This window comes from Lissotriton vulgaris, chromosome 3_1 (assembly GCF_964263255.1).
Source record: "Lissotriton vulgaris chromosome 3_1, aLisVul1.2, whole genome shotgun sequence".
In the NCBI taxonomy this organism is placed as follows: Eukaryota; Metazoa; Chordata; class Amphibia; order Caudata; family Salamandridae; genus Lissotriton; species Lissotriton vulgaris.
The window spans coordinates 1,204,251,755-1,204,395,933 of NC_141689.1; positions in this window are offsets into that span (position 1 = coordinate 1,204,251,755).

The window sequence follows — 144,179 nt, forward strand, 5'->3', positions numbered from 1 at the left end:
GTCTCCTCCCCCCTGTGTTGGGTGTGTGCTTGTGCCTCTCGCTGGCTGCACTTCACGATGTCTGATTCTTTTGAACCGCCCCATTTATCTTCTCCAAGTTCCCTGCAAACAGTGGCAGATTGGATTTTGCTTTTTATGCCCCCGCATGCTGGTGTGTCAAGCTTGTTTGTAGTCACTGGCTACTGGACTGTTCATCCCTCAGCTGGTGAAGATTGCTGCTGATGATCTTGGTGGGTGGCTGCAGGTGGCGGTGTTCGTAGCAGCAGGTAGTTTTGAAGTAAGAGCCAATGGATGGGTCCAAGATGGCAGTGGTTTGCTGGGGTATGGAGGAGTTCTGCCTTGCCTCTGTACCTGCCTCCAGTGGTGCCCCTGGAGACTCCTGGCGATTGTGTCTGATTGGCCTGTGTTCCCTCTTGGTCAGCTGATAGAGAGGGAAATCAATTCTCAATAAAGGAAGAAAGGACCGCTCAAAATCCAGTAATTGTGCTGGGTTGTTTACAAATGCAGCTTGTCTGCTCATCAGTGTTTACTTTGCTTTTCATGCTAAGCACAGAGAATAAGTGAGTCCCCCTGAAGCCCCTTGTGAATGTGGGCAAAAGTGCCAGAATGTTTTGCATAATAGTATTCTGCCATGTTTCATTAGGGATGCCACCCCAGGGCCCTCGGGGTACACTTGGCACAGCCGCATGAGCTTTGGGTTGAAGCCCATTAGAGACATTTTTGTGCTGCAATAAATATAAAACATCACGGAAATCTAAAAGGAGAAAAGGCGCCGCCCCATCAAATCAGGAGAGAGGCCAGTAGAGTTATCAACTTTCTTCTAGAAAAGCTGGATTACTTCATGTGAAGGTGCCTGGGGCAATGTAGATGCAGGGCAAAATCAATCCTCGTTGTTGGATGACGAGAAACTTTTCAGTGGTCAAAATCCCAAGGGCATAGCTCTTCAAATACCTGCTCTGTCAGAGACAATGGTATGTGTAGCCCATGGTTCCCCTACTCAAGAAACTCCTTCAGCAATCAGCAACAGCAAACCAATCCCTCCCATAATCCAAGACATAGCTCCCCTGGTTTCATCCATAAGAGACTTTTTTGGATAGCACTTCAAGAAATAATCCTAAGACGTTCTACACCCAACCCACCTCCACCACTTAGAAATAAAAGTCTGATCAAGGAATCATCAAATTAATTTTGAATGGAAGTACTTCTGTTTTGCGACCGGATCAGAAGCCCTTTGGCCTACTAGAGCCTTGATTATCTTTATCCCCTTGAATCTGGCCTTCAAGCATTACTGACCTGCATACAGAAGTTTCTTCTTTGGACGTATCATTTAATGTGGCCCCTTTAGAGCTGCAGGAGGGACAGGACATAAATAACAAAAAAGTTGCTGTGAATAGAAATATTAATGTTAATTAAAATATTGAAGCCAATCTCCCATTCAGTCAATCAAACCAGCTTCTCTTCGCCAACGTCAGTATTTCTGCTGCTCCGAGGGACCCCATTTTGGATGTCCTACTACTTATGCAGAAACCCCTACATAGGATCTTTTAATATATGGTTCTAAATAATGATAATTCTAAGAAACAAACCACATACCAAAAAATATTTCAAAGGAGCTAAAAGCTATTAATTATTGCATGCTTTCTCCGGGGTGTCCCTTTGAGGCCAATAACGACCCTAAATTAGGCGAAAGCCATTTTGGAAATATTCCAGGGGAATGTTTAGCTCCTGACACATATATTTCAAACGATCCCTATGTTGATTTAAAAAAGAGTTTTCCACAATTTCTACAGAGGTACCATGACTCAAAGATGGGGCAACAATGAAAATAAAAGAATTACGCTGGCTCAATTTAGGAAAAAGACCTTGAATAAGAGGGAAAATGGTAATGGATCCCCGCACCCTGCATACGCGGAGCCCAGTTTTGTGGAGCAAGCTTCCATCTATGATAAGAACAACTCAGAGCATTGAATTACCGGACGTAAAAATGCGGAATTACTTTATAGAGGGCTTATGTGCACAGGGCCAACAGGGAAATCCAGGGGAAAAGGTGGAAGTCACCATTACGATTGAAGATCGTGGCCAAATCTCAAGTTTGTGCAAAGTAAAAAGCATGAATGGTCTTTTTTTTAAAACCCCACAAAAAGTTAAATAGAAAATTGAAAATATGGCCATTAAATAAAGGCAAACTTTTAGCAATTTTTATGTGTCCATTCTCTAAAAGAGATATGTCCCGATGAGCGTTGCCAATAGTAATGGGGCTGAAGTAACCCAGGAAATGTTTTAATCTAAGTTAGCTGCCTCAATAATTCAAAAATGACCACCAAGTTAGCGAACCATAACATGCAAATTTGTAAGCCCACGGAAGTGACCACAATACATCTGCGACCAGAGTACCTGAAGGAACCATTTTTTATTAAGGCATGGAGGGCTGACGGCATCTCCAGTTGAATTTTTCCACTTGGCCCGCCATGAGTTATTTGTGGATCAGAACCAAACAATAACAGTGGCAGTTTCAAATTACCTGTATGACAAAATTTGGAAAGAGACCATATCCCATCCCAAGGATACGTTTCCTGCCCCCCAATCTCAAGCCTGATCTCACTTATCGATTTCTGGTTGACCCATGCCACTAAAAGTAGTAATTTTGAACATTCACAGTTACAAGAACTAGTTAGTAGTACTGCATTAACAAAATGTGGAGCAATTTGCCACTTGTAGCTGGGTGTTAATGTGATACATTGTATCACCATTTTATGACTGTTCTTTAAAGTCTTTTGTTTATCTAAATGGGTATAGTCTCCCTAAAGTAATATTTTTTCTTGTAGAGTTAAGGATTGTGGGAGGGCACTTCAATTTGAAAATGCTGCTCTCCCTGTTTGATGATGAGCTTTCATAGTTATCAATTTAAAAAGAAATTTCAGCAGCGGTGGTTAGCAGGGGGTGGGGTAGCAAACAAATGATGGATGGAATTCTGACAATGCAAACATTCTACCCCAAGTCAAAAGATCTGGGTTAAATCCATTGTTCTTTTGCCCACTACTCCACCCCAGTTTGGACCCAGCCATATGCAATTCAGTCTTGACCCTGTGCCCCATGGGAACAGTCCAGACTGAACCGCCAGGCCAGGTCCTCCCTGGACCGGTAACAGGCATCCTGCGACCAGTTTCAGGGTATGTCACCCTTCTTCAGCCAGGCTAGCTTGAATACAGTACCACACTGAGCAAGGGGACTTAGAGAAAGCCACACAGCGGTTCTTCCTTCCAAGGAAACATAACTTAGTCAGCCTTAATGGCCAATTACCAGGGAATTGTTCTGCATGTGCTACTTTGAAACCAGGAACCTCTCAAGCCCCAATTGATCGCCAGCCCATTATTTATTTAATTTTCCCTCAAGGTTGTCTGTCGAAATACCGCCCCCCTCCCCATTCTGGCCCCACCACTCTTACCTGAACAGGCTGCCGTTGATTGATTATAGTTTTGTATCTTTAGAACCCTATAAAACTAATGACAATTTTAAAGTTACTGCTTTGGGTGCGAGGGATCACTACGTGATGGTTTCAACCGTTAATGGTCTGGGCCAAGTTAAGAAATCCTTTTTTATTAGTAGACTAGCTGTACCCAGACACGCATTGCTGTGGTTCAGTCTGGTTAAATGGAAGAGAAAGAAAAGTGTAAGCGCACGTTTCTGATATGTTTAATTTCACAATGCTTGTGGGTATACAATATGTTTTTGTCTATCCTAATATATGTAGACTATTCTCTATATTCGTCCCTTGTATTGGTTGCTCAGCAACCAAATCGATAGGGTCTGTTTGTTTTGCAAAGTGAACCAACTCCTCCCCCCTCCCTCCACCCGTTCCTGGTCTGCCATCCTGACACCAACTGTCCATCCTAATATATGTAGACTATTGTCTATATGCGTCCCTTGTATTTGTTGTGCAGCAACCAAATCAATAGGGTCTGTTCGGCCTTTCGATTAAAAACATGCACGTATTGGACATGCGCATATTCGAATCCAACGTTGTGTAAATATAGAAATGCACTAATGTTTCAAAGTGAACCAACTCCTCCCCCTCCCTCGACCCACTTCCCGGTCTGCCATCCTTACACCAACTGCCCATCCTAATATATGTAGACAATTTTCTTTATGCGTCTATTGTAGTTGTTGCGCAGCAACCCAATTAATAGGGTCTGTTCGTCCTTTAGATTAAAAACACGCTCGTATTTGACACGCGCGTATTCAAATCCAATGTTGTGTATATATAAACACGTGCTTATTCGAATTCAAAGTTGCGTAAAAATTTCAAATCAATCGGTGAAAAACTTTTGGAGATTTAGGATTTTTATCAAATGCACATTGACATTTGTATGTGTCTGTTTGTGCTTTCGTTTAAAAACACGCGTGCATTTAACACGCCCGTATTTGAATCCAACGTTGTGTATATAAAAACACTTGCGTATTCGAATGCAACGTTGTGTCCAAATTTCAAAGCAATCGGTGAAGAACTTTCGGAGATTTGAAATTTTGAACAAACGAACAGTTATATTTTTATTTATATAGATAGATAAAGTGGTGTTCAAAGAAAGGGTGAGGGTCTCAATCTCTGAAGACAACGTCAAAGCTCCCCATGAGTAGGAGACATCCGTACGAAATTAAGTGGTTTGCTCACTTAATAAAATAAGTCATGCTCATTCTAAAAGTTCTATCTAATTCCAGACAGTTACATATTCAAAATAAAGGACAGAGTTGAGTAGGGGGTTGATGTGGATTAATAAACAGAAAAAAGGTTTGTAAAGAAGATCCGTCATATGTTAGATAGAGAACTAAATGTATCTGTACTAAAGGAGCTAAAGGAGGCTAAATTAAGCTACAGTCTAATGCAGCATTGTCAAAACAGAGAATATTTTGATTCAAACAGGGCCGAAGCGAATAATGCCACCCATAAAGGCAACTCAATGGAATTTTAGCGCCTGATGAACTTTGAGATAATTGCTTCTGTGGCTCCCCTCGAAGCTCAACAGAGCGAGGCTCAAAGGGTGGATTTTAGCCTGGCCCTGCAGGTGAAACACTGAACGAGAAAAGACTTCCAACTTAGCATCACTTTTAGAACCCAGTATTGTTGTTGAAGTTATTGGTAACCTGAAAATGGATTACCTGCAGTGTTGATTAAGGACAATCCTCTTTGGTGAGCAAATTTGCTCTGCCTGTTTTGTAAATGGATGACCACTTCAGATATTGTACCCGATTCATAGTAATGGAATGAGGTAGGGGAGCAATTATTACACTGATTCACAAAAAAGGAGATCGAGCCATACCAGGAAATTTTAGGCTAAAATTATTGCTCGATTTACTTTTTAAGATCTATGCAAAATCTATTCTTTTGCATCTAGAAAATGTTTTTTTTTTCTTCAGGACTTGTTACTAGAGAACAAGGCAGCTTTAGTTCTGAATATTTGACTATGGACCACTGTATGGTCATTTGGGCAGTGGCAATGAAATCTGTGAGGGTAATAGGCAAATGGTGCTGCTGCTTCGTGAGTTCATGACCCCTATCGAGCTTCAATAGAAAGTCACTTTGGAACAAACTTCAGCCTTTAAACATTCCCCAGGGCTTTCTGACCATGACTCAACAGTTTATGATTTTTTTTACTGATTTTTATTGGTACTCATTTTAAAAGACAGGACGAAATGCATAATTTGCACAGGAGATATGTAACATCGAGTAACCAAAAGGCAGTGAATAAAAAAAATGTTGATACAAGTCGGGGGGTTAGAGGGTGCGCAAGCAAAATGGCGACACTGACGTGAGGCTCCAGCTTCCTGGAATAAAAATCCTGCATTTATCCTGGACAAAAGCTGCAAAATCGCTGAAACTTTGTCACACTACAGGTCTAACTGACCTTTCCAATTAGTGAAAAAAGCGGAGAGATTGGATGCTGCATGCCCCAGCGCCAGGATGAAAAAGAAGTGGCCACGACAACCGCCAGAGCTGTATGTGGATGCGAGGCGGCGACTGTGACAAGGCAAGACTGGGGCCTCACACTAGGTGGCTAGGCCGCGACAGCGGCAGGAAGTGTGAGACGAGCACAGACGTGCTGAGTGGAACTGACGGTGGCTGGAGGCCTGTGCCACGATAATGAGCAATGAGCAGAGGTAGGAGAGCTGACGGGAGCCAGGATTGGGGCCCAGATCGTCGCGTAAAGAAACTGTGCACTATTGTGGCGAGGCCATAGCTGCGGCAGCCGACAGTGGGACCGGAGTGGTCCTGCTGCCCCCTTGAAAAGCAAAAGAAAGAGGAAGCCCGTAAAATCGCTCTTTGGGCACTGCGCTGCGGGCGCGTGGAGCACTAGCTGGGAATAATTGCCTATTGAGGAAGCGGGACCAGGCAGAGTACCCCCTGAGGCTTGTGAGAGCAAACGGAGAGTGTTGAACTGCACGGAAACAGTGGGGAAGTCCCCCCCAAGCTGCTAACTGTGGGGAAGAGCTGGAAGCGTAAACGTGAGTCGTTCTACGTTCATGCACATACTTTGTAACACTGGTGACTGTTTAATGAATCTGATTCTCACTATGAGGCACCATTTTGGGAGAGGACAAGATAGGTCTTCAGTTTGGGGGTGAAGGACGGGGGGTGTCCAGCAGCCAGAACGAATGAGGGAGCTCTTGGGGTGGGGCAAACCTCTCCTGGGAGATATTGATCACCATAAAGTGGCGCCCACGCTGCCTTATTGGTCCCCAGGGATATTCAGTGATAGCAACATGGAGAACTAGCTGGCAGAGGGTTGCAACTACAAGCGGCAGAGGAGTGGACCCAAAGCCGTAGGCAGCGAACCTCGACAGCAGGGGGCAAGATAGAGCATACAAGGGCTTGTGCACACAGTTTCTGAGAGACTAGAGGCCGCAGTACTGAGGCACACTTGCATTCATGAGTCCGGTCTGACACCAACGGAAAGGAGAGCGGGAGACTGCTGGAGAATTAACGCGGCATATACTTGGAACAGTGAGCGGTGGGCAATACGGGGAAGCCCGACACCAAACAACTAAAAATACATTTTGAAACGGCCATGAGAGGGAACAGGCCTAAGCAAAATGACCGGGACTCAGAAAGTGCGGAGAAGACCTGCAATGGGGCTGCCTCGCAGGCAGCGGATATACACAGTGTTTTGCAAGAGATGCAGAAGGGATTTGCGACCGTGGTAGACAAAGTGGATAGCATGTCGTCAAGGATGGACGCTATAGTTCACAAACTTGATGGCCAAGAAGAACGCATCAAAGAGACAGAAAGGCGCATATCTGATAATGACAACACCACCGCCAGCCACAGGGCACAACTCATAAGAATGGATAAGCTCTTAAAAATAATTGCAGCCAAAAACAAGGACTTGGAAGCCCGCAGTAGGCGCAATAACATCCGCGTGATTGGTATTCCAGAATCGACCGACACTGGCAGGATGGAAGAGTATGTCAAAATACTGCTACTGGCGGCCATTGGTAAGGAGTCATTCTACACACAGTTCATAGTTAAATAGGCTCAGAGAACCCTCGGGCAGAGGCTGACAACTGGTAACCCCCGCAGTCCATCATCGCAAGATTGCTGAATTATAGAGACTGCGACGTGGCCCTTCGTGCAGCACGCAATAGGCAGATATGTTCTTGATATACCCAGACTTTACACCCATAGTACAGGAGGAGAGGCGCAGGTTTATAGACGTAAAGAAGAAACTGGGTGCGGCACAAATCGACTATGCGCTCCTGTACCCAGCAAGACTCAGGGTTACACATCAGGGGAAACAGCGTTTCTTTACTTATCCGCAGCAGGCGAAGGACTTCCTCTGCTCAGTGAAGTGTATGAATCGGAGCAGTGGTGGTCTGGGGTCTACGCAGCAATCCAACTCCACAGGAGCCGAAAATGATTCGCAATGAGAATATTCTAAAGGCATTATTCTACACTATAAGGTGACAATACTTAGATTGATGTGTAATAGCGAACACTGTGGCTGAAAAGAGTTGAGACATTACCAGTTGACTCATATGATCTAGTAATCATGCATTCCAGGCTCCACCCCCCCTATTGAGCCCAGACACTACAACAAAGGAGGGCTTGAGGGGTAAGGAGTATTTGCGTTGCCAACTAGATATGTCCCCCAATGGGTATTCCCCTATGGATGAACATGGCATATTATGTGCAGGGGGTATGAAACAGTTTTTGACTCAGTTGGGGATTTGGAGGGTGATGAGGATTCTGGCAAGTTTGGGTTGCTTTAATGTGTGGAGGGGAGGAGGGGTAGAAGTTGGGCTGTTTGTTATGTGAGAAAATGTGTGCAAGAGCTTTGCCCCCCGGAGGGCAGATTGATGGTGGGAGGGGGCATTGAACAGCATTAAAACTACGCTGCATTGAATGTATATGGGCTTTTACCAGATTGGGGAAGCATTGCCTGGACAACAGTAAGGATGCAGGTAATGATCGGAGAGCATGGCTGAAGCCACCTTGGGTACACTAAACATTATTACATGGAATGTAAGGGGACTGGGCGATCCCAGAAAGAGGAGGCATATACTGTCATATTTAGAAAGTCATAACGCGCATATCGCTATGTTGCAGGAGACTCATTTTGCTCGTCAAAAGACGAACACCTTCGCCAGTAAATGGGCAGAGCATAGAATCTTCTCCTCTTATTCCACATATGCGCGGGGCACAGCGATATTGATAAGGAAACAGGTGCCCTTTTGGCTGGAAGGCACCTCATGGGACTCGAAGGGCAGGTATTGTCTTGCGTGGGTCCGGCTGGGGTCAAAATCCGTCACGCTGGCATGCTGTTATGGGGCGAACACAGATGAGCCAGGGTTTTTGATACACTGTGTGCAAAGATCTTCGAGGTGGACTCTACCCATGTCATTTGGGGAGGCGACTTTAATGTTACATATTGTCCCAGTATGGACAGGTCACACCACGCATTACACCATTACACTAAGGCACAGGCGGTAATGAGAGACATCCTCTCTGCTTACCAGTTGACTGATGCCTGGCTGCATGCACACCTGAATGCATAAGAAGGCACACATTTTACGGCACAGGCGAAGTCCTGGGCTCAACTAGACTACTACTAAGTATCCAGAGGGATGGCCCCAACGATAGCTGCAGAGAAACACTTACCTAAAACCTATTCGGATCACACACCAGTGGTGCTGGGGCTCTCTTCCATTGACTTTAACACACCATGCAGCCCCTGGCAACTCAATGCCCCTATCTTACTTGACACAGTGTTCCAGGAAGAGCTGCGGGAGGAGATAAGTGACTATTTTAAGTGGAATAAAGACTCTGTGAATAGTGCTGAGATTATTTGGGAAGCATTTAAGGTAACAATAAGGGGATATTGCATAGCAAAAGGGTCAGGGGTTCTTAGGGATACACAGAATACCCTTTGGACATTAGAAACAGACCTTAAAACACTGGAAGCGGAACTTGCAAGGGACCCGATGGGCTCGACACAAGCTACATTTAGAGATAAGCTCACAGAGTACATGGAGGAAGCACAAAGGGAAGTGAGGCTTCGGGGTAAATATTGGGTGGCCCGGCAATATGGAGAAGGATATAGGCCTGGGAAGGCATTGGCGCAAAAAGTGAAACAACCCCGCTGCAACAACTATGTAAGGGAATTGGAGGATCTGGAAGGGGGGGCATGCCGCGACACAGCTAGAATACTTAACGCCTTTTTGAGTCATTACAAAAAACTTTATTCCACAACTAGAACGAGTGGATTCGATTTAGATGGCTTTCTGGGGGATGTGTCGCTGGGCTGGCTTAGTGATGTACAGAGGCCCTTTTTATGCGCGCCATTTGAATTGGACGAGGTGTGAGAAGCAATAATGGGGCTGCACTCTGGAAAGGCCACAGGGACGGATGGCATCCCGGCAGAATTCTACAAAACGTATATAGATTTGATTGCCCCTATACTTAGGGAAGTGTATGAGGATGCACTGGAGGTGGGACACCTGCCTGCTACTATGAGGGAAGCGCTTATACTATCGCTGTTGAAGCCGGGGAAGGCACCAGAGCAATGTGATTCATATAGGCCACTATCACTCCTGAATTGCGATGCTAAAATTCTGGCCAAAATGAATGCGACGCACCTGGGCTTGCTATTGGAGAATCTGATCCTACCCGATCAATCAGGCTTTGTACCCGGCAGGGCTACCTCCCATAATTTGAGGACGTTATTTGCTGTCTTAAATAATGTTTCGCCTGATCTCCCGCTGGTGGCAATTTTTTTAGATGCTACCAAAGAGTTCCACTCCATAAAATGGGACTATATTTTTGGGGTAACGTTACGCATGGGTTTCCCCCCGCTGTTCTTTTCATGGATAAAGCTGTTAAATTGCCTGCCAGTGGCAAAGGTCCTTGTAAATGGTCATACATCACAGTCTTTTAGCATTACAAGGGGAACCAGGCAAGGGTGCCCTCTCTTCCCATTACTTTTTGCCACTGCGGTGGAGCCGCTGGCGGCGACACTGCGACAGCACCACAATGATAAGGCCTTACGATGTAACCTGCACCAAATACTTGTATCATAACATGCAGACAATATCACTCTTTACATCCGGGACCCACAGCAAAACCTAAATCCGATACTTAGAGCATTCATAGTGTTTGGGCAACTTTCGGGAATCCAGATAAATTGGGGGAAATCTAGCATTTTCCCGCTGACTGCAGCCGCAAGGCGCTTCTCGCTGCATTAACCTCTGGAGTGGTGTGAGGAAGAACTAAAGTATTTGGGGATAAGAGTCACTAGAGATAAGGAGGAACTTATGAGGATGAATTATGGTTCGGTAGTAACAATATGAGAGTGAGGGAAAAGGAAGGAACACCCTCAGTCCCCCGGGTAAATCTCAGTCAAACAACAGGAAAGTGTCAAAAAAAGGGGAAATAAGCACAAAAACAGAGAAGATAATCAACCTATATGATTCACATTGGAAATCATTGGGAGTTTTCTTGGAAGCCCTCACTCACCACCCTGGGTGGTGACATGCTTCATCATCGGGCCCACCAGGAGAAGCCGAGTGCCTCCCTGGTGTGCTACAATGCCAGAATACTGCGGAGCTGTTTTTTTGTGACAGTGATGTGAAAAATTTGTGATGTTAAAATTCTCAAAGGACTGTACCATAAGAAAAAAAATGTATTCAATGGTCAGCCTGACAAGGTTAAAATGTGTGTAGGGAAATGTGCCGATCAATGTATTGGTTATTTCCACTTAAGGTGGGGTCGACATGTTTCTGTCCATTATGTGTAGATTTACTGGGCTTTCTTCAGGACCATTAGTAATGTACCTCGGCTGTGTGGGCGCGCTAAGGCCCACCCTACCAGAGGACGTGAAAGTTAAAAATGCAGTATAAAAATAAAGTGCAACGAACAAACCATAAATTTATGGAATTTCCCTCTGCATTAGAGGAACCTGTATAGTCTGGAAATAAAAAGAGACATACAAACAATAAAGACAAACACTGAGTTAGTGAGATCCCTCAGTCATGTTGTCTGAAAGACCAATCTCTGAATATAAGTGCTTAGGGCTAGTCAAAAGGTGTGACCATTGTGCCATAGATGCTATGTTTATGCTAGCAAGTGATGGTCTGAACATGCACTATTGAAAGCAAGTAATAGCCGATTGTGTATAGGGCTGTTGTAACAACACTCGTGGTTAGCGATCAATGGGCCAGACGTTGGGGGCCAGTGGGAATGTGTGTACCACATGAACTACAGACTACTACTCAACATAGAAGACAAAAGTTAATGAAGTAAGAATTTTCTCACTTGTAAATTAAAAGATCCACGCCCCATAGGTCTCGGGAGGGGGGTGGGGGCGACAATGGCACACCCTGCAGAGGGACAGAGTTGTAGAGTAAGAGTAAGCATTATAAATGAGCAAGGGTTACTTAGCTCTATGATGGTAGGAAAGAATCGGTCTTACGCCCGCAACGCCCAGCACCCGCTCAGCACCTAGCGTCTCCTGAAACCGGACCTCGTGGATGGTCCAAGTCGGGCAGAGAATCCTAAAGAGGAGTGCCGTTAGGGGTGGGGGCGTCGTCAGGTAGCGCAGGCCAAACCCAACTTTTCATCAGAATGAGCCTTGGGAAGCAAGCCTGCTCCCTCTGTATCATCATAGGTGTGTCGACCAATCACAACACTTCCTACTGAATGAGGCTTGGGAAGCAAACTGATTCTTATGCGTCTTCATCAGAACATTCTCCATTGGAAGCCTGGAGTGAAAACGAGGCTTGGAATACAAGCCAGGTGAAGTTCACAGAGGGAGAAGTGTGGCTCAATGTGGAGAAGTGTGGCTCAATGGTTAGAGCGGCAGACCCTGATGCAGAGGTGTAGTCCGGGACCAGGGTTCAATTCCCCGCCTCGGCGGGTCTTGGGCTCAAAATTCCACGAACCTGATAATTCTCGCCTCGGTGCCTATTCTAATCATAGAGTGCAACTCTGGGCAATAGCTTTCTTAATCTCCATAACGGCCCCCACAACGCTGAGGATGCCTGGCCTTAACCCTGGGGGTGCCCAGGAGTGGACGCCTCACAGGGAGGGCCAGGACGGGTTCCACAGCGGTATTCGTACAAGCGCCTTGAGACCCTTGTGGGTGAGTAGTGCGCTATACAAGTATCAATTTACAATTTACAATTTTATCCTGGGATTGTGGACAGAAATAAAGACGAGCAGGGGTGACAGTGAGGCTCTTATGAGTTGCATAATACTTTGTGGAAAAAACACTGATGGGTGCTTTATACATCACGGAGCTGGAACATAACAACGTGCTGATTCTGTCAAGATAAGAGATTGATCTAGATTGTAAAATAAGAAACTTAAGAATGGGGAAGTCATTGGTAGGCAAAAATACCAAATTAGGGACTCGAAAAAAAATTATTTCGGAAATTTTCGGGGACTCAGCAAAGGAAAATTGAGAATGTTAGAAAGAAGGTTCTAACGCTAAAGTGCTCATGGCCAAGGGATATGATCATTTAAACCAATCAGACTATTGGTAGACATTTAATAAATAGATGTCAACTAAGTGACGACTTGGAAATTCAAGCTCACAGCGAATAACCTAAAGAAACATCAGGGTTGTTAATGAAAAGGTTCTAACTCTTAAGTACAGATGACCAAGGTATTTGATCATTTAGACCAGTCAAATGTGTCCCAATCTATAAACCCAGCATTGTTCTTTTTCAAAGAGCACATTGGCAGTATTTGTTTCGGTGGTAACTTTCTAAATGATGGTCCAACCTAGGTCATTAGGTGTGTGATTTTGCTGGAGGAAATGTTCACTCATTTTAGTAGTTGATTTGCGACATCTGATGTTGCCGCGATGTTCGCAGATGCGCAACTTCACTTTGCGGGTAGTCATACCCACATATCTTTTTTGACATGGACACGTGATGAGATAGACCACATTGGTGGAATTACAATTACTGTGTGTCCTCTGTGTCCATATCCTGCCTGGTTCCAGGGAAAGTTGTTTGGAGTGTGTCGTAAGATGACACACACTACAGTTTGAGCATGGATAGTGTCCGATCCGATGATAGGGGCTAGACCCCAAGCATTTGTAATAGGTCTTTCGATTGAATTATGGTTCGGCCATAACTCGAATAGCAGACTGTGTCACGCATTGGGTGGTTCTACTGCTACCCCTCTCCATGGCGGGCCGAGCGTCCTGGATAAAAATGGTGGTACTCCCCCAGTTTTTATATCTTTTTTTAAACATCCTGTTTTATCTGGGAACACAGTTTTTTAAATCAATTAAGACGGAGCTGATACGTCTTGTCTGGGGGGGTAAGCAACCTAGATTACAATGGGAGGTAATGATGCAGCCCTACTTGCAGGGAGGGTTTGGTATACCGAGCTTCTAGCTCTATTTTATGTTTGCGCAAGCCCACTACGCTTGGTTCTGGGTGAAACAGCCGGGATATATGCCTCAAATTGCAGCGGAACATTGGCTTGTGCATCCCACGCCAATAGGAGGAGCACTATATGCACCAGTAACAAACAGACAGAGCACCCAACGCCCTCCCATGCACGATAGCAGCATGGCAAAGCGTAAGACATATGCTGGATGTTTCCATGTTATATTCGCCCTTGATACCTCTTACTTACCACCCTGCTATGCCGTTATTACAGGAGTTTTTTTTTTTAAATTTCAACAGCGGACCCACATCTGTACCTGGGAGGGACCTGTATCATGAAGGCCAATTCCACAATATCGACCACATGTTCCAAAATGCTCAGAAGACACACTAGATGTCTTTGTGTATATTAGACTGCGGCAGGGGATACGATCACTTACTTCTGAGTTCCCGGTGGAATCACAAGCGCTTGCCACACTACAACTCATACTAGGGAGAAATAAGGCTAAAAGGCTGGTTTCACTGCTATACAATATGGTGCATACACAGAAGGCATTACCACCCACATTTTTACGCACATAATTGGACAAGGCACTAGGACAAACCCTGACAGACGAGCAATGGGAGGGGTGTTGTCTGCAAACTGAACGAGTATCGGCCAGCAGCAGACTCCGGATAATACATTATAAATTCTTACAAAGGATATACTATACACCAGCCAAGATGTATAAATTCAAGTTGAGAAATGATGATAGATGTGATAGATGTCATGCAGCAGGGGCTGATTTTCTACACCTAGCATAGGGTTGCCCTGAGGTGAAAGAATACTGGGATCAAGTGTTTCAGGCTTTGCGAATAATGATAGATACACCTGTAGAGGCTACGCCATTGATGGCACTACTGGGATATGTCAAGCCCCTACGAGCTGAACACATGAAGTTTGCTGCGCGGGTGCTCCTAATGGCCAAAAGGAGGGTGGTTTGCCGATGGGGCAGGGGTCGGGCACCTAAGTTCAAGGAGTGTATTGCTGACCTGATAATATGCCAGGAGTGACTTAGAACCTATGCAGAATTACTACCCATACCCTCCAGCCCAGTGATATATGGGCTCCATTGCAGTGCTACTTGATTGCTCATCCGAGAGACGAGAACTAATGGGATGCAGAGTATTGTGGTATGGAGTGAAACAAGAGTGTGCTCCTAGAAACAAGACAGGAAGAAGGAGAAGGATTGCGATAATAAGTATGCCAAACGATGCCGAATGTAGTAGGAGAGGACAAAATGCCTCAGACATGTATGTATATAGTTGGTCAGACACACTTAGATGTATGAGAAGTAATATGGAAAAATAGTGAAAAGATGCAGTGACGGGATGTCCAGTTGCCCTGATGTATGCGCAGTTATCACTATCGTGTTGTACCACCGATGTAATTGCTAGAGAAGTCAAGAAATGTATGTACTGTTGCAATGGACCTGTTACCCTGAAAAACAATAAACAGAAGTTTTAAAAAAAATATGTTGATACAAGAACAGATTATAGCGGGCTTGGCCATCACAGAACTTACTTAAATACACACACTAGATACGGACCAAGGGGAGGAAGAACCCCAACACTGTCTGGCCTCTATGTTGTAGTTTGTGGTTGGGACTCGTCTTTCCCCCCTATTTTCAACCCATAGTGTCTCATCCAGGGGCTCCAGATCTTATTAAGTTTCCTCTGGCACTCTCTCACATTATATGTCACCTTTTCCGTGACCATGTAGAGGCCTATGCTTGCCCTCCACTCGATGATTATATGGAGGTTTGGAGCATCCCAGTGTCTGACTATATCCCTTTTGACGAACACCAGCCTCAGGTTACATAAAAGGAGCTTTATAAGGTGGCATTCCCAATGTGTATATAAGTGCCTCTCTCTGTCTTGCATCGTAAGCAAGTCAGTGTCTCAGCCCTCCCCATAGCATGTAAGTGTGCACTATTGAAGTAAACACTATGTAAGATCTTGAATTGAATCAGTCGCAATCGTAGTTGATAGCCACCACTCTGGGGTGCCTCAATGCTGCTTCTTAGTCAAAGTCTTCTAGCATGCCATTTGTGGCATCCCATTTGGCTCCAAGAGCTGTCAACCTATCAGGGATAATGTTTCTTAAGGTTTCATATGTCCACGAGATGGCTTTTTCAGATATTTCCCCCTGCAGTAGCCTTCCCTGTAGGGACGCAAACTCAGAGACGTCAGAGGTGTTTAACTTCTCTGCCCTCCATGAGTGTTTTAGCTGTACATATTTATATCTTTGGGTATCACTCAGCTGGTATTAATGTTGAAGTGAGCTAAATGAAATCAGGGGGCCCTCCTCTAGGAGGTTCCCCAACCTGGATATCCCTATCATGTTCCAGAGTCCGAAGCCCTGAAGCCTACTGATTTCTGTCTGTCTCGTCCCCTCTCATACTGGGGCTTCCCTTCTGCATCTCTCTTCCCATTGCATTTGTTGTTTTGTGCCTTTCCAGGTCTCTATCGTTCTCTGGGTTGTGGGATTCTCTAGCCCCCTGTAGATGTAGTGGAGATAGGTATGTGTTCGAAATTGGAGTCTTTCTAGAGCATATGTGGGGTGGTCTCCCGGCATGTATCCCATTCATTAATCACAACTAGGTGTGCCGCCCTGTAGTATGATTGTATATCTGGGAGAGCAATCTTTCCATTTTATTGGTTGCGTTGGAGCGTCTGAAGTGGTACTCTCGGATGACCACCATCCCACAAGAGTGTGCGTAATTTCTCATCGATCGTTTTAAAGATCACCTCTGGCAATTTATTGTACATGTTTTGTATGATGTAGAGCAGTTCCGGGAGTTTCAATATTTTTGTGCATGGCGGCTCTACCCAACAACGTTAAGATCAGTCTTCCCCACCTTTCTACGTCTTCATGGAATTCTGCTAGAACCCACCTGATGTTGTGGTTAAGATGCGCTTTATTATTGGTGGTTATGTACAGATCTAGGTATCGGAACCCCTCTTTTACTACACAAAGTTGCCCAGGGAGATCTTGTGTATCCAGGATCCCTCCCACTGAGTAAAGGCTAGATTCATCCCAATTTATGTTGTATCCTGCATGCCTACCGTATTCTTTAAATGTCTGAAGTCTCACAGGAAATGTCATATTTGGGTCAGTAATGTACAGGAAAATATCATCGGGATTGAGGGAGATCCATTTGTCCCTCAGCAGCCTCAGGTCCTCTCCGAAGCCCCTAATGTCCGGCTGTGTTTGGACCAAATATACCAGTGGTTCCAGTACTAGAGAAAACTGTAGGGGGGAAACGGGCAGCCTTGCCTGGCTCCCCTAGATGCGGGGAAGTCCATCGGCATTACTCTGTTAACCCGCATCTGGGCCTTAGTGTTGGTGTACAACAACTCCACCCAAGCCATGAAGATGGGACCGAATCCGAACCGCAGCAAGGCTTGTCGCATAAATGGCCAATGTATGGCGTCAAATGCCTTCTCGGCATCCAACGAAAAAAGACGTGCTGGTGGGTATATATTTTTCACCATTTCTATCCAGTTAGCCTTTCAGCGGAGATTACATCTCGTAGCTCATCTTAGCATAAAACCAGATTGGACACTATGAATGAGGGATGTGATCACCGACAGGATGTGTGTGGTCAGAATAGTGGGCAAGATGGTTGTTTCTACATTTAAAAGCCAGATAGGTCTGTAGGACTCGCAGTGCATGGCAGGCTTCCCTGGTTTGAGTATCACCACAACTTTTGCATCACAGAGGTCAGGTGGGAGAATCCCCTCCGTCTGTAGCGCAAGGTACATTTTGAGAAAGTAAGGACCCAACAGGCCTGTATTTATTTTCAAGAATTTGGCCGGCAGACCATTAGGACCTGGGTTTTCCCGAATTTCTGCTTGTCAATGACATCTATAACCTCTGCCAGAGTAAGGTCAGTTACGACGGGCAATCGGTCATCCCCAGAAAGAATGGGGATGTCGATTGCACATAGATAGCTGCTGATTTGGGGATTTTCCATTAGTTTTCTAGCCTTACAGAAGTCAACATATTAACGTACAAAGTCCTCTGCTATGTTTTTAGCTTTCATGTGCGTAAACCCATTTTTATTTACGAAACTACCCATCTTATTTCCTTCTCTTTCCCACCCAGCTGCGCTAGCAGCCTACTGGCTCTATCTCCCATCTCATAAAGATGGTGGTGTGTTGCCAGAATCTGGTACTCCCTGCAAGTGACTGTAATCTGTTGAAGACAAGTACCAGTGGGTGAACAGCCTAACCAAGGTGCCCTTCCAGGTCTAAAAGCCTATTTTCCAAAACCTTAATCTTGCACGTTTCTTTCCTTTTCATGTGGGCTATAATATTTTGTGCCCTATCCCAAAGTACCATCTTGTCTACTTCGAACAAGGTGACCGCTGAGGACACCAAAAGGGTGAGTGGTCCGACAACCCCCTTGCCAGCTATTTTGCCCTGTCCACCTTCTCTACCTCTCCTGCTGGTCAGAAGAGGTATTCAAGCCTCGAAAATACCTTGTGTGCCCTGAAAAAAAGGAGTATGCACAATCAGTGGGGTGGTGTCGGTACTAAAGGTCGGTCAGCCCTAGGGTGTGCCAAAACTCACCCAGCATTGTAGTCCCATATGTTCCCAGACTTGTGCATGTACTGTATGTGGGTCTACCATGTGATTGCAGTCTCCCCCCCCTCTATGTGTGTCCAGGGTCCGGACACAGGAGTATCCCAGCAACCTTATCTAGTTTGTGTAACCAGGGGGGTGCGTAGACACTAATCAACGCGAGGTCTCTACGAACCCATGTACCCTGTACTCCGAAATATATACCATTATGATACTGATGTAAATAATTAATTTACTCTCTTAATTTCTATGCAGGTAAGTACTTAATCAATAATAACTCAATCGGAAAGAAGGAAAACAGAGTCCGTGGTGTAAGAGTTTCTAAGGGTTTTATTCCTCATAAAGGAATCAGGATATCATGTTCTGACCACCACACAGGATGTCAGAAGGGATAGGTGAGCGCGCCGTCGTTTATTGACAATACATAGCTTATATACTTGATTTACATCATAATGTTCAATGTAAGAGGCGTAACAGCTGAGAGAAGACAAGATAACAGTATACACGTGGTGCTAGTACATCATCAAGAGGCGTAAACTAGGCGTGTGTGCTAGAAACGTCACTGATAGGTGACGCAAGTGGGTGGCACCAAGGGGTGGTGCTAACAGAATGTTGCAATGTCAGCGGAAATCGGAAGCTTGGATGCGCGCGCAGCTGCATGACGTGTAACTGGAGGGGTGCAGGGGACTTGACATTTACACTGACGGAAAGAGACAGAAGTCTGGCATGTCAGATCAACTTGTGCTTCTATCATATCCGATATCTGATGTTTAGGAACTAAGCTATCTGGGCAGAAAGGTCTCTAGAGCAGAAGCTATTCTATACTTGCTGTGAATGCGTGTATAAGCGCCTGAGTGTCTGTATGAGAAGCGTGGGGGCATGGGGCCTTCCATGGAAGCATGGCAACAGAGGCTATGAATTACTTGCATAAAGACAGGTCGGCCCTTTAGCCCTGTAGCTGAGGAAGGATGTTTACTGAAGCTAGCAGGCCGGAATGTATCTTCGGGGAGGAAAACAGATAACTCGAAGGTTATAGTCAATCTTGGCAGGCAGCAGGCTGAGCTGAGCACGGAGGGCCGCGCTAGAAGTAAGTCAGAGTTCACGGGTACGGGGGCTGCTTGGGCAGAGGCCCTCGCAGTCAGAAGCCAGAAAAGAGGCTCGGTGGCAGAGATTCAGGGCCTACTTTCAGCCAGGCTGAAAAACGTAGGAGTACACTTCAAAAAGACGTTGGCATAGCATACTTAGGAACGGACCATCAAACCCATTCATGGTGGGTCTGAAAGAGGACAAGTTAACGTTGGACGCAAATGTATTTGCGTCTTCATAGCTGGTACAGGAGGGAAGTTACATGCACTTTTAACTCGTACATGGAGTCGGTGGGGTACTCGCTAGGGAACACAACATGACCATAAAATTTATATTACCTCATTCCCTCCTTGTTCCCTACGGACCCTTCATGATATATCGATCCTCATAAATCGATCGGTTTGTTCTTGTAACATTATATGTTCGTCTTTCTTTCTTTGACTGTTTGAGAGGCAACTGGAATGCTCAATGCAGGATGTGGCACACAGTCCACATATCGCTGGCCCACACTGCAGGCACAGGCAACAACTGAATACTATAACAAGGCCAATGCCTAGGAACGATAAGATCTTCCATCCCCAAGCTGTCAACGTAGTCCAGAACCAACCGGACCAAGTCCAGGTGCCTGGATTCTGATGTATCTGATTTGCAATTTTATGTAAACGGGTGATAGCTTGATAGACAGATGGTGCGTTTTGTGGAATGAAAACACAGCAACTTGACCCGATGACCTTACAAGCTCCACCTCTATCTGCCAAGATGACGTCAATCACAAGACGATTTTGAAGGACAACAGTCCGTATAGCAGACTGCTCCTCTGTTAAGTTACCTAGAGCGGAGGCAGTTTCGTTCACTACTGCTTCGAGTGTTCTCGTTAATCTGCGTATTAATTTACTGTTTTGGACAGGTCCTAGGAAGAAAAAGAATCCTTTATTGAAATCAGTGTACTGTTCCCATGCCGTTTCTGTGTAGTCGACAAGGGGAATATCTCTTTTGGGTCTATTCGGTGCTAGATTCGTATTTCTATGGTAATCAGGAGGAGCTAGGAAAACAGGTGGCAGAAGGAAGGCAATGTAACAGGTACCATCCCAATCTGGAGGCAAACGTATGTATGCGGTATGACCACAAACAAAGTAGGAATGACTGATAGCTTTAAAGGACGATTTACCATGGTCACTGAACTCGACCACAGTAGTGCATTTACTATGACCTACGTGTACTGAACCTTTCTTGCTAACACATAATTCACCTGTGACTGGTAGTACTAACATATGGGGCAGAACTGGAGCAGTTTCAGATTCAACAGTGAGGATCATAAGGCTGATTGTGTAATTACCTAATCCATATACTTCATTTTCTAGATCAGTTCCTATTCGAGTGGGAAGTCCTTCTTGATCAGGATAACAGACGTTGAGCAGGACTAAGTTCAAGTTTCCCCAAACCCAGCCCCCATCGAAAACAGCAATATCAGGATCTAAAGAATTAATTATTTTAAACCATGCTCCACAGGAGCCATTGTGAGTGAATGGGTACGGAAAGAGAGGCAGAGCTCCCTTGTAATTCTGGTAGGGAGGGAGTCGGCCACATATCCAACAGTCTGTAGCATTATTTGTCTGATGGGAATGGTGTAACATACTAATGAATGTATTGTTGCGCAGCGCAAGTCTGTAAGAGAGTTCATGTGCAGGAAGTTCACTAAAAGTGTGTTCAGCAGAGACATTGTAAGCAGATTGTTCACGCCTGAAAATAGGCCAGTACATAGGAAGCAGAATGCTGGCAATAATAATTAGAATACTCAGAATAAACATGATTATTAGTGTCACTATGCAGTGACTACGAAGTGATTTGCAATATGTTCTTCTCTTTTCCTCTCTCTCTCTAACTCGATCTAGGGGATACATGTCAGAAACTATTTAACCGATTCACCTAAGGGAGGACTTAAACAATTAAACTGTCTGACTTGCTAGATCGAAGCTTCATTCGGTAAAGTTCTTGAGGAGTCTTTTCTCTTTTAGGCACAGTAACGTCTTGTGCTTCAACACAGTCTTTGGTGGGGGTGGACGAGTCAGAGTCCTGTTTCAGTCCGTTTTTTAGTTCATTGCATAGTTTGATGTGACTCGTGTGGACCCACCCCTTTCTCCCCTCGATTTTCACGGCGGTCCTAGTGGTAAGCAGAACGGTCTTTGGAGACTTCCAGCGGGGCTCCAGCGGACTTTTCCGGTCGAAATTCCGGACGACTACCAGGTCACCTGGGCGGACCTCATGCGCCTTTACATCGGTGTTGTCAGGGAAGGCTGCGGCAACCTGTGAACGACATGATTGGAGTGCAGACATCAAGGAGGCAAGGTAATCTGTCAACATGTTACAATCAATATCAGTGATCTTTTTCGGAACGGGCGTCCCCCACATATTCGGCGGTCTGCCAAAGACCACTTCGTACGGGGATAGCCCTGATCTCGAGTGGGCGACCATCCTCATGTAGAATAGTGCCACGGGCAGGGCGACTATCCAGTCGACCCCTTTTTCCTGACAGATCTTGGCAAGACGGATTTTTAGTGTCTGATTATGCCTTTCTACAAGGCCAGCTGCTTCGGGATGTCGGACACAGTGGAACCTCCACTGATATCCTAGCAAGAGGGAAACTTGTCTCATCAGCTCGGACGAGAACGGCTGTCCGTTGTCTGAATACACGACACGGGGCAAACCGTACCGTGGGAAGAATTCACGAACCAACTGTCTGGCAGTGGTCGGAGCAGTGTAGTCTGGGACTGGGTATGCTTCGGTCCAGCGGGACAGAGCACAAACAATTACAAGGACATACTTAAATCCTCTACAGCTATTCATCTGGATATAATCCATCTGGAGGACTTCAAAAGGGTGATCGGGAGGATGAAATCCACCTTGCTCAACAGGGACGCTTTTACCTGGATTGAACTGACAACAGATCATGCAAGTACGCACTTTCTGTTTTGCTGCTGCTCGTAAGTGTTTGTTGTACCAGAGATTCTGTAAACTGTCTAACATGGCTTTCTCTCCAAGATGGGCAGGACTATGTGCTGTATTTATCATGACTTGAACCATTGAGTCGGGGAGAAACCATATAGATTTTCCCTTCGTCACCCAACCTTGATCTGTCTGAATCCCTCCTAGTTCAGTCCATTTCTTTATCTCCTCTGGAGTAGCATGTGTCTGGATATCAATTACATCTAGGGTGGGATCTCTAACTGCCATACACTGGGTCTGGACTATTGTCTTTGTCACATCAGTAGTCTGGGTGTAAGTCAATGCTGTATGTTTTGCTGTCTGGTCTGCCAGGTCGTTACCCTGGGAAACAGAATCTGTGACTTTAGTATGTGCCTTACACTTCATGACTGATATGCCCGAGGGCAAATGTATTGCTTCTAACAGTGCTTGAATGAGGGGGCCATGTTGTATCTTGGCCCCATGGGAAGTCAGGAAACCTCGTTCTTGCCAGAGGACTCCGAAGTCGTGTACAACTCCGAAGGCATAGCGGGAATCTGTGTATATGTTAACATTTCTGTTCTTGGCTAGAATACAGGCTCGAGTCAGAGCGATGAGCTCTGCTGCTTGAGCAGACAGGGTGTCAATACGATGTGTTTCTTTAATTTCAGTTTCAGTGGTCACGGCGTACGCGGCCACTAATTCTCCTGTACTTGTTCTCATGCATGAACCGTCCACATAAAGTGTCAGGTCTGGATTTGTCAATGGGACATCTGTTAAGTCTCGTCTAGGCTTAGTTACTGCATTAATTATTTCTATACAATCATGCGGAGCTGGATCTGTCATAACTGTAGGTAACAGTGTTGCGGGGTTCAGGATGCTGCAACGTCTGATTTCTATGTGTGGCTGGAATAGTGTTAATTCATAACCTGTCAGTCGTGCTATAGTTAAGTGTTGAGTCTGGGTTCTGTTTAACAAAACCTCTACAGAATGTGGTACTTGAACTGTTAACTGATGACCTAAAACAATTGAATCACTTTGTCTTATTGCTAACGCTGTTGCTGCTACTGACTTTAAGCACGCAGGGAGTGCTTGAGCTACTGAATCCAATGTACTAGAAAAATAAGCACAAGGCTTATGTGAACCTGCTTGGTCTTGAGTGAGGACAGACAACGCTGTGCCATCACGTTCTGTAACAAAAAGTGTAAACGGTTTGCTGTAACATGGTGTCGCTAAAACTGGTGCTTGGCATAAAACTTTCTTTAATTCTTCAAAAGCTTGTGTGTGTTCCTGAGTCCAAGGGAGGACAGTCGAAGTCGCTGCCTCCTGTGTCGTTAACTGGATGAGTGGTTTAGCTAGAAATGCATACTGGGGAATCCATTGTCTGCAGTACGAGGTGAGGCCTATGAAGGCCCGCACTTCCTTTTGTGTCTTGGGTTGCGGCATGTTCACAATTAACTGAATGCGATCGGGAGTGAGCTGTCTCCCCACTTTGGACAGCAAGTGACCCAAGTACACAACTTGCTGAACACAGAATTGTAGCTTCGAAGGAGACACCTTGTGTCCCTTGTCGGCCAGGAAATGTAAAACTGTCAGTGATGCTTTTTCACATTCGGGCTCACTTCGTGCGGTGATCAGCAGATCATCGACGTATTGTAGTAAAGCGGTGTTAACTGGCATTTGAATACAATCTAGTTGTCTTTTCAGTGCTTGACTATAGATGCTGGGGCTTTCTGTGAATCCTTGAGGTGCGCGCGAAAATTTGAAACTGCGTCCATTTAAACAGAATCCGAAGAGATATTGGCTCTCTGGATCAATAGGCACGCTGAAGAAGGCGTTCTTGAGATCAATTACAGTAAAGAACGTTGCTTCTGAATCAATAGCAGTCAAGAGAGATGATATATCGGGGACCACAGGATACTGTGGGATAATGCATTTATTCAATTCTCGAAGATCAATCACCAGCCGATATACTGGCGGTGCATTGGGATCAGTACGTTTAAGAATCGGAATGATGGGTGAGTTACAGATATTGGAGTCGGTCTCGACGACCACTCCTTGGGCAATGAGCTCTTCAATGATTTTCAGTAAAGCCGCTACAGCATCGGGTGGTAACTTGTATTGTCTGATTCTGGGTAATACAACACCTGCCTTGAGGGTAACGCGGTATGGTGTAATGTGCATACATCCTACATCAGTTGGGCCTTTTGCCCACAAGTAATCAGGTACATTTTTCAATCTGACGTCAAACTCACGAAGGACGTAATGACCCTTGAAATCCCGCAGAAAGAGTCTAACTCCCTCCGGGGAGCAGCATATTATAGCCCCTAGAGCCTTCAGTGTTTTAATTCCTAACAGATTTTCCGGACATGATTTTGTTAGTAACAGGTCTGTAACGCGTGATAATGGACCCACAGCCAGGGGAACTGGTTCTGAGACTTCATTTACAATAGGTTGTCCTGAAAAACCAAGGGAAACATTTTGTGAGCCTGAGAGGGGTGCCCCTGGAACTTCGTCATGACTTATTGTAGTGCGACTTGCCCCTGTGTCAATTAAAAACTTTCTATCTTTCCCCAATACTTGACTGTGTACATAAGGACCTTCTTGATCTACAGGAATCTCGATAAGAGGCAAGCCACCTTCCCTCTCTAGGCTGTTTCATGTATATCGGGAATATTCGGGGTAAGCAGACTGGGCATACTGGTACATCTGTTGTGAGACTTGCTGAGTTGCAGCAATGGGCTGTGGCTGTGGTACTGCTACGGTCTGTGCTGTCTGTGCGGATGCATGCATGGGCTGTGTATTCTGTGTAGACTGATGCTGGTTATGGTCTTGTCTAGGCGGATGCGGTCTCTCTTTAGTTTTACCTGTCGCTATGTTATGTTTCAGAACTGCACATTCGTGTACGTAGTGACCTGGCTGCTTGCAATAATTACATGTCCCTTTAACAGGAGCTGCGGCGTGACTTGTCTGGGTCGTACCTTTCCTGTGACTGTCGGATGGGACCGTCTGGGCTACTAACATTTTCATTTTCGTGTCTTTCATACGTTTCTGTTCCTGATCTTGTTCTTCCCTAATTCTATTCTGGTGATATTGTAACATTTGTAACATCTGGGATGGCGTATTTGCTTGCCATGTACTCTCGACTTTATACACTCTATTTTTAACTAACGGTAGGGAATTCTCGACTAACTTTGATACAAAAAGATGTGGGTACGACTCGCTACTTGGCTGGAGGCCACTATTGATAATAAAACATTTCTCGAATCTTGAATAAAAGTCGCTAGTATCTTCATCATGTTTCTGTTTACAGGACGAGATTGCATCCCAATCCTCCTTTCTAGTTGTCAATAATCTGGGCAGGACCTGTACTATTAAACCTGGTAATGCTTTAGTTTTGTCCCCAAGGCCTAACCCTGGAACCCGTTTCTTTTCTTCATCCTCTATTTCTGCCCAGGCAATCTTTGCGTCTCCCACCTCCCAGTCCTTTTCCTTTAATTTCTCGAATATACCCGTAGGCAATAATACTTTCAACATTTTCATGATATCATCATATGTGTAGTCCCCCATCAGTAACATGTCTTTGAGCTCTCTATGAAAACCTGCAGGGTCTTTATCATGGCACGGTACTAATTTCTTCATTTCTAACAGTTCTAATTTAGTTAGAGGCGTGTGTACATACACGCGTTTCAAAATTTTATCCTCACCCATAACAGGGTGCACTTCTCGCAAGGGGTTCTGACTTTCAATACCACCCCCGCACTGCATATGGTACATTTTCCTTTCTGGAGGTGGGGCGGGAACATATTCAGGACTTACAAAGGTGTCATATCTGCGTCGTTGTTCTAGAATTATTTGAACTAATTTAGTGCTTAGGCCTCTCCATCTATCCATCAGTAGTGCTTCTAGTGTCTCATGTAAGGGACCTGGATCGGAATAATGTTTTCTGTACTTAATGAGAAGGTGCTGAATCATATATATACCTGCTAATTTCTGTTCGTCGGGGGAGAGGTTCAGAAATGTCTGTGCTACGGTGTCATCATTATATATGTCTGCATTTTCGGCCCATGATACCGCTGATCGGGCTAATTCTTGTTCATCCATAGAATTGAGTACATGGTACCCAACTCGATCTCGAAGCCGTTTATCAGTTTCCTGGAACTGATGTTCAGCAGAATTCGGATTCGTTAAGGCAGAGAAGAAAACTCTCTTGCTTTCTGGACGGATACCCTTCCTAAGATAAGTTCCCTTACCTACATATGCTATAGTGCTTGTAGTCGGTTCTAGTTCTTCAGATTCTTCTTCCTCCTCGGAGGGAGCCTTTTCTTTCTCTTTCTCGTGTACTGCTATCACTACTTTCTTAATCTTTTTATACATGGCCTCTATGCAATTTTGTCTGTCATGTTTTCCATCGGCTATATTTTGACCCCACTTGTTCAATGCATCCAATTCACTCTGCTCTGTTCCGGGCCTGTCTCGTTCTCTTATTAGACAATTTATGAAAAATCGTAGTATCAGTGCTTGCATGGTAACTTTCTGTTTCTCCAGGGCATCCTTAATACTGTCGGGGTCCTTTCCCGTTTGAACGAACTCATATATTCTATCTAGGTGCTCCTTCATTCCTGCATAACATAACAAACTATCAGTAGCAGATCTTAACCGTAAAGACGCTAATATCATTAAGTCGTCCTGTCCAGGTTCTGGATCATATCTACAAACTGACATATTTTCTTTTAGTGCATCAAGACGGGATGAATTAGAAGAACGGGGGGATCTGTGCGTAAAAGGACTCTGCATACCTCTGAGATTTAATCTGTGAGTCGGTGGCGGGGTCTGGAGACCCGCGGTCGCACCTCCTGAAGCGGAAACTTGGGCATTATCTCTGTGTGTAGTCAGTATCTGAATTTGTCTTTTAGTAGGATCTGATTGAAGTGGTTTCGGCAGATCAGTTTTAGGTGAGGGAAGTGGCGGAGCTGGCGGAACGGGACTAGTCTTTTTCGGTGTCGGCTGAGAGTGATCTTGGGGGGCAGTACCACCCCCGGCCCTGTCAGTAGGCAGGGCACGAACAGGCAGATTGGTGTAAGCTGGCGCTACATCTTCGAGATATGAATTTAGGAATATGTCTTTAGTAGTCTTATGCATTACTTTAGTTGGAACTAATGGTGACGGCAAATTTTTCGGTATTTCTGAAATGGCGTCAGGGGTACCATCGGCCAAAAGATACATGTTGTTCACTTTGCCATTTAGGATACGATCTATTTGTTCTACTTTTACTCGAATTCCCTCAGTAACTAATTCGTTTTCTTGGGCCTTTTCTGATTCTTTAAGCCTGTCTTCTCTACGGAGTGCTCTATCAGCACGCTTACGTGATTCCTTACGCCAAAATTCTATGGCGTCTTTCTGAGATTGTCTAGCTTTCTTTTTCCGTAATATTTCTTCTACCTTTATGATGCACTCGGCATCCCATGTTCCGTTAACTGGCCATCGGTATCTTTCCTCTAGGTGCTTGGTATAATCTGTCCATAACTCTAGATACAAGATGGCGTCTATGCCATGCTTATTATACATGAAATTACCTGGAGTGTCCCTAGGGGGGATTGGAATCTCTTCCTCTAACATCCCTTTCCTAGTTCCTATCTGCTTTAATTTGTTAAAAAACGGCATTGTGCCTACTTGATACTGAAATGCTTGATCCTTAATACTTAATTTCGCCTGTAACTATTTAAACAAAAAAAAACACAATAATACACAAGAACAATCACATTCATACCACGACATTAATCACATGAAACATTTAAAGACATAGCTAACTTCCCCCTACTCTGAATGTACCGCTCAACGATACAGATACACTGCTGTAACAGTGCAGAAATTCGGAATACTTTATATACTGCTAAACAGTACAGATACACTGCCTAAAAACAGTGCAGACCGGACTTGCGTACCCAAACCCGTCTAGATACGACCCAGCAATGGTACTCACCGGGAAGCACGGAAAACAGAAGGCCTCGGAAAACTCGACTGGACTCGACTCGGAACTTCGGAAAACTTCGGAAAACTTCGGAAAACTTCGGAAAACTTCGGAAAACTGGTGGGCCTCTTCACACCTCGGACCTTGCTTCCTTCGGCTGGGCTCTGGTCGGGATCCTCCGCACTCCTCACCGCCTCGTCTGGGCACTGATCGCAGTCTTCGTCACCTCCGTGTGTCAGAGGGGGATGCAGGAAATCCTGCCAGTACACGTGTTGTCCGTCTAACTGATGGCAGGGGACACGGATTGCAACGCACCTTCCGGCGCGTGAGGTGGGGGAGGGGTCCCTATTCGGGCGCCAAAATGATGTAAATAATTAATTTACTCTCTTAATTTCTATGCAGGTAAGTACTTAATCAATAATAACTCAATCGGAAAGAAGGAAAACAGAGTCCGTGGTGTAAGAGTTTCTAAGGGTTTTATTCCTCATAAAGGAATCAGGATATCATGTTCTGACCACCACACAGGATGTCAGAAGGGATAGGTGAGCGCGCCGTCGTTTATTGACAATACATAGCTTATATACTTGATTTACATCATAATGTTCAATGTAAGAGGCGTAACAGCTGAGAGAAGACAAGATAACAGTATACACGTGGTGCTAGTACATCATCAAGAGGCGTAAACTAGGCGTGTGTGCTAGAAACGTCACTGATAGGTGACGCAAGTGGGTGGCACCAAGGGGTGGTGCTAACAGAATGTTGCAATGTCAGCGGAAATCGGAAGCTTGGATGCGCGCGCAGCTGCATGACGTGTAACTGGAGGGGTGCAGGGGACTTGACATTTACACTGACGGAAAGAGACAGAAGTCTGGCATGTCAGATCAACTTGTGCTTCTATCATATCCGATATCTGATGTTTAGGAACTAAGCTATCTGGGCAGAAAGGTCTCTAGAGCAGAAGCTATTCTATACTTGCTGTGAATGCGTGTATAAGCGCCTGAGTGTCTGTATGAGAAGCGTGGGGGCATGGGGCCTTCCATGGAAGCATGGCAACAGAGGCTATGAATTACTTGCATAAAGACAGGTCGGCCCTTTAGCCCTGTAGCTGAGGAAGGATGTTTACTGAAGCTAGCAGGCCGGAATGTATCTTCGGGGAGGAAAACAGATAACTCGAAGGTTATAGTCAATCTTGGCAGGCAGCAGGCTGAGCTGAGCACGGAGGGCCGCGCTAGAAGTAAGTCAGAGTTCACGGGTACGGGGGCTGCTTGGGCAGAGGCCCTCGCAGTCAGAAGCCAGAAAAGAGGCTCGGTGGCAGAGATTCAGGGCCTACTTTCAGCCAGGCTGAAAAACGTAGGAGTACACTTCAAAAAGACGTTGGCATAGCATACTTAGGAACGGACCATCAAACCCATTCATGGTGGGTCTGAAAGAGGACAAGTTAACGTTGGACGCAAATGTATTTGCGTCTTCATAGCTGGTACAGGAGGGAAGTTACATGCACTTTTAACTCGTACATGGAGTCGGTGGGGTACTCGCTAGGGAACACAACATGACCATAAAATTTATATTACCTCAATACACCCATGTTTTATTAGTGTGAAATGGTGTTGTTCTTTTGATTAGTTTAGTTCCTCCACTGGTCCCGGATGAAAATCCTGCAAGGGCTAGTTTGCTGCATGTACCGTCCCTTAAAAGGCACCTTTTGTACCTCTATGGTGTTTTTCTTGTAGGAGGATTATGTTGGGTTTGAGTCTTCTAAAATATCAAGAGGTTATAGTATCTCCGTGCGCTCACAAAGTTTTTTACATTCAATTAGTTCAAGCGCGTTTCCTTGTCGCACTCTGCCAAGAAGTGCCTTAAGTTGAGAGAACAAAATGTGATGTAGAAATCACTGCCAGGCGCGCAATTTTACATGAAACCGAGCGGTTTCTTCCAAGGCTTCAAATCAAACTTCCATGACAAATTTATTTGAATGCTTCATAAAGAATTTATTTCATTCCAATTGCAAAAAATTTTTTCAATTTAATTATTCATATGTTGTGTTCCACATACATCCTCGCATTACTTGATGTTTGCCCAATGCATTTCGGGTTAACGGGTGGTAACCCTTCATCAGGGGCCTATAAATGAAAAACATACAAGACCATCACTGTCAGGAAAACAGAGCCATTGGGTCATCACGACCAATCATATATCACATAGTATAACACAGTACCTATGACTCATTCCAATATGATTAAACATGAACACTGTTATTATACCAAAGGCGCGCAACATAACATAACGTACTTCATAGGACACAATGGTGAAGACAAAACAGATTGCAAGGAGAATAGTCTCGTAAAGAAATTAACGTTTAAAGTACTGGGAGCCAGGAGGGAAAATTACAAGCTTGGCGGAGAGACGGACTGTGGGCAGAGTGAGAAAGCTTACCGCAAACAACGCGAGTGGTCGTCTCGAAGTTCCGAGCGCGGAACGGGTCCGATAAGGAAAGGACCAATGGACAGGGGTTTTATAGGGATATCAGGAGGTCACGTGGTCTCGTTACAAACAGATACGGCGGGAAACGAACATTGAAGTAACTCGGGAGGGAATGTTACAAATGTGTAAATAATGTGGTGCACCACAAAGGATGTAAAACCTGAACGGTAAAGAATCGAATTCAATGAAAAATTCGAATTCAATAAATAGCGGCGAACCGCCATATTCAAGCGCGCGGCAATACCTCGCGGTGTTCGAAAGGGTGATAGGTCGATGGGGGTCACGTGATCGGAATACGAGAGAAAGTAAACAAAAGATCAATGCGGAGATGCAGTGTACGGTCAGCACACTGAATCATAAACAAATAAGGATTGGGTGAAATATATAATGTGCAGTAAAGAACAGATGAAAAATGAAAAAAATAGAAAGTGCATCTTTCCCAAAATATATATGTAAACCTGAAACCACTGATAAATACGACAAATACAAAAAATAATAACAAGATGCAAAAAACAGTGTTCCCTTAGTCTGAAGTACATTAGCAAATTATCAGTTATATCACATTATATATTTCACCCAATCCTTATTTGTTTATGATTCAGTGTGCTGACCGTACACTGCATCTCCGCATTGATCTTTTGTTTACTTTCTCTCGTATTCCGATCACGTGACCCCCATCGACCTATTGACCTATCGAAAACAGACTCAACACTTAACTATAGCACGACTGACAGGTTATGAATTAACACTATTCCAGCCACACATAGAAATCAGACGTTGCAGCATCCTGAACCCCGCAACACTGTTACCTACAGTTATGACAGATCCAGCTCCGCATGATTGTATAGAAATAATTAATGCAGTAACTAAGCCTAGACGAGACTTAACAGATGTCCCATTGACAAATCCAGACCTGACACTTTATGTGGACGGTTCATGCATGAGAACAAGTACAGGAGAATTAGTGGCCGCGTACGCCGTGACCACTGAAACTGAAATTAAAGAAACACATCGTATTGACACCCTGTCTGCTCAAGCAGCAGAGCTCATCGCTCTGACCCGAGCTTGTATTCTAGCCAAGAACAGAAATGTTAACATATACACAGATTCCCGCTATGCCTTCGGAGTTGTACACGACTTCGGAGTCCTCTGGCAAGAACGAGGTTTTCTGACTTCCCATGGGGCCAAGATACAACATGGCCCCCTCATTCAAGCACTGTTAGAAGCAATACATTTGCCCTCGGGCATATCAGTCATGAAGTGTAAGGCACATACTAAAGTCACAGATTCTGTTTCCCAGGGTAACGACCTGGCAGACCAGACAGCAAAACATACAGCACTGACTCACACCCAGACTACTGATGTGACAAAGACAATAGTCCAGACCCAGTGTATGGCAGTTAGAGATCCCGCCCTAGATGTAATTGATATCCAGACACATGCTACTCCAGAGGAGATAAAGAAATGGACTGAACTAGGAGGGATTCAGACAGATCAAGGTTGGGTGACGAAGGGAAAATCTATATGGTTTCTCCCCGACTCAATGGTTCAAGTCATGATAAATACAGCACATAGTCCTGCCCATCTTGGAGAGAAAGCCATGTTAGACAGTTTACAGAATCTCTGGTACAACAAACACTTACGAGCAGCAGCAAAACAGAAAGTGCGTACTTGCATGATCTGTTGTCAGTTCAATCCAGGTAAAAGCGTCCCTGTTGAGCAAGGTGGATTTCATCCTCCCGATCACCCTTTTGAAGTCCTCCAGATGGATTATATCCAGATGAATAGCTGTAGAGGATTTAAGTATGTCCTTGTAATTGTTTGTGCTCTGTCCCGCTGGACCGAAGCATACCCAGTCCCAGACTACACTGCTCCGACCACTGCCAGACAGTTGGTTCGTGAATTCTTCCCACGGTACGGTTTGCCCCGTGTCGTGTACTCAGATAACGGACAGCCGTTCTCGTCCGAGCTGATGAGACAAGTTTCCCTCTTGCTAGGATATCAGTGGAGGTTCCACTGTGTCCGACATCCCGAAGCAGCTGGCCTTGTAGAAAGGCATAATCAGACACTAAAAATCCGTCTTGCCAAGATCTGTCAGGAAAAAGGGGTCGACTGGATAGTCGCCCTGCCCGTGGCACTATTCTACATGAGGATGGTCGCCCACTCGAGATCAGGGCTATCCCCGTACGAAGTGGTCTTTGGCAGACCGCCGAATATGTGGGGGACGCCCGTTCCGAAAAAGATCACTGATATTGATTGTAACATGTTGACAGATTACCTTGCCTCCTTGATGTCTGCACTCCAATCATGTCGTTCACAGGTTGCCGCAGCCTTCCCTGACAACACCGATGTAAAGGCGCATGAGGTCCGCCCAGGTGACCTGGTAGTCGTCCGGAATTTCGACCGGAAAAGTCCGCTGGAGCCCCGCTGGAAGTCTCCAAAGACCGTTCTGCTTACCACCAGGACCGCCGTGAAAATCGAGGGGAGAAAGGGGTGGGTCCACACGAGTCACATCAAACTATGCAATGAACTAAAAAACGGACTGAAACAGGACTCTGACTCGTCCACCCCCACCAAAGACTGACGTCAATCACAAGACGATTTTGAAGGACAACAGTCCGTATAGCAGACTGCTCCTCTGTTAAGTTACCTAGAGCGGAGGCAGTTTCGTTCACTACTGCTTCGAGTGTTCTCGTTAATCTGCGTATTAATTTACTGTTTTGGACAGGTCCTAGGAAGAAAAAGAATCCTTTATTGAAATCAGTGTACTGTTCCCATGCCGTTTCTGTGTAGTCGACAAGGGGAATATCTCTTTTGGGTCTATTCGGTGCTAGATTCGTATTTCTATGGTAATCAGGAGGAGCTAGGAAAACAGGTGGCAGAAGGAAGGCAATGTAACAGGTACCATCCCAATCTGGAGGCAAACGTATGTATGCGGTATGACCACAAACAAAGTAGGAATGACTGATAGCTTTAAAGGACGATTTACCATGGTCACTGAACTCGACCACAGTAGTGCATTTACTATGACCTACGTGTACTGAACCTTTCTTGCTAACACATAATTCACCTGTGACTGGTAGTACTAACATATGGGGCAGAACTGGAGCAGTTTCAGATTCAACAGTGAGGATCATAAGGCTAATTGTGTAATTACCTAATCCATATACTTCATTTTCTAGATCAGTTCCTATTCGAGTGGGAAGTCCTTCTTTATCAGGATAACAGACGTTGAGCAGGACTAAGTTCAAGTTTCCCCAAACCCAGCCCCCATCGAAAACAGCAATATCAGGATCTAAAGAATTAATTATTTTAAACCATGCTCCACAGGAGCCATTGTGAGTGAATGGGTACGGAAAGAGAGGCAGAGCTCCCTTGTAATTCTGGTAGGGAGGGAGTCGGCCACATATCCAACAGTCTGTAGCATTATTTGTCTGATGGGAATGGTGTAACATACTAATGAATGTATTGTTGCGCAGCGCAAGTCTGTAAGAGAGTTCATGTGCAGGAAGTTCACTAAAAGTGTGTTCAGCAGAGACATTGTAAGCAGATTGTTCACGCCTGAAAATAGGCCAGTACATAGGAAGCAGAATGCTGGCAATAATAATTAGAATACTCAGAATAAACATGATTATTAGTGTCACTATGCAGTGACTACGAAGTGATTTGCAATATGTTCTTCTCTTTTCCTCTCTCTCTCTAACTCGATCTAGGGGATACATGTCAGAAACTATTTAACCGATTCACCTAAGGGAGGACTTAAACAATTAAACTGTCTGACTTGCTAGATCGGAGCTTCATTCGGTAAAGTTCTTGAGGAGTCTTTTCTCTTTTAGGCACAGTAACGTCTTGTGCTTCGACACAGTCTTTGGTGGGGGTGGACGAGTCAGAGTCCTGTTTCAGTCCGTTTTTTAGTTCATTGCATAGTTTGATGTGACTCGTGTGGACCCACCCCTTTCTCCCCTCGATTTTCACGGCGGTCCTGGTGGTAAGCAGAACGGTCTTTGGAGACTTCCAGCGGGGCTCCAGCGGACTTTTCCGGTCGAAATTCCGGACGACTACCAGGTCACCTGGGCGGACCTCATGCGCCTTTACATCGGTGTTGTCAGGGAAGGCTGCGGCAACCTGTGAACGACATGATTGGAGTGCAGACATCAAGGAGGCAAGGTAATCTGTCAACATGTTACAATCAATATCAGTGATCTTTTTCGGAACGGGCGTCCCCCACATATTCGGCGGTCTGCCAAAGACCACTTCGTACGGGGATAGCCCTGATCTCGAGTGGGCGACCATCCTCATGTAGAATAGTGCCACGGGCAGGGCGACTATCCAGTCGACCCCTTTTTCCTGACAGATCTTGGCAAGACGGATTTTTAGTGTCTGATTATGCCTTTCTACAAGGCCAGCTGCTTCGGGATGTCGGACACAGTGGAACCTCCACTGATATCCTAGCAAGAGGGAAACTTGTCTCATCAGCTCGGACGAGAACGGCTGTCCGTTATCTGAGTACACGACACGGGGCAAACCGTACCGTGGGAAGAATTCACGAACCAACTGTCTGGCAGTGGTCGGAGCAGTGTAGTCTGGGACTGGGTATGCTTCGGTCCAGCGGGACAGAGCACAAACAATTACAAGGACATACTTAAATCCTCTACAGCTATTCATCTGGATATAATCCATCTGGAGGACTTCAAAAGGGTGATCGGGAGGATGAAATCCACCTTGCTCAACAGGGACGCTTTTACCTGGATTGAACTGACAACAGATCATGCAAGTACGCACTTTCTGTTTTGCTGCTGCTCGTAAGTGTTTGTTGTACCAGAGATTCTGTAAACTGTCTAACATGGCTTTCTCTCCAAGATGGGCAGGACTATGTGCTGTATTTATCATGACTTGAACCATTGAGTCGGGGAGAAACCATATAGATTTTCCCTTCGTCACCCAACCTTGATCTGTCTGAATCCCTCCTAGTTCAGTCCATTTCTTTATCTCCTCTGGAGTAGCATGTGTCTGGATATCAATTACATCTAGGGCGGGATCTCTAACTGCCATACACTGGGTCTGGACTATTGTCTTTGTCACATCAGTAGTCTGGGTGTGAGTCAGTGCTGTATGTTTTGCTGTCTGGTCTGCCAGGTCGTTACCCTGGGAAACAGAATCTGTGACTTTAGTATGTGCCTTACACTTCATGACTGATATGCCCGAGGGCAAATGTATTGCTTCTAACAGTGCTTGAATGAGGGGGCCATGTTGTATCTTGGCCCCATGGGAAGTCAGAAAACCTCGTTCTTGCCAGAGGACTCCGAAGTCGTGTACAACTCCGAAGGCATAGCGGGAATCTGTGTATATGTTAACATTTCTGTTCTTGGCTAGAATACAAGCTCGGGTCAGAGCGATGAGCTCTGCTGCTTGAGCAGACAGGGTGTCAATACGATGTGTTTCTTTAATTTCAGTTTCAGTGGTCACGGCGTACGCGGCCACTAATTCTCCTGTACTTGTTCTCATGCATGAACCGTCCACATAAAGTGTCAGGTCTGGATTTGTCAATGGGACATCTGTTAAGTCTCGTCTAGGCTTAGTTACTGCATTAATTATTTCTATACAATCATGCGGAGCTGGATCTGTCATAACTGTAGGTAACAGTGTTGCGGGGTTCAGGATGCTGCAACGTCTGATTTCTATGTGTGGCTGGAATAGTGTTAATTCATAACCTGTCAGTCGTGCTATAGTTAAGTGTTGAGTCTGGGTTCTGTTTAACAAAACCTCTACAGAATGTGGTACTTGAACTGTTAACTGATGACCTAAAACAATTGAATCACTTTGTCTTATTGCTAACGCTGTTGCTGCTACTGACTTTAAGCACGCAGGGAGTGCTTGAGCTACTGAATCCAATGTACTAGAAAAATAAGCACAAGGCTTATGTGAACCTGCTTGGTCTTGAGTGAGGACAGACAACGCTGTGCCATCACGTTCTGTAACAAAAAGTGTAAACGGTTTGCTGTAACATGGTGTCGCTAAAACTGGTGCTTGGCATAAAACTTTCTTTAATTCTTCAAAAGCTTGTGTGTGTTCCTGAGTCCAAGGGAGGACAGTCGAAGTCGCTGCCTCCTGTGTCGTTAACTGGATGAGTGGTTTAGCTAGAAATGCATACTGGGGAATCCATTGTCTGCAGTACGAGGTGAGGCCTATGAAGGCCCGCACTTCCTTTTGTGTCTTGGGTTGCGGCATGTTCACAATTAACTGAATGCGATCGGGAGTGAGCTGTCTCCCCACTTTGGACAGCAAGTGACCCAAGTACACAACTTGCTGAACACAGAATTGTAGCTTCGAAGGAGACACCTTGTGTCCCTTGTCGGCCAGGAAATGTAAAACTGTCAGTGATGCTTTTTCACATTCGGGCTCACTTCGTGCGGTGATCAGCAGATCATCGACGTATTGTAGTAAAGCGGTGTTAACTGGCATTTGAATACAATCTAGTTGTCTTTTCAGTGCTTGACTATAGATGCTGGGGCTTTCTGTGAATCCTTGAGGTGCGCGCGAAAATTTGAAACTGCGTCCATTTAAACAGAATCCGAAGAGATATTGGCTCTCTGGATCAATAGGCACGCTGAAGAAGGCGTTCTTGAGATCAATTACAGTAAAGAACGTTGCTTCTGAATCAATAGCAGTCAAGAGAGATGATATATCGGGGACCACAGGATACTGTGGGATAATGCATTTATTCAATTCTCGAAGATCAATCACCAGCCGATATACTGGCGGTGCATTGGGATCAGTACGTTTAAGAATCGGAATGATGGGTGAGTTACAGATATTGGAGTCGGTCTCGACGACCACTCCTTGGGCAATGAGCTCTTCAATGATTTTCAGTAAAACCGCTACAGCATCGGGTGGTAACTTGTATTGTCTGATTCTGGGTAATACAACACCTGCCTTGAGGGTAACGCGGTATGGTGTAATGTGCATACATCCTACATCAGTTGGGCCTTTTCTGATTCTTTAAGCCTGTCTTCTCTACGGAGTGCTCTATCAGCACGCTTACGTGATTCCTTACGCCAAAATTCTATGGCGTCTTTCTGAGATTGTCTAGCTTTCTTTTTCCGTAATATTTCTTCTACCTTTATGATGCACTCGGCATCCCATGTTCCGTTAACTGGCCATCGGTATCTTTCCTCTAGGTGCTTGGTATAATCTGTCCATAACTCTAGATACAAGATGGCGTCTATGCCATGCTTATTATACATGAAATTACCTGGAGTGTCCCTAGGGGGGATTGGAATTTCTTCCTCTAACATCCCTTTCCTAGTTCCTATCTGCTTTAATTTGTTGAAAAACGGCATTGTGCCTACTTGATGCTGGAATGCTTGATCCTTGATACTTAATGTCAACTGTAACTATTTATACAAAAACACAATAATGCACAAAAACAATCACATTCATACCACGACATTAATCACATGAAACATTTAAAGACATAGCTAACTTCCCCCTACTCTGAATGTACCGCTCAACGATACAGATACACTGCTGTAACAGTGCAGAAATTCGGAATACTTTATATACTGCTAAACAGTACAGATACACTGCCTAAAAACAGTGCAGACCGGACTTGCGTACCCAAACCCGTCTAGATACGACCCAGCAATGGTACTCACCGGGAAGCACGGAAAACAGAAGGCCTCGGAAAACTCGACTGGACTCGACTCGGAACTTCGGAAAACTTCGGAAAACTTCGGAAAACTTCGGAAAACTTCGGAAAACTGGTGGGCCTCTTCACACCTCGGACCTTGCTTCCTTCGGCTGGGCTCTGGTCGGGATCCTCCGCACTCCTCACCGCCTCGTCTGGGCACTGATCGCAGTCTTCGTCACCTCCGTGTGTCAGAGGGGGATGCAGGAAATCCTGCCAGTACACGTGTTGTCCGTCTAACTGATGGCAGGGGACACGGATTGCAACGCACCTTCCGGCGCGTGAGGTGGGGGAGGGGTCCCTATTCGGGCGCCAAAATGATGTAAATAATTAATTTACTCTCTTAATTTCTATGCAGGTAAGTACTTAATCAATAATAACTCAATCGGAAAGAAGGAAAACAGAGTCCGTGGTGTAAGAGTTTCTAAGGGTTTTATTCCTCATAAAGGAATCAGGATATCATGTTCTGACCACCACACAGGATGTCAGAAGGGATAGATGAGCGCGCCGTCGTTTATTGACAATACATAGCTTATATACTTGATTTACATCATAATGTTCAATGTAAGAGGCGTAACAGCTGAGAGAAGACAAGATAACAGTATACACGTGGTGCTAGTACATCATCAAGAGGCGTAAACTAGGCGTGAACTAGGGTGTGTGCTAGAAAACGTCACTGATAGGTGACGCAAGTGGGTGGCACCAAGGGGTGGTGCTAACAGAATGTTGCAATGTCAGCGGAAATCGGAAGCTTGGATGCGCGCGCAGCTGCATGACGTGTGATAGACGGGGTGCAGGGGACTTGACATTTACACTGGCGGAAAGAGACAGAAGTCTGGCATGTCAGATCAACTTGTGCTTCTATCATATCTGATATCTGATGTTTAGGAACTAAGCTATCTGGGCAGAAAGGTCTCTAGAGCAGAAGCTATTCTATACTTGCTGTGAGTGCGTGTATAAGCGCCTGAGTGTCTGTATGAGAAGCGTGGGGGCATGGGGCCTTCCATGGAAGCATGGCAACAGAGGCTATGAATTACTTGCATAAAGACAGGTCGGCCCTTTAGCCCTGTAGCTGAGGAAGGATGTTTACTGAAGCTAGCAGGCCGGAATGTATCTTCGGGGAGGAAAACAGATAACTCGAAGGTTATAGTCAATCTTGGCAGGCAGCAGGCTGAGCTGAGCACGGAGGGCCGCGCTAGAAGTAAGTCAGAGTTCACGGGTACGGGGGCTGCTTGGGCAGAGGCCCTCGCAGTCAGAAGCCAGAAAAGAGGCTCGGTGGCAGAGATTCAGGGCCTACTTTCAGCCAGGCTGAAAAACGTAGGAGTACACTTCAAAAAGACGTTGGCATAGCATACTTAGGAACGGACCATCAAACCCATTCATGGTGGGTCTGAAAGAGGACAAGTTAACGTTGGACGCAAATGTATTTGCGTCTTCATAGCTGGTACAGGAGGGAAGTTACATGCACTTTTAACTCGTACATGGAGTCGGTGGGGTACTCGCTAGGGAACACAACATGACCATAAAATTTATATTACCTCACTATCACCCTTTCGAACACCGCGAGGTATTGCCGCGCGCTTGAATATGGCGGTTCGCCGCTATTTATTGAATTCGAATTTTTCATTGAATTCGATTCTTTACCGTTCAGGTTTTACATCCTTTGTGGTGCACCACATTATTTACACATTTGTAACATTCCCTCCCGAGTTACTTCAATGTTCGTTTCCCGCCGTATCTGTTTGTAACGAGACCACGTGACCTCCTGATATCCCTATAAAACCCCTGTCCATTGGTCCTTTCCTTATCGGACCCGTTCCGCGCTCGGAACTTCGAGACGACCACTCGCGTTGTTTGCGGTAAGCTTTCTCACTCTGCCCACAGTCCGTCTCTCCGCCAAGCTTGTAATTTTCCCTCCTGGCTCCCAGTACTTTAAACGTTAATTTCTTTACGAGACTATTCTCCTTGCAATCTGTTTTGTCTTCACCATTGTGTCCTATGAAGTACGTTATGTTATGTTGCGCGCCTTTGGTATAATAACAGTGTTCATGTTTAATCATATTGGAATGAGTCATAGGTACTGTGTTATACTATGTGATATATGATTGGTCGTGATGACCCAATGGCTCTGTTTTCCTGACAGTGATGGTCTTGTATGTTTTTCATTTATAGGCCCCTGATGAAGGGTTACCACCCGTTAACCCGAAATGCATTGGGCAAACATCAAGTAATGCGAGGATGTATGTGGAACACAACATATGAATAATTAAATTGAAAAAATTTTTTGCAATTGGAATGAAATAAATTCTTTATGAAGCATTCAAATAAATTTGTCATGGAAGTTTGATTTGAAGCCTTGGAAGAAACCGCTCGGTTTCATGTAAAATTGCGCGCCTGGCAGTGATTTCTACATCACATTTTGTTCTCTCTTCTAAAATATCAGCCAACCAGCACCTTCTTAATTTTGTTTTTGAGCCCATTGATTACATGCCAATAGTGAATATCCCCCTTCACCTGGTGTGAGAAGCTAGTTTCTTTCTGATGGCTCAAATCTGTCTTGTGCCGGTTCCAGCGACCCATCTCGCTGACTGTTGTCTCAGTATTTCCCCATCCCACTTCTAAGAGTAAAAGAACGCCCTTTGTGGAACTCTGTATTTAAGTTCTCCCAGCAAGTCTCCCCTCCCCACTCTCTCCCACTACCCACGCACTTTCCCCAACTAGTCAACATAACAACTGTGTCATAAGTTAAACATCATAGGTCTGTGTCTCCTCACTGCCCCCAATTTACTCTGTTACTAACCACTGAGAGTTATTCTCACACCAAACTGAGCACCCACTGTCTGCAACATCTAAATTGTCATAGGGGACCTGCTGCCACCTTACTGTCCCTTAGCTTCCGGCAGTCCCACACATCTCAGCCTTCGTCACCTCCCTCATGATGCTGTTGATGCGGTAGCTCCTGGACTGCATCCTCTGGGCTTGGCTCTTCCATGTGGGTAATCTTTTGGAGAAGTGGGCGATTGCTGTCAATGTCAGCCAAGTGTTCATGCTCCGATGGGTCTGAGGAAGTTGGTCTTCAGACCTTATGCTGCCTCATTCTAGTCTTTGTTTTGGGGCACTTTGTCCTCTAAATCTATGTTGCAGCCCCCTCTCAGCATGTAGCTCTGGTCGAAAAAATGGCCCCGGACATAAACTGTGTGGTTGGGTCTGCTGCCCTTTGGGGGTTCAAGGTGAGAGGCCACTGTCGAACCCTGTCCGCCCCTCAGTGGAGGGCACTCCTCCACCCAGGTCCACTCCTCCTCCAGTGTCTGGAAGAATAGGGACTTACCCTAGACAATATCTTAGTTTTTTCTTGGAAGAACATGTATTGAATTTGGATAGTTCTCAGTTTTGCCTTGACGGAGTCAAAGGTGCTCTGTTGCTTTTGCACCTCCCGGGAGTAATCAGGAAACACCATTATTTTGGCACTGACATGTCTAGTTTTACCAGCTTGTCTCAGCTCCCAGAGTATTAGGTTGCGGTCCTGGAAATTAAGGAAGTGGGCAATCAAAGGACGCAGGGGCAACTCTGGTGGTGGTCTAGAACCAGGCATCCTATGTGCTCGTTCGATTATAAAGCATGATGAAAACTGCACCATTGGGAGGTAACCTCTAAGCCATGTGGTCAGGAAGAGCCCCACATCAGCTCCCTCCATTCCTTCCGGGAAACCTATGAAACATCAGTTGTTCCTGTGCAGTGGGTTTTCATCATCATCTTCCTTCCACACTACCTCTCTCAAGGAGGCCGCAAGTCCCATGACTTCCTTGCGCAGTGTGTGAGATATATCTTCTACCTCAGATATACAGTTTTTGACCTGGTCCCCCTCTTGGAGACATTGTGTATGTCTTGGAGCTGCAGGTTCACTTCTGAGCAGATCTCCAGCATTTTTCCCTCCAGGACCTCCCTGGAGGCATATATCGAGTTTTCAAGGGTCGCATTGTGTGGAAGAGCTGCTGACTCACCCTCTGCTGCAGGTAGGGAGGGCACAGTTTTCATGTACCTCTCCATCGTTCCCTGCTGTGATGGTTTGTGCTCCTTATCTCTGGCCATTATGAGTCATTGAGAATCATTGTCTCCTTGTGAGGACAGTGGCTCAGATCTTCATATTCCGTGGGTGCCTGTCTCTCGGCGGGTGCCTATACCTCGTGATAGTTCTGCGTGCCGGTATATGCAATTCAGGACATTGTTAAGCAGGTCATTTGAGACTAATAGGCCTTTCGTGGTTGACCTTCTGATGAGCCCATCAAGGAGAGTCTTTCAGGCTTAAGAGCAGTCCACAACTCCAGATGCTCATTGGGTATGTCCTCCCCATCCACAGCCCCAAATCAGAATGATGAGCCACCCAGAGGGGGACCCCACAGCCACCACGTAGTCCCCCCCAGGTCCAAATTAAGAGGTAATCCTTTTCAAAAACCAGTCACCGGTTGGTGGGGTTCTCTTCACAGCACAATGTCTAGTCCCAGCAAAGGTCACCTCCCGTTGCACCGGGTCCCATAACCTCCCCGAGTACCATCTGCTGTAACTCACGGTGCTACCTGGTTGTTCAGAAAAAAGGGGGGAAAATCCTAAATCTTGGCATTGCACTCCTGCTTTTTCATTGCTACCCCCAGTGTCTCAGCACCACCAGAATTAGCAGGTCCTCTTCAGGGAGTGACCAGCTCCTTTCGGACCCCGGATCGGCAATGGTAGGGGTAGCGGCGGCCGCAGCTGCCTGACAGCCCGTGTGTCCCAGGGTCCGAGTGCCCCACACTGCATCATCAGTTCTCTGTGACCATCTGTGGCTTTGTAATTGCGCTCTTTCCTCCTGGCCCCAGCGATTCCATGCCCCGCAGTGGCAGGGACCAACCCCTATCGCCGAGTCTCAGACACACCAATTCTCCCCATTTGTACAGGCACCGGTCTCTTCCTGTCAGGGTGTTATCTGCCTTCACGGTCTCTCCACCACACGGCCCGCAATGACAGCAGGGCCCACATAGAAGTACTACAAGCCGAGCCCCCCTTAGCCAATCAGTCCCTCTCACCAGTGGGTGCCATGCCAAAGGAAGACCGGTGACCTGAGAGTGACCGGTGATCCAGCAGGGTCCTCCGACATCTCTTGGTCCAGCAACAAGGTCAAGAGGGGGAGAGATCACTCAGGCGTTGACCCGTCTTATTCACTTTTTTGCCTTGAGTTTCATCAGCCGAGAGACATAGCCATCTTGATCCTCCACAGTCCGTTTCTGCCCAGCCTAATTTTAGTGGGCCTCCTGAGCCTGGATCAGCATCCCACCATCTTTACTGCAACTTGGGAGTTCCCCCCTGTCGAGGGCATTGCATGTGTGTATCAGAAGGTGATAGTAAAGCAGTAATTAATAAGGGATTTTGTGTGGGCTGCTGGAGCTCTGGACAGACGTGGCCATGTTGCTGGCCCCGCTCCCATGACTGGGTTCAAATAGGGCATCAACCAAAAAATAACAGTATATAATGGCATGCATCAAAATCTCCTTCGTTATTTAATTTATTTATCTCCAATCTAATTAATGTGCTGTCCAATATTATTTTTATTTTCACCAAAAATTGCCAAATTGCACGTTCCATGCTTAATGTGTCCTGACGATTTTAGACTATTGGACTTAATGTCAATAGGTCTCCAATGGAAGCTTAATCTGCTGGGAGACTATAGTAAGTCTAATACCCTCATTTTAAATGTGAGCAAAACCTAGACTTTCATTTTATCTGCGAGACATTAGAACTTCAATTGGTATTAAAACAATATGCCCGTGGAGCAAGTACTGCACTATAAATCTTTAGTGTTATACTTTGCCAACACCTTTAAATAGGATAATTGTTTTGAGATGCTAAAAACTACAATTATGGCCACAACTGGTGCCCTTAAAATGTTTTACCCATGGTTTGAGGGTCTATCTTTAGAACTGCTAAAGAAGGCAATATTGGGCGAACTAATCCGAAGGCACTATAAGGAGCTGAATTGTTGTCTATGGATAGTAGAATGAGCTTGCTGAAGTTGGGTAGCCTACTTTTAAAGAAGTTAATGAATGTCCCGGTGAAGGTCAAGATACAGGCACTAAGAAATGAAATAGGATTACAATCTAAGGAACAGTTAGCACATTAACATGCTCCATGCATTTTACTTTCTCTTAGAAAGTTCGTTAACAGCAAGAAACTTTGGAATCAGTCAGCACAGGAAATAGAACAATGTGTAAGCCATAGTTTCAATCGTATTCACAATTTTACAACATCTCTTGCCATAGAACTTAAAGGTTGGACTGTACCATCTCCAAAAACATCCTCAAGGGGACATTAAAAGATAGAGTTGGAGTTTTAAGTCTCGAGAGGGACAAAAGCTATCTATTCCCCCCTAAATGTGTTATGCACGCCCTAGAATAACTGGGCAGTTAATTGGTCTTTACCTATCTAACTAACCTCTCAGGTAAAGGAATGCATTAAAAAAATCCTTTGGAACAGGAGTTACCTTGTATGGAAGATAACTGGCTTAATAGCAAGGATTAGACTAAACCAATGCCGCTGTATCTGCGATTTAGGAGGTAACTGCAGTAAAACGCATCTTTTCCTTGCTTGACTGGTTTTTGGAGGAGATGAAAAAGTCACTACACCCAATTTTAGGAGATTTGGAATCTCACATCATAGAAAGCTCTACCCATTTACTCAGTATGGAATATTTTTGAAATTGCTGAGTGTGACTATTGCCAGATTTACGAGGCTCATACAAAGAAAGTCTTTTGCTGTCCCATAATGAAATGAGTGATGCAATGGGTTAGGATGGTTATCATGTTAGCTAGTCTAGTATTTTAGGAACAATTGGATAAATGGAATTTTAAAATGTGATAATGAAATACATTTTTAAAAATATTATTTAATAGCTGTAAACTTTGAATGATTTTAAAATCTGTATAATAACTTAATGAAACACTTTTATAATTCTTTAAGATATTTCTTAGAAATACATTTATTACATAAGCGAAGCTCTGCAATAATTCTACCTGTGACCAGGACTGAAGGCTAAGAACTGTCAGTCACCCAGCTGGGTGAGAGCACATAAACTACGAACATCCTAGATCACCTGTCCCTGAGGCCTGAAACACCAGTGCCTGCCTGCTAGTGAAGACCAGTGTGACCTGTGAGGAAGAGCAGAGCACTGGAGAGTGCAAGGTCCAGTGGGGAATCCCGTTGAGTGGATCCCTGTAGCAAGTTATGAGGAAACGGCTGCTTCACTGATTGGGTCATCGCTCATGTGCAGGTTCAAGTCGGTGACCCACTATGCCAGAGTGGGCCGCTGTGAAGGTAGGGAAAATCAGCTGTGCTGTCTTGCATATGGATCAGTAGCCAGTGTGAAGAGTGAATTCAGCAACTCAGTATGCCAGGTGGGGCCACCATGAAGATTTCTACGATGCCGATTAGGCCATTACATGTATGCAGAGTGAAGTAGGTGACCCAGTATGTCATGTGCTAATAAGGGAAATTACTAAGACTGCTGCTGAGTTCAGTCATCATCATGAGACGATGCCTCTGGGGTGACCTATGTGGGCCAAAGTCCAGACTGAGGATCAGAAATGGAGCAACCTACCCCCACTCATGGGAAGGATCAGACACACTTACTGGCTCACTAGAGGAAGCACTGTGGGTGCGTAGCCGCTGCTTGTGCCAATCCAGAGTGCTAATCACCAATACCAGCCGCTGCCGCTTCCCGTGGAGACTCCAGTCACACCATTCTCTTAGGAGTGGGTAAGGCTAATAGTGAGAGGGAAGTGAGATTCTGTGACCTGGCTATTGAAAACTAGAGCCCTGACCTTAGGGGGCTTTGCATATTGTTTGTGAATACATTATTTCGTTTTGTGAAAGAAAGTGTTTGACTGTACGATCATTTGCTACTGACCACAGGTTGACTTGTGAGCTTGTGCTTACTCCCCTGTATCTACCTCCTCCCAAGAAGCCTTGGACTGCTGGACCAGCAACTACCACTGTGAGTCCAGCGCTGAAGGAGTACTTTGCCCCATTGCTCAAGACCCATAAAAGGTTGGGTCCCAGGACATCGGGAGTAAACGTTCTCAACACCCATGGTGGAGCCCAATAGCTTCTGCTTGCCCCATGGCCCTCTGAATGGGGTGTCCGACACATCGGTATCAGAAACACAAACTTATTAAATCTTAAAGCCTACCAACTTTCTGAATAATGTGGTAAATGTGTTCCTCAAAAACAGAATACAGTGCTTTATTTTCTTCTTTCGGGACAATGGAATAAGGACTGGATACATGCTGCATGTTCACTTATTATGTGACATATTTTATTCAATTTACAGTGCAGCACGAATATAAATATTGCTACCTCTATTGATAGATGTTTGTATGGAGGTATAGATATGTATACAATCCATAGTTAGCTGTACTACTACAGAGTAGATGAAAGAAGACTACAACTTGCTGAACAGGGAGGTTTCCGCCGTCTTTAATGTGTTTGCCGTTGGAGGGGAGATTGTCACTTGACAACAAAGTGATCTTTGAACGAGAAACGCTCTTGTGCTTCCAAAATAGGAGAAAAGAGGCATGCCGAATCTGTGCCAGAATACTGGTCTAAATGCTTGGAGAATAGCAAGAGTGGTCACTTCTCCAGGTTGTACCTTCTTGTAAGTCCTGATACCACGCTTTGCAGCTACAAGTCCTCATGTATTGCATTTTCTGCCAAATATATTGATACTGATGTCCAGATAGGGTGTTCTGTAAGTTAGATCTAGGCTTGTAAAAAGCGCTGTAGATCCCTTTGCAGAAGCGATGTGAAATTCAAAAACAATTACACAAAATTAAGTGAAATGTCGATCCAGCATTTTGCACTGTTGTACATGAAATGTGTTCTCACATTCATTTTTGGATGCAAGGGCACATTCTGCTTTTGTAGTGTAGTTCCCATATTCTCAATAGGCTCTGCACATTGGAATAACATATACTATTAATTTGACATAGGATTTAGGTCGACTGGGTCTCTATCGAATATATTAAACTTAATTGTGAGTGCCAGCTAGCTCAGAGGTCACTAGAAACTTTCTTGAATACACAAGAAGGGATTATTTTCTGACAACCGCATAAACATGACAACTTTGTTTCTCAAGAATAAGAAATCAATCTCTAGAGTCACGGAAACAATAGATAGCTATTTTACTCAGTTAATCGTGCATGCTTTGTTTCACCAGAGGTGCTGAGAAAATAGAGAGACAGGCGTTTTAAAAAAAAAAGTATATATTGAACAGTCTTCTTTCTCAAGCATAAGAAATGTACTGCTACAATAGTATTACTGGTTATAAAGTACAGTCCATATAGTACGAAGAGTATTATGAAATAATACTGTAAAAGCATGGTATGGTTTCTAAGCCATATAAAATAACATATAGGGGTCGATTAGGACCCCAGAGCAGAAGGGAACCTCCGCATGGCATGCGGAGTTCCCTCCTGTGCAATTAGGATGTGACTGCCACCCTGGCGGTCACATCCTCTATTTTTAACATTTCGGCGGGTGCAGCTTCAAGCTGCACCCGCGGCAATGTTAAAAATGCACGCATTGCATTTGCATGCAGAAAGAGGCAGGCACCGCGCGGTGCCTGCTGCTTTCTGTATGCATATGCAGAGGGGTACCATGGGTACCCCCCATGTGCACCCCCCACCCCCCCTTCACCTAGGGGGCCCGCAACGGGCCCCCGCAGTGAAGTTCCGTGTGCTTTTCCACGGCGGAAAACCTGCAGCGGAAAAGCATAACTCACTGGCCATCCTAATATGGAGGACGGTGTCTGTAAGACACCGTCACCATATTAGAGCTTTTCCGCCGCGGTTGTAATCCGACCGCGGCGGAAAAGCTGCAGACGGAAACCAGGACCCACCAGCCATCCTAATGTGGCGGTGGGTCTTTGGTCAGTCCGCTGCGGTTTTTCCGCATCCTCGGGCCGGCGGTGGCTTCCGCCGGCCCCGAGGATGCGGAAAAACCGCAATCATAATGACCCCCATAATACATACATTAATAAATAATGACTAAAAGTACTCAACTGGTGCTTCTAAAATACGTCTACCCCCGTGTACCTAACCTAGGTCTAGTACGAGGGAAGAAGTAAGTGAGGTGTAGCTTAAGTTTACTATTCTTTTGCCAAAAATCTATTCCAAGAATTCTCTAAGGGTCTAATCAGCTCCGTACTTTGGTTTAGAATGAAGGAGGTCTTGTATCTCTCTCTCAGGACTCGATTTCCCAGCAACCCGCAAGGGTAGCTGGAAACAGTGGAGCTGGATTTCTCGGCAGAAGAAAAGACAGAGTCTCTCTCAGTGCGTCAGCTGGAGGGTCTGCTTCCTTTAGTACCTGCTTCTGCAGGGCATGTCGGGCAAGTAGATAGTCGAACTGCTCCAAACCACTGTGTGTTTGCCTGGGCAAATGTGGGCATATTTATACCTTGAAGGTGCAGAGTTTGACGTAAGGTTGGACATAATAACGTCATCAAAGACTCAGTCTTTGAAAACTCCTTGAGTTCTTGGATAAATCAATATTCAAGCAAGGGTAAGTCCCTGACTGCTGAAGGCGAGTTTTTCCAAGAAATTGTTGTGGATTCTCCGAACTAGTGGAAGTAGCCATGCCGTATTAGGGCTGCATAGGCTAAGTCTAAATATGGTTATGATTTCTATGCCTATATAAGGATAGGGTGATTTATACCTATATAAGGGCATGAATCTGGAAATTTACACTAGGGTCCTAGATTCATATACAACACCCACTCCACTTTAATATGTTCAACATTACTAAACTATAAGCATCTAAAAATATCTAAAGCATGTGTTTACAATCCCAACTAAAATACATGAAATGCATTCGAAATGGCTTTACATGGAAAATGAGTATGTCAATAGTACGCATTTAAAGGATTGATGTCATTTTTAAGCATACAGCATGATATCGGTAATGTAAGACTGAATGAATCATGAAATTACATTTATGAAAATGGCTCTTGAATACAGAAAAAAGGGTCGACACCATTCCATAGCAGAATATATAAAACTGTTTTGGTGTTGAGGACAAAGCCAAATATTGTCTTAGGAAGTGTTTCAAAAAGAATTTCTTATTCTCTAAGAATATTTCTACTTTAAGAATTTTACTCTGTGCCATAAAAATGTTCTATTTTTGGAAAAAGGTTCAAAATGTAATCGTAGAAAAATAGAGTTCCAAAGTTAGAATGATTGTTTTGGAAAAGTGAAGGCCGAATTCAGTGCTCATGGAACGCTGTGTGCAGATTTCAAAAGTTATTCTCAGTGTCAGGAGAAAACATCAAATTGTCTAGGCTGGCAAAGAAATCGTCTACCACAGTAGGTGAAAGTGGTACTACTTCATCAAGTAGATCAAAGGTGCACAAATGAGGATCATCGCCGTCAGCGGTTGTCGCATTAGAAATGTTAGCAGTAGCTGGTACCTGTGTGCCTGTAGGTATATTTAGCTCACTCTCAGTTAGACTCGTCGGTGAGACTTCAATGAATGCTGTCATCAGGATTGATAGCCGTTGGGGGCAACATGATGCATGAGTCGTTACCGGACCTAGCAAGGTGTCAACATCCAATGGCAGGACTGATGGAAGTGTAAGACAGATGTCCAACACGCATTTTTCTCCGCAAAGCAGGCATCATAGAACAGGTAAGATGCAATCTTGCCAGATTGGTCTGAATGAAAGGAACCAAGGGGTATTCAGATCTCTTAAACGAGCCAAGCCAAGAATCTGTGTAATCCTCTCACGATACCTTATGGCTAGGAGGGCTTGTTCCATGGTAGTCTGGGTATTGTCAGTGACTGTACTTGCCATATTGGAGCAGAAGGAATAAAAACAGAATTCCTGCTACGGGTCCCAAAATGAGAGGCAGGCCGCCGAACACAGAGTGCACGAAATTTGGAAAAATGCCGAGGACTGCTTCAAATGGTGTTAACAGTCCCGAAAAAATTGTCTTAAATACATGTGCGATGCCGCTGGTATCAGACATGTTTAAGATTTGACCTAACATATCTGCGAAATGTACTGGGCAGTTTGTTGATAATATTGCATGTATCTCTGCAGAAGTCCTTGCAACTTGCAGATCATGCGTTTCTCTAGACGAGGTCATTTGCACAGTTTTTTGCAAAAGAATGGCTTTCATTCTGCTTAATGTATAAATTTGTATAGAAAAGATATTCAGTGAATGCCATAATGCCATCTACCGGTCTGTCTTGCTTTTTGGATACAATACTTGCATACAACAAGTGACCCTGGCCGACACACTAACTAGATACGCTCTTCCTGGCAACATGCCACAACAGCTGTGATCATTGAGCATAACGTAGCTGCCATTGGAAAGCTGCCTGAAAACTGGCTCTATTAAGGCTACAGGTGATCCCTGCAGGTGGCAAGAAAGGTTATTTGAAGAACCTTCGCAGGCTCCTTGTAAATTAATACCTTGACATAGAAGTGTACCGCTCAGTGAGTTCTTACAATTTTTACCACTAAGAAATACTTCCTTTCCCCCACTCCAACATTTGTGTGTATACGGTAAATTCCAGGTTGACTTAATGTATTCTTTAACCAACCTTTCATACAGGCCTGCTGGTATGTGTTTTAAGCAATACTTAACCTGGAAAATCGTTACTGTCATCGTGATGGTGCCATGTATTATCTATTTCACGCCTGGCTTCTCAGAAACAGTTAATGGTAATCTTTCCAGTTTTTCTATGCTGAGCATGGTATAGTCTGCTCCTCTTTGTGCCAACGAGATTTGTTTATCTGTAAAGTTAAATACAGAAAACAATGACGTGGTGTGGATTAAACGCCATGGCATGTAGCCTGAACGCAGATTTTGTAACGTCCAGCCTAGCTGCATTATAGAATGTAATTGGGACTGGCCATGTTGTAACAGTAGCAATTCCTGCTCTATTATGTCAATGGCAGATGATACAATGCTGTCCAAAGAATAACTTCTGGAGGACAGAGTCGTTAACCCATTGTCCACTACAGAGAGACCTTTCTCTAAATTAATGCGATCAATTTCTCATATTTTCTCTGCAGTTTTAATTTGCGTGATTGTCCATGCTTCATTGTAAGCAGCGTATATACCGGCGTATATGAAATGTTTTTGTCTTTGTTTGTGAGGTCCAAGTAAAAAGTCTCGCAAATTGACGCCTTCTTTAAGTAAAGTTAAGTGTTGTTTAATTTCTGGAAGCATGGATTTCTGTAGTCACTCAAGGCATAGCTTTCATACACTATACGTTGTTACTATCCCTGGATGTTGTCTCTGGGAATATCTTGGATCTGGCCTATTCACTGTGAACCCTTGTGTTTTGGTCAGGCATCTATCTTGACAATTATTCGTGTCTGTGGGCCAGATTAACCATTTTTTCCAATCAGGATTAGTTCTGTTCTGTTGTAAATTCTGTTTTATGTCTACCTCCTCATCTGCAGTGTTATTGCTGTCAGGCGTGGGCTTAGGTATGGACTGTTTATTTAAAGCTTTTATCTTAGCCAAACCAAGAAAAGATGTTTGTTGAACAGTGTCATTTAAAAACATTATTTGCTCTGGGATAATGCAGGCTATGAATAAGGCTTCTAAACCTTGCACTTGCCAGTCTTTTGTGCCCCAGACAGTTTTTGTCACAATGTTGTTTTTCCAAAAGTTAAAACCTAATGTAGACAACTGAGCATAAAAGAATGCAGAATAAATGTGTTTAGTATTGGTCAGCATGTTTTTCATTCCTGTCTTATTCACATTTTTTAAATAAAACGTTTTTGGATTTGTGACATTAAAACCTGAGAAGTATGGAAACTTTTCATAAAATGTTTTTGAGCTGCCCTTTGGCGGCGTCGGACAATGTTCCCATTGGTTGTAAGTAAAAACATTTCTAGGCTTTGCAGATTTATGCAAATAATGGTGACCATAATGATTAAAACAATATATGTGTTCATAATCTGATGAACCTTCCAAGTATTCATGTTTTGTAAATTTAGATGACATTTCTAAATCTGTCATCATATTAACAGTTTTAAAATCCCAATCATCAGAAAATGTGCTGGGTGAGAAAAAGTCACTTACAGAAACCTTGAACTGGTGTGGAAACTTCAACAGCTTCACTGGGCCATAAATGTCATAATCAGTTTTATCCCATGCTATACCACCAGGTATAGGAATGGCTGTGATGTTCACTGATGACAGGTCTCTTCTTTCACGATGGGATGATTTGTGAGGTTTCAGGAGCAAGTTGATGTTCTTACTTGCTGTGTCCATTGTACTGTATTTTCCTTCAATCATTCTTCCTAAACTTATCACAAGAATGAGCCAATGCAGGAGGAAAAGTACGCCTAACGTAAACCAAAAGTACAGAGATCTGGGCCTAAATCCATAATTTTCTTGCTCACCATGCCATTCCAGTTTGAACCAAGCCATATGCAAATCAGTCTTGACCCTGTTTCTCATCAGAACAGTCCTGGCCGAACTGCCAAGCCAGGTCCTCCCTGGACTGTAAAAAAGCATCCTAGGACAGGTTTTGGGGTTTCACCCCTGTTCAGCCAGGATAGCTTGAGTCCAGTGGCATGGAGAGCATGGGACCCACGTCTGGGCATACCAGTCCCACTCTGGGTGACAAATGCAAAAAGAACAGTTGATGGACAGAATGCAGAACAATGTCATACATTCTCCCCAGTATAGAGATCTGGACCTAAACATATGTTTTTTTTATTTGCTCACTATGCCATTCCTGTTTAATCCCGACCATAGACAAATCAGTCTTGGCCCTGTGCCTCATGGGAACAGTGCAGCCCCAACTGCCAAGCCAGGTCCTCCCTGGACTAGAAACAAGCATCCTAGGACCGGCTTCGGGGTTTCATCCCTTTTCAGCCAGGATAGCTTGGTTCCAGTGGCATGGAGAGCACAGACACCCACATCTGGGCATACCCGTCCCACTCAGGGTGACAAATGCAAAAACAACAGTTGATGGACAGAATGCAGAACAATGTCATACATTCACCCCAGTTTAGAGATCTGGGACTAACTCCATCATTTTTTTGCTCACCATGCCATTCCAGTTTAAACCCAGCCATATGCAAATCTGTCTTGACCCTGTGCATCATGGGAACAGTCCAGCACGAACTGGGAAGCCAGGTCATCCCTGGACTGGAAACAAGCATCTTAGGACCGGTTTCGGGGTTTCACTCCTTTTCAGCCAGGATAGCTTGATTCCAGAGGACCTGGCTTGGCAGTTTGGGCTGGACTATTCTCATGAGCTACAGGGTCAAGACTCATTTGCTTATGGTTAGGTCTAAACTGGGGTGGCATGGTGAGCAAAAGAATGATGGATTTAAGCAAGATCTCATGACTGGAGGTGAATGTTTTGATTTGTTCTGCATTCCATTCATCAATTGTGTGTCTTTTGCTCAATAGATATGATGTTATTGATGCTTCTTTGTGTTTAATTGAAAAAAGGCCTAATTTTTGGTATAACTTGATAAACTTTCCAAAAATTTAAACCTAACAAAGATGTGTTTGAGAGATGAGATAAGGAATGTCTGGTGAAAAAGGTAGAGTTTAATAGAGTCATTAGGTAACAATATTCTAGACCAATTGGTGAATTGGTTAACAGCTTTCTTAAAAAGTGTATATAAAATACATGCACTTTACAGAAGAAACAGGCACAGAAGAGAGCACGTGAAGCATTAATTGCACCACATTATGAAACTTGTAAGAGGTTCTGGGGTATTATTTCTTAGGTTAATCTGGTAAGCCCAACTGCTTAGTGCTGGGAGTCGGAGCAGGCAAATAGCTGAAGTATATTATCTAACTGTTTTCTTTAGATGATGTTGAGGTTAAGCAGTTGGGAGATATGGCTTCTCAATTTATAAAGACAGGCCTGTGTACGCTGTAGACATTACAGTAACAGAGGTAAAAGATGCTATTCCCATCCAAAAATCTAATAAGGCTTTCTACTCTTTGTAGTAGTTCTGTCTTATGTTGTTGATGTCTGTCTTTCCTGGTTACTAATTAAACTCCGGGACACTCCTTTGGAGTAGCCGTGTGCTATAAAAGACCAACCTAACATCTAACATCTAACATCTAACATCTTCATGGTTTGGAAGCTTTGCAAGCTGATTTATGCAATGCAGACCCAAAAATGTTAGCTCCATTTCGAGCTAGGGTGTTCAAACTGTTATCAGTTGTAGCTGTCTATCTACATGGTTACTGGAGAATAGTAATATTATACCTTTATTCAAAGGGAATATCCATTATGAGCCGGCAAATATTTGGCTGATCTCATAGAAGGATGAGGCATAAACAATATCCAGTAAGGTCCTGCTAAATCATTTACAAGAGTTGGGCGATAGGAACAATATACTGAGTAATCTCCTGGCTGCATTTAGGAGAAAGATTCACACTGTTGAGCAGGCCACAAGATTGAATTAGCAGAAAATATGGTCAACTTTAAACATCTGCTTATGATAGATGTAAAGACAGCTTTTGATTTTTGTAAATTGCCGCCAGATTTGATCTATATAACTTCAGTTGGGTCTGCCAAATGCTTGCTCATAGCTTTACAAAAAGTCCACTGCAGAAACACACTTTCAGTTTTCTAGAGTGTATTAGACATTAGTTGTAGCAGACATCATCACCACAACATAACAGGACTGCTCACAGTCTCCGGCACTCTCTAGTTCTGGGAAACAATCTTTACAATGTAGTCATTACATCACAACATCCTTTACAATGCATGTCACTACAACGCAGGCATTACAACACATTCCATTGCAATGCATGACACTACATCACATGTCACTACAACACAGGCTTTACACCGCTTACCATTAAGATGCATACCATAACAACGCATAGTACCCCTACATTATCCAACACCTACCCTACTGTTGCACCCCCTGGAGTTAGAATAGTAATTTTTCCCCCTACACTATCCAACACTTACCCTACTCTTGCACCCCCTGGAGTTAGAATAGTAATTTAAATGCAATGTAATGGTACGTGTTGTAATGGTATGCGTTGTAAAGGTAGTATGCGATGTAATGGAATGCGCTGTGAAGGTAGTTTCTAAAAATGCGATGTAGTGTCATGTGATGTAATAGAATGCATTGTAAAGGATGTTGCAATGCAAAAACTGCCTTGTAAAGGCATGCGTTGTAAATGTATGCATTGTAACGTCCTACATTCTCCAGTTCTATCCTCAAAACATTCCTATTGGAAAACCAAGGGTAATGACCTCATAGTGTTCTGGAACTTCAGCATCTCAAACCACAACATATCCCCACGAAAAAGAACAAATGAACAAAAACAGAAAATGAAATATTCTTAATAACGACCGAACAATTCTCGATAGTCAGATAAAATTTACTAAACTGCAAACATGTGAGAAAGTAATAAAATATGGTAACCAACTACACAAAAAAATTAAATAACAGCAATCAATCACATGGAAAGAATGAGCATGTTAAAGTTATGTGCAATTAAAATGTTTTAACTACCTGAGTTCTCTCTATGAGTAATAAATAGAGGTAGAGTTTTCAGATCTTTCTTCAAAGAAGTATACTCAATTCTATTATCTCTGTGGAACTCTCAATACATTCTCTTGTGGTTTTTGTCATGTGTGACATGCTACACACTAGACCTTATTCCATTACTTTTTAATTATTTTATCCTGTATGGATCCATAAAACTTGCAAATACTTTCTTCACAAATTTTGACTTTTTTACATCACAACATCACCAACTTTCCATTTTTTTTCCAGTAAACCTTGTGGTAAAAATAAAACTGATTTTATAAGTCTTTTTATATTTCCTCACTCTTGCTATAGTGTTTATTGCCAACCACGCAGTAACCAACTTTGACCCTGCCTTTCTACCCTTTAGTCTTTCAAATAGTAATATACCCATGACAGAGTGAGGTGTGGGAGGATCGTAAGATGTCCCTCAAAATGCCTGTCATTAGTATCTTTCACTGCAATGCCCTCTAAACACATCCTCCTATCATTTTTTTTATAACTTCTACAAGGCCATATCCTTGGGATGTTAGAGAGCGGTGAAGTGATGTGAAATAGACAAACTGTTGAAAGACACCTTTATTTCCTGCAAAACAAATTTAATATCATTATCTGTTTTGATAGTTTCAGAATAGTCATGCTGGCAAACACATCATTCACAAATTTAATTTCAGTACTGCATGTTACAGCACTGCAACATTTAGTACCCACCAACTTGTAGTAATCTACAAAAACAATCACATATCTTTCAGATAAAGGCATCAATTCAAAAGGATCAACAATATCTATTCCCAATTTCTGCCAGCATGTCTTATCTTCTTACTATTCCCCATTTGGGCACACAGAAAACATTCTCTCACCACCACCTCCTCTACCCTATTTATGTTAGTCCCCCAATTCTGTAAACTGAGTTTTTCTGAAATTCCTCAATTAGTAGCCATTATATGCTAGACTCATCAATTTCTCCTTTGTGTCTTCAGGTGTAATCCTCCTCTCACCTCTTCACTATACATTTCCTATCACAGAATGCTTGTTTGTGATATGACTAAGCTGTTTTTCAGCTTCAGTAAGATCCTTAGCAACAGGCCTACCTTCAACCACGTAGCTTATTACTTTTCCAAGTAATAAATCTTTAGATTCTGCAACTTTGAAATCCACTTCCTTCAAATTGTCATAATGATGCATAACACTTTAAACACATCTGCCCTCTTGTCATTAGTTCTGAATGGCAGGCTATAATGGCAATCAGCAGTTATTTTCTTAGTGGCCTTCAGGTTCTGTACTTCAAAATTACATTCTCTGACATGTTCCATCTGTCTACTAATCCTTGGTGTGGCATGCTCACTATCTGTACATGAAAGTACATGCAATAAGGGTTTGTGATCACTTTGGATCATAAAAAGCAGACTGCATGAATAATATTTAAAATGTTGTATAGCCCACGTACATTCCAGGGCTGCCTTTTCAAGTACCGAATAATGGCCCGATTGACAAAGGTAAACTAACTGAGACAAAAGTCTAACTTTACGACTTTTGGTATTCACAAAGGGCATTTACGAGTAATAAAGTTAGACTTTTGTCTCCGGTTTGGACTCAGTTAAACTTAAGATCAAAACGTAAGTTTAACTGAGACAAAAGTTTGACTTTACTACTAGTAAAAACACTTTGTGAATACCGAAAAACATAAAGATAGACTTTTTTCTCAGTTATCCTTTGTGAATCGAACCCAACATGTTTCTGCTCCTTTCAGTGCTTGGGAGGCAAATGCCACAATATTGTCTTCACTGTTCTCCTTCTGAGCCAAAACTGCTTCTAGAAAAGAGCTCCTATGCCCCTCAACCTAGCATCTGTGGTTAGAATTGTCTTTTTATCATATCAAAATGCTCAAGAGTATATATTCTACCTTACTGCAGTTCCACTTCTTTCAAACCTTTGAAATATTTGGAGGACCAGACAAATGTTTCCAATTTCTTCAAAGGAAACCTCATGGGATAGACTAATGAGGCAGAATCTGTCACACATTTGGAATACTATTTAGGCAATCCCAGGGATTACTGTAACTGGTCTTTATTCTCAGGTGGCGGTTTCTTTGACATCAACTGTGTCATATCATTGGGGACTTATTTTTTCTCTCATTATAACATAGCCCAGGTAATTCACTTTGCCAACCCTCAATAAGTATTTCTGTCTCTTCGCTGTTAATATACTTTTCCGCAACCTTATTAATACCTCAATCAAAATCTTAGAGCAGTCTAACCTATCTTTTCCACAGAGTAGGATGTCATCTTGCAAAAAATAACATTTGTTATCTCCCTTCCAAACTTTTCATCATTTATGTGTTGGAAACATGTTGCTGCCAACCAGAAAGGCATCCTGAAACTTGAAATGCACTAAGTGGAATCATGAACGACATAAGAGTGAATCCTCACTTAGTCGAACTTGATGGTATACCGACCTTTGCTCCAATAACCATTGACAATTTATCTGCAGTACTAGACAAAGGTTACCTATCTACTCAGATGCTCTTGTTAAGGTCGCGCAAATCTACATAAATATGTATATTTGTGGCTCAGCCGTGGTTGTTAAAACAACATGGGGGAGCCACTTAGAGGATTCAGTTTCCCATATTGTCCCCAGCACTTTCAATATTTCCAACTCCTGTTTTAGCAGTTTCAATCTCTCCTCACCTTTTGATCAACAGATTTGACTTGACTTTTAAGAATAATCTAATACTTTAAATTCCGCAATACTCCCAACTCAGTATTAAATACTTTGGAAATCTCTCAGCCGTGTCTTCATTAACACTCATATGTGCAAACATCATTACTTGATCAAGGGTTTCATGGGATTCACAATTCATGCTGATGGTGACGACCAAGGAGATTATGTCCTCTTTTGGCTACATAGTCCTTCCAAAAAGTTGTTCTCCCTTTGAAGGCTATTATTATGGGAACATAGCCCAACAGATCCAACGTATGTACCCCCTATCACATTGCATTCTTGTCTGCTTCATACAGCGTGAGTTTATCTTCCGAAAATCCTCTACCAATTCTGGTCCCCAGTGAGGGTGTATAGTGACGCAGTATCAGCCAATACATTCACCTCCCTCTCACCGACCCTGATCTTACACTCATGCATCTTCACAACACCAGTGTCACAATCAGCCATATTCCATGGAGTATCAGTAAACTTTTTTAATTTCATAAGAATTTTCTTAAAGATAATATAAGATAATAACACAAGTAATGAAATTATCATGTACGCAATGCATGGTATACAATACAAAGAATACATAGACTACAAAAGAAGTATGGTTCGAAGCATAAAAAGGCTATGAATGAAAGAAAGAAACATTATTTAAACAAAGTTGCAATATGTTAACAACATGCAAAAGCGAAATACAGATAATACAAGACTTAGTAAGATATCACGAGTAATACCAATTCAAAAAGTTAATAATACAGGAGAATGTCAAGGAGGCTTGGTTACTTCTTGCTGCGATGGAGGTACATACAGGGAGCGTCGTGCATTAATATCAATGTAAGTCGTAACAGGTGACCATAAGTGTGCACGCTTGGGCCCCATATGTGAAGGGTATACAAAGGAGGTATCCAATCTATGGTTATAACAAACCGCATACTACCACGCCAGAAACGACAGCTTAGTAAAATCTTTCCAATTTTTGGTAATTTGCTGGAAAACTGCGGCTAGCAACAGGTCTATAATTTGAACCGGGTGTTCACAACTTTACCAGATATGAGATAAACTACCTAAAAATATATGCATGGGAGTATAAGGGTAGTTGGCGTGGAAAATAGAGTTGATTTGGGACCAAACTTTAATCCAAAAGCTATGAACAAGATGACAGGTAAAAAGAAGGTGAAAAAGGTCTGCTTGCGGTAGTGAGCAAGACCAACAAGTGTCTGGGAGGTGTTGATATCTAGTGTGAAGCACAGAAGGGGTGCAGAGAAGCCTATTGTATATGAAGAAGAAGGTCTGTATGGTGTTGGCCGCTCTGGAGAATTTGCAGAGCTTAAGCCAAATTCTCCCCCAAAATTCTGTCGACCAGGAAATTACCAAGTCAGACTCCCACGCCCTTTCTACCATAGTTTTATCCCTTGGGGTTGGAAGAGTATGTAAAAAGGTATAAATAGCAGAGGCTCTGGAAGCGTTAAAAACAAGAGATCTGAGGCGTTCTGCGTGTTCAGATGTAAGTGAATCGGTTGGTTGGGTTGGCTTGAATGATCATTGGGCATTTTGAATGGCGTCAGCTAGGAGTAAGAACTTGGGTCTAAATGAAGTAGGTAGAGCAAACAAAGATTTGGCTCTATCAAAGGAAATGAAACGTTCTTGTTCATACAATTGATAAACCCAAACTATACCCTTTTGCCGCCATGTTTTCCAATAAATAGGTTTGTTGTTAACCAAAATGTATGTGTTATGCCATATAGGTGAGTCAGAAAAGAAGGTAGGAGCATCTGGTGGTATTAATTTAGAGGTATATTTGATTATGGGAGTGGAGATGGACTGTGGTTTGCGTGTGAAAGACAAAAATTATTTAAAAGAGAACAGTGAGAGAAAGGATTTCTCAAGTAAAGCCCATTTGCGAAGAAAGTCGGATGGGTCCGCAAGCCATTTTGATGCTTGATGCAAGAGGAAGGATTTATGATAGGAAACCAGATCTGAAAAGTTCACCACTCCCTCCGTATTTGATTGAATTAACTTTTTAATAGACGCCTTCTTTGTGTTCCGTAAAAAAGAAGATAAAATAGAGTTGATTTTCTTAAAATATTTAGAGGGAATGGCTACCGGTATATTAGATATGGTATATAAGACCACGGGCGAAAGCATCATTTTAATGGTGTCCAAACGACCCCACCAAGACAGATAAAGTGGGTGCCACTTTGCTGTTAAGGAAGATAATTTCTGAATACAGTTATCCATGCAACGTGATATTGTGTCTGAGATAGTGGGGAAAAAATGTAAACCCAAATATTTAATATAATGAAGACTCCAAGTAAAGCCAGAGGAAACAAAATCAGCGCTAAGGGTGTATTTATTAAGAGGCGGAATCTCACATTTGTCTTTATTTAACTTATATCCAGAAACAGCCGCAAAGGATTGAACTTCCGCTAAAAAAGCAGGAAGCGAAACTTGTGGCTGAGATAAGTACATGAGAACATTATCAGCATATGCAGCCATCTTAACTGTGGTATTGTTGAAGGTAAAGCCATGAATATCATTATTTTGATGGATATGAAGTAAAAAGGGTTCTAGTGCTAGATTAAAAAGAAAAGGGTAAAGCGGACAACCCTGTCTGACACTTCTATGAAGGGGAAAATAGGAGGAAAGTCCCCCATTTGCTGCAACTGCTGCCCTAGGGTTGGAATACAGGAATGAAATAAGAGCAATAATTTTAGGACCAAAGCAAAACCAATAAAGGACATGGAATAGATAAGGCCATTCAACTCTATCGAATGTTTTTCTGCATCCAACGCGATGGCTGCTAAAGGTTAAAAGGAATGTGAGGCCTTGGATAAAATATCAAATAGTAGCCGAGTATTATCTGAAATGAGACGCCCTTTGACAAATCCAGATTGTTCTGCCCCAAGTAAGTCAGGCAAGTATGATTCTAACCGTAATGGTAATGCTTTTGAGAAGATTTTTTAATCAATGTTAACCAGGGAAATGGGGCGGTAGTTTTTACAACGTTGTGGGTCTTTACCATCTTTAGGGATAAGACAAATAAGGGCATCTGCAAACGGTAGAGAGACAAAATATCGAAATTAAAATATTGATATACAATAATATCGATGTTTTAATTTCGATTGTATAGAATATCGATGTGCAATAATATCGATAGACAGAATATAGATATCAAGGTATTTATGTTACTAATATCGAAATTTTGTTTAGTGTTATGTATTTTATTATGTTGCTTATATGTTTGTTAAACATGTTTTTAAATGCGTTTTAGTATCAGAGCGGGTTGTGGGTTTATTGGGGAATAGGGTGGGAAGTAATTTAATTATAATTAATGAATTAATATTTAAAAAAAATAGTTTTGATTAATAAATAATTATTAATTAACAATTAATTGGTAATTAATTATTATGAATTAGTTAATTCAATTAATTAGAGTTAATGTAGTAATATTTATCATTTTTCGTTATTGTTAATTAATAATTAATTGGTAATTCATTATTATTAAGTGATTAAATGACAATTACATTTTTTATGTGATTTATTTATGTGTAGTGGGTTGTGTGTTTATAGGGGAATAGAGTGTGACATAATTAAATTAAACTAATTAAAGAGATTATATTTATTTATTGGTATTTATTGTTAATTAATTATTAATTAAATAATTGATAATTATTTTTTTAATTATTTCATAATAATAATTATAAATAATGTATTAATAAATATTGTTTATTCCTGTAAATATCTTGTTAATTAATTATTAATTGGTAGTTAATTAAGAATTGGTAATTAATATGTGTTAATTAGTTAATGTATAATTACATCAATGTAATAATATTAATTGTCATTAATTGATTAATTGAAATTTATATTAATTGTGTTTTTTTGTATCTGTAGTGTGTTGTGTGTTAAAGGGGAGTAGTGTGGGAAGTAATTTTTACCCTCATGCTATCCAACGCTTTCCCTACTGTTGCACCCTTTGGAGTGGGAATAGTAATTTTTACCCGTACGCTATCCAACACTTTCCCTACTGTTGCACTCTCTGGAGTGGAAATAGTCATTTGTACCCCTACGCTATCCAACGCTTTCCCTACTGTTGCACCCTTTGGAGTGGGAATAGTAATTTTTACCCCTATGCTATCCAACCCTTTCCCTACTGTTGCACTCTCTGGAGTGGGAATAGTAATTTTTACCCCTACGCTATCCAACTCTTTCCCTACTGTTGGACACTCTGGAGTTGGAAAAAGTAATTTTACCCCTACGCTATCCAACGCTTTTCCTACAGTTGCACCCTTTGGAGTGGGAATAGTATTTTTTCCCCTACGCTATCCAACGCTTCCCCTACTGTTGCACTCTCTGGAGTGGCAATAGTAATTTTTACCCTACGCTATCCAACGCTTTTCCTACTGTTGCACTCTCTGGAGTGGGAATAGTAATTTTTACCCCTACGCTATCCAACGCTTTTCGAACTGTTATATGGAGTAAGTATATATATTAATTTATATGTAGAGTTTTTAATTTATTTTAAATGTATATGTGTTAGTTAATATTTTTTAAATATGTTTTAATGTTTATATTTATAATTTATTAAATTATTTGTATTTTTAAATTATTTTTACATTATTATTAATATATTTAAAAAAACAATATTTTTAACTTTGATATTTTTGTACCACAATATTTTTTTCCAAATTTTTATACTTACCTTCATGTAGATAGAACTCCCATATTTTTGATGTCGATATTTTTGTGGCAATATTTCTGTATGTCTATATTCTGTCTGTCGATATTATGTCATAGATTCTCTGCAAACGATCCAGAAGAGTGACCCAAAGTGGCGAAGTCAAAGAGGAGGAGATCTAGTTTGGGAAGAAGTAGATGTGAAAAATGAGTAAAAAGCTCTACAGTAAACCCATCAGGGCCTGGAGCTTTGTCTTTCTTGAGCATCTGCAAAGTCTTCAAAAGTTATTTCTGTGGAATATCAGCTTCTAATGGTGAAGAATCAAAAGTGGTGGAAGGAGAATGTTGAATTGAAGAGAGAAATTGTGTGATGTCATTATCAGAGGAAGACATTTCAGATGCGTAAAGTGTTTTATAAAAATGAAGAAATTCGGCTAAGATCTCCTCATCCTTAAACTTCAAGTGAGCATCACAGGCAAAAACTGATTAAATGTTAAGTTTTTTTTGTTTTAACCTTTAAATAGTTTGCTAGTAGTTTACCTGCCTTATTCTGACCACCGTAGTATTTGGCACTAGACTTTAGCAAAATATTAGATGCATTGTTAGTTCTGACCTGATTAAATTGAAACTTGGCCTTAAGGAGATCAGATAGGCAATCTTTAGACTTAGAGGAGTAATAGGAGTGTTCCAATGCTTTAATTTTGGCTAAAAGAGCGTTCGTAGTTCGTCGTGCCTTTCGGCGTTTATTGGATACAAATCTAAGAACAAAATTTCTTGTGGAGGCTTTGAAAGCAGCCCAAACTATAGGAAAAGAGACAGTACCCTTATGATTAATGAGGAAAAATTCATGAAAGAAAGATGTAAAAGATGACATAAACACTGGGTCTAAAAGCAAAGAATTATTGAAATGCCACTTCCGAGGCGATGCAGGCGTGCTTAGGACATCTAGATGTATGGAAACTGGTGCGTGATCTGATATTAGTATGGACCCTATGTCGGCACTCACTAGTCATTGTGCTACATTGTGAGAAATTAAAAAGTAATCTAGTCTAGACTGGGTGTGAAGTAGTGGAGAGTAAAAAGGTTATTCCCTCGCTTTAGGATTAGGGAGTCACCAAGCATCTATCAGTTTGTGTTGTTGTATTGCTTGTGTGAAGAGCTTGTGAGACTTGTGAGGAATGAAAGACTATAATGAGTGACGATCAAGAAAGGGATCGAAAACTTCATTGCAGAAGTATTGTGTGATATGCGATGCCAAGGATCTCCCGATGTAGGGGCAAACACATTTGATCAGGAAAGAGGGACATTATCTATCAAAAACTTGACAAATACCCATCTACCACTGGAATCTGAGAAGTGAAAGAGTATCTTGATGGGGAGTGACTTATGAAAGAGAATAAGAACACCATTACGTTTGCCATCTCCTGGAGAAAAGAAAACATCATTCACCCAACATCTTTTGAACTTTTCAGATTCTGTCGAGGACAAATGGGACTCTTGTATGCAGGCAATATCGGCACCCAACTTGGCTGAATGAGTTAAAACTCTCTGCCTCTTAATAGGTGAATGTAGACCTCTGACATTCCATGAAACAATATTTAACGGCATATGAAAAAATTAGAATAACACAATGCATGCATAAATTAACCATATTTTGAACAACAAGAACCAGTCATAACTATAAACCAGTAAAATATGAAAAAGAATAGTAGGAGAAGAGATGCGGGAAAGATAAGGAAGAAAAAGTAATATGCTAAGATCATGTAAGATGCAGTGAAAAGTAGAGAAAGAATATAAGAGAAAGTGAACGCAGACAAAGAAGGAAAATAGGGTAAAGAAAGCAAGAAAATAGTAGAGAGAAGTAGAAGAAACAAATAGAGAGAAGATGAAAGAGAAACATTAGACTTACAACAAATCCAAGACATACGAGGAGAGGGAAGGTAGAATGCCATTACGGATAATGACGCGTCCAGGCCTCAAAAGGAAGGGCAGCAAAAAGGAGGAGACACAACCAACGGGCAACAAGAACGTGGAGGGGAGGACGAAGGACGGTGGAGTGATCTGTGAATGAAGAAAAGAGTGAAGCAAGTTAATGGACAAATGAAATATAAGGGCAATTACAAATAGAAATAAAAGATTAGGTGTATACAAAGAGGAAGGAAACAAACAACTAAATAAAAGGTCTTGAGTCTCAAAGAACTAGGGACAATAAAGGTGAAATACAGCTATAACATAAACAGAGGAAAAGGAAGGATGTCGAAAACATCATCAATAATATGCACAGTTATTTGGACAGCGATGTTGAAGCTGTCTCCATTTGTTGAGGTTGAAAGGAATAAAGAAAGCTTTTGAGCTGCAGTGGATCTTCATAAGTATTAGTCTTGTTGTTTATGGTAACCTTGAAGAGACAAGGATGAAAAAGCACATAGCGCGCCCCTATAGAGCGTAACTGGGGGCGTAATGACAAAAATTCCTTTTGAAGGTCAGCTGTTGATTTGGCACAATCCTGTGTGAAGAGCAGAGAGTTGCCAGACCAGGTAATTCTGTGTACTGCTTTAGCCGCTGATAGGACCATCAGTAGGTCAGTGTGCTCCAAGAAGTATATGATAATGCCTCTTGGACGTCTGATGGATGACAATAATGTCGCTGGTGATTTTGAACCCCGATGATGGGCCCTTTGAATATTCAGATTTGTACCTTCAGGAAGCTTAAGAAGTTGTGGGAGAAATGTTTTGAAAAAATTAATAGAGTCAGACCCCTCCGTTTCCTCAGGCAATCCATAAATGCATAGATTGTTTCTCCTACCCCTATTTTCCAAATGTTCCACTTGTTTATGAAGCATCAGCACCTGGGAAGACAAGGACTCCATTTTGGAAGCAGAGGAGGAAAAAGAGCCAACAGTATGTTCCAAAGTTATAACATGCTCTTCCATGTTAGACCATTTATCTGTAAGAGCCTGAATCGCTGAGTTTGTTTCTTCAATAGATGGTCGCAAAGCACAGATTTCCTCCAGCAGTAAGTCCATAGTGACTGAAGAATATTGTTTTGTGGGAGATGGAGGGTCTTTCTTGAGCCTCTTAGAGGATGTTTTGGTGACATTTGAAGAAGCAGCTGATGCTAAGGTGGTCGATGTTGTGGAGGATTTGGACGAGGTGGTAGCAGAGTCCTCCATAGCTAGGCACTGATAACGTGAGTTAGTCTGAAGCATGAACTGACTTGATGAGAGTTTGGTTTGAGACAAAGTTTTAAGCTGTTTACCCATACAGAAAAAAGAAATCTGTGTGAGCGTAGCAGCACAGGGTGAAGGGTGAGTAGGGACAAAAGATCACTGAATAGATAAATGCAAATAAATATATACACCTCAGTAAGCAATGAGCCACCTAACTAGCCAAAATAGGACCAGCAAGAATACATTTAAATGACAATAGACTTAACACAGGTTTAGTAAACTTTCAATAGAAAAGGAAGTTTCCTTAAAAGTTGAAAGCTGGAAGTATCTTCACAACAAAATTAGAGAAGCCTCAGGTTATGTGCATTGAAGACAGCAACTGTAAGTTGTCTTTGAGGTACTGATACTAACAGGTGCCTGACGTGAGAACAAGAGCTTGAGCCATCAATAAAGAAGCTGTTATACGCAGAAAAATTAGCACCATTTCACATAAAAGGAACTCTCCAGGGCTATTTGAATTCAGAAACATCAATATGCTTCAACGGGGCTTTGAATAATTCCATGGCACATCATATAGGAGAGACCTCCGTCGACGGAGAAAAGAAAATGGCTGACGTAAGCTCCATTAAACCTTAGTGCCACCCATAGAGCACAGAGAATGCAAATATATCTGCAGTTATGGGTTAAAAGGAGCAAAGGGGGCAAAACAAAGGTCAAATTAAAAAAATAAGCACCTTGTATAAACCTTGCATGCCGCTGGAACACTTCAGCAGGAGTCGCTGTAAAATGCGCGAGTCAGTCAGCCCTCGCTCAAAATGGCAGCCGCTGTATTAGAAGCGCCGCATCAGGCAGGTAAATGCTCAAAGAAGAACCATCAGACCTGAGTGGAAGAAGAAAGTGGTACGTTGTGAATCACGACAACTTCATGCTCCGTCTCCCTCAAGGCTGTTTGTTTTCCGGCCGAAGAAATGCTGCATTAGTTTGTCCTCTCCTTCGCCGCCCCCGGAGAGTCACGGAGAGACGTCCATGCCCGTCGGAGGCAAGCCACGCCGAGTATCAGTAATCTGCATTGCAATTCTGTTTCAATTCTGTTTCAATTCTCTTGTACATCTTGTACTCGCTGCATAGCACCACAATCAGATTTTTCTGTATCTACTTGGCTTTTGCATACCATCAAATAATGGCCCCTTTCCCTGCATTTGCGACAAACAGGAATGTTGGCAGAACAACTGGGGTTGTTGGAACCTTGGCAAGCACTGCCACATATGTAGCATATACATTTATTTATTTTACACTTGCTATTTCAGCTATACTCATGTCATCCTTCCACATTTTTTTACCCATTCACAGGTGTGTGCCATACTTCTGTTAGAGGAATGGCCTCTTTTAGATTAGTATTTTTGCCAACATATTTTTTTGTACTCTAAGGCTATTATACATCACACCAGCTGGTCTCTCCCAATAGACATGTCCTTTTTTAGGTCTCGCTCTCGAGACCTATTGTTGTTGAGATGCCTATCAAGGGAGAAAGACCGGGGCATGCGCAGATTGAGGTCTGTGGACGCGCTTCTAAAGAGTCGTGCTTGCGCAGACACGCTTCCACATACTCACACAGCCCGCTTTCGCTTAGCTAGCATGTACTAACGGCGCACACACACACACAGCCATCCCCTTCCTTGAACACACACACAAACACGCGTGCACACACACACACAAACGCGCGCACACACACACACACACACGCACATGCGCACACATTAATACACGCACATTGCCCCCCGCCTCACTCACCGCATCGGCAGCCGCCGCCATTTCTGACTTCTGTAGCCATCGCGGGGCTCTCCCTCGGGCATGGGAGCTCCCTCGGGCATGGGAGCCCCGCGTCAGTACTGTTCTCTGGGCCAGTCACTCCTTGGCTTGGGCTTCCCATATAAAATGGAAGTCCCGCCCCACGACAGTCATAATGCACCCAAACTTCCGGCTTCACATCCCGACATCACTAGTGCCCGTGCATAGCTCGCAGCATGACTCAGGAGTTGGTCGCCATGGTAATACGAACACACTTGTTTTATCGTATTTTTGTTACTAATAAAACATTAACATGCATTGCTTACATTTTAGCTGAAAGGTTTTTTTTTTTTTTTTTAAACGCTCAAACGTCGTAGAGCGAAAAAAGCAGTGCCAAGTGTTAAACCACTAAACGGAGAAGGCGATGAGGCCTCGGGTGAAAGAGGGGTCTCCAGAGATGTGTCTCAGGGCCAAAGAATGAGTGGCGGGTACGGGTTCTGGTGACTGGAGGTCTGGCGAGCGCCCAGGGAGGACCGATCTTGAAGGGGGATCCCAGCCCTGCACACGTCTGCTCGGCTCTCCTCTCATGCACCCCGAACCCTCTCTGGATGTCGAAGGCCCCCCGGCTTCCGAGCGCAGTCTGTGCGGAAGTGAACTCTAAGCCAGCTGGCCGTCGAGCCAGGGAGAAGTACGGTAACCATTACAATTGGGTAACCCTTGAGGTTACATAACCCACGACCCTAAGTCACACTGTCCTTTATACTGTTATCACATTACTGCGTCAGACACCCACGTGCCTCCCGAGGTAATCCATGAAAGTGGTCTGGGAATTCTCAAAGTGTCCAAATCTGACGCTGGGGCAATCTTGGCGGTCCTACTCTGCACACCGATGCAGACAAGCAAGGATGGATTAATGCACCAGGACACTTCACTCGGGTTTACAAATCTGGCCTCGGTGTCCCTCGGTTTGTATTGGTTCTATTTCCACCCACCCAGCTGTGTCAGTTTAGATAACTGGCATCGCCCGTGGATACATCGCCGTCAGTGTATGCCATCCCCAGACGTTACGCCCACCCACTGTACTTTGGAGATACTAAGTTTCCTACAGGTGTCCCTTCCGAGGGGCTGCACAGGAGCCTTGATGGGTTGAGGGGCGAAAGTGTAGGAAAGGCTACGGCTTTCGAAGCCCCTCGCCCACTCAAAATCTCTTAAGCCGGAGACACCTAATTCCACGGAGAGCTGAACGTTATCCACTTATGTGCCCGAGTTATTCAGGTGCAGGGGAAGGCTCTAAGGACAGGCCGTGCAAATAATGACCACATCTCTAGACATAAAAACGAAATCATGCGATTCAGCCACAGAAAGCCGAGAGCCCCACACGCCTTTGAACCTGTGAGCAGCTCGTCCTCCGTCACTAATCCTCACAGACCTGAACTCTCTGCTAGTCCCTCCTGCACGGCCCCACCCACCCAGCGAGCCCCCAGCCGTCTCCGAGCGGCTCCTTCCAAGCCACACTTGTCCGATCATCTTCGGCACAGCTGGGCGGGCGGCCCTCCAACAGATGGCGACTGACAACAGTGACAAGCAGCAGGGAGAAGGCGCAAATCCTCGGCACAGCTGTCAGAGGCATGTAGGTGCGGTATTTGGATGCCCCCTGCTACCTGGTACAGGCAGAAACAGGGCATCCAAGAGACTGCTAAAGTGGGGAACGGGGCAAGAAGCTGGACGAGCTCTAGATCAAGGTTCCACCACAGCAGCTTCAACGATTCCACCACCAGCTGCTGCAGCGATTAAACCACAGCGGCTGCAGCGATTCCACCACAGCAGTTGCAGCGATTCCACCACAGCAGCTGCAGCGATTCCACCACAGCAGCTTCAACGATTCCACCACAGCAGCTGCAACGATTCCACCAATGCAGCTGCAGCGATTGCACCACAACAGCTTCAACGATTCCACCACATCAGCTGCAGCGATTCCACCATACCAGGCACAGTGGTACAATCCTATGCACACACTGATTTCACCCAGCTCTGTTTTGCATAGATCTTGCCCCGATGCACCCAGATATTTCTTTAACAGATTGTTTTCACTACAGTTTTCTTTTTATTTATTTTTGATGTAAATGATGTGTGAGAAAATCACAGACATTTTGCAGAGAAATGCTTTTATGTTTTATGCAACATCCATAAAAAAGTTGTTTTTAGATCCGAAAGAGGACCGCACATGGGAGAAATGGGAGGATGTCACAGTGATTAGTGAGCTGCTGTGTTACAATATAGAAAACACACCCCTCTAGCAATGAATATTGGATGTAAACACCTTTTTGAATTTAGAGCAGTGTTAGCGGCCAGGCTAAAGGAGGCATAAAAGAACTGAAACTAGATCCTAATTTTAAAGTTGATCAGAACATAGGTCAAGCGCAGGATTCCATGCCACATGCGTGGGGTACAAGTCGCATGTGTGAGGCACATGTAGCGCGTGTGGGGCCACACAGAAACCGTCCAGGCGGGCACTGCAACAGGAACCCAGAGAGGACAAGTTCTGCATTCAATGTGACAGTGAAGAACCAGCACTCGGACAAGAAATGGACTAAAATAAAAATGGTCTCTCACTGAAGGGTGTCACCCACCACACACCTGCTGTTTCTAAGCGCTATAATGAAGAGGTGATATTACCCAATTGTCCTGCCAAGACTCAACCCCGTTCTGATGAAGGGAGAATTTAGCTGTCATCTTGTGCTTGACCTGACACTTCACTTGTGGAAAGGTCTGAGCTGTTGAGCTGTTGCACTCAGTTTCACATCAGTCCACTGAGTTTACAAGGTCTCAGTGATGGCAGCCATATAACCTGAGCAGCTCCGACCCCTCGGCCCACGCCTGTGAAAGATGAGCAGATGTAACTCTAAGCATTTGATTTCATTGCCTCCCAATCACAGCTGTGTGGTTCAAGTCCGCACATTATTCTATTGCATATGGCTTCCACAGATGCCATCTTAGAAGATAAAGGCTTCAGGCCTTGGATGATGTGACACAAGTTGTCAAATAAGTTGGTTATGCTCTGGCTTGATGTCACAGCGCCTGTACCGCCAGCTCTAGCCCCAGTGACCCCCGCGGCATGTTTGAGAAAGACAGCATTGCTGCCATTAAATTCTGCCGGGCCAAGTAACCTGTTTCGGGAACAGAGGAGGAACAGTTCGGAACATCAAAGACCTATCCTGTATGTCCTAAAGGAACCATTAGTGGGAGAGATGGATAATAGAGACACCAGATAAGCGATTTTATTTCTGGCAGGCCCATAAAGGCACTTCAAGGAAGGGCCTGAGAGACTGGGATATTTTGGGGGAGAAGGGAAATGCAGAACACACAGAATTATAACTGGGTAGTTGCCATTAACTGTTTTAAGCAGGACCATCTCTGAGGGCCACTAGCGTGAATACCAGATTACAAATCCAGTTAGTCGCTGCCTTGACGTAGCAATAGAGGTAAGCAAAGGCTGCTTCCTCTGATATGACTCTCTGGGAGCCTGGCAGTGTAGCATTGGCCCTCTGCTCCAAAGAGAGCACAGCTTTGGGAAGGAAGGAGGACAAGAGACACAGAGGGTGTCGATGGTGGGTGGCAGGAGACCAGGATTTTCTTTTTAGTTTGAGCCTGGGCAGCGCATGCGCTGCTCTGCCAAGCATGCTGTATTAAAGTATAGACTTGAAGGCCCGCCCACTCTCCACCCATATTTGTCATTGGCTTGTTTCAATGTCGTTCGTAAATGCTGGCTTCTAATTCGTTAATAGCCTTGTTAGGTCTCGCTCTCGAGACCTATTGTCGTTGAGATGCCTCTCAAAGGAGACAGACCGGGGCACGCGCAGATTGTGGTCTATGGACGCGCACGTCCAGCCACACGCACATCGCCAGTCCCGCTTTCGGTGGCAAGCCAGCATACAGTTCCACTTTCGTGCCCGTCCGATCACTCACCCACAGGATGAGGCTCTCGCAGAGCTCTGTGTCCTTGGACTCCATGGCCCTCGCAGCTCTCTGCGCTATCTCTGCAGCGGAGCCCCCCTGGGAGGTTTATTTTCACTTCGCGGCTAGTGAAGTTTCGTAACAACCCAGCCACCAGCACAGTCACGTTACAAGACAAAAGCGCGACGTACGTGTTAGGTAGTGTTTTACTAGTCTATATGATTTCCATATACCGCACCCCTTTCAACAGCTTTAAAGACTTTTGGACTCTCTTCCGATTAATTAGCCTGGTTGACCCCCGTTAATAATGTGTCAGCACGTCCGCCCCTGCTCTCGCTATCTATTTCCCCGTGTGTTGCTCTTCCCCCACCGCACCACTCTTGGGACGTGCGGTAGCCTTCCCCCGACACCACCTTCCACGGCCCGCCACTCAGCCCATGCAGTGACATTCCCCTGCTACCATCTCCCGGGGATGTCACCTGTATCCCATGCTGTACCATTCCCCCGCTAATACCTCCTGGGGCATGCCACATTTCGCTCCTGCAATTCTAATTTTTTTAAAGTTTTTTTTAAGCCAGTACTGTTTGGTTATTGTTTATAAAATATATACCGTTGTTTTACTTATTTTGCCTTTCTCTGTACATTATCACCACATGTTATAATTAATACTTTTTACTTTGTTTTTACATAGCACTTTACATTACAAGCTAGCGTAGTTTTTTTCACCCCCACTTTCCTGGTTTGGTCACACATACTTAAGGGTTTCTTTTATTTATTTTATTGGATCCCAATAAATTACCCCAAAATAGACACTTTATAGGGAGCTTTTATTGGAACTGTTGAGATAACGCGATGGCGCTGTGTGATTCACCACAGTCAGCCACCGACAGAGAACGTTTTCTGAAAATGACCAAAGTGCCAAGGTCAGCATTTTAAAGTCTTTAGTAGTCCGAGTAACTAACTGGGCTGCACTGTACCCCAAGTAAACACCAGTATTGATTACAGTAGATGGCGTGTGCCGAAAACGGGGAACGTTGTCGGTCAACTACCGAACAGGGATACATATGGATAATTGTGTGTGTGAAAACCTTCTGTGGGCTTTCAAGGGATTCACACCATTTTGATATAATTAGTAGGGAATATAATAAGCTTACCCAGGATGTGTAAAGCCTGTCCCTGGTATCGCCCATTGTGCGATCCTGGTTAAATCAAGCCATAATCAGTTTGCTATTAAGTATAGTGTTAAAACACGGGCACAACCTATTTTAGGGTCCTGGGGTGTAAGGGGGGGGGATTTAAGACCATTTGCACATGTTTGTCCACTCAGAAGCCTACGGGGTTCATGGGCCGCCTGCAGAGATCTCTTTGTAAACTGTAGGTCATTGTTTAGAATTCCGGAGGTTGTGAGTGACTCAGTAGTTATTCTGCATGGCGTAAGCTTTGCCCTTGGGTGTTGAGACGCATTACGAAAATTCAAACCTTTACCATTGATAATACCTATGGGATACAACATTCTTGCTCCAACCGTCTTTTTTTGTTTTTTTGCTTGAAAAAAAGGGGGAAATAAATTTCTTAACAATAATACGTTTTTTACTGCTCGCCGTAACAGACAAATGTTGTTCGAAGCGCTAGCGCGCCGTAACATCAAAATCTTCCTCGGAGCGCTACTTAAAGTGAGATATTTGAAGTGTTTATTATATATTAAATATGCATGGCAGCACAGAAAGGATTGTTTACATCCAAAAGAAGGTGATGAGATGATGGGCTTGGAACAGTGTGTAGGCAGTAATGTAAGAGCCAAGCTCTCTGCTCCCCACTTTCTCTGGCCGCAGGTGAAGTGACTTATTTCTAAAATGCAGTGGTTGCTTAATGAAAACCCCGGATTGCAGCACAGTTTGTCTTGAATTGCTATACCATGTGTTGACTAATTACAAATGTGTTCAACTTCATCCAGTTAACATGCACTACGTTTCTGAACTATGCACCTGGTTACCTAGAATCTCCCGAGCTTAAGTACCACGAGGGGCGTTTCAATATAGAGAACATAAAATTGAGTAGGCAAACAACGTTATTTCAGGCTAAAATGGGGGTTCACCGGCGGGTTTTTGCTTTTTTAAATTTTCTTACTCTATCTCCAACATAATCACTCCACACCAACACAGTATCACTCAAAAACACCAACACAGCATCACTTAAAATCTCCACAGCATCACTAAGCACTACCACAACATCACTCGACGCCACAACAGCACCATTCAGCACCACCACAACATCACTCAACGCCATTACAGCATCACCCAACACCACCACAGCATCACTCAGCACAACCACAGCATCACTCAGCACCATGACAACATCACTCAGGGGCACCACAACATCACTCAGCGCCACCACAACATCACTCAGCCCTACTACAGCAACACTCAGCACCACCACAACATCACTCAAGCACACAACAATATCGCTCAGGGCCACAAGAGCATCACTCAGTGCCACCACATCATCACTCAGCACAACCACAGCATCACTCACCTTCACCACGGCATCCAGCAACACCACCACAGTGTCACTCAGCACTACTACAGCGTCACTCAGCACTACCACTGCATCACTCAGGACCACCACAGCATCACTCAACACCACCACAGCATCACTCAGCACAACCACAGCATCACTCAGCACAACCACAATATCACTCAGCACAACCACATCACCACTCAGCACAACCACAGCATCACTCAGTACAACCACAGCATCACTCAGCACCATGACAACATCACTCAGGGCCACCACAACATCACTCAGCCCAACTACAGCAACACTCAGCACCACCACAGCGTCACTCAAGCATACAACAATATCGTTCAGGGCTACATGAGCATCACTCAGCGCCACCACAGCATCACTCAGGGCAAGCACAGGATCACTCACCTTCACCACGGCATCAGTCAACACCACCACAGCATCACTCAGCACTACCACAGCATCACTCACGACCACCACAGCATCACTCAGCACTACCAGATCATCACTCAGGGCCACCACAGGATCACTCACCTCCACCACAGCATAACTCAGCACCACCACAGCATCACTCAGCACCACCACAGCATCACTCAGAACACAGCAGCATCACTCAGTACCACAACAGCATCATGAAGCACTACAACAGCATCACTCTGCAGTGCAACAGCACCACAATAGCATCAGTCAGCACCACTACAGTATCACTCAGGGCATCCACACCATCACTCAAGGCCAGCACAGCATCACTTAATGCCAGCACAGCATAACTCAGGGCCAGCACATCATCACTCAACAACACCACAGCATCACTCAGTGCTTCTTACACTTTTAAATTATCTATCTATCTATCTATCTATCTATCTATCTATCTATCTATCTATCTATCTATCTATCTATCTATCTATCTATCTATCTATCTATCTATCTATCTATCTATCTATCTATCTATCTATCTATCGCCCTCCCTCTATCTATCGCCCTCCCTCTATCTATCGCCCTCCCTCTATCTATTGCCCTCCCACTATTGATCGCACTCACTCTATCAATCGCACTCACTCTATCTATCGCACTCACTCTATCTATCGCACTCACTCTATCTATCTTTCGCACTCACTCTATCTATCTATCGCACTCATTCTATCTATCTATCTATCTATCTATCTATCTATCTATCTATCTATCTATCTATCTATCTATCTATCTATCTATCTATCTATCTATCTATCTATCGCACTCACCCTATCTATCTATCGCACTCACTCCCTCTATCTATCACATCACCACAGCATCAGTCAGTACCACCACAGATTCACTCAGGGGCACCACAACATAACTCAGGGGCACCACAACATCACTATGCTCTACCACAGCATCACTGAACGCCACAGCATCACTTGCCACAACCACAACATCAATCAGCGCCACCAAAGCATGAATCTGTGCAACCATTCAACAACAACTGGTTCAAATATGTTTTCTCAATGCTTCAAGCTTCATTACAAATGTCACACTTCTGTTCTTGCATTTCCGTCACAATAAAATACACTGAACATAATCTTCACAAAAGTTATTTACAAAAGTTAAAGCTATTGCCATTATAAATTACAATAACTTTTATTTAGGTATTAATTATTAAAAAAATTAAAAGCCATTGTTATTTGTAATATCAATACATCTAAGTCACGTAAATACAACACATATTGCATTACAAATGCAATAGGTGTCACATTTGCGAAAGTTAAAACTATTAGCATTGTAAATGGCAAAGCTATTAATTTCACTATTTTCAAAACCAACACATAAATAAAATATTTGTTGTTACAATACCAATAGCTCAAACTTTCCTAATGCGAGACCTATTGCATTGCAAATGCTTGTCATTTGAACCTTTTGCTGAGCACAGAATGTGTGTTTTCCATCACCATGTTTATCTGGTGGCAGAAATGCAGATCTTTGCTGACATCTCATACATTTTACCAGGTTCCCCACTCTATATGCCCACTGGTATTTCTTCCAAACTCTTGTGCCCCCATGTTCGACATCAAAACATTGTGGGGCATATTACCAAGGGCACTATCGCCGCTTTAGCTGGGAAAATCCCTGCTAAAGCGGCGAAAAAACTATCGCCCTATTAGCAAGCTGTCGCTAACTACTGTTAGCGACAGTTTCCATGCGTGAGCAACTACAAAAATTATCGCAATGCGCGGAAGCGATAAATATCGCTAATGATATGCGAGGTAGGCGTACCCTCGCTAAATTTCACTAAAAATTACGCAAACACGCTAGCGCACTAATATCAACTATCGCCTAGACATGCTTGGCGACAAAAAAATTCCCGCTAAGACCCCTTAGCTGGAGATAAATAAGAACTGCTAAAACCAGTTCTAAAAATGCAAAACTGGAGATAAAACGACCATTTAAAAGGAGACCTAGCCAAGCCCAGCCCCACCACAAAGCTGAGGACCTGCTGACGCCATGGAGATAGTAATCATACAGCTTGGAGTCCCACAAAGGCCACAGCCCCCACCGCCACCACCACCACCGCCTCTAGGACCACAACCAAGGCAGCGCCAAAGACGACGGTGGCCAATGCACGCTCGACTTGTCCTTGGAGATCTACAACCACAGGATATCATAGCCCACTACAGGCTCAAACGGACATTCATTGACTACATACTGAACCACATAGGCCACAGGCTCACACCACCAACCCAGCGGATAACCAATATCCCCCCACAAACAAAGCTACTGGCTGTGCTGCATTTCCTGGCCTCAGGGACATTTCAACCCACAACATCTGGAGTGGGTGGTGTCTCATAGGCAGCCTTTTCTAGATTCCTCCCAATTGTGTTGGAAGGCATAATCAGCCTGATACTCCAGGAACTACACTTCCCCAATACTGTGCGTGAACAGCGCCTGGTTAAGCAGGGTTTCCACGCCATTGCAGGATTCCCACAAGTACCGGGTGCAATAGAGTGTACACATATCCGTTTAGTGCCACCTGCGGACAGTGCACACATATATAGAAACCGAAAGCACACTCACTCAATGAATGTGCATGCAATAGTGGACCACCCTGGAATGTTCACAAATGTCATCGAAAAGTTCCCAGGGAGTGTGCATGTTTCGTATATTTTCCAGCAGTCAGTCATCAACCAGCGCTTCCAGGATGGAACATATGGGAATGCAGTCCTAGTTGGTAAATTAAAATCCAACATACCACTTGCATCAGCAGCACATACATGCAAAATTGAAATGTACCAATCTGATTGTCATCATATCACATACAAGATGTCAAGCAACATCCCCCCACACCTGACACATCAACACCATGAACTGTGGACACTGGATCCAGATCCATAGACCAAAATCACTGCAAGTTGTACACCCCTGTCCCCCTCCCCAAAGTTGCAAGATGTGTGAAACATGCATTTGTGATGGAGAAACATCACTCACAAACAAACTTGCTACACAACTCCCACTGTGCATGTCCTGTGCTGAACAGGCATGATGAATACCACAAAAGAGACTGACATGTTGCCATTTAGTGTGCAAGTGTAGTACTGCTCCATGTCGATTACCGTCAGTGACCCAGTAGCACACTACAAAGTGTGCTAAATTGCAAAGACTGTATGGAGGACGCCGACATATGTGAGGCAGATGCAGACCACCTGGTACACCTCTAGGTATATGTAGACTGACCCTCCAATATGGAGCTGATACAGGACTTTTTCCTCATTACATTGTGATTTACCTTGTTCACAGCATAACACAGTAATACTGCAATCTACAGCAGTACATTCTTAAAAAATAGGAGACATCAGTGGATAATACAGCACGGGCATGCACTAAATCAAAATGCTCATACCTCATATTATTTCTTGCTATCTAACATAGGTGTCAGCTAAACCAAGATTCCCAATCAACAATGGAAATTACTCACTCGTGGGAGAATGTTTGTTGACACTTACAGGTGATGGAGGAGAAATGAAACTCACCAGTGGACCCCAGATGTTCTAGGGTTTAGACGTCATCAGCAGTTCTTCAGCATAAGTACACAGGGTCCCTACAGTAATCCAAGTCTTCCAGCCAGCACTCCATACCTCGTTTTGCCCTACTATCCCATGTACATAAGATGTGGTGTTTATCCAGCCTGAGAGCAATTCTGAACAACCTGCCCACCGTCCCCTTAATGTGCAGAGTATGAGGAAGTAGACAAACCAGAGGCGTACATGTCAACTGCAAACTCATCATGGTGTGCAAGTATCCCAATACTTCCTCCCAGAATTGATGACCAGGATCACAGGCCCAGGATAAATTAATAAACACTGCCCTGGATTGTTTACAGCGCTTGCAAAGATCTTTTTCCCTGACACACATTCTATGGGGCTCAACGGGTGTGTGGCATGTATGTTGCACAAATTGTAAATGAATGAACTGAAAGTTGCCATTGGGGGGGAGTCAGCTCATCAGCTGCCACACTTTGCCGCTGCTAGCACCTCTGGGCTTGTTTTCTCCACCGCTGCCTCCTGTGCAGCACCGCCCCCGGATCCCATTTGTTGTCCACGCCTCCTTCCTCCCAGCTGACCCCTCCACCCCTCCACCCCTTATTTAGCAGCCACTGCGTGGTGGACACAGCGAGCCATGAGCCTTGGGTAGGTCAGTTACCCACTGCTACAGCTCAGCCTGCCCTGTCCGCTCTTCCAGCTATGCCCCTTCCTCAGGTTGATGCTCATTCACCTGCGTCATCGCCACCAGGCCCCCTTGACTACTTGTGCCCCTTGCCTTCTGTGTCCCAGTGTGCCTGCCCTCAACCCTTCTGATTTTGTACCCCATAAGAGTGTTGACTGGTTTAACTTTACTGACAATTTTGCTCCTTTGTCGACGCAAGCACCTCCGCGCAGTGGACGTACCGCTGGCGTGCTGAAGGCACAACAAAGGTAAGACCATCTGCGCCTGTCTGCGCCTGTACCGTGCCCAGCGCCAGGACCCCTGGCCATCAATGACACCAGCCCACCTGTCTAAACTACGACGACGCCACCCTCCACGTACTCAACGCTGGCTGGAACCCCACCTGCCACCAAGCCAGCATGAAACGCACATACGGACCCTTCGCCTGCCAAGCCTGCTAGTTCACCTGCTTCCAGACCAGTACCGCACTCAACCACCTCAAGTGCATTTTGCTGAACACTCGCTCCATCCACAGGCACACCGTAGAACTCTGGAACCTCCTCGACACAACATCACCAGATGTCGCCTTCCTCACATAAACCTGGATGATTGCCCCCTCAGCCCCCGACATCGCCATTGCCATTCTGGATGGCTACAAGATCACCCGGAGGGACCACATCAACCAAACCGGAGGAGCCATCGCCATCGTCCACAGAAACACCATCCGCATGACCACCAACTCTGAAGACACCCTCACCGCCGCAGAGCACCTTCACTTCCACATACACACCGACCCCAAGACCACCCTCAGAGGCACTCTCCTCTCCAGACCCCTGGGACCAGGCACACAATTCAGCAAACCCATTGCAGACTTTGTCAGCCTGCGCGCACTCACCCCCTCAGACTACATCCTCCTTGGGGACCTCAACTTCCACCTGGAGAACAACAATGACAACACCACCGCCACCCTGCAGGACAAGCCTGTCAACCTCGGACTCAAGCAACTGGTGAACACCCCCACCTACTACGCCGGTCACATGCTTGACCCCGTCTTCTCCTCCAGCAAGCACATCTCCTCCAGCCACTCCACTGAACCACACTGGACAGATTACAGCCGCGTCCACTTCAACTTCAGGAGAACCACGACCCACCACCACCTGCAACAGGTTCCCCATAGAAGCTGGAGCAAGATCACCGCCAACCAGCTCACCACCTGCTGTAGTGAGAACACTCCCACCAACACGACGGACCCCAACAAAGCTGCCTGCAAGCTCACACATTGGCTCACCAACTGCCCCAATGACCTTGCACTGCTGAAGTATCCTCCCAGGAGACCCGGCAGCAAAAAAGCCTTGTGGTACTCTAACCACCTCAAAAACTCTAAGAAAACCTGCTGCCTCCTCGAGAAAGCCTGGTGCCCCCACCAGTCAACAGGAAACATGACAGCCCTCAAGAACGCCATCCGCGAACAACACCAGCTGATGTGTTGTATTAGTGTTGTATTTAGTAAAGCGCACAGCTGCCCATACGACGGGGCGTCCCGGCGCTGCACTCATACCGCTGAGGAACCCTTCCTGGCATTTCCATGTGAAGTGTCCACTCCTGGGCACCCCCGAGGTGAAGCCAGGCGTCCAAGAACTGGTGGGGCCGTCGTGGAGATTAAGCAAGCTGATGCCCAGAGTCACAGAGTGGGACCCATGATTAGACTAGGCACCGATGCGAGATTCATCACGTCTGGTGAGATTGAGTCCAAGATCCGCCGAGGCGGGAATCGAACCCTGGTCCCGGGCCAGACCTCTGCATCAGGGTCTGCTGCTCTGACCAATGAGCCACGCTTCTCCACTGACCCAAACCATCTGAAGGACAACACGACTAGACAACAACACCTACAACAGCAAGGAACTCTTCAGCATCGTGAACTAGCTCTACAACTATAGCGCCTGCAACATCGAAATCACACCCTCGCTAAAACTCTGTGACTCACTCGCCTTGTTCTTCCGCCGCAAGATGGCCTACATACACAACAGCTCCAGCGCACAGACCACGCAGCCAACCACCAAACCACCCACCACCACCCTCTGCACCTGGACCACGGTCAGCACCAAATACACCATCTGCATGATGAACACCATCCACTCCAGCTCTCCAACCACCCCCTGCCACAATACATCTTTAACTAAGCAGACTCGATCAACGCACAAGTAATCCGGGACATCATTAACAGCTCCATCGCATCCCCCACCTTCCCAGAGAGCTGGAAACATGCCGAGCACATTGCCCTCCTCAAGAAAACCATTGTGGAGCCTACATACCTCAAGAACTTCCGCCCCATTTTGCTCCTCCCCTTTCCTGCCCAAGTCATCGAGCAGTCTGTCAACAAACAACTCTCCGCCTTCCTTGAGACAAACGGATCCCTCAACCCCTCGCAGTACGGTATCAGAGCAAACTACAGCACAGACACCACCCTCATTGCAGCTACCGACAACATCAGGTCCCTTCTCCACAACGGGGAAACAGCTGGCCTCATCCTCCTGGACCTTTCAGCAGCCTTCGACACCATATGCCACCGCACACTGATACAGCACCTCAGCAACACCGGAATCCAAGGGACGGTCTTTGAGTGGATCATCTTGTACCTCGCCAGAAGAACCCAGAGAGTCCGCCTCCCCCTCTTCCAATCTGTGGCCACCAAAGTCATCTGCGGGGTCCCTCAAGGATCCTCATTCAACCCCACCCTCTTCAACGTCTACATGAGCCCCCTCGCAGCCATCGCAAACCAACACAACCTAAACATCATCTACTATGCTGATGACACCCAGCTGATCCTCTCCCTCACCAACGACCACGCCACTGCCAGAGGCAGCCTCCAGGAAAGAATGAAAGACGTTGTGGAATGGATGAAGCTCAGCCGTCTGAAACTGAACTCAGACAAGACGGAAGTCCTCATCCTGGGACCATCCCCCTCTGCTTGGGACTACTCCTGGGGGATAGCTGCACTGGGCACCACCCCCAAGCACACGGACCCTGCACGCAACCTGGCCTTCATCCTGGACTCCCCCCTCACGATGACCAAGCAAGTCAACGCCATCTTCTCATCCTGTATAAACACCCTGCGCATGCTCCTAAACATCGTCCTGTGGATCCCCCCCCCAAACCAGGAAGATGGTCACCCGGGCCCTCGTCACCAGCTGACTGGACTACGGGAACACCCTCTACGCTGGAACCACAGCCAAACTCCTGAAAAAACTCCTGTGCATGCAGAACGTTTCTGCACGACTCATCCTGGACATCCCCCGTCACAGCCATATCTCTTCCCATTTGAGAGACCTGCACTGGCTACCCGTCAGCAAGAGGATCACGTCTAGACTCCTCACCCGCACACACAAGGCACTGCACCACATGGGCACAAAATACCTCAACAGCCGTCTCACATTCTACACACCCACCCGCCAGCTCTAATCTGCCAGCCTGGCTCTTAGCACTGTCCCACAAAATTGCTGTGCCACCGCAGGAGGAATATCCTACTCCTACCTGGTGGCAAAGACATGGAACTCCCTCCCCACCCACCTACGGCTGACACAGGACCATCTCACCTTCAGGGAAAAAATCAATACCTGGCTGTCCGAGCAGTAGCGGCTCCCCCTTTTCCCAGCGCCTTGTGACCCTAAGTGGTGAGTAGTGCGCTCTACAAATTATTTTCATAGACTTACACCCACTCCTCCTCAGATATAGGATGATACAATGCGGTATTCCATTTGTGTAAGCCTTTGTCTGGCCCCCTGCCTGTCTCCTCCTGCACCGCCTACTAAAGGTACGTAAATAATTACTGCATTGTGGGTAAGACTAGGAGCAACTGCAGGGCCTGTAGTGTTGGTGGTTCTTCAGGGAAGTCTGGGTATTGATCACGTATAGGCCGCTGTAGGCAAAATAAGGAATAGTGCAAAAGGGTAGAGGGCGTATGTATATAGCCTAAGTCAATGTCTGTCATGTAGTGCCCTTCAGGATTTAAGTCCCCCATCTGCACAATGCTAACCTCCCGGATAGACTGCAAAGGACCTTTCTCCTGTGTAACGGACAGTGATGCGTGACATGGCAGGGGGAGTGTGGGTGCAAATGATGGTACTTTGTTATTCCGCTCACCTTTCGCTTGACACGCTGCTACAGTGGTGTCTATTGCATTCATCCCTGTTTATCGGGTATGTGTGTTCACATGTGTAAGTAGGCTCCCTAGTGGGGTAGGACATGCATCCCCGTCAACTACGCCTACATGAGGTGTAAAGGCATGTGGTTGTACCCAGTAGTATGCATACTGTGTTTGGCCACAAAGGTAGTAGACATACAAATGTTTGGCTACACGTAGTCCAATGTAGTTCTGGCCTGGCCTCCCTGGCGGCCAGCAGCGAGTACCTGACTCACACCATAATGAACCTTAATTTGCTGTTGGTGAACTTTTGTTGGATGGAGGAATGGCCTAGAATACCTCAAGGAGTCTGTGGCAGGAAATGAGGGAGGATCCGGTCTTCTGTGCGGAGATAAGCGAAGGGATAGAGCATTATTTTGCCGAAACTACAGGCACCCCTTTGACGTGGCCCTAGAGTGGGATGCTAGTAAGGTGGTGGTCCGTGGGATCTGTCCCGCAAAGTGGGTGGGGGTTTGGAAACAGCTCCTGCAGGAAATGGAGAAGGCTGACATGGGCCTGCACACAGCTCTAAGGGCCCATTCGGACAGCTCTGGGATACGTGAGGACGTGCTAGCTCAGAAGGAGGTGGTAGCGGAAGTGGTGGAGCGGCTCCGGTGCTTTCACCACAAGGCAATCTGGTACGTGCACATGCAGAAGTGAACAAGATTGGCACTTCATTGGCTTGCCTTGCGGAGCCGGCCCCTGGATGCGTTCCTATTCTGGCATTGCCCTCCCCTGCTGGCCAACTGGAATATGAACAAAGTTGCACCAATGAGTTGTTCCGCTCTTGTTAAGCAGACCTATACACCAGCCAATTGCAGACTGGTGATGCAGAAACGCAGGCGTTCCTAGAGGGCTGACATTTGCCAGCGATAGAGGAGGACAAAGCAGATGCACTTGGGCAAGATGTTACACGGGATGAGATCCGGTGCACTTTTAGGCAATTAGCACGTAATAAAATGCCTGGGAGCTACGGCCCACCTATTGATTTCTACCTGGACTACAGAGCCATACTGGCTCAGAGATCACTGCTGCTGTACCGGAAGGCTAAAGAGACGGGATGTTACTGGAGTCTACTAGGGAGGCCATCATTGTACCGCTCCTGAAACCTTGAAAGGCGCTGACTGACCCGGCAGCGTATCGGCCTCTCTACATGCTTACCACAGATGATTAAATACTGAGCTGTGAGCTCGCTACTAGGCTCCTTACACTAATGATGAGGCTGGTGCATATGGACCAGGCTGGTTTTATCCTGACACCCAAAACTGCCAGCAGTGTTCATTGGCTGCTGGGGGTCTTGGATGCGGGGCGTGGAGGCCAGGGCCAGTCGGTGGTGCTCTGGGTGGATATTGCTAAGGCATTTGATAGCCTGGAGTGGCCCTATCTGTTCTCTGTTATGATGGAGTTTGGCCTTGGGGCTGGTCATGTTCAGTGAACTAAAATCCAAAACTCATCAGTGACCGCTAGAGTATGGGTGGGGAGGGCCCTCTCCTCCCCCATCCCGTGGGGCGGGGCACTAGCCAGTACTGCCCGCTCTGGCCACTGTCCTTCGCGCTTGCGATAGAGCCCCTGGCGGCGCATGCGAGGATGGGTTGAGCATACCGGGACCTGCAGCTCAGAGGCCACAAACACCATATCTCCCTTCAAGCAGATGACCTCATTATGTCATTGAATGTTGCGGGGGACGCACGCAGCGGACGCATAACCTCCTCGGCCAAGTTGGGGACATTTCGGGGCTCTGTGTCTACTGGGCAAAGACATGTTTTTTTACCTGTATCAAGTGCATGTGCCCCGCCGGTCTTACCGCCCAACCTGTATTGGGAGCTGTGTTGCCTGACTTATTTAGTAGCGCAGGTGTATCATATATAGGTGGATCTGTTTGAGAGTAATATTAAGAGAGCGATGAGGGGTTTAAGAAGCAGCATGCAAATCTGTGGGTCTCTGCCGTTGTGGGTGATGGGGCGGGTTGCCCTCCTGATTATGGTTGCGCTTATCCGCCATTTGTATTTCATTTGGACATTACCAATACTAATACCCGCGGCATTCTTCCGTCAACTCCGTTCAGCGGCGGGAGGATTTATTTTTGGGGAGGGTGGGCATAGAGTAGCATTGGAGACGCTGATGAGGCCACGAAGGAGGGAGGCCTGGCTACTCCAGACTTCGAGTCATACTATCTAGCTGCGCAGTTCCAGATCCTCATCAGCCAATAGCGCTGGAGTACAGAGGCCTGGAGAGGGAGACTGTGCCAAATGTACTGCGACATGTGTTGTCGTTTGAGATACAGCACCAGACACTGAGGATAGCTGATTTTACCATGCCAGAGAATGCCCTTCGATAATGTTGGAAACATTTCCATTGCAGGATTGGAGTGCTGAGGCCTTATGCACCAGGGAAAACACAGGGCATGTGCAAAGCGCTGCCACATGGGGGTGATTGGTCTGGTCTGGTGGAGTGAGAGGAACTGGGCCTGCAGATGGTGGGTAACTTGTACGCAGACTGAGCACTGCTTCCCTACAGTGCACTGCAAGAATCATTTTGACTATTGCAAGGCCACTTACTGATGCACGCAGCCTTGAGCGCCGCACTGCAAGAACATAGGGTTGCTAGTCTTTCAGAACCCCCGCTGAGCAAAGTATGTCGGAAAGTGGTGATGGCCGCAGGCACATACAAGGCAATTACCAGCCTCTAGAAATGGATGTTCGGGGATGGACTTACCCCGCTACAAAGATTGAGGGAGCAATGGGCCGAGGACCTGGGGAGGGACATCCCGAAGATGGGCTGGTCACAGATCATATGAAGGGCCTGTAAGGGTACTAGGAATGCTACTTTCCAGTTGATCCATTTCTTCGTGTTACATAGGGAATACCTAACACCTGCTACAATCCAGGTGGCCTTGCCGCTGCCTGGAGCTACCTTCATACTTGTACCTACACATGTAGAATGCAGAGCTGCTGCCCATGTTGGTGAGTGGTGGCACAACTACACACCTGCTGCAGACCTCTGCCCAATTTAATGTTGATTAAAGCCCTGCTCATTGCACGTCAGAGCCACATTCTCATGATTCACAGACTACACACATAACAGTGTAAGGGCAGGGAATACTCAGTGTATGCAGGAGTGGAACAGATAAATCCGACAGTGTGTACCCTTTCAAATTTTGGATGACAATATGGAGGTCAACCAGTGGTATGTAGCAGTGCATGGCATACTAGACATGAGGACAGTAGTACTTGCCTTGCTGCATCCAAACATGGACCAGGGGGCGTTCTATCACATGTAGCAAATCAATGCTCACTGGCATGTCCCAATAGATGACCTTACATGATGGCCCATTGAGATTGTGACTATGTCATAGCATTGCATTGGTGCAAAGGTGGTACCACATGTTTACACATATCTACAATTTCGGCCACCATCTCTAGATCTGTCTCAACATGTACACTGCTTGTATTGGCATTGTTGTACATTCCTAAGGTATCAGTCTCCAGGCCCTAAATGCCAAGTTAGTACCTTTGCAACATTTGACCAAAACACAACTGCAACAGAAAAAATAATATTTATTTACAGTATATACACGTGGTGAGCATATAGGGCTCGTGCAGAGGGTGCCCGTTGGATGACCAGACTGAGACAAATGACGTTATCAGGTCCAAGGGAAGAGGCATAGTTCACTCCACAGGCTGGTTGAAGTGGCAAGGAATGGGGTCATATGGCAGTCCATGGGGGGGTCCAAAGATGTTCCAGGGGACACTGAAAGTTAGTGCAAGAAGTTCATGGGTGGCACGATTCTGGGTGCAGCAAAACCAAAGAAACTGGGGCTTTGGAACAGAGGGATACTACTGCTTCCTCCTCAGCAGTATTTCATTGTCATCCTCATCTCCATCATCATCGGGGTCATGTGCCTCACAGGTGTCAGTGGGTGTTGTGGCAGCAGCCATGTGAGGCACTGACACCTCTGGTGTTGGAGCTGAGGATGTGGAGGCCGCTGCAGCATACATCTGCCCCAAACCATGTGGCAGCAAGGAGGCGACAAGAAGGTACAGGGCATCGTATATCCCAGTAACCTGGCGCATGTGTTCAGCCCTGGCAGCCAAATGTTGGCGCTGAATCCGCTCCATGCTCTCCAGGATCTTTCTGATGTTGTCCAGATCCTTGCTGACATTGCTGGAACCACCCTGAGCAGACAAAGCATGTTGCCTCTGGATCATGACTCCAGCAATGTCAGCAATGGACTGCTGGAGAGCATGGAAGGGGCCGTGGGTGTCAGTAAGACACCCACTTATGCCTGCGAGTTCAGCTGCCATGAGCTGGAAGCCCACCTCCTCCCTATGCCCCAAACGTTCCTGGAGCTCTATGATCCGCTGTTGGAATGCGCGTGTTGTGGGATCTGGCTCCAGGGAAATGGCTGGGGTGGTGGATGCCTGCTGCTCGGTGGTGTGAGCAGGGGGTGAGCTCTGCCGAGGGCTACTGGGTTGCCCTGCACCGGAGGGTGGGGAGGCAATGACATTGAGCAGGATTTGCAGGTCGTCGATGTCGATGTTAGCATAGACGTCCATGTCATCAGTGGGTGCCAGGCCAGGTTGCTCTTCAGGAGGTGCAGTCTCAGCCTCTGCAATGTGAGATGGGAGATGAATTACATCACTGTTGGCCAACACCAATCATGCATTTGTCAATTACACCTTGATACAGCAGGACATAGTCTGATCATACTTGTTTTGAGGAAAGGACTTGTGGCTGACTAATTGCAAATGATCTGAGGAGATATCACATGAGAAGTAGTAGTGGTACATGGGGGGCTCACAGTGCCCTATTTCACATGTGACATACCAAAAAGGCTCTGCTTTAGCACAAGGAAATAGCCTTTTGAGTGGGGAGTGTATGTCTACACAATGCTTGATTATTTGGCCTGTGATGCATATTTACTCTGGCAATCTGGCAGCCCTTGTGTGACTTCATCTCATATGCTCATCATTCCACACAATACTGTCACTAACCTCACTTCCCCCTTAGTGGGTGGCTCATCTTAGTTCTGCTTTCGGTTCATGCTGTATGGTATTTGGATTACAGATACCTATCTCGACGCACCAGCCACATCCTTAGTGTGGACTGAGTGATGGAAGGCTGATACATGTCCTGGTGTAATAATGCCTTACTGCAAGCCTAGCAACCAATCTGCAATCAGTATTCCACTAGGGAAGTTGCTGTCTGTCCAGCTAGCCACAATGGCCATGCCATGGCTGGCTGCATTACGTTATGGCATACTACATGTCTCCTATGCCCCACAATGTCCGACAATACGGTGCAGAATTCCAATAACTGTAGGCTCCCTGCATGTCTGCAGGGATGCCACAGTAATTGGGCACAACGCCGCAGCCAGCATGGATGTGATGCGTATATAATGTTGTGCAACCTGGGCCGGAAATTAACATTATGTGTGTGCCATCTATGCCATAAATGTGTGGCATTGCTGTAGTGAGTTTGCAAGTGCAAGTGAGCCAGGCACTGGCGCAAGTGGGAGTACATGCAGGGTGTTGACATTTGCAGGTTGGGGAGTAGTATTGTCCGGTTACTCAATGCTAATGTACATCACTCCGAGTCATAGGCCTCCATGTACCACTCCTTACAATTGTGCAGATAGCAACACAAGATTTGGATTCCCACCGTAGCGAAACAGACTGAAGCAGCACAAGCAGCAAGTTGCAAAACCCAAGCATGCAACAACACTGCGTACCCAAAGCCAGGAGACACAGTCCCACACATCACCCTATGACCACATGACATGAAAGTCTGCTGAGAACACACAGCGGCATCCATGCACAACTTGGCCGGGGATTTCCTCCAGGAGCAAGCACAATGATCAGCAAAACCCAACGCAAGTGATCTCCAAACAACCGATGTTCCAACACACCACAAGCCCAAACACAGGCCACACAGCCAACACAGCCACTGATGGAGAGTAGCCACAGAAGACCACAGATAATGACCAGCCAGGCCAATGGGTACCAAAAGGGATAAACACCCTGCAACAAAGGCACAGCATGAAGGAGACACACCTCCCGAGGCTGCACAAACGCCTAACAGAACACCTGCACATATACATCAGAAAGGAGTACACAACAGACCAATAGTAGAACCATATACTCTGACAATGAGCTAAGGAAGTAAAGACCTGCCCCAGGAGGAATTAACTCCAGGTCCATCTGGACAACAAGGGGCTCACATGCTCAACCCGCAAACCGCCAAAGGGCCATACTGCCACACACAGAGCTTGCAGGAAGGACAGTGCCCGACCCTAGTAGAAGCCTAACACCACGTAATCCTAAACACACCCCGGCTTCAAATGCGGATACACCCCGTGCCGGACAGCAATCCAGGTAAAATTACCAAATGACTGGCATGGGACCCGAGAGGCGAAGGGCTACCGTACACAGATACAAACTCACCCACAGTAGGAGAACAGGCCAACACTAGGAGGTCCAGACACACTACAGCCACCCCACAAGCAGACATGACACCCCCAGACAGATGTGCAACAAGGGACCTCCGGCTATCAGCAGCAAGGCCACACTGCCAAACACAATGGCGGGAGCCAAACCCACCCCAACCAAACTGGATGCATGCCCACAAAGGAGGCTCGAGCCAGTCCTACCTGCTGCAGGATCCACAAATCCAGTGCAATTGGGGAGAAAGCACACAGATGCCATTACACACCACCATCACACAGTGTGACCGGAACATCAACATCCTCAGGAGGACCAAAGGCAGAATGAGGCTAAACGAAGCAACCATTGGATATACAGAAGGCATCGGCAGCATTCAAACACTGGCCCAGTGCGAGCCAGCACCACTAGAGGCCCAAGACATGTACAATAGCACCCGGTATCAATGAAAGCACCACGTGACCCCACAACCGCCCTGCATGAAGCCTCACGCATGTAGAAAGCAAGGGCAGGGATAGGACGCAGCATTGGTCCATGAGTGAGTGGCTGGTATCTATCAAAATTACATCAGCCAATGGAATGACGCGTAGCACCACCAGGACACTACCTCCTGTGCATGTCTGCCACCCCCGGTGGCAGCCCTTAGTGACGGTACATATCTTTATGAGGCAAGGCCTTGAGGATAGGCCCCAGAATTGGGCATCCATTGCACCACATCTGCAGCACAAGGTTTGCGCCACAGCTGCCCCACAAAATGTTACGCGTATGCTGACTTTAAGAGGCGCAAGGGAATTGTACATCTGCATCATGATGTATGGCTTGTTTTCTCATGATCTCCCCTATTGTGTGTTGCCTTTCAACGTCTGCATGCTGGTATTTGACGTAACACGCAATGCATGACATGTAGAGGCAAAACAAAGATATTGACGTGTAACGTCTATTATTATGCGTTCGGAAGTGATTCATTGAATGTCCTGGCATACTTTTCAACATTGCCATGATTATTCAGCATTGTACCATTCAGTTGTAAGATTGGTCCCATATGAAATATGTGCATGTTCACGTTCCCTGACCCCCTATCTCTTGTGTACGTATTTGTTTTCTATATTTATTTTTATCTAAAAAGAATATTTTTTGTTGAAATATTTATTGCTGTCATTATTGTTTACACCTATAGACCTGATTATAAATAAATTTCCTTGGTTTAATATTTTCCAGAATTCTTTTCTTTTTTTTATGTGTTTTTTACTTTTCATTGATGCAAATCCATGTATTGATTACTTTGGAATTACAAAATTAATATTTTGTCGCTTTGCGACCTTTAGCGAGTATTTTTTCGTCGCTTATCAGAAAAACGGGCTGCATTCCCATCATAATCGTATGTCTCACATTGCGACGTATTTCTGACCCGATTTTCGTCGCTAACGCTATAAATTTTGTCCCAAACTCGGAATTTTTTGCAGCAAACACAGGAAGTGGTGTATTACTGCTTCCTGTCACATGGGTGTTTCTACTTTCACTTTCTCTTTTCAGCACATTGCTGGTGCATGTGCTGAGAGGAGGAGGTGTATGGTGGTTGCTGTGTGTTTGGAGTTGGATTTTGAGAGTGGTGCTGTGTGCTGTGTCATGTCTGAAGTGTCTGCTTATTGTCTTTTTATTTTTTTAAACAGTTTGTGTGTCTACTGTCCTCTGTTTTTTCAGAAGTGTCTGTTGTATTTATTGTATTTGGAACTGTTTGTGTGTCTACAGTCCTCTGTTTTGTAGAGTTTGTTTTGGGGTTAGTTGTTATATTCATATAGTAAGTTAGTTTAGTGAGTTATTATTTATTAGTTTTAAGTGGGTTACGGGGGTCAGGGAGATGCATGGGAGGTCAGGGAGGATGAGTGAGGAGGCATTGGGGGTGTTTTTATGGTTCATGTTATCTTCCTTCTATGTTGGAGGCGGGGGCGGATCCTGCAAGGGTATGCTGGGGGGGTACGGAATGTGCGCTGGGAGCGGGTGAAGATCCAAATGGAACACAACTTTAAGGTTTCACGCACCGTGCACCAGTGGAAGCACCGCTGGCAGGACATGACTGCGCGGGAGGCCGACCTTCTAGATTACACCGGCGTGATGATAGGCATACAGGGTGATAAGTCCAAAAGGCATTATTTCACTTCAATAATCGCTATTTTTTTTGTAAATCCTCTTTTTTCATTAATAGCGAATCACAATTTGTGATTCGCAATTATGGAATCCCTTTCCATTGATTCCTATGGGGCTACAGGCCCATAGGAATGAACGTGAAGACATTCTCATATTGCGATTCGCAATTCATGAATCGCAAATAGACAAAGCAATTTCACAGGTGCAGGGGGGGTCCAAAGTACCCCCCCTGCACCCCAGATATGTACCTTAATGTGCTTTTTTCACACACACATGCCCGTGTGTTTCAAATGTAACTTACAATTATGCACTTGTGTGCATTGTAGACATTTTTTTAACTTTACCATGAACGTTAACTTTATGGTAATTTACCACTTCCAATTTGCAATTTCGCTATTTTTAAAAAATCAGGCATTGCAATTTACAAAATCGCATATACATTGCGATTTCTTAAACGCTATCGCTATTTACAAAATCGCAAATGAATTGCGATTTCTTAAATGCTTTCGCTATTTACGAATTGCGATTTCTTAAACGCTATTGCTATTTACGAAATCGAAAATGAATTGCGATTTCTTAAATGCTATCGCTATTTACGAATTGCAATTTCTTAAATGCTATCGCTATTTACGAATTGCAATTTCTTAAACGCTATCGCTATTTACGAAATCGCAAATGATTTGCGATTTCTTGAATGCTATCGCTATTTACGCATTGCGATTTCTTAAACACGATCGCTATTTACGAAATCGCAAATGATTTGTGATTTCTTAAATGCTATCGCTATTTACGAATTGCGATTTCTTAAACGCTATCGCTAAGAAATCGCAAATGATTTGCGATTTCTTAAATGCTATCCCTATTTACAAATTGCGATTTCTTACACGCTATCGCTATTTACAAAATCGTAAATGAATTGCGATTTCTTAAATGCTATCGCTATTTACGAAATCGCTAACAATTTGCAATTTCTTAAATGCTATTGCTATTTACGAATGATTTGCGATTTATTAATTAGATATAAAAGCTTAATCCTTAATGCATCCCAAAAAAGGGATTTCCTGTTGCATACGGCTGTTTTTTCCAATTCACACCGATTGAAAATGCGACAACCCTTGATGCATGTGGGCCATGGTGCGCAGCATGGGAAATGCAGCTCATCGTGTGAGTTGGGCCATGGGGCACATTTATTCCTGCCTCCCTGCTGATTTTGTGGGATGCACCTTTACCTGTAATACTGTCCCTTTGTGCGCTACAGTGGAGTAGGTGTGTGAATAGTCACTGCAAAAGGCCCTATTTGTATAGCTCCATGAAGTGACAGTTGGAGTGTTTTGTCACGTTATCAATGAGGTGTGAACACATTTGCAGTGTGTAGACCAGATATGGGATTGAAGTCTCCTGTGTGTCACTTGCATTGACATTACTATGTGATGGTGAATGACCACATACCAGTAAGGGTGGCAAGGCACAGAGGATGTTAGCATGTATGAGCCCATCACAGGTGTAGTCACTCAATGAGATGTAAGCAGCGACTGTGTGCAGGATAGTGTGTGTGTGTCCTGTATGTGTAACTGGACATATCTGAGCAGAGCCAGTGTGTGTGTGACCTAAGTGCAGGACAGTACACAGTGTGACAGATGCTAAAATCCATGAGCACCAGGACTGTATCTACACTTCCCCTGTACATGGGTCATGTGTAGATATATCCTTGACAGGTGATTATGCAATGCAGGAGTTTGACAGCTCCAGAGTGTTTTACATCCCAAAGGACTGCGTATCAGCATCTTAATAAATTCATAGTTACCATCATACGCAGTACAACTTACACATGATGCCTGTGTGGACATGGTGCTTAGAAATAGCATGACACAACTGTTATGTGCATGTATGACTGCTGTAATGTTATGTTTCTCCACCACTGCATTAGCAAGCCCATGTGTGCATGGCAATCAAAGTGCACAGAGTAATTTGTAACATGTGTCAAGTCCCTACAAAGTGATGCTGTATTTACTGTGACAGAAATGGTGTTCCTCATGTTTTTGTAACGTTTATGGATGCCATGCAATGACACATATTTATTTTGGTTCACTCACAGATGGTCGGCGACCCATCACGCAGGGTGACGAGGATCGTTTCAAGGACCCAAGAGCCACTGGTGTGTTTTTGTAATTGAAAAAGGCATGTTGCGATGTCAGGGATGTCATAAGCTCATGCTACACACAGTAGTTTTGCTATACTGGTGTGTTCTGCATGTCCTCGGCCACAAGGTGCTGAGGATATTTATGTTATTATTCTGACATTATGTATTAGAGTGTGGTTAGACTATATCTATCAAAGTTGTGACTTGGTCCATGAAGGGACAATGCAACAGCTCAGATTTCATGTGCATGACATCCAGCACAGATTATAGCTAACTAGTCAATGATCAAGGGGTCTTACAGGCATTACGCTAATGGATTGACACACAGGGCTACATATTATCAAGTCCAGCCAATAGATGTATCCACGCTTCATCTGCAGTACACTGCCACTGAAGCGGAGACTGATGTTTAGGTAATATGGCCTAAGACATTCCCATGGCAGGCCAGGTTAAGGTCATGTCATGTCTAAGCTATGAATAGTTCACATATCAACAACGCAAGGTGTCAATGAACTTTTACAGTGTGATTCTAATGAAACTGTGCCAACGAGGTTCCAGCCAATGTCGCCCATCATATTGGGGACCAGCAAGTTTACCTACTTTCACAGGAGAGTTTGTGTTGATGGATGGATTATGGGTGAGGGGGCAGTTCATTACACCGCCATGGTGAAAGATAAGTTACCTAGCGTAGCCATGTTGAGAGGGACAGACACAGGGCTGGATAATGAATGGTTTATACCTGGATCTAAGTGGTCTGTTTTGGTAATACCAGTTCTTCTCCTTAATGAGGTATTTAGGACCAGGGTTAGACGGGATGTAATGCATGCAACCCTGATTGTTAACCTGCCTTTCCTGCCGCATGATGAGCCAGTGGTGTATTTTCGAAGTAGGTGTGGATGGGGTTCTAGGCGGAAGGTTGGGAGCCAGCGTGGCTGATAGAATCTGCAGGCTCTGCTGTTTTACAAACGTTTTAGCATATAGTTCTGGAATCTAAGGATTGCTGTAATCGAGCTGGCTGATGGGCAGGCCCTGCAGCAAAGGGTTCCTTGCTTCAATAGGATGGCATTTGAAGATATGCCATGATTTACACATGAATCTCATGGCAGAAGACAATTACCTGGCTGACGAGCTTTGTCCGGGACAGGGCATGTTGTTTTGTCAGTCGTAGCTCTCAGATGGCATGTTTGCAAGGGGGACAGGAGCACAGTTCCAGCTGCCACCTTACATGTGACCAAGATACCTCAGTGCTGCCAGACTGAATGATGTCCATTTTACTGCTGTTTACTTTGAGTTTGTTGCTGCTCTTCTAGTTAGTCATCTTAATCTTGCTGTTTGTACAACGGAGACGTGTGTCAGAGTATTCTGTCCCACACGTACTCAGTTACTGGTTATTGTGAGCATACAATACGCTTTGAATAGCCGTACAATTTCCTTACGTTGGCCAGCAGGGTCAAGTATAGTTTGTACAGCACAGGACTTAGGATAGATCCTTTACCCCATGACCAGGACAGCTATGTGATTTCTCAAGTACATATTGTCAATCTCTTTATAGGGGGTTTTGCTGCACTTTTCTGCCGATGTACGCAGCAATATTGTGGAGAACTTTCTTGATATTATTGCCAACAGTTGTTGGTAGGGTTGTCCCAGTCCTCTTCCCATGCATGTAGGCTGAGCTTATAATCGGTTGCCATTGACATATACATACAGCCACACTGGCACCCATGTAAAAGAGTGCCAGTCTTGTCAGCAACTACATGAACTGTACACATTTTCTGGTAGCCACACATGTCTGCACATGTGCATCGTACAGCAGTAGCAGCAGTGTGTCACAGGCTCAGATGTGGGTGGTGCTGGGCATGGAGGGGTAATGCCACTATACCAATGTCAATTTGACTACTTGCACACACTCAGGGTGCACAATGGTGACATGTTTTCACAGTCTCATTTTGTGTCTTATTTGTCAGTACATCACACCTGCCATGTACTGTCAAGTCACTATCCCTGGCCTGTATTTTTGGATGAAGGACTTGTCAATTATGTGGTCAGGTCACTTAGAGACGTTACAGGATGTCACATGTGTGTTGCCTCCCATGTGCTATGTGATTTGTGGCCAAATGTATGATGATAGGCAAATGAACCAGTGTCCTTGGGTGTGAATTGACATTTCCATTTTTTTCAGACAACATGAATGCAGAGGCGAGCCATGCTTTTAATGTGGCAAAGGAACAGTGGCTGCATATCCGCCGGGTGAAGATAGGCTACCGGAGCATGGCCAGGAGATACATGTCAGATAGGAAGGCGGGGAAATGGCACTCTATGCCAGAGGCTGTTGGCCAGGAGGACACAGATACCACCTCCGGGGCTGCTGGCAAGGCTGGCCGGGCGAAAAAGTCCAAGACACAGGTGTCACCAGGGATTGGTGCTGTGGATGTGCTGTCCACTCCAAGTGCCATACCAACTAGTAGTGCAGCTGCCATTCCAAGTACCAGCAGCCAGGGGTCGGTTCAAGCTGCACCGAGCCAGGGACCAGGCCAGACCTCAATACCCCAGGATCTCGGGACACCCACCACAACGCCTCTAATCAGTGAGACACTGCAGAAGCTCCTGGTTGAGCAGCAATGGAACAATGACTTGCTCCTTGATGTAAAACATGAGTTGCTGACCCTGAACCGGAGGATGGACGCAATAGCAGCAAAACTGGGTATTCCGTGAACATTGGCATTTTCTGACCCACACCCCTCTTCTGCCTTCCCTCATTGTTATTTGTTATTTTATTGATAGTTGTTGTATAGTATTGTGATGTAGATTAGTTTTAGATTAGGTATAGTTAGTTTAGTATAGTAGGATATTTTTATGAGAGGTTAAGATAGTGTTGGGGCCTAAGTTTCTTTTCTCTTTAGTGGGGGGTTGACGTCCTTTTTTAGTTTGTGTAGTAGTGTATAGTTAGTATTCCATGTGTAGTTCAGTTTTATATGTGTGTAGGGATATTTGATATAGTGTTAGTTTTAGTGATTAGTGTAGTTTTAGATAGGTTAGATTATATTTAATAAATACTTTTGAACTTATTACTACTTGCAATGGTGTCAGGTAGGTTGCAGAGTGTGGGTCTTGACACATTGTATGCTTCTCAGGCCATCAGTGGAGTGATCCCTGTATGTGGGACTATGGATGCAACCTGTTATTGGGATGCATGTATAGTGTTAAGTAAGCCTTTGCTGAGGTATCTGTTGACTTGCATGGTTGACATGTTACATTTGATTAATGGTGTATGGGCAAAATTAGGTAATTTGCACACTGCTATTTTGCACTACATGGCAAGACAGTCCACAAGTTAGCTAATTTGGCAACGTAGTTGCGGATTTTGTTGCCATTTGCACAAATATGTGACCACATGTGCCTGTCAATTTGCCACTGCACCATAATGCAACTGGGTCCCTTAAGTGAACTGGCCAGTATTGTGTGGATGGCCAGGAAGATGTTTCATACCGCTAGTGTGGGGTGGAGGGGGCCAAATGGGCAGAGCTTCTATGGGAGTTCATGCATCTTGTTGAGAAAGGGTCAGAGACCAAGCAGAGCAGCAGGTGAGGAGAATGCAGGCTCCTTGTCACAGGAGCCTCACGGGGATGGCGCTTGGGAAGGTAATGGATGCTAAAATGAGTTTGGCTCTGGTACACAGAATCCTTCAGATGTCCAAGATTGCTCTGCTGCGCGTGTTGGTACATAGCCATTCAGATCCGGCTCAGTGTTTCCATGCGCATGCAGCAGCTGCACAATGTCCCATCTCATACTTAACTGCCCCATACAGGACTATGCTGGTGCAGGGCAGTAGGGTGCAGTGGCATGTAGGTGCTGCACGCCCGGGTGCTTTCCACAACCTACCTGGGCATTTTTTCGTTCTACTTTGTTCCTGGCAGCCTCCCTGCATCCAGTCCTGCAGTCCTCCCGCCACCGCGTTTCACACCATTGCGGCCGCCAAGAGGAGGACTGCAATTCCCAGGGGGAAAAGCGCACAAGCCACGCACGCAATTTCCAGCGCCAGGAGGCGCTTAAAAATGGACACACTCCCGGCGTCGCGGGACAAGCCCGGGACAAGGGCGGGACCATCTGTGGCCGTCAGAGGTCGACCGAGGTTGGGTTGGGCCACACCTCTTTCAAGTGAGATTCGGACTATACTGTATTATTATATGTAATTTTGGAGTTAGTTGTAATTCCCTCACTTACATCGTGGTAATTGTATAGGGCCAACAGCTTGCACCTAACTTTGTTCTGCTTCAACTACTACAATGAACTTGCGATCTGGTAAAGAGAGACTGGTACCGGTCTCCACAACGAATGGGGTGTTTACAGGCACTATCGACCATTTTTTCAAACGGACTACCTGTATCCTTGAGAAAGAGATAGCCCTTGCAGAAAAACGTCTTTCCATTGATCTGGTTACTGGGAAACGGTCCTCACTTGGGAAAATAGGACAGGTTGAATCCTCAGTTCCCCCAGTTCCACTATCCCATTTAGACCTTAGCGATAATAATGGCATCACTTTAGATACGGTGCTTGTAGATCCATTATCCCAACCAGACTCTATTAACAATAACGGCATCACTTTAGACATGGTGCTTGTAGATCAGGAGCCAGATGATACTGCTATACTTTCAGATACATCCTCGAGTAGCTCCCTTTACAATAACCTAGTGAATATCGATATCGATGATAATGATACATCTGGACCTATACCTAGTCCTGTGATTAAAAACCCACCCCAAAAAGATTCTCTCAAATCAGGACCTAGTAAAAGGAAACGGAAAGAGAAACCCCAGAAGGGGGGTATCGTAAAGGCGTTAAAAGGTAACTGTAATACAGTACCTACAGTAAACATTACAGCACCCGTGGCCATCTCCCCTTCAAACACAATTAATCTCCTCCCGTCAAATAATGCTGATGATCTTCTTTTGGGTAAGATAGAATTTGTGGTAAAATCCCTACTATTACCATTAATTGAAAGGACGAGGTTGTTAAATGATAAAATGGATCAGATGGAGGCGTTATTGAGAGATAACATGGAGACTGTGAAAAATTTAACTAATCCCCCTGCATTTACAGGTGATGCTATTCCTGGTAGCCAGAGACAACCTAAAAATAACACAGGAGGGTCAGGGCAATTGGCCAAAGCTGTACCATCATCATCATTAATGCCATCACGAGAAGTGCAGCCAAAACAGGTGAAAAATAGGAATGAGCCTAAACTAGCCAAAGATAAACCTCTCAAGGAAGGTGTACCATCACAACCACAGCCCGCATCTAGCAGGCCAGTTAAAACTACCCGCCAAATGGGGCATGACAACTCAACTAGGAAAAATGTTTATCGCAAACCACCCTATGTTAATCTGCCCCCAGAGTCCGTACCATATACCATCATTCTAACAGGAGTGGTTCCTTTAGAGGAGGGGAAAGTAGAATCACATCGGGACCTATATAACAAAGTACATTTTTGGCTCAATAAGAACAGGCCACTTCCACCCATGTCCAAAACAGAGATCCTCAATGTAAGAAGAGTAGACTGGGTGGGGCACGGACAAAAGGATCTAGAGGGGGACTGCATTATCGTTAGTTTCAGGGACCCCTGGGTGGTAGACCTCATTCGCAGAAAACCAAAGTTTGGTAAAGTGGGGGATGTCCAAACGTTAACACTGCATTATTTTTACTCTCAACTAGAAATTCCCAGAAACCCTCCCTTTCAAACACCATCATACCACAATAATGGACCCAGAGGGAGACATCCCCATGTCTTGGCTACATATCCCTTGTTCTACCCCAACTCTCGAATCGGTATGCTCCACTTAGTGGTCTGGAAGGGGTTGACTGACTCTCCAATGATCCAAAAAATAACCATAGAGTGCCCGTTACAGCTAGCAATTCGTAGGATTTGAACTCTGATCACACCCAAAGGGAAGATAGCTGTACCCAAAAATCAGATAGCCAAGTGATTGTAACTAAGGTGGGGCAAAACGAAAATGGATTCGAAATTGGGCTGTTGTTTGGCGAAAGAGGAAGGGGGCACATAGACCCCCACATAAACGAACCCACGAACCAGGAAAATATTATAAAGTTAGCCTCATGGAACACTGCTGGGCTAAAGGGTAAATTAGAAGGAGCTGAATGGGGGGCTTTTATAGACCAGCATGACATTTTATTATTCCAAGAAAGTTGGGCACTTGATGCTGTTTTTCGTATCGGTTATCTCACCTTCCACAAACCTGCAATCAAGGGAAAAAAGGAAGACCATCAGGTGAGCTGGTAATATGGATTAGATAATCCTTAGGCTACAGGATATTGGAACTGATAGTCCACAATAATGACACCCTGGGTTTAAAACTCCAGAGAGACAATCATCAGGCATTGTTTATAATCAACATTTACGCTAGAGGCCTACCAGGAGGGAGGAGCCCACCAATCATAGACGAATTAGATTGTCTATTGGTTTGTATTGGGAGGGATAAGTGTATCGTGGTAGCAGGAAACCTAAACTGCACCTTTGAACCCCTGCCTAGCGAGGGAGATGACAGTTATGGGGAGGTTGACCAATTATGGAATGTTCCAAACCTTGCCATAAAACCTATTAAAAAGGTACACTGGGACAGCTCTCCAGTGGTTGGGTCTGTGCTTGGAGTGGGGCTTAAGAGTTGTTAATGGTCGTGCTAAGTCGGACAGGCTAGGACAAGTTACTTTTGATAATGGTTCTACCACAAGTAGAATTGATTACTTCTTAATCAAGCTAGAGTTTTTGTCACTGGTAGCGGACATGGTAATCATACAGAGGCCGGAGAGTGATCACAATCCCCTGGTGTTAAATTTGAAAGTAGAAGAGGGATCAGTTAATTCTAAAGTTACAAATTGTATCACAGCAGAGACCGTTTTATCCAACGATTGTAGAAGGGTTCGTTGGTGTAGAGTTTTGGATGACCCAGTCACCCTTGATAAAATTTCCAACGAAGTGGTAAAATTGGTAAAACAGGCCAAGTTAGTAATTGGTGACATAGGTTTAGTCGAGCAGATTAGCTCTATACATGAGCGCCTGTTTGATAAAATAAAAACTTTTTTCACAAAGTCGGGGAATCCAGGGAAAATGGGTGGAGATCCTCCTGGTACTAAATGGTACGATAAAACCTGCCGCAAAGCCCATAGCTCTCTGATTAGTGCCATTAAAACCAGGAATATATCATTGATTAAAGCAGAGAGGTTGAACTATAAGAGGGTCCAAAAGCTTGCGAAGCAATCATGGGATGACCGCCGCAGGCAGGACCTATATGAGGCCAGTTTGTCCTCTAACCAAATTAAAGTTTGGCAGGTTGTGAAATGGGGAGGACCCAGGGACTTGCAAACACCAGCAAATCATGTCTCTTTTGAGGATTGGGTGGAGCACTATTCATCCCAGTTGTGCGGGTTGTCGAGGGTACTGAACGAAGAGGAGATAGTTTCAACCTCTACACCCAAACCCATAAGTATGCCCGTAGTGTTTCAAAATATTGAGGCAGAGAAGGCATTAAATTTGGTCCAAAGGTGTAAAGCTCCTGGGAAGGACTGCATTCCAGCCGATCTTTTCAAATATAACTAATGTAACTGGGTTCCATATATAACAATCTTAGCAAATGCTATGCCAATTGAGCTGGGATTCCGAAGTCTTGGAATGGGGCAGAAATCCTACCCATTTACAAAAAAGGAGATAAGTCACTACCAGGGAATTATCGCCCTATCAGTCTTATAGACGCCCTACAAAAAGTAATAGCAAGAATGCTCCTGGGCAATATACAGGTTTGGATGAATGAGGAAAATATCCTTTCCCCGATGCAAGCTGGCTTCAGGACAAGCACTAGCACAATCGACCAAGTATTCAGATTTGTCCTGATTTACTAGAAGATTGTGTATCTAGGTGGGGGGACCATTTATGCAGCATTAGTAGACCTCAAATCAGCATTCAACCTCGTCTCAAGAGAGAAGCTGTGGGTCGCCCTGAGAAAAATGGGAATGCCACCAGAACTATTGGAGCTCACTATAAGACTACACGAGAATAATTTTGCCAGAGTAAGATGGGGTAGGCAGGGACAGGTGACAGAGCGATTACCTGTGATGCGTGGGGTAAGGCAGGGTTGTGTCCTGGCACCAACCCTGTTCCTTTTGTTGATAAACCAAGTTGTACAGTTTTTAGGAGATACCCCAACAGATGCACCAACTCAAGGTGGGAGAAAGTTTCCCCTTCTTATTTTTGCCGACGACACGCTGATATTGGCAAAAACTCAATCGGGGTTACAGACTACAATTAATAAATGTGTCGACTTTTGTAAAATGAATGATCTAGAGATCAACGTGTCCAAAACAAAATATATGGTCTTAACGAAAAACAAACCACAATGGAGTGAAGTTAGTTTGAATGGTACCAAATTAGAACAAGTTGGTGTAATGACTTACTTAGGGGTGGTTATAGATTATCGGTTAAGATGGAAGGCACAGATTGAGGCTCTCTGTTTAAAATTTGCTTAACTAACGGAGTGTCTAATAAAGGAGCAACGATGCTCGCAAACCAAAAGAATTTTGCCAGCTTTAAAAATCTATAACGCTAAAATAAGTTCGCCATTCTCTATGGGGCTGATTTATTCAGTTTTGTGGACCTCGCACCTTTGGTAAAAATCCAAAACAAGTTTTTACGCAGCCTGGTTGGTCTACCACAATCAACCCCTACCCTCCCCCTACTATTAGATATGGGTTGTCACTCCATCAGAGATCTAGCACGGTATAGGATGGTAGCCCTGTGGAGACATATATAGTCCACCCCAGAACTGGCCCTATTTGCTGTCGAAATCATGGATTTGAGATCAATTATAGGGTCAGGAAATCTTCCCTGGTTTTGTGATGTTAAGGCCATTTTGTTAAATATGGGCTTAACTTCACAGTGGGCTGACCCTGGGAACAGTGTTTTTCTGCCTAAAAAAGAATTTAAATCATTATATTGGGCGACGGTGACAGAACAACGTATTTTGTCGTCTCAGTGCTCAAATCTGACAGGTCTCTTTTTGCTCCATAAGGCTGAGATCCATGTAGAGCCCTACTGGGATTGCATTATCAAATCTTTAGATAGAAAACTCTATCATCAGTACAGAGTTGGTACTCTACCCGTAAGGGCATACACACACAAATGGCGAGGTCAACAGCAAAATGAGTTCTGTACATGGTGCACAGGGGAGAAGGAAACCATTAGCCAACTTTTCTTTGCATGCCCAGCATATTGTGCCCCGCGCCGTAAATGGATTAAGCCCATCTGCAGGAAGATCAACACGCGGGTGTGTATGGAAGCCCTCTGGGTTTTAAAATCCAATACCTCTGAGTGCGTGTCCATTTGCGTGGCCAAATTTCTGGGGTGGGCATGGATTCTAAGAGCTAGGCACGCACTTGTCTTGTAATAAGAGGAAGTTTTAAAAGTATTTTATTTTGGAAAGATTGTCTGAACATCTTTGTGAATATATTTAATCTAGTTTTATTGATTCTAAGAGGTTTTAGCTTGTTAAATTATTAATTATGATGAACTGATTCTTGTACTTATGTTGTGTTGGTTTTGTGATGGAATTGAGGTTATTATGTAAAAACTTTTTAAATTGTTAAATTAATCATGTCACAAACTGGAATTTTATGAATTATGGAAGTATTTTATCTGTTGTTTTTTATGATGTAAAAATCAAAATAAAGACGTGTGAAATCTGAAATCTGGTACATGCACACACCTTTGCCAAGGGGGACACATGTTCCTTGGTGATGTGTAGGTAGTTGTGACTTGACATTTTGAATGCAAAGACGGTGTTACCACCTACACAGATATGGAGCATCCAGGCACAAGACTTCATGGTGCAAGAGCATGATGTTGCTGTGCGTTACGGGTATATATGTACTGGGGGCAGGGGTCACTTGTCACAATGTGTGCTCACACCCAGAGGGCTCCCAGGCAATTGAGCACAACATTTTTTCACTCTGGGAGTGCTCCGGGGCAGTTCTGCAGCACAGGGCTCACAACCACAGGTCTCCCAGGCAGTTTAGCTGCGCCACCCTCTGGTTCCTCACAGCATCCCCTGGTCCACCACTGCCACCCTCATGCTCAGCACCCACGCAGATAAATTCCTGAACACTGCCAGACACCTCCACTTCCAGATCCACACAGACCCCAACACCACCCTCAGAGGTACACTCATCTACAGCCCCCAGGTCAACATTTTCAATTCAGCATGTCTCTCGCCTCACCTCCACAGACTACATCCTCCTCGTGGAGCTGACATTCCAGCTCAGGATCAAGGACACCACCAACTCCAGCACCCTGTCAGCCACACTGGCCAACCTCAGCCTCAGCCAACTCGTCACCCCACCCACCCATCCACCCACGCGGCTGGTCACACGCTGGACACCACCTTCTACACAGGCACCAATGTTCCTTTAGGACATACCACCTGTTTCTACAGGACTGTACCCTGCTGCATCCATTTCCCCTTTAATGTACAGTCCACAGACCACCACACACAACAGGTACCTCACCACTGCTGGAGGAGAGTGACTGTAGACCAGCTGATCACCACCCTTACCCACAGGCCACACTAGAACTTTGACAACTCCAACGCTGCAGGCCACCACCTCAGGCAGTGTATGTACAATTTGACAACACACTTGTGGCACTCAAGGAACCCTGTAATACCCACACCAGCAAGCCAGCCACCACGTTCACCAATGTGCTGACGCGCCTCCAGAGTTGGATGCAGGAAACTGGAGTGGATATAGCTTACCATACGCACTCCGGACCAGCACACAGACCACAAGGATCCCATACACATATATCACCACCTCTTGTGATTGTCCAAGGGGTACTCCTTCAAAGCCCAGCTGGATGACAACACACACGGGAGCAAGGGGCTCTTTGGCATTGTTAGGGAACTCTCCAACTCCAGCGTCAACACCAACCACATGACTTCCTCAGAATAACTGTGCAACTCACTTGACATCTTCTTGCACTTCAAGCTCGCAGATAGCCATGTCAGCTTCAACACAACACCCACCCACACTATGCCAGGGCCCACCTCCCCTGTGAACACCGGAGGCGCATGCCACCTGACCTCATGGTCCAATGTCATCAGCAACAAGATACACAAAGTTATGTACTCCATCCACTCACGCTCCCTGTCACACCTATGCCTACACTACGTATATAACATGGCAGATGCTGTCATCTAACCCGACTACAGGACAGCGACATTTCCATGGGGCTTGGGACTCGACAAATTGTACACCCTCCTCAAGTAGCCGGAGCCAGGCCACAAGGACCTCAAGTGCTTACAGCATGTCTCCCTGCTCCTGTTGCCAGGGCGTATCACTGGGAATTGCTCAACATGCAACTGGCCCACCACCTGCTAGACAACAACATCATGTACCCATCCCAGGCCAGATTCATACAAGTCCACATCACCCTGGCAGGACTCATGTCCCCACTGACGACATTATGAGCCAACTGTGCAACAGCTACACTTTTGCCCTCATCCTCCTGGTGATGTGTCCCTATTCCAGCATGCCCAGGGCTCTCCAGGGGCCTCATTTATGTGGCTGTGCGTCACTTTTATTCCACCAGTGTGTCACTTTTTGTGATGCACCAGTGGCGTAAAAAATACACCTTGTTGCGCCATATTTACAAAGTGACACATCTAGGTAGATGCGTCACTTTGTAAACCCTTGCGCCACTTTATACCTGCGCCAGGTAATATGTATGCAAGGGAGGCATATTGACGCAAGGAAGGGTCGTAGAAGTGACGCAGTGAAATCTATGAGGTTTCACTGGGTCACTTTTAGGACGCCGTTGCGTCAAAATCTTGCGCCTGCCTCACAGCAGGCGTAAGACTGACGCAGGCCCTTTCACATGGGGCTTGCCCCATGTGAAAGGACGCATTGCTGGAGTTGCGTCATTTTTTTGACACACTCCAGCAATGCCTCACTTTTGAGCCTACAGATACGTCAGCAATACTGACGTATCTGTAACTCCTTGCGACATGATGCGTCATACATTACATATGACGCTTCAGGAATTTCGCAAGGAGTGCGCACTGTGAAGTGACGCATCGCTGCTTTCACGCAGAGATGCATCATTTCTCATGGATGAGGCCCCAGGACTTGTTGCACAGTACATATGTGTATGCGATGTAATGACTTGCATGGTACATGAATGCCACTGTGCCCATCCACCCACTTCCACCCGTCCCGGTTTGACACTCACCCTGGTGTTGTTGTGTGACTTCCAGTACAGCAATGTCCTGGCCTGCGACTCCAATCACAGTCTCCTCACTGATGACATTGGCCACCTGCTCCTCAGCTCATCCAGCTCCTCCTGTGGAGCTGGTCCTCCGCCTCCCGTCGCACTTGCTGCCCTTAGGTTGGCTCCCAGTTTCCTTTTAGTTTTGCTCTTCGTATCGTGCCACCGCTTCTTGCACTCATCCACTGTCCTCTTGTGCTCCCCCATGGCATTGACCTTAGTCATGATGTCCTGCCATAGTTCCCTTTTCCTCGTCATGGTGACGGTGGAACTCACGAAGAGTTCCTGCTGTTGTCGCGTCACCTCTTCAACCAGTACCTGGTTCTCCTCCGGAGTGAACTTTGGGTTCCTGATCCTCTTGGACTTTTCCTGGGTCTCATCCTGGCCTTCCTGGGTGTTGTTTCTGCCCTCTGCACTAGTCCCTGGCTGCTCACCATCATTTACAGTATTGTCCATCTTTAGCAACGATTTTCGGGTTAGTAGGCATTTTTCGTCCCGCTAACGCGTTATATGGTAGCCTCGGGCCTATTGGTTTAGCGATAATCATCGCTGATAGGCCTAACGTGCATTTTTTCACGTTAGCGTGCGACGGTTAGCGTCGTCACGCTAGTTCTATTGCGCAATGTTATCGCAAATCCGGGGAAATATCGCCGCTTAGCGGGATGTTGGTAATTCCTCGCTACGGTGGCGATAATTCCAGGCGTTGCATGGCGATAATATTTTTCACGCTAAATATCGTTAGCGATATTTTTCGCCTGTTGTTGGTAATATCCTCCCTGTGTTCCCTTCCTGTAGAGAATCTTTCATCACTAACGGCTATAATATTTAAATAAAATTATTTTTCCATCTTTCAAGGTCACTGATGGCTGTATATATACTCTTCATTGATTGGTTTAAAAAAAACATTTACAATTTAAAACATGACCGATTCAAACGGTAAAAATGACAATAATAAATGTTAAAAACGGTGGGTTTTAAATTACTAAAAAAATTGGGGAGCCATTATGGGCTGATAATGTTCATCTGACATCGCTCTGGGTTTTTGATATTGTAGTCTCTGATTTGAAAGTTGACTCTATTAACTCGGCCGCAATGCTACGATGAGGAGGGTTTGGTTGTGGTTATGGCTTCCAGTAATTTTGACGCTTTGTGGACGAAATTCTTAAGCCCAATGTTTAGCTTGGTGTTGTCAGGGTTTAGAGTGGTCATTAATGCTTGGCGGCAAGATTGAACTCCCAACAAGATACATTGTCCTCGCAGAAATGACCGTCTGGCCATGAGCAATACAGGGCATGCACAGACGATGTGTTCCATTGTTTCAGAATGATAGCCACACAACCTGCATTCAGTACTGCTACCTGGCCAGCGCCATTCGGGAAGGTTCTTTAGGAAAGGCCAGTCACCCATCCTCAGGGCTAAAAACTTATGTTTCCAGTAAAGTGAGTATGCGCTTGTAGATAGAGCAGCTGAACACCCACTTTAAAATTGGAGATTACAGCCCAAGCGTGTTTCCTTTTTGACAGTATTGCCCTGTCCGAGTGAAAGGACCAAAATTGCAATCTTTAACACTGGGTTGGTGAGCTTTGTTTCCCAGAGGTCTTTTACTCCTAATAACTGTAAACTGTGATCCAGGAGTTGCCGATGCTTATGGCTGGTCTGGTTTTTCTGTATTTCCTGCCATAGTCGGGCCTCTAAGGAACTCTCCCGGGTACGGCGCAGTCTATGACACAGTTTAATAAATGCGACTGCCTCCACTCCTTGGTGATCTTGTAGACCTATTTCAAGTCTCACTTGGGCTGGGGAGGCTGATTTTTACAACCAAAAATTTTTAGTTGTTAGTTCATTACTATACTGGTTGTGCCCTTAGTGATCTTGTGCCCATATGTCAAGGAATTATTAACCTTGGCCTTCATCACTTTCAGCATGGGAGTTAGGCTAGGACCTAGTAGCTGTTTTGCTACTTTTCCAGTGGTCGCTTCTAACGACAAGGCTTTGGTTTTTAATGCTTATTTATGGTTGGTAAATGTACATCTTGTATCTAAAAAGATGCCCAAGTATTTATAACTGGAAGTTGATTCTATCTTTGTGTCGTTGAAATACCACCTTTCTACTGACCTTTTTTGCATCCCAAAAGATATTGTTTTTGTTTTTGACAGATTCAGTTCTAGTCGTGTAGGGTAGCAGTTCATCCAGTAGCCTCTGGAGACCCACTTGTGTGTTGCTTAACAACACCAAGTCATCAGTATAAAGCAAATTGCTGATGCGGCTTCCGTCTAATTGAGGAGGATAGCAATTTACAATGTTGAGTACTGGAGAAAGGTCAGATATGAACACATTAAAAAGAAGTGGAGCCAATACACAACCTTGTTTGACGCCGGTTTCAGGTTAAATCTTCCTGGAGACGTGAGAGCCTTCACCCAGCTTAATTCTTATCCAAATTTCTGTATGGAGTTGAATTATTGCTTGAAGAAGAGGCAGGGGTATGCCCCACAATTTTAGTTTCTGCCATAACAGACCCCTGGGCACATTGTCAAAGGCCGCTTTGAAGTCTACAAAGCAACAGTGCAGCTGGATTTGTTGGACTGTCGCTTTCTCCATGAGGACTGTTAGCGTTAACAAATTAGTTGTGGTACCGGTATTAGCCAAAAAGCCCACACGGTTGAAAGGGAGGCGCGCGGTTGTTTCGGCCCAGGCCTGTAGCTCCTCCAATAGAGTGTTTGCATAGTACTTAGACTCCACATCAAGAAGTGCCACCATTCGGTAATTTTTAGGCTTGTTTCTCTTCCCACTTTTGTAGATTGGTTGAATGATTGCACCCCGCCAGGACTCTGGTATCGTTTTGTTTAATCTGCAGCACGGAAACAAGGGGGTCAGGTATTCTGACCATAGGGTAACATGGGATTTAGACATGGCCTGGGGGAGACCATTCGGGCCTGGGGTTCCTTAAGCTCTAGCTTTCGTTATGAGGCGAGAGATCTTGTTTTTAAAGACATCTGATGTCACCGTGGGCTTTAGTGATGTATTGTTCTTTTTCACTGATTCCTTGAATGTTGGTTCTTCAGGTGGAATTTTTAAGGGGCAAGCTCATCTCGGGCTCTCCAGACCCGGGGGTGAGATCATAAGGTTAGCTGTACTGAAGGAATACGTGCAAGCATCATTTATATTGGTGTCCTCAAAGTAAAAAGATAAAAACTTACTGAAAACAGCTTCACTGATGTTTGCACTGCCGTACTCACTTGCACTTTGTGTGCTTCTATTTATGAGGGACCAGAATTGCTTCAGGTTAGGGTTTTTAATTTCATGGATGTGCTTCAGCCAGAGTTGATCCCAGGCTGCATGTTTTTCCTTTCACGTTGAGATTCTAAAAGCTGCTTGGGCTTGCTCATAGTTATTGAACTTGGTTTTGTTGCTGGGGTTCTTTCTTGATAATCGAAGTGATCGGTTCCTCTCAGTTCTTAATTTCCTTGTGGCTTATGAGATGTAGAATTGAGGGATTTCTTTTCTCAGGCTCTTCCTAATTGGCAGTTCATTGAGAAAGTGGTTTATAAGAGAAGTCCAGCCACTAACAACGTGGGTATTTAACTTTAGGGATTGATGTATTAGTGTTCTGATTTTTTCCATCAGGAAAGGAGCAGTGGAGTCCGACCTCTTTATCTGCTTTAGGTCCTCTGTGTGGATGCCTGAGTGAGTATGGGCAAGTTCTTGATGACATGGGGTGGTGGTGGATAATGTTAATTTTTTAACCCGATGGTCACTCTCTCCTTGTGGTGCAATTTGATAGCTCTTGACAAAGGCAGTATTTCTCTACTCCCTAGAGTGAAGTCCAGAAAGGAGAAGGATCTACTATCTGACCAGGTCCATGCAGGCGGGATGTTGGTGGGGAGGCACCCATTCAATAGGGTAAATCCTAAGCTGCTGAACCGCATTACCGCATACTGGCCCAATGTTGAAAGTTTGTTTCCAGCAGGAATTGACTGGGATACAAAGTGTGGGGCGATTATTGGGGTGTCCGGTCCTGTGCCATCAGCAAGATTGCAGTAGAGATTGGTGTTAAAATCGCCTGAAATTATGCTGGGTGTACTGCTTTACTTGCTAAATGAGTCACAGATGGTATTGATCAAGCAGTCCATTTTGGGCTTTTTCTTGGTGGTACTGGGAGAGATATAGACGTTGAGGATGAGCAGCTGAGGATCTGTAAGTGAACTTCCCAGAATAATTCCAGAAAGCCAATCCTCCTCAAATGTAATCTGTTCAATACATTTGGATAGCTTTGTTGATACATTGATCGAGAGACCGCCACTTGGTCTGCCAAACTTGGACTGCCCAGTGGCGGGTGTCATAAACTCCAGGAAGCCCACTATTGGTATGGTTTCTCCTGCCCATGTTTCCTGTAAAAGGAGAATGTTGTGTTCTTTTAAGAAGTCCAGGTTGGTGGCAGATTGTTTTTCCTGCCCAAATCCATTGATGTTCCAGGAGCATATTGTTAGACTGTGATTAGTGATGGTTCAATCGGTCCTGTTTCTGGATAGGGCCCCTGGCAATCCAAACCAATCTGCTCCGTCGAAGTTTCACTGATCGGTTGTGGGCTCCGAGATTACTGTTGGTGAGCTGCTTCTCGCGGACTTCAGTACTGAAAAAGGGGCTAGGGAGGAGCTGGAAGTATGGACCTGATTGTTTTCCAGTATTGAGGGGTAGCAAGGAGTGCTTGGAATTATGGTTGTAATACCCCAGGATTTAAATTGGTCAGATGTCGTCAGGACCAGTTCCCGGGTTTCTGGGGTTGCCAGTGTTACTTGTGTAGCTTCACCCGAAATAGATCCAGCAGCTGGAATTATTTCAATAGCGATTATGTCTCTCGATTTTAGGTGACTTAGGTCTGGTAATGATTTGAAGAGTTTTAGCATATTTCCTCGATTGAGGATGTCATGAGGGCCTCTGGAGGTATATTCTTAAATGAGCAGCAGTTTGGTACTTAGGATGTTGCTTGGGTGCTCACAGAATTCATTGGTCATTACCAGCTTTGCTTGTTTTGATTTTTCTTCAATAGGCTTTTTTGATGTGGATATGGTGAATGATGGAAGGAGAAATTCCCTATGATGGGTGATTAGGGATGAGAAAAGGGGACTTTTGCTTGAGGCCTCCAACTTGTGGCAGCTTACTAAATTTGTGAGGTTCTTACGACCAGGTTCTGTGGCTGTACTTTGTGTGCGCAATTTGTTGTCCTCAGCAATTGAGAGATGAGAGGAACTAGCTTCTTGAATGGGCATCTGGGAAGTTGTGGGATTTTGTTGTCCTGCTTCAAGTGCTGATCGCTTTGTTGGTGATTGTTTAAGGCCGGGTTTTGCTTGCATTGATGGCTGCGGGGGGTGCCCCAGAGCTTGAGGTAGCCCAGACTGTTGAATGGTCTGATGTGGAGATTCTGTCTGTGGGGGCAACTTATTCAATGTTAATTGCGGGATCGACTGTTCTCCTTTCAACAGTAATGTCGAGGGGAATTCCCTGGGGGCTCTGTGTCACTCATTGGAGGGTTACTCGTATTTGAGTTTGTAATTTCAATTTTTTGTTTGTTTCGCTTTTTCGTTTATTCTTTTCCCTTTTTGACAGCCGATGTGAGTTATAATTTTTGGATGGGTCAATACGGAATGATTTGCTGTCTGCGGACTCAGTTGAGTGTGAGGAAGGGGGTCGGGTGTGGACTTTCAGGTGAGATGAACACTGTGCCAGGTTCAGAGCCTGAAGGGAGGGGTGTGATGACTCGGACGGCGAGGGCTTCTTTATTTCCTTTAAGACTGCTGAGAAAAATTGAGGCAGAGATGATAAGGAATCGATTATGGGAAAGCAGCAGCATACTGATTGAACCAGTTGACTTTGGGATTGGGCTTCTTTGATCAGAGCGTTAAGAGCCTCCAATTGTTGGTCGATCCCATGAGTATACACCGCAAGTGTATTTAGTAGGTGCACCTGCAGGTCCATCTTGTCTGAGTGGTATGTTAGTGCTGCTGATGTTGTTTGGAAAGTTTGTAATAATTGGGACCATAGGTTGTTGAGGTTGACTGATGGAGATCTGTCCTGCACTACAGACTTATTATGATCAGTAGTAAAGAACGATAAGTCTAAAGAGTTATGGATTATGTTGTTGTTTGACCCTTCTGGGATGACGGTTGGATCAACTTGGTCCCCTTGATCCACATTGACTAAAAAACTTTCTGACTCTGGCTGGTCTGGATTACTGAAGAAAGCTTGCAGGTAGGCCATGACCTGTGGTAGTAAGACTTTAGGACTCTTTGGTTGCTTGTCAGGTTTAAATTCAGTTAAATAATTAAATACAGATGGGGAAAACGGGGTTAGGTTTGGAAATGGTTGAAAAGTTGACAGGTGAACATCTTTAGGGGTGATTACATTGGGAGAAGCTTGTTCTAGTTGAGCTGTGTGCTGAACTAGCAGTTGAAAAGAAGCCTGTTGTGATTGGCTGACGTTAAGGGCTTCTGAGGTACCTTTGCAAAGAAATTCTGTTGTTAATAAAGCGCTGGGTTGCGTCGATTTATCGGGCCCTCCGGCGACTCCGTGGATTAGTGGCTGAACTATGATTTGATGTGGCAATAACTCGGTGGCTGCGGGGGAGGGTACCTGCAGAGGGGGGTACCTGCTGTTTGTCCGAGGAGCTGGTTACTTTCTTCTATGCTATTGCCGGTACTGAAGTCCTAAAATAGTCCCTTAATGAAGCCTTGATTTTTGTGGGTTTTGATTGTTCTTTAGAGCTGACTTTTGGCTCTTCAGAGGTTGGATCTGCATGTACAGGCCCTGGATTGGAGGCTGTTCTTGAGGTTGCAAGTGTTTGACATGGCGTAGATGCCGTTGTGGGTTCTACCAGATGTTCATAGGGGTCCATTTTCTTTGCACCTTTTTTGGTGGGCCTTGATGGATCTTTCCTTACTTGTCCTGATCTCATTCCAGAGATTTTATTTTCTTTTTTTTGTTAAGGGGTTGCCCGACTTCCTGGTAATGCATAACAATTGGGTAATCTAATTCGCCGGGTTGGTTGGTTAGTTGATTGATAATAAAGTAAAGTAAGTAAGTTTAGTTAGTAGATTAATTAATTGGTTGATTGGATTTGTATGAACCCTTGTTTTTTTTAGTTTTTGCTGTAGTTTTGTTGTAGTTATTAGTGATTTTTTGCTTGCTTTACTTATTTTACAGATTTTGGGTGGATTTTTTCTCTCCGGTTGGTTTATTAGTTGCTGATTTGTTGATCTGGTAATTTTTTTCCTTTTTTTTTTTAGGGGCCTGCCTGCCAATGCCTGATGACTCTTGGATGACTGTTGGATGATGTTCTGGTTTCTCGAGCCCTAATCAGTAGGGATAGCTGTGAACTCCTTGGAAGGCTGCCTGCCTGGCGTGAGCGGCTCCTGTTGCACCGTGTCTAACTTTTCCAAATTTTTTCTTGTCCTTCCTGTCCTCCCTGTGTGGTGGTCGCAGTACTAGAACCTGTACTGACACGGGTACTGATGTCTGTTTTTACTATTGTTTTTATTTTGCAGGTGATCTTTGCAGGCAGTCTTTTAGGGTAAATAATGAAATGTGGTGGGAGGGCTGGGGAGGACTAGAGGTACGAGCAGGGAACTCTGGCTGAATTGCCAGCTGCGCTTGTTAAACAGACCAACTCTACATGGACACTCACTGGTCAACCGTCTGCCATCAACTGCCTGCCTGACTCACCCCAAATCAGCCGGACTCGCTCCTCCCAAGATCTCCGGCTCCCACTTACTATTTCGCCATACTATTTCGCCGTTGCAATTTCTCCCCGAATAACTTGGATCCGCCGCTCCTCTATGTATCTGTGCGTGTACAGTCTCTTCTGTCTCACGCAGTCCTGCAGTCCCGCAGTGTCTCACCTCCCAAATATTCTGCTGGGTCACAACTGCAGCACTGCAGCTCCCCTCCCCTCACCCTCACCTCAACTCACCTCACCCCACCTCCGCCTTGCTCACAGCTTTGCAGTAGCTGTAACTGAGGGAAAAGTACGAAGGGCTGGGTGTAGAGAGTGGTGGGTGGAGGGTGGAGGTAAAAAAGAGAGGATGGTCGGACTACCACAGTGCCCCACAGACAGCAAGCCACAAGCCACAGGGGAGTCACAGGAGCCACAAGGGAGGGCTGCTGCACACCGCTACCACCGCACCACCGCAATCCGTGATCTGCAATCACAATCTGTTCTACAGTCCACTACTCTGCCGACTGCTAATGAGGGCGGGGGTCAGGTCTGAAGGGGGCTGGGCGCAGGACAATGCTAGCGGGGGTAGGAGCGGGAGCCGCAGGCCGGGGCATCAAGAGCATCTTCCTTGTCGTCTGATGCAGCACAATGTTACCAGCCGCGGTTGGGCCGGGACAGTGAAGCGAAGCTTCCTCGTCATCCTCGCCTCAGCTGTTGGTGCTTCCAGGTTGCTGCGAAAACACGGACTGGCTCAGAGCAGGACACTGATGGTTCATTAGCATCGGAAAGGAAGGCTAGGGGCCAAGACATACTAGCTGGAGCCATTCCTAGATAGTGGTATTACAAAACACCCAAAAATAGAAAATCAATAAAACATACTAACATAAGAAATTGAAATACAAAATGTATTTTCTGTAGCTCAGTTGAGGTTAGATGAAGGCTCCTGAGTTGCTTAATTGTATTTTACAAATTTTTCTCCATCATTTTTCTTCCATGTAACGCACTTGAGGGAAAAAGGAAAAATTTGGACAGAAAATCATAATTGGTGGTCTTCTCCATGTTATTCAATTTATTTTTGAGTTTCCTAGATCTGGGCATATCGATTGGCCTGGAGTGCATGATGATGGCGCTCAACTCATGTCTCAGGAGAGTTCTGATTGGCAATAATAATAGCTTCATTCAAAAGGAAAAAGGCAAAAGAATTTATGGAAGAATGCACAATAACTACTGGGGTTCACAAGAGATGCAAATTAGCCCCTCTATTATTTTATTTGTTCCTAAATATTTGCATCATAATGTTGGTGGATTAAGCACTGCTATTGTCTTTAACCCCTTCGGGCACTATTGATGTGACATTCCCATCAAGAGCGCTCACAGTTGAATGTTGTGAATGAGTGCAGGAAGTACCCCTGGTGCTGGCACCAGAGAGTTAGCCTTTCAAGGTCAGGCTGTTTGGGGAAGAGTTTCCCCAGCAACTTGAGGCTGTTTTACTTTGTAATGATGATCAATGCTCATGACACATTGAAGTAATTTCTGTTAAAATGAAAGTAAAATGAACTGACCGGCTCAGTTTACTTTCAAAGGCATCAGTGCTTGGGGGCACATCTCAGCCCCCTCATCATAAATTTTAATAGCATAGGTATAATTGGGGAGGGGACAATTTCCTTAGTTGATCCGTGCTTGTGGATCACCCTTAGAAAGCTCACCCTGGCTTAAGCCATTTCCCTACATGTTAAAAATGTGATTTGCGGTTGGCTAAGGTATGCACCAAAGCCAGGCCAGAACCACCACTCTAGTCAGGATAAGGGAGTTACACTCTTAAAATAACCCCTGCTCACCCACTTGGTAGCTTGGCACGAGCAGTCAGGTTTATCTTAGAGGCAGTGTGAAAACATTTGCACTTAACCAACAGTAACACAGTGTAGGCACTACAAACTGACACCACACGAGTTGAGAAAAATATCCAATATTTTTATATACTCAAACAAGACCAATTACGTTAAGAATCCACAGTACAGTACTTTTAAAATAGTTGCATTGCAAGATGTCCTAAAAACACAGTTCTTTTATGTCAATAGCTCCGTTCGGGCTATCACGGTGTCGTGAACAGGCAAGTCCAAACAGTCCTGGCTGGCCGCGGCGTCGAGGGTCAGCTTTGGTGTCGGGAAGTCCCGCCAACAATACCTTTCAGAGATGCAGGTCGTCGATGACCTCTCGCTGTCATTACCATTGCAGGTCGATCTCCTCTCTGATGGAATCAGGAGCGCTGGCGTTGGCAGGCGTCGCGTGCTTTGGTGCAAAGTGCAGCGGTGCGGCGTGTGGTGCCTTCAGGTCACGGTGTAAGTAGCGGAGGGTGGCGTCATCAGATGGCGGCGTCGGTGAGTCCAGAATCGCAGTGTGAGATGAAGGAGTTGCTCTTCACGGTGCTGGCTGGTCGCGGTGCAGCAGCGGATTCGCTGTCACTGAAGCGCTGTCGTCAGCTGACAACTGGAGTCGGTGATACCGGCGTCGGTAGGCCAAGGCTGCGGTGCGGAATGAGGGCGATAGCTTTACAAGTGGTGCTCTCGAACCAGGGGGCAAGCAGGGACGTCAATTCCGGCGTGGAGCGTCGTTGTCAGGAATACCAAGGCATCATCGTGAAGCGAGGCGGTGCTCACAGGTTGCGGTGCAAGCAGCGGCTCGGTGGCGGCACCAGCAGGCATCATCGGTGAGACCAGGGTCATGGTGTGGCATTGCGGTGGTGCTCTCTGCAGTGCCTTCACGACACGGTGTAGGCAGCGGCGTCCTAGATGGCGTCGGGCTTGAAGTCTTTGATGTTCCTGAGACTTCGTGACAAGGAGGCAAGCTCTACCTCAAAGCCCTTGGAGATACTCAGCACAAGTAGAGAAAGTTCAGCCCAGTCCTTTCACTGCCCAAGGCAGAAGCAGCAAATCCAGGTCAATCCAACAAAGCAACAACACAGCAAAGGGGCAGTACTACTCCTGGCAACTCTTCCAGCTCTTCTTCTTGGCAGGTTTCTTGATTCAAGTGAGTACTCTGAAGTCTTTTCTATCCCTGAAACTTCCAAAAGGAGGCAAGCTCTACTTCAAGCTCTTGGAGAAAATGTAAACAACAGGTTGATGAAAGCACAGTCCAGTCCTTACCCTACCCAAGACAGAAGCAACCACTCCAGTCCAACCCCTCAACACGCAGCATAGGGGCAGTACTCCTCCTCCAGCTTTCCCAGTCCTTCTTCCTGGCAGGTTCCTTAGTTCCGAAGTAATCTGATTCTCTGGGGTCTGGGCCCCAATATTTATACTAGCAAATCTGTTGTCCTCTGAAGGCAGAGTGTCTTGTACCTAGTTCAAACCAGTTCTGGGTGCATTCTGCCAGTGTGCACCTTCTTCCTTTGTCAGTGTATGCCAGGGTCATCAGACGCACCACAGGAGGTGGAGACACCATTGAGGGAGGCTGGCACAGCCCTATTCAGACCAAGGTATGACTCCTTCCACCCATCTATTTGTAGATGCCTATTCAGCCCTGCTGACGCACCCTGTCTCCCCATCCCCTGTCACTCACAAACCAGACAGCTAATATACCAGCTAGCAGAGGCAGGCTGGATGGTTAGGTCAGAAAATACCTACTTTCTAAAAGTGGCATTTTCAAACACAGAATTGTTATTACCAACTTCACTAAAAGATGTATTTTATCATTCTAAGTTCAGGCATACTAAACTCAAATTTCTACCATGTTTTCTAAATCAGTTAGGATCATAGGATGTAATGACCCAAATACCCATTCTGGCCTATGGAGAACAGGTAGCCTTGCAATAGTGAAAAACGAAGTAGGCTGTAATTCACTATCAGGACTTGCCACACACACCAGGGTATGTCCTACCTTTGACATACCATGCACCCTGCCCATGGGGGTCCTTTGAGCCTACCTTAGGGGCGTCTCACATGTAGCAAAGGGAAGGTTTTAGGGACATGCGAGTGTGTGTACTCGCCAAATCGACAAGGCAGCCCCTGGCTGCACACCGGCTCTGCAATGGCAGGCCAGAGTTACAGTTTACGGGCTGTTTACGTGGGTGGCATATTCCAGTGCTGCAGCCCGCCAACATCATTTGATTTATAGGGTCCGGCACATGCAGTGCACTTTACTAGAGACTGACACATAAATAAAATAAGCCAATCATGGAAATACCAATCCATATCACCGTTTATACAGAGAGCATATGCACTTTAGCACTGAATAGCAGTGGTAAAGTGCCCATAAACCAACACAAATAGGTCAGGAAAAATTAGGAAGAAAAAGCTAAAAGTTTCGGGATAACCCTGCAAAAAGGGCCATTTCCAACACCCTACCATAAAAGGGGAAAAACAAAGTGTTTCTGCCCCCGTAGGAGTCAGATATGGGGGATTGCCCCCAACCTGCGCACATATGGGGCAAAAGCCCATTACACATGATTCATTTTCTGAAAACAAATAGGGCAGCAACCCACAGTGGCGTTGGGTCATTTCCCCATTCCTGAAGGGGCAATAGAGTCCTTGTGCCTCATTGGGGAACAGATAGGTTTACTCCGATAGTAGAATTTTGGAATAGGAAGCTCTCTAGACACCAGGAATATATTTGGGCAAAACAAGTGGTTAAGAATCCAACCCTGGCATTGGGCCATACCTCCACCCAAATAAATGGTCTAAACCAATCTTTCTGCCCCCACTCCCACCTCCCCCCAGGTTGGCAGGTAGAGTTTGCTTCAAATTTCCCTGTGAGGAGGTGGGGACAGAAAACCTACTGGATATCTGTTTAACAAAAAAAATAGTGGGTGGAGTCTGACTTATGACATCAGGCTCCACCCTAAATCCTCAACAGTCTTTCTGCTCTCCTAGCGATTAAACCATTCCCTTTGGCAAGCAAGAGAAACCTTGTCTATTCTCGATTTCGTTTTTACATATGGGCAGGCAGAATGGGGGCAAATCCCTTTTTCGTCCCACTTGCCATGTTGAATGACTGCAGTATTTGGCCAAGGAATTGATGGTCACCTCAGAACACCTATCAAAACCATATACTTATGAATACTAGATACCCAGTGGAGTCCAGCGTAATGTGAATTCCATGAATGCTGCAACATTTTCTGATTCAGAAGGCCTTGAAAATGTCAATCTTTAGCTAAACACATGACTTGTATCTCACATTTCTATGTGGGAAAGTTCTGGAATCTACAGGCCTCCACAACATTCCTACCATCTCACATTCCAACAGATCTTCTGATAAAAATGGTACCCCACTTGTGTGTCTGGGTTTAGGTCCCACAAGAGGCACACATGAAAACTAGGACCTTGCAAAGTGTCTATGATCTTTGCATTGCCCTCAGCTTGTTCTGTTTCTGTCACAGGAGCTAGGCACAGACAAACATATAAGGTACAATTTTTATTGAGGATCATGACCTCCAGGTCACATTGTACAGGTGTTTTATTTAGCGGGCACTAGGGGAAGCCACACACTTTGGGCACCACTTGTATTGGAAGAGGTTTGGGAACACAGAATTAGTTGATATTACTGGTTGGATTTCTCTGTTTTTTGGCTTCAAATTGTAAGCAAGTGTGTAATAGAGAAAACATGTTGTAGACTGCCCTCGGAATCATTTGATGGCATGGGTAATCCCAATTTCAGAGGTGTAAAAATGACTTTTTTCTTCCATCGACCTTTAGATTTACATATATAAAACATATTTATTTTTCAGAAAGACACACATTCACTGGATAATGTCATCAGTGATGTCATTTGAGATGTCATCAGTGATGTCACGAGTGATGTCACTGACCATGTCATGAGTTATGTAATATGTGACGTCATCAGCAGTGCATTGCGGGCGCGCGAGTTATAGTTAGCTGAATTAACTATAACGGGGGGATTTCAATGGTTTTGAATGAGTGAAATGTCCAGCTAACTATAACATGTGTGAAACCTAAGGTTTTTTCACTGAATTTACAAGGTTTTTTAAATGCTAATTTTTAACTATAACATGGCTGAAACCTATGTTTTTTTCAGTGAATTTTAAAAAAAATTTAAATGCTAATTTTTAACTATAACGTGGCTGAAACCTATGGTTTTTTCTGTGAATTTCCAAGGTTTTCTAAATGATAATTTTTAAATGTATTAATTGTCATATTTTTCTATACTGATTTACTACATTATTTTAAACTATTTTTACATCTATCTGCAATGAAGCCCCCTGGCGCATTTGCAGAGGGGGAACTAATTCCCCTTGCTTACCGGGGGTCCCTGGGGGCCAACTAGCCCACCAGGAATCTCCAGTATGCGCCAGGGGGCTGCTTTGCAGAGAGGTGTAATGAGGCCATGCCCCTTTTTACACCTCTCTGCAACGCAGCCCCGGGCGCTTTTGCAGATGGGGAACTAATTCCCCTTGCATACTGGGTGTCCATGGGGGCCAATTAGCCCACCAGGAACCTCCAGTATGCCCCAGGGGGCTGCTTTGCAGAGAGGTGTAATGAGGCCACCTTCCTTTTTACACCTCTCTGCAATCAGCCCCATGGCACGTTTGCAGAGGGGGAACCAATTCCCCTTGCATACTGGGGGTCCATGAGGGCCAACTAGCTCACCTGGAACCTACAGTATGCTCCAGGGGGCTGCGTTGCTTTGCCCCGGGGGGTGGTGGTCCCCAGGGCAGTGTGGGGGGATTGGGCCCCCCCACACTTCTTTTTCACTATGCCCCCAGGATTTGGTCCCCCCGGGGGGTAGTTTGAAAAAAGTAGACCAGGTTTTTACAAAAAAAATGTTGGGTCTTGGGGGTCCTTGAGGGACCCCCTGAGCAGGCCTAGGGGGTCAGGGTGTTTCTACCCTGCCCCCTTTTTGCGTTCTACGCATTTGTTTTTCTTCTTTCTTGTGCCTCAGTCTACCAAGGCACAAGATGGCTGCCAACACTTCCTAGTTTGGAGTGTTGATAGACAGTTGACAGCCAATTAGGATACAGCTCGTGCTTGGGAAGGTACAAGTACCGTAAGCTTACTGTACAGAGTACAGTACAGAGTATGGTAAGCTCCTCCAGATATACTTATGATTTTATTTATGATTTTCACAGGAACTACTGAACGATTCTACATCATTCAACAATCTGCGAACCAAACTCTACCTTTTTGCCAAGTTTGGTGTAATTCCTTTCGAGCTGTAGCCCTGCCCAAAGGTCCTAAGGAAAATTGCATGGGGAAAACATATTTTGGGACCTCCTTTTTTTCTCGGCCCCTGCTTGATGAATCGCCCCCAAACCTTCAGGGAAGGAGCGGAGCAGGCCATTTTCTTGGAGAAATTCGCGAAGATTTGTCCACTGATGCCAAAGGTATTTCAAATAAAATGTTGCGGATTTCCTATGGAAACTAGTTTTTAACTATAACTACCTACTGGCGACCGCCAGTAGGTAATATACATATATATATATATATATATATATATATATATATATATATATATATATATATATATATATATATATATATATATATATATATATATATATATATATATATATATATACATATACATATACATTACCTACTGGCTATCGCCAGTAGGTATATAGAGTTAGGATTAATTCCCTATGGGATTTCTGAAAATTCTATGTCTAATTCTATGTTTGTGGACGGAATCGGCTGAAATTTTCAGGAAAATGGCACATTTTGGTTCTGAGCAGCCCCTGAAAATTTGGTAGGGTTTCGTCAAGGGGGGGCCGAGAAAAAAGGGGGGTCCCAAAACGCGTTTTTCCCATTCATTTTTCCATAGGGCCTTTGGCCTCACTTTTAGCTCGAACGGCTGAATGGATTTGCACGAAACTTGGCAAAATTGTAGGGACTGTTAGCCCGATGTGCCTTTGCTAGGTCTCAATATATGTGCTTCAGTGGATTTTGAGAAATTAACGTTTAAATCAAGATATATATCTGTAACAGCGCTCCGGGCAGCGATCCGGTCCGCTTACTTTTCGCTTATCGGAACTTTGCGCGCAGAAAGCTGATTAGCTCTCCGGTGTCTGTCAACATTCTAAACAGTCCGGAGCGGCCGCCATCTTGTCTCTCGGTAGGATCGAGAGAGAAGAAGAGGTGAAAAACGAAAGGGGAATTTAATGAAAGGGGGCAAGGTATCCCCCTCTTGACCCCCTAGGAATGTTGTTGGGGTTATTAAAGGGTCCCGTGGGGAAAATTAAAAAAAAAATGATTTTTCACGGTAGAAGCGCTTCCCGGGCCGCGAACTGGGCTGCAAACTGGTAGCGAAACGGGAATTCGCCATTTTGTGCTTCGTTAATTAAATTACTAGGTATAAGGGGGTGCGGGAGACGTATCCTAATCCCCTATATTTCCTGAGGGTGGCTGAGGAGGCTCATATATGTTGATACATCTCTTCCAGCGGCTGTGCGTGAGCTTTTTTTTTTTTTGCTGCGTGACAGTCCGGAGCGGCCGCCATCTTATCTCTCGGTAGGATCGAGAGAGAAGAAGAGGTGAAAAACGAAGGGGGAATTTAATGAAAGGGGGCAAGGTATCCCCCTCTTGACCCCCTAGGATTGTTGTTGGGGTTATTAAAGGGTCCCGTGGGGAAAATAAAAAAAAAATTATTTTTCACGGTAGAAGCGTTTCCCGGGGCGCGAACTGGGCCGCAAACTGGTAGCGAAACGAGAATTCGCCATTTTGTGCTTCGTTTTAATTGTTTAGAGACAAAAATTATCGCCGCACATCGGCCACAATGCATGAATATCGTTGAAAAGTCAGCGATATTCATGCATTATCCAGCAAATGCTCTTAGCCGTGTTATCCACCTTCCATTGGATAACATGGCTAAAAACTACTCTGTGCGTGTTTTTTTTTTTTTTTTTTTTTTGCTGCGTGACGTTTGTTAACGTTCGATTCGATGGAAATCAGGAAGTGGTGACCACCATTTTGTCACTGCGAGTAAATATTTTGTTATAAATGAATCCTTATTGATAAACATTGTCTGCGCCATCTTGCGTTTTGTCCAATGCCACAATTTTGTCGTGCACGGCAGCCATTTTAGATGCCTTGACCAGGGCCACTCTCTGCACGCCGCCGATTCTCAGCATGGCTCCCCACCCTTGCACGCATCTCCCCCACGCAATGGTCACCCCCGCTCTCTCTCTCATGCATGGGCCATATACTTCCCCCCATCTGCGCTGCTCTTCTCTGAGAATCACACCCTGTGCCTGCCCGACACCTCCCTTTCACCCTATTCACTACCGCACCCTCTGACACTCCTCTTCCTCTGTGTCCGATTGTCCAGGCCGGACCTAGGCTATCACCTAGCCCTGCGAATGTAGTTTATGACCCCAGCTGTAGAGTATCCAGACATGCCAACCCTCCCGATTCAGGCGTGAGACTACTGATTTCAGTGCTAGTCTTTCGCTTCCTGATTCCTGCAAGGAAAAACCCGGGGGCATATTACCAACAACTAGCGGTAATTTTGTCTCTAACTTGTTTAGAGACAAAAATTATCGTTGCACATCGGCGAATTATATCGCACATAAACTTGCTATTAGCAAGGTTTATCGCAAATGCGATAAAAAACGGCCGCAATGCATGAATATCGTTGAAAAGTCAGCGATATTCATGCATTATCCAGGAAATGCTCTTAGCCATGTTATCCACTTCCCATTTTATAACATGGCTAAAACTGCTCAGGGCAGGTGTTAGGTTTTGGAGATATTCGCTCTTAGCGCGAATATCTCCAAAAGTTGGTAATAGGAGATAGCGATGGTTAGGGACTGTTTCCAGTCGCTAAAATCTTGGCACGCCCACTTTGCATGTCATTAGTGATAAATATCACTGATATGCAAAGCGGGGCTCAAGATGGTCGCTATCTCCTTTTAGCTGTCACTAACTGGTGTTAGCGACAGCTTGGTAATAGGGAGATAATTTTATCTCTTTTTTTTGGGCTTTTAAAGCCAAAAAAGTGGAAATAAACCCCCTTGATAATATGCCCCATGATTTCTCGGGGGTTTTAGCTGACAGGGCTTGGTATTGTGTTACGTGCTAATTCTTCCAGGAAACGTCAGAGGGTCGATGCAGGGGTTATAGAAGGGGTGATAAACCATTTAAGCCTCATGAACAAGCGCATGGTCTTTTAAAGATTTGTGAAGTACTCGGGGCGGCTGTGTGTGTGTGCCCTCTTTCAGGAGCGGGCGGGGGGCACTGCCAGCAACTTGCCAGGCCAGGCAGTGTTCAACACGTGCATCACCCTTTCTCTGCCTGCTATTGCGCTCCATGCTTCGGAAAGGTAAGAAAAAGAATGTGCATTTGAGTTTGAAATGTCCGATCTTGTAGCAGTACACTTGCAAAGCCCACACATGACAATAACCCGATTCAAGGCCCCATTCATCCGATTTTTTAAACATATATAGCACTCCAACAAAGTTAGATTTTAAAACTTTATTAACATTTAACTATAACGAACGCAACAAAAACTGTAAATATATTTAACCATTTTTTGAAATTAACCAGAACTATAACGATAACAACAACAAGAACAATATTATAACTTTTATGCCTAAATTACACAAACATTTAGCTAATCTGCTAAAGGGGGGAGTCGCCATTTCTTTACAATAATCAATAATGAAAAATCCACATCAATAGGGTTGTCCGTTTTCTGGATGCAGCACTATAGTGCACCATAGACAGCACCTGGGGTGTCAAGAGTGAACAGGTCTTTCTTTGTTCCTTAAGATGTTATTTGTGTCAACCTCTTCCGAGAATGCTGATGCGTTAGGGATTTCCTTGTGACAGCTGCTTCATAGACAGACGATATCTTTGTTAAGTCATTAGTGTTAAGTGTGTCTGAAACTCCAGTGCCCTTCTGTTTTACTTTCCACAGACACTACAGAGTTTTGTGTGTTGTTCTTCTGAGCGACAATTATTCCAGAGGTTTCAGGTTTACTTGTTTTGTCCTGCAGTGAGTTAACAGCTTTAGAGACTTCATGTTTATTTGCTATGTCCTGCTGTTCGTCAACTGCTTCAGAGACGTCAGCCTCATTTGTTATGTTTGACTAGATCCTGGACCTGCCCGGCCGCGCCCAAAATGGCGCCGGTGTAAATGGGACTCGTAACTGCTTGTTGTGTACTGGTTGCCCAATCTTGATATCACGAGATACATATGCAGTTTTGAAGCACATGGCGGAGGCTCGTCTACTGTAGTGGGGCGCCCCTTTATCGTTTCAGTCGCCATTCCGCCCGCTTTTGCTACACTGTGCATTTTCCGCCATTCAGCTGTTTACCGCCCGCTCTTACGGCTACAGCGTCTCGCTCACCATGTAGTTGAGTTGCTCCCACTCTTGCTGTGCAGCGATAGGCGGCTTCCACAGGACTCTTAAAATGGCGGCCGGCTCTTCGGATTTGGGCCTGGTCCGGTACAATGGCCCTGGGACACCTTGGAACTCGGACGCTTGTCTGCCATGGCTTGGGTTCCATTCTCGAAAGCGTCCCCTCAGCCTTGAAGATTGTACAAAAGTCTTGGGGGCCGTCGACTCCCGCAGGCTTCCGGTGGGGAGCGGCTGCCATGATTGCTTGCGAAATGGCCATGACGGAGCTACGAGATGGTGGTGCCCTCATGGTGACGCCAGCTTCAGTCTGAAACATCCAGAAACAAGGTGGGGCTTTCATCGTTTGGGAAAAAAAATGTTTTAATCCAATGAAAAGTGTTATTTTTAGGTCACATGACCTAGTCTTACATCATTAGGAAAAGAAAAGTAAAATGAACCAATGAAAAGTTTTATTAACAAGTCACATGATCTGTTATGCTTACGTTACGCGCGGCGCGGCGCGCTCTGGATCGTTTCCGGGAAGCTGCGCCTTGCGCACCGGAGCACTTCCGGGTGCGCTAACGCGTCGCGTCATATGACGCATTACGCGACAATGCAGGTCCAGAATATAGTCAAAATGTCTCCACCAACCAGCGGTCGGAATACAACCGCTTTCAGCAGTCCAAAAAGTTCGGTTAAATCTTAAGAGCGGGAGCAACTCAACTACATGGTGAGCGAGACGTTGTAGTCGCAAGAGCGGGCGGTAAACAGCTGAATGGCGGAAGAGGCACAGAGTACCAAAAGCGGGCGGAATGGCAACTAAAACGGTAAAGGGGCGCCCCACGACAGCGTGTCTTCAGGTCAAACGGATTGTGGGACAAGGTCCAGAATGGAAGATTCTTCAAAAGGGAAAAAATTCCGCCGGACCCCGGGAGCCGGCCGCCTATGCCGGGGGCGATCTCAGGCGTCACCAGGGCAACACGACTTGGGGAGGGGGCAGGAGCCAAGCGCCCCCTCTCAGTCCGCGCCATCTCACCGCCTCTCGGGGGCCTCCGTCAAGCGGTTTAGGGAGGCACCGTATCACATTGTTTTCCAATGCAGTCAGGTCCACAAATGGACCCCACTTACTTTGAATAGTGAAGCTGCAGCAGGTGCAAATAAGGTTTAAACAGTGTTACAAGAGCTGCTTCGAACTCTGAAGTATGGCACTCAACAACCAGGACTTATGCCATTTGTGTAAGGCAGTGACATGGAAGCAACTTAGGGACTAAAAGCATGAACGAACATTCACGTATGAAAATCTTATTTGGGGAAGGGGTAGAATCCAAACGCCCCCTGCCAGTTCGCGCCACTACACCGTATGTGGAAAATCTGAAGCCATCGTTCTACAAACTCTCAACGCTTGCTATCAGTGCATGAGTTTCATGCTCGATCGATTGAGCTAGCCGGATCGGGCAATAAAAAGTATAAAATAGTTATGTAAATAGTTATTTAATAAAATGTTTTACTCTGTTTCTTTGCTGGTGTGTTGTGTATATTTATAATATTTGCATAGGGTTTGTCGTTATTTTGGGCGGTGTGGGTGGCGGAGTCGAGCTGTCTTGCAGCCCTCATGGAGTGGAGCTCAGTTCATTTCACTATTTTCGTATTTCTCATGAAGGGTTGTTCCTAATGTTTGTATTTTACTGAGGTCAAAAAGAGATCGAATTAGTGGTCTACTGATTTTGCTCGATTACTTTTATTTTTTTACACGATTTTTCACTATCTGCAAAGATTAAACAGAGTATTGTGACTTTGTGCTTGTTTGTAAATAGAGAATGATCCAAAGAGAACCAATTGTAAAACAGTAAATGCTTGGATAATAATCAATCAAATGGAGAGACAAGCAAGTACGACGGATTACAACGGGGGCAAAGGTCTGCGTTAACTACCGTTCACTATCTGCAAAGAGAGAGTACTACTAAGAGAAAAGAGGGGAGTGGGGGGGGGGCGTTCAAAGCACATCAGCGTGCATAAATACGAAATGTTTTTACTGATCACGTACTTGACATTTGACAGCTTTTGATATTAGCTTTTAAAAAACCATTGAAATTCAATGAAAAAACCATAGGTTATAGTCCATATATAGTTAGGAATTTGCATTTACAAAACCTTGAAAATTCAATGAAAAAACCATTGGTTTTAGGCCATATATAGTTAGGGATTTGCATTTACAAAACCTTATTTTACTTGCATAAAACCATTGAAATTCCATATATAGTTAGATGCGCTAACTATATATCGCGCACCCGCAATCCACTGCTGATGATGTCACATATTACATCATTCATGACATGGTCAGTGACATCACTGATGACATCACTGATGACAACATCCAGTGACTATGTTTCTGTAAAGTTTAAATATGTTTTACATATTGAAGAATGAGTGGATGTATAAGTGTCTGGATGAAGAATTTAGTAGGTGCATGACTGACTGTATGAAAGAGTGATTAAATGTGTCTCACTGAGTGCATGGGTTAGTGACTAAACTGTCTTAATTTGTGCATCAGTATGTCTGTTGTTGTGTAAGCTGCTGCATGTGTTGATCAGTAGCTATAAGAGTGGCTATATGGGTTATTGATTGGTTGCCCAAGTATTTGAATGGGAGGCTGAGTGTGTGTGTGGGTGGCTGGGAGGTGTGTGACTCTCTGCATAGATGTGTAAGCAGTTGATTCACTAGGTGTATGAGTTCAAGAGTGCATGTGGAAACAGCTATATGGGCGGTTGACTGTGCATGGGTGTGTTGGTGAGTGAATGGATATCTCAGTGCTACATGTGCAAGTAAATACGTATGTAAAACACAATACATGTGAGAGTTGACATATATAAATAACTGTGGATAAGAGCCAGTGAATGTGTGAGTGGCTGTATGGATCACTGTGAGCTTGTATCAGGGATTGTATAAGAGAGTAAATATGTGTTAGAATATGTTTGAATAAGTAAGGTGTGTATAACTGTATAGTTGAGGAAATGGAGGTGTGATTGATTCTTTGCATGACTGACTAGGTGTGTGAGTAACTCCATGGATGAGTGACAGTCTGTGAGTGTCTGTTTATACTGAGTGTATGTAAGGTTATATTAGAGTCTGAAGAGGTTCATTGTATTATCACATGAGTGATGTCATCAGTGATGTCATCAGTGATGTCACTGACCATGTCATGAATGATGTAATATGTGACATCATCAGCAGTGGATTGCGGGTGCGCGATATATAGTTAGCGCATCTAACTATATATGGAATTTCAATGGTTTTATGTGAGTAAAATAAGGTTTTGTAAATGCAAATCCCTAACTATATATGGCCTAAAACCAATGGTTTTTTCATTGAATATATATATATATATATATATATATATATATATATATATTCACTGAAAAAACCATAGGTTATAGGCCATATATAGTTAGGAATTTTCATTTACAAAACCTTGAAAATTCACCGAAAAAACCATTGGTTATAGACCATATATAGTTAGGGATTAGCCTTTTCAAAACCTTATTTTACTCACACAAAACCATTGAAATTTCATATAGTTAGTTCCACTAACTATATATCGCGCACCCGCAATCCACTGCTGATGATGTCACATATTACATCATTCATGACATGGTTAGTGACATCACTGATGACATCACTGATGACATCTCAAATGACATCACTGATGACAACATCCAGTGACTGTATGTTTCTGTAAAGTTAAAATATGTCTTACATATTGAAGAATGAGTGGATGTATAAGTGTCTGTAGAAGGATTTAGTAGGTGCATAACTGACTGTATGAGTGAGTGATTAAATGTGTCTCACTGAGTGCATGGGTTAGTGACTAAACTGTTTTAATTTGTGCATCATTATATCTGTTGTTCTACAAACTGTTGCATATGTTGATCAGTAGCTATATGAGTAACTGTATGGGTTATTCATTGGTTGTCCAAGTATTTGTATGGGAAACTGAGTGTGTGTGTATGGGTGGCTGGGAGGTGTGTGACTCTGTATATAGATGTGTGAGTAGTTGATTCACTATATGTATGGGTTCAAAAGTGCATGTGGAAACAGCTGTATGGGCGGTTGACTGTGCATGAGTGTATTAGTGAGTGAATGGATATCTCAGTGCTACATGTCAAAGTAAATACATATGTAAAACACAGTACATGTGAGAGTTGGCATCTATAAATAACTGTGCATAAGAGCCAGTGAATGTGTGAGTGGCTGTATGGATCATTGTGAACATGTATCAGGGATTGTATAAGAGAGTAAAGTAAATATGTGTTAGTATATGTTTGAATAAGTAAGGTGTGTATAACTGTATAGTTGAGAAAATGGAGGTGTGATTGATTTTTTGCATAACTGACTAGGTGTGTGAGTAACTCCATGGATGAGTGACAGTCTGTGACTGTCTGTTTACACTGATTGTATCTAAGGTTATATTAGAGTCTGACGAGGTTCATGGTATTATCACATGAATGATATCATCAGTGATGTGATCAGTCATGTCAAATGAGATGTTATCAGTGATTTTATCAGTGATGTCATTTGAGATGTCATCAGTGATGTCATCAGTGATGTCATTTGAGATGTCATCAGTGATGTCATCAGTGATGTCACTAACCATGTCATGAATGATGTAATATGTGACATCATCAGCAGTGGATTGCGGGTGCGCGATATATAAATAGTGGAACTAACTATATATGAAATTTCAATGGTTTTGTGTGAGTAAAATAAGGTTTTGAAAAGGCTAATCCCTAACTATATATGGTCTATAACCAATGGTTTTTTCAGTGAATTTTCAAGGTTTTGTAAATGCAAATTCCTAACTATATATGGCCTATAACCTATGGTTTTTTCAGTGAATTTCATTGGTTTTTTAATAGCAAATATCAAAAGCTGTAAAATGTCAAGTACGTGATAGGTAAAAACTTTTTCGTGTTTATGCACGCTGATGTGCTTTGAACGCTGCCCCCTCCCCTCTTTTCTCTGAGTAGTACTCTCTCTTTGAAGATAGTGAAGAGTAGTTAATGCAGGCCTTTACCCCCGTTGTAATCCGTCGTGCCTGCTTGTCTCTCCATTTGATTGATTGTTATCCAAGCATTTACTGTTTTACAATTGATTCTCTTTGGTCCATTCTCTATTTACAAACAAGCACAAAGTCGCAATACTCTGTTTAGTCTTTGCAGATAGTGAAAAATCGTGAAAAATCATGTAAAAAAATAAAAGTAATCGAGCAAAATCAGTAGGCCACTAATTGGATCTCTTTTTGACCTCGCTAAAATAGAAATATTAGGAACAACCCTTCATGAGAAATACGAAAATAGTGAGATGAACTGAGCTCCACACCATGAGGGCTGCAAGACAGCTCGGCTCCGTCACCCACCCCGCCCAAAATAACGACAAACCCTATGGAAATAATAAAAATATAGACAACACACCAGCAAAGTAACAGGGTAAAACATTTTATTAAATAACTATTTACATTACGTTGGTTTATGACATGATGTCAGTAGTGGACCGATGTGTGAATAGGTCGGAAGCATCACAAGGCGCCAAGATCGGATGGCAAGTCCTGGATGTTGGGTGCCATAGTTCAGAGTTCTGAGCAGCGCTTGTAACACTGTCTGAAGCTTATTTCCACCTACTGCAGATTCACTATTCTCAAAGTAAGTGAGGGTCGTTTGTGGACCTGACTGCATTTGAAAACAATGTTATATGGTAACTCCCTAAACCGCTTGACGGAGGCCCCCGAGGGGCGGTGTGATGGCACGGACTCGGAGAAGACGCTTGGCTCCGACCCCCTCCCCAAGTCTTATAGCACTGGTGTAGCCTGAGATCGCCCCGACATAGGCGGCCGGCTCCCGGGGTCCGGCGGAACTTTTTGCCTTTTGATGACTCTTCTATTCTGGACTTTGTCCCACAATCCGTTTGACCTGAAGACACGCTGTAGTGGGGCGCCCCTTTACCGTTTTAGTTGCCATTCCGCCCGCTTTTGCTACACTGTGCCTCTTCCGCCATTCAGCTGTTTACCGCCCGCTCTTGCGACTACAGCGTCTCGCTCACCATGTAGTTCAGTTGCGCCCACTCTTGCGGTGCAGCGATAGGCGACTGCCACAGGACTCTCAAAATGGCGGCCGGCTCTTCAGATTTGGGCGTGGTCCACTAAAATGGCCCAGGGACACCTTGGAACTCGGACGCTTCCCTGATAGGGCTTGGGTCCCATTCTCGAAAGCGTCCCCTCAGCCGTGAAGATTCTACAAAAGTCTTGGGGGCCCCCGACTCCCGCAGGCTTCTGGTGGGGAGCGGCTGCCATGTCTGCTCGTGGAATGGCCACGACGGACCTACGAGATGGTAGTGCTCTCATGCTGACGCCAGCTTTAGTCTGAAACATCCAGAAACACTGTAGACTACCAATTCGATCAGTTCCGGTAGCGCCCCAACATGACCCGGTAGAGACCAACTTGCCCTCCCCTCTTTGACTGATGGTTCTTGTTGCCTGTCCCCTCTGTTGTCATTTTACAGAACTTTTTGGACTGCTGAAAGGGGTTGTGTTCCGAACGCTGGTTGGTGGAGACATTGTGACTATATTCTTGACCTACGTTGTCGCGTAATGCGTTATATGACACGTCGCGTTAGCGCACCCGGAAGTGATCCGGGGCGCGGCGCGCAGCGCGTAACGTAAGCATAACAGGTCATGTGACTTGTTAATAAAACGTTTTATTGGTTCATTTTACTTTTGTTATTTTAATAATGAAAAGCTTGGTCATATGACCTAAAACATACGCTTTTTATTGATTTCGATCTTTTTTCTTTAAAACATATATGTTATAATATTCCAGGCTAATGTACTTTCCCGGAAAATTTACAACTGTCCTGCAAGTAAAATATATTCCTTTTTCGAGAAAAAGGGCGTTTCTTCGTTCCATGACGGAGCTGTTGAGTAAAAGAGACTCGGCCTGCTGTCTTAGTCGCCGATACGCCTGATTATCAGATTCTTATCGATCACTTTATGTTGCAGGAGTGGAAAACACAACTGCCCTTGACCATTTATCTTTACTGCGTTCCTACATATTATACCTTTTATCCGTCATGTAATTGGACTGCTTTATTTCACTTGCCTTTTACTGATTCGAAAACAGTGACTAAAAGTAAAAACTTTACCAATGTAAATACTACTACCATGTTTTGTTTTAAAAACCTTTATTGTGAAAATGTCAGCATGCAAATACGGGCCTATAACCACGTGGGCCGGCCACGGAGCAAACTGAAATTCGAACTTTCAATAGTACAGTAATCAATAACACATCAGAACTTAATATCAATAGGGATGTCGAAATATTCAATCAATTCTCGTCCCCGCCTGCCATGAGCATCAAAACTGCTTTCATATCTCGTGATATCAAGGTTGTTCAACCAGTACACAACAAGGAGTTACGAGTCCCATTTATACCGGCGCCATTTTTGGCGAGGCCGGGCAGGTCCAAGATATAGTCAAAATGTCTCCACCAGCCATCGGCCAGACCAGAACCCCTTTCGGCCCTTTATGCTACAAGATGGTGTCTTCCATTCAGAAAATATTGTTGGCAGCATTTTGAAAGGAAAGATAAACAGCCGTTCTCCTAGTGAGTCTCACATTGTTACATTTAGGAAGAATGTTGAAGAGTAATATGTGGAAAATCTGAAGCCATTTTTCTACAAACTCTCAATCAGCCTTGGATGGAAAAAAAAATCCTGAAGAATGTACAAACTGAAAACCAATTTTTGTCTGTATAGCATCAACAGCAACGCTTGAGTCAGCTTTGTGTCAAGCCGCCATTTTCATTCAATCAATAGCGTCCCCCTGCACACATTCAGGGACCTGGTCGTGTCTTCAGGTGAAACGGATTGTGGGACAAGAAGCAGAAAGGAAAAGGAAAAAAGTTCCGCCGGACCTCGGGAGCCGGCCGCCTATGTCATGGGCTATCTTTGGCCACACCAGGGCAATAGTGAAGCTGCAGCAGGTGCAAATAAGCTTCAGACAGTCTTACAAGCACTGCTTTTCTAAACATTTTTTTGTATTTTTGCACAGTTTTATATATTTTTTTTGTTTTTGATGGAGGGGAAACAACAAAAAACAGGCATTGAAAAAGGCTCAACAGTGCAGGGCGCCTTGTGCTGGTTCCGACCTATTCACACATCGGTCCACTACTGACATCACCTCAAAAACCAAGGGGGCACCCCACGCCGACTTTCGGCGCAGCATTGTAGGATGGCCACACCAGTGCGGCAACTTGCTTGACACCACCTCGGTGCCATCCGGATCTCGGCGCGTTCAAGTCACTGTACCGCAAGAGTGACCGGAACTCGGCTGGACACGCCGTCTTTCGGCGCAGCATTGTAGGATGGCCACACCAGTGCGGCAATTTGCTGGACACCACCTCGGTGCCATCCGGATCTCGGCGCGTTCGAGTCACTGTACCGCAAGAGTGACCGCAACTCAGCTGGACACGCCGTCTTTCGGCGCAGCATTGTAGGATGGCCACACCAGTGCGGCAACTTGCTGGACACCACCTCGGTGCCATCTGGATCTCGGCGCGTTGTGCTGCCTTCGGCCTATTGTAGCCGCAAGTGCGGACGCAACTCAGTTGGACGGCGAGTGAAACGCTAAGGGGCGCCCCACTGCAGCCGAGGAGCCTCCATCTTGGGGGAGACGCACAGCCCCCACTGACTGACGCGACCTCACAGGCCAACGGAGCGCCCCACGCCGACTTTCGGCGCAGCATTGTAGGATAGCCACACCAGTGCAGCAACTTGCTGGACACTAACTCGGTGCCATCCGGATCTCGGCGCGTTGTGCTGCCTTCGGCCTATTCGCACATCGGTCCGCTACTGACGCGCCTCACGTGCCAACGGATTTCCTACGCTTTTTGTAGCCCTATGCCGCATAACAGGTCATGTGACTTGTTTATAAAACTTTTCATTGGTTCATTTTACTTTTGGTTTCCTAAAGATGGAAGGCTGGGTCATATGACCTAAAAATAACACTTTTCATTGGTTTAGAACATTTTTTTTTCCCAAACGATGAAAGCCCCACCTTGTTTCTGGATGATTCAGACTGAAGCTGGCGTCAGCATGAGAGCACCACCATCTCGTGGCTCCGTCGTGGTCATTCCGCGAGCAATCATGGCAGCCGCTCCCCACCGGAAGCCTGCAGGAGTCGAGGGCCCCCAAGACTTTTGTAGAATCTTCACGGCTGAGGGGACGCTTTCGAGAATGGAGCCCAAGCCCTAGCAGGCAAGCGTCCGAGTTCCAAGGTGTCCCAGGGCCATTTTAGTGGACCAGGCCCAAAACCGAAGAGCCGTCCGCCATTTTAAGAGTCCTGTGGCAGCCGCCTATCGCTGCACTGCAAGAGTTGGAGCAACTCAACAACATGGTGAGCGAGACGCTGTAGCCGCAAGAGCGGGCGCAACTCAGCTGGATGGCCGCCACCTGGGGAGGCCCGTTCACGCCGCCTCCCCCACGCCCCCCCCGGGCCGCCCCACGCCAATTTTCGGAGCAGCATTGTAGGATACCAAAACCAGTGCGGCAGTTTACTGGACATCACCTGGGTGCCATCCACATCTCAGCGCGTTCTGCTGCATTGGGACTATTCGCACAACAGACCGCTACTGACGAGGCCTCCCCCCGCACCACCCGGGACGCCCCACGCCAATTTTCGGAGCAGCATTGTAGGATACCAAAACCAGTGCGGCACCCAGGTGACATCACCTGGGTGCCGTCTAGAACTCAGCACGTTGTGCTGCCTTGGGACTATTCGCACAAAAGACAGCTTCTGACCATTGTTACTTTTTTTTGTCAAAAATGTTTTAATGTTTTTACAGTTTTTGTTCCGTTCGTTATATTTAAAAGTTAATAAAGTTTTATAATCCTACTTTGTTGGAGTGCTATATATTTTTAAAAAATCGGGTGAATGGGGCCTTGAATCGGGTTATTGTCATGTGTGGGCTTTGCAAGTGTACTGCTACAGGATCGGACATTTCAAACTCAAATGCACGTTCTTTTTCTTACCTTTCCGAAGCATGGAGCGCAATAGCAGGCAGAGAAAGGGTGATGCAAGTGTTGAACACTGCCTGGCCTGGCAAGTTGCTGGCAGTGCCTCCCCCCCCGCCCGCTCCTGAAAGAGGACACACACACACCGCCGCCCCGAGTACTTCACAGATCTTTAAAATACCATGCGCTTGTTCATCAGGCTTAAATGGTTTATCACCCCTTCTAGAACCCCTGCATCGACCCTCTGACGTTTCCTGGAACAATTACCACGTAACACAATACCAAGCCTTGTCAGCTGAAACCCCCGAGGAATCGTGGGGCATATTATCAAGGGGGTTTATCTCCCTATTACCAAGCTGTCGCTAACACCAGTTAGTGACAGCTAAAAGGAGATAGCGACCATCTTGGGCCCCGCTTTGCATGTCAGTGATATTTATCACTAATGACATGCAAAGTGGGCGTGCCAAGATGTTAGCAACTGGAAACAGTCCCTAACATCGCTATCTCCTATTACCAACTTTTGGAGATATTCGCGCTGAGCGCGAATATCTCCAAAAGCTAACACCTGCCCTGAGCAGTTCTTAGCCATGTTATCCAATGGGAGGTGGATAACATGGCTAAGAGCATTTGCTCGATAATGCATGAATATCGCTGACTTTTCAGCTATATTCATGCATTGCGGCCGTTTTTTATCGCATTTGCGATAAACCTTGCTAATAGCAAGGTTTATCTGCGATAAAAATCGCCGATGTGCGGCGATAATTTTTGTCTCTAAACAAGTTAGAGACAAAAATTATCGCTAGTTGTTGGTAATATGCCCCCGGGTTTTTGCTTGCAGAAATCGGGAGGCGGGAGACTAGCACTGAAATCAGTAGTCTCACGCCTGAATCGGGAGGGTTGGCAGGTCTGGATTCTCTACAGCTGGGGCCATAAACTACATCCGCAGGGCTAGGTGATAGCCTGGGACCGGCCTGGCATCTAAAATGGCTGCCGTGCACGACAAAATTGTGGCATTGGAAAAAAGGCAAGATGGCGCAGACAATGTTTATCAATAAGGATTCATTTATAACAAAATATTTTATCGCACTGACAAATTGGCGGTCAACACTTCCTGATTTCCATCGAATCGAACGTTAACAGACGTCACGCAGCAAAAAAAAAAAAAAAGCTCACGCACAGCCGCTGGAAGACATGTATCAACATATATGAGCCTCCTCAGCCACCCTCAGAAAACATAAGGGATTAGGATACGTCTCCCGCACCCCCTTATACCTAGTAATTTAATTAAAACGAAGCACAAAATGGCGAATTCCCGTTTCGCTACCAGTTTGCGGCCCAGTTCGCGGCCTGGAAAGCGCTTCTATTTTCCCCACGGGACCCTTTAATAACCCCAACAACATTCCTAGGGGGTCAAGAGGGGTATACCTTGCCCCCTTTCATTAAATTCCCCCTTCGTTTTTCACCTCTTCTTCTCTCTCGATCCTACCGAGAGATAAGATGGCGGCCGCTCCGGACTGTTTAGAATGTTGACAGACACCGGGGAGCCAATCAGCTTCGCATCGCAAAGTTCCGTTTCGCGAAAAGTAAGCGGACCGGAGCGCAGCCCGGAGTGCTGTTACAGATATATATCTTGTTTTGAACGTTAATTTCTCAAAATCCACTGGAGCACATATATTGAGACCTAGCAAAGGCACATCGGGCTAACAGTCCCTACAATTTTGCCAAGTTTCGTGCAAATCCATTCAGCCGTTCGAGCTAAAAGTGAGGCCAAAGGCCCTATGGAAATTAACATGGGAAAACGCGTTTTGGGACCCCCCTTTTTTCTCGGCCCCCCCTTGACGAAACCCCCCCAAATTTTCAGGGGCTGCTCAGAAACAAAATGTGCCATTTTCCTGAAAATTTCAGCCGATTCCGTCCACAAACGCCAAAGTTATTAGACATAGAATTTTCAAAAGTTCCATAGACAAAAAATCCTAACTATATATACCTACTGGCGACACGCCAGTAGGTAATATATATATATATATATATATATATATATATATATATATATATATATATATATATATATATATATATATATATATATATATATATATATATATATATATATATATATATATATATATATATATATTTACGCTCAATCCCCTGCAGGAATATCTTGACTTAAAAGTGTTCATAGTGGACAACAAGATAGGGACATCGCTTTTCCGCAAAAGTACAGCAGGCAACCAGCAATCATCCAACTGCATTAATACAGAGCATCGATTATGGAGAGCTACTCAGGCTCAAACGCAACAGCACCAGAGATTCAGATTTCAAAATTGCAGCATCAGAATGTATCAGCAGATTCCAGAAGAGAGGTTATGCTGCAGCCATCTTGGAAAGTGCATTATACAAAGTTAATGCATTACAAAGACAAAGTCTATTAATAGATAAGAAGCAAACCTCTCTTGATGATAGTACCGAAATGGGTAAATTCCGGCTGGTAACCCCATATTCGGCGGAAGCGAATTTTTTGAAACATATGCTTAGAAAAATTTGGCATATATTAAAGACCGACAGATGCATCAAAGATGATATTCCTGCATTTCCTTTGGTAACTTTTAAGAAATCCAGGTCTCTGAAAGATATGCTGGTGAAAAGCCATCTAAAGAAAATAGAAAGGAAGCCCAATACGCTTGCAGACTTGAAGGGCTTTAATCCATGTCATCATTGCAAAGTCTGTGCAAACAGTAAAAGAGTAAAGAACTATGAGATACAAGACACAGGGATAATAAAAACAATTAACAAATATCTTACCTGCAATACCCCGTATGCAGTATATTGTCTCAAGTGCCCGTGTGGATTATCGTATATCGGGAGTACGATCAAGCCTTCAAAACTTAGGATCTTGAAACATTTAAGGGCAATCGACAAAAACGATCAATCATATCCTGTTGCCCGACATTTCCAAGAGAAACACTCCAGTAATAGACATCAACTACAATATTTTGGTCTGGACCACATACCCGAGAGCACCAGAGGGGGAGACAGACTCCACCGGCTAAGAAGACTTGAGTCTCGATATATCATAGAGTTAATGACTAAATATCCTAATGGATTAAATGCGGGAGAGGAACTGGCATCCCATATTGGATTTTGAATGACAATCATTGAAATTTGGAGAATCGGATATAAAACTGAGTGACAAACAATGTAACTATAAAACCGAGTTAATATTACTGTGTGACACTAACATGGAAGCAATGAAACCAATGAACATATGAAGCCTTGATTTCATACTTAATTCTTTTTTCGTAAACCACATATGAAGACACTGGAATAGATCCACCAACTTAGGAATTGTGCAGTTTCATAAAATCCTCAATACTGTGATATCAACGATAAATTGTAGTAGGATGCATGAGTGACCTTTCCATAGTGAAATTTTTGAACTAATGAAACATGAAACCGGAAAAAGAGTAATTGTAAAGGAGATTTTGGGAAAACAATTATATGTCAAGGGAGACTTGCCGATCCACGGCCTTATTAACCAAAAATGTCAGATATCATGTTTGAGTACAGTGATCATGCTGATACACGGCAAAATGGTATACTGCAATCTGGGTATGGAATTCCAAGATGGCTCTGTCCGTAACGGACACTGCCACTAGATAATGTGAGAGCAGTCCGGAATGGTTCTATGAATATTATATGTCGAAATAGCGAACTGTGATATGACTGTATGGGAGAACGGGTAACCCAGGCATTGTTGTGTAATCTAGCCGATATACGGCGTGAAAGCGTGATCGCAGAAATGTGCGTATAATTTAAATATAAATTGTGAGCGTAAGAAGCTTTGACTTTGCTTATGAAATAATTCAGGCATTCTCGTAGCGTAACTGAATAAATGAGCTACCATGAAATTATTTATGTACTTGAACAGAATGTAACGTACAATGTGAACAACATCCAATATGGCGCATGATCGTAGTCCCTTGTTTGTTTTCACCATCTATGCACGCAGAGATTGCTGTTAAAACATGGCGTCTTCCATCAATGTTTGTAACATTGAGGAAGGCGGAGAGCCGAAACGCGTCTGTTGCAAATACTTGAATTAAACATCTAAGAACTACCCCCGGAGTGCGTGGTTTCTATAGTAAACCTGGTGGAAACCTTGAGCAGAATATATATATATATATATATATAAATTCACTGAAAAAACATAGGTTATAGACCATATATAGTTAGGAATTAGCATTTACAAAACCTTATTTTACTCACACAAAACCATTGAAATTCGCATATATAGTTAGTTGCAATAACTATATATCGCGCACCCGCAATCCACTGCTGATGATGTCACATATTACATCATTCATGACATGGTCAGTGACATCACTGATGACATCACTAATGACAACTCAAATGACATCACTGATGACATCATCCAGTGACTGTATGTTTCTGTAAATTTAAAATATGTTTTACATATTGAAGAATGAGTGGATGTATAAGTGTATGGATGAAGGATTTAGTAGGTGCATGACTGACTGTATGAGAGAGTGATTAAATGTGTCTCACTGAGTGCATGGGTTAGTGACTAAACTGTCTTAATTTGTGCATCATTATATCTGTTGTTCTGTAAACTGCTGCATGTGTTGATCAGTAGCTATATGAGTAACTATATGGGCTATTGATTGGTTGCCCAAGTATTTGTATGGGAGAGTGAGTGTGTGTGTGTGGGTGTCTGGGAGGTGTGTGACTCTGTGGATAGATGTGTAAACAGTTGATTCACTAGATGTATGGGTTCAAAACTGCATGTGGAAACAGCTGTATGGGTGGTTGACTGTGTGCATGAGTGTATTGGTGAGTGAATGGATATCTAAGTGCTACATGTCAAAGTAAGTACATATGTAAAACACAGTACATGTGAGAGTTGACATATATAAATAACTGTTTATAAGAGCTAGTGAATGTGTGAGTGGCTGCATGGATCATTGAAAACTTGTATCAGTGATTGTATAAGAGAGTAAATATGTGTTAGGATGGGTTTGAATAAGTAAGGTGTGTATAACTGTATAGTTGAGGAAATGGAGGTGTGATTGATTCTTTGCATGACTGACTAGGTGTATGAGTAACTCCATGGATGAGTGACAATCTGTGAGTGCCTGTTTACTCTGAGTGTTTCTAAGGTTATATTAGAGTCTGAAGAGGTTGATCGTATTATCACATGAATGATGTCATCAGTGATGTTGTCATAGATGTCATTTGAGTTGTCATCAGTGATGTCATCAGTGATGTCACTGACCATGTCATGAATGATGTAATATGTGACATCATCAGCAGTGTATTGCAGGTGCGCGATATATAGTTATTGCAACTAACTATATATGCGAATTTCAATGGTTTTGTGCGAGTAAAATAAGGTTTTGTAAATGCTAATTCCTAACTATATATAGTCTATAACCTATGTTTTTTCAGTGAATTTTCAAGGTTTTGTAAATGCTAATTCCTAACTATATATGGTCTATAACCTATGGTTTTTTTCAGTGAATTTCAATGGTTTTTTAATAGCAAATATCAAAAGCTGTAAAATGTATTCTTCTTTTAATCAAAAAATATTTTTTATATGTTTTTAATATAATTTTTTAATGTATATTTTTATTTTTAATTATTTTTTTTTGTTCTGTTACAGGTCCGCACACCGGGTAGCTTCCCGTTAGCTCAATTTGGTGCTGCTACCCAGTCCGTGAACCGGTAAACGTTCCGTTAGCGCAACTGCCGCGTTAGAAAACAACATTGTGACGCGTCGCGTAAGCGCGACGTATCGCGTAAGCGCGATGTATCGCGTTGCCGCGTGATGCGTCTTATGACGCGCTGCGTTAGCACACCCGGAAGCGCTCCGGAGCGCTACAGAGCGCGACATGCAGCACCCAGGAAGCGCTCCAGGTCGTTGCACGGGGCGCGTAACGTAAGCGTAACAGGTCATGTGACCTGAAAATAACACTTTTTATTGGTTCTGAACCTTTTTTTTTCAAAATGATGAAAGCCCCCACCTTTTTACCTCATTCTTACTTTCTACTTCCAGAGAGCAAGACCTGTTTTTTAGAATGGCTTCTATTTTAGCTGCAGCTGGTGCTTCTCAGCAACCACCACCACCACCACCACCAAAAGGATCACCTCCAACACTGGACTTTGGTGTAGAGGAAGATAATGAGGATGAAGAGGAGGAGGAGGAAGAGCAAGTAAAGCAGTTCCTGACAGAAACACCATTGCAGAGCCAATCCCAAGCACAAGTAAGGGATCTTGCTGCCAACCCCCCAAATGTCATCCCCAGCACCTCCAGTGGACAAAGCTCATTCGCCGGACCAGAAGGCCGAGAAATGGTCTACAATTTTCAAACTCATTTTGAAAACTACAAAATAGTTTGTATATATTGTGGAGGAACTATCAGTTTTAGAGAAAAGAGAATTACTTTGATTATCCGAGCTGGAGAAAATCATAAATGCAACAAGAAGACAAAACATTGATTCCTTTTGATTTTTTTTTTCTCCTGTTGAGACATGTTCTAACCCTGCTTTTTTGTTATTTCCCCTAAAAAAACACAAAAAAACACAAAATAGTTTTCAAAAATCCTAAAAAATCAAACAATTGTTCTAAGAATTAATAAAAAAAATAAAAAACAAGAAAAAGAATAAAAAAACAGTTCTTTTCAGAACTACCTTCCATTTATATCAAAATTGCTAAAATTTTTACACCCTGTCTTTCTTTTTTTCTCTTTGTTGCGCTTCCCGGAGCAATGCCCGGTTCGTGTACCGGGCGCTCCCTCTGCGATTTTTATTTTTTATTTTTTATTTTTGGCCTATATGAGCGTCCTAAGCCCCCCTCAGAAATCCTAGAGGGTTAGGAAGTGTCTACTGTGCCCTCTTCTACACATTCCCAACGTTTTTTTGTCCTCCATCTTGTGTCTCAATTCTACCGAAACACAAAATGGAGGACACCCGTAACGCTACCGGTTATGCGTACCGGGGCGGGAAACGGTAAGCGCTCGATAAAAAAAGGTGGGAAAGTAATTTACAGAAAAACCACTAGAGACACTTTCATCAAATATAGAATAGGCCCTACTACATAGCAGTCCCTACCATTTGCCAAAATTTGATGGAATTCCATTGAGACATTTGGGCTGTAGCCCTGTCTAAATATCCTGAGGTAAATTACATGACAAAAACACATATGAAGTGTTAGAATTGACAACCAATTAAAATATTACTTTCATTTTCTACTATTATTTCATGACATTTGATTGGTTATGTGCCTGAATATATATAAAGAAAGAGAGAGAAACACAGCCATTTTGACTACTACTTTCCGAAGTACATTTCAAGAGCATTTTCACTGACAACTTAAACTTCTTTTTGAAAGGTAAGATGTTATTTTAAAAATTTGAAAGGAGAACTATGTTATGCTAATTTGGGAAAACGTTTTCAGATAGTTATATACTGTCCCTCTGTAAGAGTTATAGATTGAGATAGACTTCTCTGTTAAAATTATGGATTGAGGTAGGCTTCTCTGGTATAATTATGAATTTACTCAGGCTTTATCACAGGCACTTTTGAATAGTTCTACTTTCTGCCTGAAACCATACAGTGCCCAAAGATAACTTCACTGTTAAAAACTCACAAGTACCTGTTTGAACTTAAACCCAACAGTGCCCATCTCTACTGATATATTTATTTTTTATGTAATTTACAGCAAGAAAATGGAAGCACAACAGAAAGAAAATAATATTTCCTTTCAAATTAAGATTGAAAACACTCCTAAGGAAGAAAATGAAGAAATTGAGTTTTTGGATGACACTTTAGACCAAGACTTAATTAAATGTGTTGAAGAATGTGAATCATGGAATGAAAAGGAGGACATTCCAGATGAATTAATGTTACAAATTCTTTTAGATTTTGAAAAATCAGAACAATAAATTAAATTTTTAAAAGTTAAAATTGATTGACACATTATTCTTTTTTATATCAAAATTATGAAATTGTACCCAAAACATATAATATAAAGTGAGACTTAAAATATACTGTGCAACTTTTTTGTGTAACGTAATAAATTTGCTCATAGTTACTTCCTGTCTCCAACTAT